Source organism: Megalobrama amblycephala, linkage group LG9, assembly GCF_018812025.1.
Source record: "Megalobrama amblycephala isolate DHTTF-2021 linkage group LG9, ASM1881202v1, whole genome shotgun sequence".
Taxonomy (NCBI): Eukaryota; Metazoa; Chordata; class Actinopteri; order Cypriniformes; family Xenocyprididae; genus Megalobrama; species Megalobrama amblycephala.
The window spans coordinates 18,593,485-18,737,663 of NC_063052.1; the positions used below are offsets into that span (position 1 = coordinate 18,593,485).

The window sequence follows — 144,179 nt, forward strand, 5'->3', positions numbered from 1 at the left end:
CCAATATTTGTGAAGGGCACTGTATGTGCCATTTGCAATCAAAAGTCAGAGATTTCAATATGATGTTAAGATTTTCTCATGGCCAAATGACCTTAAAGTTTACTTTATTGTCCTCAAGCGGAAATCTGGTGTGGATGACAGACATGGACATTAAAAAAAATATGCACATTACAACATAAACACATTATATTTAAAAAAAACACTCTATCAATTGAATTACTAATACACATTTGCATTGATACAGGCACAAATGAATTGTTATACATTAATTGTTATATTATTTACAATGTGGAACACTGCATCAAGGATATCTAGCAACTAGAAACTAAGTCTGCAGTCAAGCCAAAGCCAAGTGTAAGGCTAACCCATTGTAAATATGGGCTATATAGGCTTTATGTATGTCCATCAATTGCGTGTATACAAAACCTATAAGATATTCTGTTAATTAAGACTGTTTAGTCTTTATTAACAAGTTTCTTTGTCATCAAAGACCAGGCTCAGTTCAGTTTAAAGAAATGTTTTGATAGATGAGGTCCTTCATGTGTGCTAGCAGCTGCCATTGCACTATGTCAGTTATGTAAATTTCAGGTGTTTCAACCAAATGCTAAAACGGTCCATTGTACTACACAATGATATCACCAATAACGTCCAATGAAAATGAGATTTCATTATTTTTATCACTGGAGTGTTTGGATTAAATAAGGAGGATACATACTGAATTTTGTGAAAGTTTGTGTGTGTGTGTGTGTGTGTGTGTGTGTGTGTGTGTGTGTGTGTGTGTGTGTGTGTGTGTGTGAGAGAGAGAGAGAGAGAGAGAGAGAGAGCAAGTGGTCTGGTTAGTTTGGTTATCAGCTTGTCTGCACTGAAAAAAAGTAAAACAACCATGTCATTTATTTAAAGTGCTTTTTTATATTGGTCTAATCAAAAACATGGTTTCTCGTTTAAACCTGTTTTGTTCAATTTATCTAAAAGCAACACTCATGAAAGAAAAAAAAGAAGTAACAATTCTGTTTAAATAGGTGTTTTTTTTTGCATGACAGAGATGTGCAGAGCATATTGACTGCAGAAATTATTGTTGATTTTATTCATTTTTCTGGTGTTTTTTTAAAAAGAAAATATGATGCATATTTTAAAAAAAGACTTAATTAGACAAATTACGTTATAAAAGTCTTATATGTAAAGAATTAATTGATTTTATTAAGTATATGAAATTAAGATTTGGAATTTGTTCCAAAGTATCTTTTTTTTTTCCAGTGTGAGAATGAGCTGAAATTCAATTGCTCTGCTCAAAGTGCCACTTCCTTCCTCTGCGCACTTCAGACGATGTGTTTTACAGCTACCCAACAATCCACTGGACGGAGCTCATGCGGCCACACTGCTGTTTGTGTGGGATTGTGTTCACTCAGAGAATAGTTGGTCCTGGTAGTGTTCACATCCAGGATGTGTTGCTTAACATACACAAGCAAAATTGTGAACACAGTGTGTGTTTTTATGCCAAACTTGACTCCACTCTTGTTAGAAAATTCCACTCTGGATTATTGAGTTGTCTTGACAATCCAATGGCTCTATTCCCAGACTGGATTCCACGGGATTTACAAAAAAAAAAAAAAAAAAAAAATTGGGGGAAAAAGGTACCTGCTATGAGGGCTCTTTTTCTCATGCCTGACAGTTTTACTGTCTTTTGACTGGGTCATAAATGATTATAAATTTACTGTACACTGGCTTTATCTATTCTTGCAGTTAAATCTTTTTTTGCAGACCAGAAAAACCCAAGTGTGGTTAAAAACCCTCTCTGTGAACTTTATCAGTGTATGGTTTGAGGAAAACTGCAAATGTAGCAAGCATGCAAAGCTGTGTGGTTGAGTCACACTATGAAGACAAAGCTATAGCCTCAGATGCTTTTGGTTTAGGATCAAAACCTGTGGCTTTCACCTCAGAGCCCTATAAACACAATGTGGTTTATGAGGTGCCAGCAACAAGCGGTTTTGAGCATCATGTAAGGAAAAGAGTGATCCGTTGTCTTTTGAAAAGGTCTGTTAAAAGTGAGAGATTTGGTCAAATAGTACCTTTGGCGACATCTTGATTCACTAAAGAACTGCTTGACTGAATCAGTTGTCACAATACAGAACACGCATGTCTACATTAAACTGAGACACATTTCATTAAAACCATAACCTCTATGGTGGTCATGATCTTTCACACCCCCTTTTTAAAAAGTCATTGTTTTTTTAAGCTGATTATTGTTGGTTATCTCTAGGCCTTTTTGCTTCCCTTCCATTAGACTGTGACCATAATAACAGTGGTGGCAAAAAACGTTTGAACATCATACTTAAAAATGAATAAATATTATGTCATTGCATTAGACAAATGATGTGTCATTTATTTTCAAGATAACGCAAGCACACTTTTTAAGAAAACATTTTGTTAAGTTTAAAACGATAGAACAATATATACACTGTTCAAACTGATGCCGCAAGACAAAAAGTATTTGGATGCTTAAAACTTTCATTAGGAGTCCAAAATACATTTTAAGTAAATGATGTCACATATTGTGCTTAAATTCAAGATAGAGAAAAAAAACCTTTCAAAACTTCTGAATCAACTTCTGTCAAACAATTGAATACAACAGTGTAGGCCATTATAAAAACTAATAGCAGATAATATATAAATAAAAGGCCACTTAAGCGTACTTAATAAGATTACAATTTCTTGATTGTTCAACACACAAGCACACTTTTAAAAAGTGCACTTTGTAATAATACACTCTAAAAAATAACTGCAAAAAATGAAACAAATGTACACAGTAAAATACCATTTTACATCGAAACAGTAATATACCGTAAAAACAATGCATTCTGGGTAATATTATTAGTTGTTTTCGAGAAAGTAGGCTACCTATAACGTACAAAAATGACAAATATTACCCAGAATGCATTGTTTTTACAGTATATTACTTCTGTATATTACAGTGCATTCTGGGTAATATTATTTGTCGTTTTCGAGAAAGTAGCCTATAGGCCTCTTTTCATAAAATGACAAATATTACCCAGAATGCATTGTTTTTATGGTATATTGCTGTTTCAATGGAAAACAATATTTTACTGTGTACATTTTTTTCGTTTTTTAGTGTCAAATTCAAATATTTACAGTACATTTTAAATCATTATGTTTTAATAATCTTTTGTTGTGCTTTAAAGAAGTACACTTATTTTTGTGTTGACTAACATAGTAAAGCACAAGTATAATTTTATAATTTTGAATATAGTGAGTTATTTAATATTACATTTGAAGTTAACATGTATATTACATTTTATTAATGACATTAAAGTATATATTTTGGTTTAACATAAATGCTTGCCATTACATTCGCCAGTACAACTATATTTAAAAGACAATAGAAGTAATTATGAAATTACATATAAATATGTACTTAAGTCCTACTTAAGTGGATCAAAAAGTCACTCTAAAGTTCTGCTAATTGCATTTAATATGAATTTAAACTCTAATAAATTTTCATTTATTTGCCATTAACATGTAGTTCAGTGTCTAAAAACATATTAAATTCACACTTAAGGCTATTCTTATGTTATTTCCATAAATGTACTTTTTTAAAAAGTATGTTAAAATGTACTTTTCCCCCCAAAGGGTTCTTAGGATACCTGTGAACTGATGAGAACCGACTGCATACATCCACTAAAAATCACCTTGACAGCAGTTGGTCACAAAAATAGACATATAAAGTTAGTTCGGGGAAAAGCTCTAGCAGCATTTGTGCCTCTTGATTTCATATTTCATCACTGTGTAATGACATTCACTCATTTTAAGTGTGACATGAGTGTCCAAACATGTTTCCAATGTTTAATTCACTTTAAATATTATTGTCTTTGTAGTTAAAGATGCTGGCTTACAAATAATGTAAAGGTGAAAATATTCATTTCAAGCTTGAAAACTCTAATCAGTGGATGCTCACCAGTTATCAACAGGTTGTTGTAATAAATGGCTTCCACTTACTATTCCAGTGAGTGTATGGGCTTAATATTTAAGTAACGGTGTAAATCTTGCAAATACAGTGTATTTTTGGCCAGGTTCCTCTTGGATTGGTTCCAGGCTCGTCATCACGGAGACCGGGGAGAGCCCTCGGCAGCGGACCACAGGTGATGCATCACGCTCAGACTCATGGGTAGGTGGTGGAGGGGGACAGAGTAAACAGTCGTAGATCACGGGGCTGTCACAGATGGGCTGTGTCACGGTGCCCATACTGGGAACTCACAGCCAGAGGCCTGGTGATCTGACTTTGAGAAAGCTTTTAATCTGAGTTCATTAGAAGGGTTTCACAGCAGAAATTAGAGGTAAAAACACTTATGCAGAAGCTTCATTTGTCCGTGGACAACTATGACTAAGAGAGTGAATGTGAAATGTATGTAGGTGGAAAAATCTCTGATTCATTCTTTTCAAGTGGGGGAGAGCTGGTGGCCAAGCATTTCTGTTGCTATACAACCTGGTCCCTCAGTCTGAAAGCCCAGGAGTTGCAGCCGGAGCCAAATGTTTCAAAGGAAAGTGGCCCCTAAAGTCAATGGTATTCAATGAGCCCTGGATCTAAAGGCCTTTGTGCTGGATTCTTAGCATTCAACTTAAATCTTCCCATTACAACTGCCTATCTGCTTAAGCACTGTTAAAATGCTATACCTCCCTTTTGTCAGTCTGGCGTCAGTTCATTTGTTTATTGGCAAACAACATGTCCATGAACTTAGATTGGCAACACTTTATTTTACAGTGCCGTAGTTACATGTACTTACTATAGTATTAACAGTAAATTATGCATAATTACAAGTAACTAACCCTAAACCAAACCCTAACCCTAACTGTAACTCTATAGTAAGTACATGCAGTTAATTAATAGTACTCAGTACTTATTTGAGTAATAACAATGTAACTGTGGCACTGTAAAATAAAGTGTAACCAACAGATTATAACTTAACCTTCCCTTGTTAAAAAGTGTACTCATTATGTAAAAAATACAAGAATAAATTTAAGTGCGAACTGAATAAAATGTTTTCAGACACTTAAGTGCATGGTAACTGCAATTAAATGACAATGTATTAAACTTTAAATTTATATTAAATTCAATTATTTAGAGTATTTTTGACCCACTTAAGTAGGCTAATTAAGCACACTTCTTTCTCACAATGGTTAATGAAACATATAAGGAAAAGTGTGCATTTTATGTGCTGCAAAAATGGTTTATCTGTATTTTAATGACATTTTCCACTTCCGAAAAAAAGTCTTAAAGCCAATGTGAATTGCCTTTGCAAGCCATTTTACCATAATTTGACATATGTATGAGTAAAACAGAATATTCCCCATTCAAGAAAAAGTGTAGGGTCGACTTGTTTGTATTGTAAAAAGTGTACATTAAAGGGTCATGAAACCCCCCTGTTTTACCCTGGTCGTTCACACCTCAAAGCTCAAAAAAGTCTGTTAAAATGGGCGTGTAAAGCTCTGGAAATGTGGGAGTGTAGAGGGGGGGAAGAGGGGAGAGAACAACCAATGAAGCACAGACATAGAACACACTCATTATACAGAATAATGAATATTAATATATGAACACGGAGAAAATGACAACAAACTCCCAAGCACAAGGTAGAAATGCGAAAGAATATTTAATAGGGCTAATAATAGGCTACTTTGATTAGGTTTACGAGCACTGCAGTCTCAAAATCAGTCTTTTGTCTATTAGAATAATCGTGTCGTCGCGTTCAGATAGGCTCCACCACTGTATCAGTGTCCAGTTTGCACATATAATTCATTTGAAGAAGACTTGATGAAATATGTGTGCATAACTACACCGTGCTGGTTAATGTTTGGTGCAGAAGAATGTGTGAAATAAAAACTTTAAACACGGATACTTTATTCTGTATGAACTATGTGCCACGTGGCTAGTGTTGTTGCAGTCTGGCTGCATGTAAGTATGCTAAAACAATGCCTAATTATACACGTTCCTATTGGTTATTATCAGATGTGCCGTCTGCGGAAAGTGAAAGTCATATATTTTGATATAAGATTACAAATAGAAACACTTTTATCTTAGGAATAACATGCACCAATGACTTGTACACAAGACCAGGGACACACATTAAGAAATCAAATAAGGCCATTTTTGATTTCATGTTGACTTTAAGCACCTATTGTACTAGTAATTTGCTAGAGTAACTGGAAAAAATGCTTGGAAACAGACATTAAATTGGTTTTAAATGCAAAAACGCTGGAGAGAGTTCCCAACCCCCTCTGCTGCCTGCATGTCTACATTCTACCCGCACAACACTCGCAATTCTGCTGATATAGTCAGCGACTGACCCCCCTCCTCCTCGACACACACACACACACACACACACGCATTCACACCGAGCACACACACTCACACACGCGCCCAAACGCATTTATAAAAGCATTTTGAGTCTATATTACTTTATAATAATAAAAACTTGTTTGTGAGCACTGACATGGGTCAGGCTACCTGGCGCCTTTCGCAGGCGCAGGTTCTGCATTGTAGAGAGAAGGCGCTGTGCCTGCGCTGTGCGTGTTCGCTGCCCATCCCCCACAGCCAGATAGCAAAGTTCTGCTGCTTTTGCAAGCACAGAGCCAGCCGCTGCTGCGAGAAGCGAGCGAGAGAGAGAGAGAGAGAGAGAGAGAGAGAGAGAGAGAGAGAGAGAGAGAGAGAGGCAGAGGCAGACAGGCAGAGAGAATGAGAGGGGGTGGGGAGAGAGCAGAAGTGTTTGAGTGGGGTAAAGAGCATGGCTGTTTCCATTTGGTTATTTACTTTGCGCTGTCTCTAAGCTCTCCGGTATCTCTTTACCAAACCAAATACACGTTTCGCTGTTGAATTTGGGGTTGGATTTGGTGTGCCAGATTTGATTGCTGCGGCCTACGCAGTTTTTTTTCCTTTCTCTATGGCTTGCGCTGCATTTCACTTTTTTTCATTTTCACTTCCTGCTCTCGGTCCATCCCCCATCCTCTTTCCCTTTCCATCCCTCTCTCTCTCTCTCGCGCGCTCGCTCTCTGAACACATGCGCACATACACATTAGCACACAGGCTGTAATTTCATGCTGTCCTCTGCACAGATCAAACATAATGCTGCTGCAATAAACCCTCTCATTTGCTGTCTGAAATATGCAAGAACACTTGGTTCTAAGCACTTGTTTATATTTTGTATATGTAGAATGCTTTGTTGTACATTCATGTGATAAATATGGAAATATGATGGAACATTTACAGTATTATTTATTGTACAATTGTATTTATTCCATTCTTGGTGCCCACCAAAGCACAATTTGAACAACCCACTAATCTAAGCATTAAAGTGTGAAATGTTTTATGCTAAAAAACACAGTAAAAATTATTTTCATGATTTGTTAATAGAACATTTTTTTTCTTTTGTGAAATTAACTTAGATAATTAATGTGGTTCAGATAACATCATATTTTGAGTTTCTGTTGATTAAACCAATCGCCTTCATTGTATTAACTAAAAATTTTAATTTCAATGAACTGAAAATTAAGTAAGCCAGGTAACTTACTTTTTTAAGTTAAACCAACAATTGTTTTTTTGAAGTGTACTTTGTTCTGTTCCAGCTTAATATGCTGAGACATGTATGATTTCTATGAAAAGTGTAACACACTATGGCACTGTCGGTCCTTTCGGTGTTGTTATTGTTAACTAAAACATTTTTTTTTATTTTTTTTATTAACTATTAAATATAATTTTTAAAAAGAGAGATTGATTTATGTTGGTCGGAAGAGTTCCGGAAGTACCATAATCAATATAGTCAATCTCTCTATATTTTTTTTCCATTTTGCAAAGTCGTGGAAACTCTATCACAGATTTTTTTTTTCTTTTGCTATTGGAGCAAATGGAAATACAAAAATTATATTTGATGTCGTCTACTGTCCACCGCTATACAAGTTTATAAGTAGTTTACCAAATTATGACTACTTCTGCTTCTGAGAACCCCGGAAGTATGAAAAGGGTTCATCACCCAGCAACAACTCATAACACCCTATCACCCACCTAGCAGCACCCTGAACACCTTAGCAACTGCATAACAACCACACTGGAAACTGCATAGCATCCACAGCACCTTAACATTGTGGCACTGAGTTTTGCATAAGGCACTTTTTTAAATTATTATTATTATTTTTTTTTAAATTAGCATGAAACAGAAGTTGTGATAGTCTTGATTTTGTCCATGCTAAATCGCCCCGCCCTTGTGCCAGTAAACACGTCATCAGAGATGTAGCTGCAAGAGAGAGGGCAAGTTATTTTGGTTAAAGACTATGAAGGCACATGAATTAAAAAAAATTATAATAATGAAGTGCATGGGTAAATAATTTATAATAAATACTGCAATATTCCATAATAAAAAACAAAAAACAAAAAAACCCAACAACTCTAAATTTATTTAATACAATGCTCACAATACAATATTTATTGTATGCATTATTTCACAATAAAGCCCTAGGCTCACATAAGTATTTTGCGCTCAATCCACGAACTGGAACAAGAACTATGTGAAAGTACCTTGAGATGACATACTTCTCTCTCTCACTCCGGATCCGCATAGCGCTCCATGACGCGTTTTGCATGTGACCGCGCGCTTCGGTAAAATGGCTGTGTCTCGCGGAGCCTCGTGCTGGTTTGATCGGTTTCTCTCTCGCGCTCTCGTTCTGTAAGAGGCCCCCCCTCCACATACACACTCACACACACATTTGTGTCGGTTAAATTCATTCCCGGGACCTTTATTTATATTCTCCAAGAAACTTTTTATACTCGAGTCGCATTCGGGAGAGAAGACCGAATTCGGTCTGAAAGTCGAAGGAATGATACGGGACACGGGCACGTCTTTATAAGAGCGTTGTATTTATATTCAAAGTGACTCGCGGTGAAAGAGAGGGAGAGAGAGAGATCATGGCCGCTCAGGTCGCCACTCTCAACACTAGCCCGCCCGCCGAACTCAAAAAGCCGGAGCGGGAGCCGCAGGACGAGTCGGTGCTCGGAGAGAAGCAGCAGGAAAGCAAGGAGCCTCGCGCCGACGGCGCATCCCCGGGCCAGAAGGAACTACAAGACGGGGCCGATGTGGGAAATGCTGCTGGGGGAGGAGGAGGAGCAGGAGGAGACCCTGACATGAAGAACGGCAACGGGAACCCGTCCAGGGTGAACAATAACAATAGCCAGAATGATTCCGAAGGGAACAACCACCCCGGCATGGCTCCCCACCACACGGGCGCCTTCCCCCCACCTCCATACAGCTACAACCAGCACTACAACCGGGCCCCTTTTCATCAACATGGCGGACAACAAAGCCCTGGCATGGCAGGGCCGGCGGTAATGGACTCATACCCGCCCAATTCGCACGAACACAGCTACCCGAACCACTTCAACAACTACAGCCCCTTCCCAAACAGGACTCCGTACCACCAGGGCCAAGGCTACGGCATGAATTCCCCGCGAAACAGCCAGCCGCCGACGGCCGGGGGGCAGCCAGGCAAGCAACCGCCACCAGGAGGAACTACTACTGTTGCTGCTTCCTACAACAACCAGAGGTATAACATGGGAACCCCTCAGCCCACGTCCACCCCAACGCTGAATCAGCTTCTGACCTCTCCCAGCTCCACGAGGAGCTACCAAAACTACCCGGCCAATGAGTACAGCGGCCAGGACGGGGCTGCCAAAGGACCGGGGGACATCAGTAGCCAGTACGGTGGCGGCCATCCGGCCTGGCAACAAAGAAGCCATCACCCTCCTCCCATGAGCCCGGGAAACACTGGACAAGCCCTCAACAGGACCCAGGTAAACTTTGCTTAACTCGCTCAGCTAGCGCTGTGTGCTTCGGCACGAGAGTCTGCCATTGTTTTTCTCAAGGTGCGTCCCAATTCGCATACGTATGCACTATGTATGCCGTTTTGAAGTGGAAATAGTGCGAATAGTGTTCACACTGGAAATTTTAAAAAGAGCAAGTGCATTTTAAATACCCGGATGATGCACTCGTTTAACCGAAAAAGAAGTGTGGAACGTTGGACACTTGATTCACTCAACGGTCGCAGCTTTCCTTACAGAGTGGAGGTGAATGGGCTTTCAGACTACTGCATGATAAAACCGTATAAAATGTATACAATAGACTGTTTAGTACATAGTGCATAGTGTAAGTGCATAGTGTATAGTATGACATTTGGGACACAACTTCAGTCTGCTCTAAAATGGCTGCCTCTGTTTTTCCAGCGAACTCAGTTCATTTAAGCAGCTTTTATTGTACTGTATTTCTGTCCCTTGTTGTCTCGCTTTGGGCTGATTGTGCGAGACAGATGTCCAGAGCTCGGACAGTGCTGATGGGGGCACGAGTTAGCATGTGGAATTTAAAGTAATGCTAATTTTTGAGGTAGGGCTCGTTGCGTGCATTTAGCAAAATATCAGCTTCGTGTAAGCCCAGCTTCATGGGATTCGATAAGTTATGTCGGTAAAGTTTTAAACATTTTTGAAGGAAGGTTGTTGGTTTGAATGATTAACTGTTAAGTTATTCGAGTTCGTTAACGCCTCGTTTATTAGCCCCCAGTATTATCAGGATAACTGCTAGTTAAAAACCGATGCCAAAAACATATTTTCAGCCCGAATATTTAACCATACGTGGGGTAAAAGTGAACATTAACGCCCCATTAACAGTTAAAATCGGTTTGATTTGAAACGCGTGGCGTTTAGGAGTGTTTTGAGGCGTTTTTTTGGCCGTACGTGTGTGTAAACAGGCTGAGTGATGTGAGTAAGTGCAGCGGGCTGCTTTGCTTTGGGATTTGAATTATGGAGGTAAAATCCTTCTGTCAAAGGCAGAAGACAGTTGGTCTTAGGTTGACACGCGAGCTCAAATCTGATTGGCTGCCTCTTCTCCTGCGCCTGGCCATTTATAATTGCATCTAATGCAGCAAAGAGCCCCGCCGACGAGCTGCTCTACTTACTCACTGTGTGCATGGGCGCGTTTTAAAGCCTTTTTAAAACGTTTTAAATGTATGCAAAATGATGATTAATAAGATAAATATATATTTTTTAATTTGAGTCACTATTGCCTTGCATAACAGACTTTTAATTCATTTATGCACAGGTAATGCATGCACAAATCTGCTTTGTTTTTAACAATAATGATTAAGGGAATTTGCAACTTAAAAATGCCTGCAATATAGAGCACATCTTAGTGATGCTCATTGTTTTGCATGGTCTGAAATGTCCCGTGTTAAGAGGTATTTGCATTTCATAAAAAGGTCTATCATAATGAATGTTGTTTACTAGATTATATGATGAACTGTTGGCATCTGAATCCAAGCTGCCTGCTTCCAGGTTTTCTAAAATTTAGATTGCTTTTAACTTATTAGTTTAGGCACTTTTTTTTTTTTTGCGCGATACTAAACAGGTTGTGGTATTTGTATGAGAATTGATTGTCTATTCTAAATCTCTTAATATGAAATTTAACATCGAAATGCATGCCATTTAGAGGACTTGACCTTTCTTTCATGCATATTTTTCTTTGCATGTCTTGAAATGTTCATTAATAGCAGTGTATTACAATTAGAGATATGTAGAATTATATCCTAACTTGAAAACCATGTTGTAGGTTACAGGGATGTTTATATCTTATCTGCATCCAGGTTTCTTAATGTTTAAATTTCAGCATTCTTACTATATACAGTGTGTTACTGATCTCAGTGCAGGTAATATTGAAAGTAGCATGCTTGTTCAGACTCACTTTGTGTCTGTGTTTACAAGCAGTGTAGGTGTTAGCCAAGTGTCACTGCTGTTTTACTACCATCCTGTCTTCATTGTCAACCTCTGACCATCAACAGTAATATCCTGTCTTTCTCAGGCTCACACCTTTACTGAATCAACAGACATTTATGCTGTTTGGAGATTTTTGTTTTTGAATGAGAGAATAATGCTTAAAGACGTGATGGCGTATTCTCATTGTGGAAGTGAAAAGTGCTTTAATGACCCTTAGCCAATGCAACAGATATTTTTAGTGCATCTGATATGCCATAACTTTTCATAACTTTTTGCATTTGTGGTGATTCTTTCAGTGCTTGTGCAGGATGCAATGGCATTGTCTTTTTTTCATTTTTTTTTTTTTAGATAAACAACAGGTGATTTAGTGTATATGTGACTCGTGAATGCACAGAAACTTAAGTTTGATTGTACACACTGTATAGAGTTGTGATTAAGATCAGCTTTGTGAGCAGCTTTTGTTTATATAGCTTAAGACATTGTTAAATTAATAAATATTTTATAATATTTATGTAATGAATATTTAATATGTAGAAAATTGAATGATAGGCTTTCTGTGGAGTTCTGTTGGTGCAGAACCTTTGTGGACCTAGTTAGATTTAGACAGATGAGTGTATTTATAAAAGTGTACATATATTACTACATTTATGCATAGATTTGTGTATTTGAAGTTCTCATTTGTGGTCCAGTTGTAAGCCATATAAATTGTGTGATGGTAAAGGTTTTGAAACTGCAGATTTGCATGAATGATGCAATGGGCATCTTGAACTTGATGATGGTGTGTAATTTTCAAAAGCAACCAGCCTTGCATATGTCTGTGCTAATATTAAAGTGGGACTTTTTTGTGTACAAATACCAGAACTGTAAGTGAGTTTTGAGTGAACTAATCAGTAGTCATTCTGTTACAGTAATCTTTTTTTTTTTTTTTCTCTCTCCATGTAAGTCACAAACTAGGGAATAAATGTGTGTTTGGCAAATATTACTTTTTTTGTCCAATGACTTAAAAGGGTGAATTTAATTTATTTTTGGGCACCATCATGTTGCAAAGTCATTGCTGAAAAGTAGGTTAATTACTTGCAAAAAAAGCAATATGTAAAATCTACTTGTGACATGAAGATATGTTTCCTTGAAGTTTTTTTTTTTTTTTTTATTAAAATGTAACACTATTCATTTTACCTTATGTACATTGCATCTATGCACGTTAGATAAATTATTAATAAATGGAATATTTTTTTTGCAAAGACTTCCATGAACGTTTTGAGTGATTAATGTGGATTCTTGATCAAGAGTTTTTAATTTATTTGTTGGACAGTCTGAATAGATTCATGGTAACTGGTCTCCATTATCAACGTGGTTCTAGGGTTGTCACACGGTACCAAAATTTCAGAAGTCTGTGCCAGTACCAGTCTAATTTCATGGTTTTCGGTAGGGCTGCACGATTATGACAAAAATCATAATTGTCGATTATTCCCTTGAAATTGTAAATGCGATTATTAATTACGATTATCACAATTACATTGATGCTTTGCTTTGAATAGCTTAGCTTTATACCATTATTTGAAACAACTTAATGGCATAATTTTATGTAAAAATAACAACAGGCTGAAAACACGCTTCCTGATTTTTAAAAAAAAATTTTTTATTGCTTTTCTATAGCATTAAGCCGTAAATGTCAACTAGACCTATACATTGGGTTGGTTTCTTCTTTTATATAAAAAAGTAAACACATGCAGGGTTTCCCAAGTGCCATTTTCCTGGTTGCATTTGCACCGCCAGTAGGAACTCTGAAGTATAAACTGCACTTGTTGTTGTGACTTTTATTTTGACTTTGCAGTGGACTTTTATTTTGACAGCACTGAGAACAGTGCTTGCATTTTCTGTCTACATTAGTTTCATTAGCAACTGTTTAGCAGTCCTGTCTAATACATTATTTTATATAACCGTTATACAAAGAAAGTAGACAGTATATGAAAAAGTAGTAGCTTTTGTGGTTGATTTCCAATGTGGCTAGCTAATCAGTGTACACTTACGTCACTAGTCGTTCATTTTGTGCTGGGTTAGACCCAGACCTTTTACACTCTGAACTGAAGTAGTCGTGATTTGCCTCTCACAACGTAAAATGCTCTAAACACACCTGTTAAAGGTGCTGTAGAACGCTTTTTCAAAAGATGTAATATAAGTCTAAGGTGTCCCCTGAATGTGTCTGTGAAGTTTCAGCTCAAAATACCCCATAGATTTTTTTTTAATTAATTTTTTTTAAATATTTGGGGCATTATTTAATATGCGCCGATTCAGGCAGTGGCCCCTTTAAATTCTCGTGCTCCCACCCCCGGAGCTCGCGACTGTCTTAAACAGCATAAACAAAGCTCACACAGCTAATATAACCCTCAAAATGGATCTTTACAAAGTGTTCGTCATGCAGCATGTCTTTGATTCTGAATGAGTTTGATAGAGCTCCGTGGCTAAAGCTAACATTACACACTGTTGGAGAGATTTATAAAGAATGAAGTTGTTTATGAATTATACAGACTGCAAGTGTTTAAAAAATGAAAATAACGACAGTCTTGTCTCCGTGAATACAGTAAGAAACGATGGTAACTTTAACCACATTTAACAGTACATTAGCAACATGATAATGAAACATTTAGAAAGACAATTTACAAATATCACTAGAAATATCATGTAATCATGGATCATGTCAGTTATTATTGCTCCATCTGCCATTTTTCGCTATTGTTCTTGCTTGCTTACCTAGTCTGATGTTTCAGCTGTGCACATCCAGACGTCCTGCCCTTGTGTAATACCTTGATCATGGGCTGGCATATGCAAATATTGGGGGCGTACATATTAATGATCCCGACTGTCACGTAACAGTCTGTGTTATGTTGAGATTTGCCTGTTCTTCGGAGGTTTTTTAAACAAATGAGATTTATATAAGGAGGAAACAATGGTGTTTGAGACTCACTGCATGTCATTTTCATTTACTGAACTCTTGTTATTCAACTCTGCCAAGGTAAATTAAATTTTTGATTCTAGGGCACTTTTAAGCACGCAAAATCATGTAAGTGTATTTTTTTTTTTTTTTTTTTTGTAATCGTACCTTTGAAGGATTACGAAATCGTGGCATCCGTAATCGTAATCGCGTTTAGAAATTTGATTAATTGTGCAGCCCTAGTTCTCGGTACCAATTTCGGTATCGTAGCAAAAACTGTTGTAACCATTTTGTTTAATGGTGTTTTTTTATTTATTTTTTATTTAACTGAAAAAAAAAAAAAATAAATAAATTAATTTTTAATTTAGTATTATTGTTGGTTATAAGTAAATACATTAAAACATTATCCTGTAGCCTTCAAATATTGTTCAGTTAAATAAACATTGCCAGGGTTTTTCCTGGGACAAAAATGCTCTTTAGTGATGGTGGATGAACACAGCCATCTACACACACAGTACAAAATACCCCACCCATGTGAACTGCGAACCCAGTACTGACAAATCCAAAATAAATGCAAAGAAACGGTTTTTAATATTGACTTATCCTATTTATTCATGAATATAAAAAATAATCACTTGGACAGATCATAAAACGGTGTTTAGAATTAATTTATAATGTAAATTCTGTACATTTGTGTAAAAAGTTCCTGAGTGACTGACTTGAAAAGTTAGTAATAAAAACTCAAGGAGCGTTTTAAACGCAGCCGGCTATCAGTGGGTACCGGTACTGCAGAACAGCAGGTATCGTCACATTAAATTATTAAATGAATATATGGCAAGACAAAGCTTCATTTAGGGTGGCCGCCAAAATATTTTCAAAGTAGGAAATTGATGATTGAAAAAATGATTGCATACTTTAAGACTTAATGTGCAAAAACATTTTGGATTCATAGCCTCCTTAAAATAGTGACTTGTGAATGTACAACAGCATGAATCAACAAGGCTAAATGTCTGTTGCTCCCCTTCCCTGTTTGTTTGTTTGAATGGATGTTATTTTGTTAATTTAAAGATGAAAAATAAAAGTTGATCACAAAAAAAGACAATGCACAGATCTATTTTGATTATTATTTTTTTTTTTTGTCCTGTCCATTGTCAAACATTGCAATTTAAAAAGGTTTTCACTCCTGAAACTTTGCAGTATGTACTACTTGGCAGCATGAAAAATAAAAATATGCACAATGGATCTTTATTTTATTTGTACTTATTTACAACGTGTTTATGCTTTGGTTATAGCGAAATGATTCGCAAGCATGTAGAGCTCACGCTGAATGAACTCAGTCATAGTGAGCGGATTCTGACTAACTTAAATGCCTCCGATAGGCCATTGAGTTCACATGCTCAACAGACTTGTCTGTGATAGGTTGCAATGCTCAACGCTGCAAAAAAACGCTGTGAATAGAAACCTTTGATGCTATTCATAGAGCCTTTACACTAGGGGTGTAACGATTTATCGTGGTATGATATTTCGCGATGCAAACATGTTACGATATGCATCGTAGAGTGATGGCGATACTTTTACGATATGACGGCAGTTTAATCTTATTAGTTGAGCTGCCGACGTGACCTACTCTGCAAGGTGGCAGTGAGAGAAGCCGGTTGTCACCGCATATAAATGGTGTGTCTCAATCAGCTCTCTAGTTCAGTAAGTGTTTCGGGCACACATTGAATCTTGCAAGCAGGTTTAAACGTTTCTCATGTCAGTCTCTTGCATGGTCGCGTGAGAAAAGTCGTGGCTTTCTTTCACCGCAGTGCACAGCAACAGCTGTGCTCACAGAAAAGCAAAAGACGCTTGCGATGCTTTGCTTTAAGAAGTTCTGTGGGGCCGTTCACATATTGCGTCTTTTCCGCGTGCAAGTCAGTTATTTTTTTCAAATGTAGCCGCGCGGCAGGCGCGCTCATAATGGGATCAACGCGGTCGCGACGCGCATGCAATTCTCAACTTTTCAGAATGCCGCAAGCGCACAGCAGGTCGTGTGACAAGAATCAACCGATCAGCTATGGCCTTTCCGTAACAAAACATCAAAAGCTCAGCCGAACAGCTGATCATAGCTGTACATGGTGGTTTTTATATCTTATCTCCATCAATATATCTCGTAGCTAGTAAAACTAATGCAAGGGCTAGAAATCATTTATCCTTTGCAGAAACATCCTGATTCTCTTGGAGAGCTCAGTTCATGGTTGCATAGCAACGACCGACGCCACGGGAGCGCAAGCGCTTTGGAAGAAGAAGCGGTGCGGCCGCGCCTTCCACGCGTTTTTAGGCGCGATATGTGAACGGCCCCTATTCATAATTCTAAGTTCATGTTAAATTTAACATTTTCTTTTTTTCAGTGACAGACAGCCCTATTGAACTGTTCATTTGAATACAGAAGGTTTTTATTAAACCTTGAAATGTGATCTTGTATGTACAACAAGGAAAATTATTGAATTTTCTTGGGAGAAGTTTTTTGAATAAATCTTGTTTGAATTTCAGTTTCATTTTGTTCAAAATATCGTGATACGTATCGTATCGTGAACTCCGTATCGAGATACGTACCATATCGTGACCTGAGCGTATCGTTACACCCCTACTTTACACCAATACACATGGCAGCGTTTGAAAGCAGCCGGCCATCAGCAGGTACCGGATTAACTCAGTGCTCTGTACTACTGTACTGCAGAAAGGTTGGTACCTGTTAAAATTTAAGTATCGACTTGGCACCAAAGTAGCTGTACTTTTGACAACCATAAATTGTACTGGATGATTTAATTTACATGGTACCGCAAGATTCTACTATTGTTTTACCATGAAGTATACAGGTCTATTTGAAAGTTAACTGTATGCCCTTTGAACTGTTCTAAGACTGACCCAGACCTTGGCATTGACCCATCAGACTTCGCTGAGAGCAAAGCGTTTCTGTTTAAGAGGGAGAATCCTATCCCAGCATCCTCCGAATGAAGGGCACGGTCTCAGTAGCCTGCGGGGTAATGAGTGAACTGTTGCTGCCACAGCACACTGTCTGCACTGCTGAGTAATGAATCTCCACATGCTGCCTCACTGTGAGTGTGTGTGTGTGTGTGTGTGTGTGTGTGTGTGAGTGTGTCACAGATACTTAGGGAAACAGAGCCGGGAGGGGGGGTGTTTTTGTGAATGATCCTTTGCTGCCTGCCGGTGACAGCTGTGCGCTTGTGAATGTGGGTGGGTGTGTGAGCATGCACATGTTGGCGGACGCCGGGAGAAACACTCTGACCTGCTCATGCTTCATGCGGCACCAGTGATCCGTCTATCTTTTCAGGAGCGTTTAGGTTGAACAAACTCTGCACAAATTGGCCTCTCATATGCTTGCTTTACCCACGCAAAAGCACTCATGTAGCCCTCGAACTGTTTTGCACATAACATCCATTCCTCATGTTTCTCTCTCTTTTCATCACTCTTTCTTTGCTTTTCACTTTCTCTCACTTTATGCCAATTTGCATGCTACTATACACTAGACGTATCAGACCGTTCTGGTGATTGGGTGAAGTGATTTGAAAGTATGTGTATGTTTAAGATGCAAACATGCAGTAGGGATGTGCAAAACTATATACTTTCAAAATCTTGGAGGACGCCAGCGCTGCACATTTTGGATGTGTCCCTTCTCTCAGTGCAAGTCTTGTACCTATACTACTAACGAATGGATAGGGTTGCACCAGCCATTCGTAAGTTCTTACTTAAATTTGAACATAAATTCCAGACCATTATCTTAGTAAATGCTAGTTAGTTTGTAACTAACTCTTTACTTTTTGATGCACCATTAGTTCTTAAGGCAGAACTTGTCGAGTACTTTGTAAAATCTTCCTAAAGTAATGTGTAGTCGCATATGACGACATTTTACCTTTTAATGATAAGTTTTTTTTTTTTTTTTTGTCAATAAGTAATTGTTTGGTACAATGTACTTATTGTGTTCATGTCAAAACACTTTTGCTGCTATTTATCTGGAATATGGGTAAGGTTGGGAACAGGTTTGGTGGTATGGTTAACAAACGACAATTTTTTTGTTTATTTTTTCACATACACAACATGCAGCAATGCACACCAAGGTGCGCTGTTTAGATTAGATTGAATTCATGTTGAAGAACTGCAAGTTATTTGTTCACATAATGTTCTCTTTCAAAATGTAAATGAGTATAATTGTCAACATGATACATGTCTGAAGGACTGAAGTCTGTAGTGATATATTCCTGTCATAAAGATCTTTCAGTTTTAGTTTCAGTATGTATGTGACGGATTTCTCAGAGAAACTGAAAAGCTTGTGAAGTGACTCTAAAAGCAGCAAGTTCATGGCTGTTTCTCAATACGTGTTCTTAAGCGATCTTGCATCCTTGTGTTCTTATACAACGTCATCATCAGCCTTCAAAGTTCAATTCCAAAACTCAAGAACGCAAGTACAAAGGACGCATGAAAGTACTCGGGTGTGTTTTTGATATATAGGATGTATCAAATACAGACTTGAGAAAATCAAATCGTTAAATCCCAGAAGATGATTCCTGCTGCAAGTTTGCAAATATGTGACCTCTTGTGAAAATAAACATTTGTCCATTTCTTTTGCTTCATTTAAATAAAGTGTTAAAAACTGAAGAAAGCATGCTGTATTTTTATTGGCGTATTAAAAAGAAATCTTAACATTGACAAAGCATATAGGTGACATTAAACATACATACTCATTTTCACAAATATATGATACAATATAATATGAAATAAATGTTTTAATAGGTTATGACAGTTGTTTGTGATTGTATTTATTGTGCATTGGTTGCTTGCTATTTATATGCTGGGACGGTTAGTTGAGCAACAAGATCGCAGCACATCTCAATTCTCGCAAGGATGCGTTCTGTGTCGTTGTGTCCTTCCAAGTTCGTTCTTTCAAGGTAGCCTGGCAAGACTGGTCTCCTCGAGAATTGAGAAACAGCCTATGTGTTCATGTCCTCATATAGATGGCAGACACTGAAAACACAGTGACCGTCACGCCTGTGAATTTGTGTATCAGACAAAACCGTGCCGCTCATTCACACAGAGATATGCAGAAATCACTTATTAGCGACGTGCACTGACTGGCTGTCACGTTTATTTCTGCTGTGTGATAGGCTGTTAGATTAATCCATTTTGAGTAAAAATGTTCAATGCTTATCGTCATTGACTTACATTTTATCACTGTTTTGATATGATATCGTTTATCACCCAGCTCTACTTGCATCTATCACTTTTTTTTTTGGCCCATTTTTTTTGTTGGTTCTTCATTGCAGTGTTCCTCTTTGTTTGTTTCTTTCTCTTTCCCTTCCATTCTTCTTCTTTGGAAGTTCTGCATGTTCATACAATGAGAAATAGTCTTGGACGCCTGTCTAAAAGCCACAATCAATTGCTTGAAATGGAGTACTAATCATTTGCCATAGTGTACCGTTGATGATGAGGTGTTCCCTTTCTCCTCTGTGATTGGGGAAATGTCACATTTAAGCAGTTCCACAGGGCTGTTTGGAAATGTGAAGGTAATGTATTTTCTTTTGACATTTACTTTTAAAATGTAGCAGATTAGCATAGTAATTTCCTTCTTCAAACTTATGGTCCCGCAGTCTGCAGGCTTCATTTACATGACACATATATGTGTGTGTTGTGTGGAGAACGCCATTAACCTTTTACTGGCTACTAGAGTCAGCCACATAAATCACACTAAACCCTAGTGATATGAGAGCACAACTTTAGAGAGAAAGGTGGTTTCATACCCTTATTCGACTGTTTGTTATATTGAAATAATGCATGCCTTTATATTGTAGTTGTTTGAACTACAATCTGAATTTTTTTACTGCTATTGAGCACTTAAGTGGCTTTTTTTTTTTTTTTTTACTCAAGTGGCTTTTACTGTCTTTTTATTTGTCGTCTGTCAGTGCTAAATGTCATTCTCGGCTCACACTCTTGTTTTGAGTGTGAACTGCGAATCCGCCTAAACAAATCTGTAGGATTTTTGTCTCCCTGTAGTTAATCAGTTAAATAACCACAGCCAAAAAAAATATTCTTTGCGGTATTACTCCTGTAAAAGGGTCAGAATCAAAACATAAAGGTGAACTTGAGGTCTTCAGTATATGTACAGTCGGTATACAGCATAAATGAGTACACCCCCTCTGAACAAATTAAAAAGATTTATTTTCTTTATGATCTCTAATACAATTCATGGAAAGATGGCAAAACTAAAATGTATTAAACATAAGAACTGAGAAATATGTCATTAATAGCCATAAAATAAGTAAATTATCCAATTTTGTTTAAATTAAGGATTGCAGAAATGAGTACACCCTAGATTTAATTCAACAAATGTATAATGTTCTAGTACTTAGTTTGTAGTCTGACCCTTAGTCTGACCCTTCTTGGCAGGGAGTGTACAAGTTCATGAGAAATTGTCACATCTGTCCTGTTTAATTCCTGGATGATGAGCTTCTTTAAATGCCCTGATCTTTAATGGGGAGCGCTGCTCAACACATCTCTACAGAATCCCTCACAGGTGCTCAAGAGTGTTAAGATTGAGTGCAATACATGTCCACAGAAGGTTTTTCACCTTGGGAGAATGCATATCCTCATTGTCATATTGAAAAAATGCCCAACAATACAGGGAATGAGGAAAGTGTAACATTTTCCGTTTCAAGTTTGTGTATTAAATTACACAGTGGTGTGAGAATTCATGACAGCATTGATAAAGCACAACTCCCTCACACCTTCAGCACTCATACATCCCTATATAAGAGCTTTACTACCACTGAACTTTACTGTGGGAACCAGGCACTTCTCACTGTACTCCTCCTCTAGTAACACCATAACATTTTGGATGCCGGAGCCTCTGCACCGTAGGCTATGCGGCCATTTTCATTTATACTTCTGCGTCATTGTCTGCGTCGACGTGCATGCAGACCACTAGTAGGCAGTGTCTGCGGTCATGTTGAGTATGAAAAAAAAAAAAAATTCGAAGAAGCAGCTTGTCATGTACGTTGTCAGAGAAGCTTACATAAAGAAACGTCAGAGAAGCGGCAAATAGGTAACGACTTTTGTTGCAGTTTGACTTCATGTGTCCCCTGAAACAGCGTTTTTCATTCCTATGGATTTTGAAAGCACTCGCTCTTCTCTGAGTGCTTCGCGCCAGTTTTTTGACCCGAGGGAGGGGTTCTAGCAGACCAATCACAGCACTTGCGGTCTGTGTAGAATTGACGTGGTGTTACATTTTTGAAGAGGTGCACGTCAGGCTACGTCGTAGGCTACGCGTCGTACAAACAGCTTACGTCGTAGCTACGGCGTACACTCGACGCAGAAACTATAAATCAGCCTTTACTCTGTGAGATAAACAGTCACTCTTTTCATAGCTTTTGCTGGCTCTCAGACACTTGTTTGGTTTTACTCCAGCTCTTTGTCTAGCAAAAAAATCCCTCATCACTAAATGAAAGCTTAAAATGAAGGCCTGATTATTTCAGGGGCCTCGTCACAAGTCCATTGTTTTTGAATTCCTGTGTTACTTTTGCTATATTTTTCACACTTAAAACAATGATTTGGTAATCCTCTTGTAGCACTGTCCTCTTTTGTGCTAAGAAATACGTTTCCTGATAGTTCTCTCCCAAGTGGTTCCATTGTTGTCAGCATTAAGTCTGAGAATGATTCAGTGGGCAATATAACACTTTTAATTGTCAAGAAATGACTTCTCTTTAAATGTTTTGGTTCAACATACATACCTGTTGATCAAACATAGCCTTAAACTTTCACCAGAAAATTTTTATTTCATTTTATTTAGTAACTTCTAGGAGGGTGTACTCATTTTTGCTACACAACATTTTATCACCTTCATAAGAAAATCTTATTTTCCTGAATAATTTTGACATGCTTCTTTGGTAATTGATTAAGCAGACTTGCTGGAACATTATATCTATAAAGAACCTTAATATGTCTTCTAAGTAATTGAGTAATTGCTGACTTTCAGAAGTTTCAGAGGAGGTGTACTCATTTATGCTGTGCACTGTCAATGTGGAGTTACAAAGTCTTTCCATCCATATAAACACTGGCCTAAGAATTTACATGTCCACAATCCAACTGAGAAATATGCAAAGCAAAGGTGCTGCTAAACAAACCTATTGTTGTCATGTTGGCATATATTTCGGCAGCATAACGTAAATGACCTGATAATAAACTAGCGAAGTCCTGTAATAGCATAACTTTGTCCTCAGGACTGTCTTTCTAGCATCTCTTCCTGTAACAGCTTGCTGAGGGCATCACTAACTTGCAGCTGTCACCACAAAGCAGTGAAGCTAACCGCCTTCTCCTGATGTTTCAAAAGCACTACCTGAATGACGGGCCTGGCTGACAGGTCCAAATCAACGCAGGAACTAGAATATGCCGTCTCTGCTGTCAGTGTATTTGGCCATGGTTGCGTCTCCTGAAGGAATGCTTATTCGGACAGTTTTTGATTGACATGGACTGAGCGCATCTAGAATGCATGCCATTTTATCACACGGTGGCTCCATATTCTCCCACATTGGTTGGTCTTGTTGGGCTGGATGCTAGAAATCTGTCTGGTGGGGAATTTGCTATCCACCTTTTTTTTCCGACAAGTACTGCATTTAGATTATGGGTGGCACTTGGGTAAGTTCCACTCAAAAAGACTAAATCAAAATATTTCAAATCATAAGGCTGCGCTAGAAATAATCTGTATCCGCCACTGAATGTGCTGTAAAATTTCCTTCATGTTTCCTTCACGCTGCATTCTTTTCCTCCTGATTTTCTTTTTTTCTTTCTATTCCGCTGTAACAATATGAAACAGGACAACATGTACTGGTCTACTCTCCTGATTTAATTTACAATATATCCCATTAATAATTCACTGGAATTTTTTTTTTTTTTTTTTTTCAAAATCCTCACTTTTTTTTCCAGGTTTTTCACACTGACGCTTTAAAATGTAATCGTCTCCTCTTTTCACTTTTAATACTAATATGCATTGTTTACTGGATTGTTTCTAAAGCAGGTAAACATTACAATATTTATTTTCCGACACAATGACAAAAAATAACATCACTCATTATCACTCAGTGTTCCAGTTAATTAACATTTTTGACTATAGCAAAGTGTTACATAATGCAGGCATATTACTATAGTGATAGTTAACACATTCATAATATTCACCATTATTAAACGCATTTGCTGCGGAAATAATCGGGTTATTCATGGACTGTGGTAGTAATTTGTTAATGCTTTTACACTTTTAAATGTCCCTTTTAATGTTCAATGCTTAAAGGGTGAGCAGAATACATCTTAATGTACCCAGTTTTTGAAAATGCTTGTTGCGTTTATCGAGCGAACCTTTTGCTGTTTACAGTTTATCAGAAGTTACTCCAGTAATTTGTGCAAAGTGTCATGGGGTGTAGGAAAAAGATTGATAGCATGGTGGATATTTTTGCACACAATGCACAGCTGGCAGGCCTACTAATGCAAAGATGCGTTTCAAACAAACTAGGATGTGTGGTTATTAGGCATAAAGTGAAGCAAATTTTGGTTGTTACAGCTGGCTAGAAACTTGCTGTATTTTACATGTAATAAATTTCAACTGATATGTGGTTACAGATGTGTGTATATCTTAATATTTTTTTTTTAATGTAAATTGGGCGTGGCTATTTGTAACTTGAATATGCGAGGCATCTGTTGTCAGCTGTACAAAAACAGTCTAGTTGTGCTAATTGCTTATTTCAAACTGGTATTTATTATATTTTAATTTATCGTCATCATAAACGTGCTGTTTTGTAGTGCAGATAATTTTACCATTTATTGTTTTTTTTTTTTTTTTTTTTTTTTTGTTGTTCTAGTTATTTACCTACAGTGTCTAAAAGATTGTAAATGTTGCTTAATCACAGAAAATAGCTTACTTCCATGCTGGAAAATAATGTGGATTTTGACAGTTTTAAATATGACTAAATTTGACGAATAATTGAACATGAAAAGGTTTTTGCATGGATGCCAAACTTTTTTATTTTTTATTTTTTTTATTATGAATTTAATTTTTGGCTTGCAGAATGAGATTAAGTAACTTTCATAAGTGTTTAATTCACTGAATTAGGCAAAAATGGGCATTGAGGCCCATTTACATCAAAGAAGTTAACTGTAATAACTATAATGTTTTAATAGTCATTGTAATTCTATGAGAATAGCAAACTGGCAGAGGAATGATATAATTGGAATTGCTATCAGATAGGGGTGTAACGATTTATCGCAGTACGATATATCGCGATGCAAAAATGTTACGATATGCATTGTAGAGTGATGGCGATGCTTTTACGATATGACGGCAGTCTAATCTTATTGGTTGAGCTGCCAACGTGACCTACTCTGCAAGGTGGGAGTGAGAGAAGCCGGTTGTCACCGCATATAAATGGTCTGTCTCAATCAGCTCTCTAGTTCAGTAAGTGTTTCGGGCACACATTGAATCTTGCAAGCAGGTTTAAACGTTTCTCGCGTCAGTCTCTTGCTTGGTCGCGTGAGAAAAGTCGTGGCTTTCCTTTACCGCAGTGCCACAGCAACAGCTGTGCTCTCAGAAAAGCAAAAGATGCTTGCGATGCTTTGCTTTAAGAAGTTCCGCGGGGCCGTTCACATATTGCGTCTTTTCCGCGTGCAAGTCAGTTATTTCAAATGTAGCCGCGCGGCAGGCGCGCTCATAATGGGATCAACACGGTCGCGACGCGCATCCGGTGCGTTTTCCAGGCGCATCAAGATGAACAATTCTCAACTTTTCAGAATGCCGCAAGCGCACCGCAGGTCGTGTGACAAGAATCAACCGATCAGCTATGGCCTTTCCGTAACAAAACATCAAAATCTCAGCCGAACAGCTGATCATAGCTGTACAGGGTGGTTTTTATATATTATCTCCATAAATATATCTAGTAGTAAAGGTAATGCAAGGGCTAGAAATCATTTATCCTTTGCAGAAACTTCCTGATCCTCTTCGAGAGCGCGGTTCATGGTTGCATAGCAACGGCCGACGCCACGGGAGCGCAAGCGCTTTGGAAAGAAGAAGCGGTGCGGCCGCGCCTTCCACGCGTTTTTAGACGCGATATGTGAACGGCCCCTATTCATAATTCTAAGTTCATGTTAAATTTAACATTCTTTTTCAGTGACAGACAGGCCTATTCAGCTGTTGATCTGAATACAGAAGGTTTTTATTAAACCTTGAAATGTGATCTTGTATGTACAACAAGAAAAATTATTGAAATTTGTTGATGTTTTTTGAATAAATCTTGTTTGAATTTCAGTTTCATTTTGTTCAAAATATCGTGATACGTATCATATCGTTAACTACGTATCGAGATATGTACCGTATCGTGAGCTGAGCGTATCGTTACACCCCTACTATCAGAACTGTTTTTTTTTTTTAAAAAAAACAGTGAATTTCCAGATTTCCCAGTGGCGAAAAGAACTATGTTGTGATATACAGTTTCTGTTATACACAATTACACCACTTGTATATATGTGAAATGCAGGATGTGAATATCAGCAGGTCAGTTAAAATCTATGTATTACATTACTGTATTTGTACAGGCGAAAAGCATGCCGAGCCTTTTCCTTTGCTCCATTTCTTTGGAATTCTTCTGAATAATTGGAGAAACACAAGGGGTGTTGAGTTTATCTGTAAATGTGTTAGTTGTTGTTTGTAAATGTCACTAATAATTCCTGTGTTGCCACTGGTGGTAGTTTTCTCAATTTATAGCTTTGATATTACTCAACCCAGTGAGGTGTAATTGAGAATTGAAGGAGTACGGCTTTCTCCTTCAGTGAGTCCTTTACTCAACAAATGAAAAGAATTTTCTGTTTAAATTGCTGTTGAGAAGATGAGACTTGTCTAAGCGAGGACAGAATCTCATTTGGAGTCGCACTCCCAATGCGGAGCAAATCAGGGAACAGATGAGTTGAATGTGTTGGTTCTGACTTGTTTTCAGTGATGCTTGTTTGTTTGAGCTTACAGATAGTAAGCATGTTGTACACGTGGACCTGTATTAAAATGTTGCAGTCGAAACTTGAAACAAGTTTTTTGCTTTTGTGAATCTCATGAAAATGGTCATGAACATAATGTAAAAAATATTTCTATTTTTTGCAAAATACAGGGCTCGCCAATAAGGACTGCCTGATGATATTTCAGGGCCGACACCTGATTGGGACCAATGCTGCATCGACATGAACGTTTATCATTTGCACCGTGTTTTTAAGCATTGCCGATTTAAATATTCAAGTGCAACAAGATTAGGGCTGGGCGATATATTGCATGCAATTGTCACGTGCATTTCTTCAGTAAAGCCGGTTCCCTGATTACTGCTAAATCGCCATCACCTGCTTTCAAATGGAGCGGCATTTAATAGCCAGAGCCGTAGTTCACTGACAAGCTACGCAATATCGAGTTCATTATCGAAGGCGATTCATCTGCGATAATGAACGCGATATTGCGTGGCTTGTCAGTGATCTACGGCTCTGTCAATCGCATGCGATATATCGCCCAGCCCTAAACAAGATGCGAAAGAACTCTATTCCATACTCGTGCGACGTGTATGAAGTTTTGTGTGCGTAACACCTGATCTGAAGCATGCGCACTCAGACAACACGCAAGAACTGCTTGCACTTGGACAGATTCACACAGTTATGTGAAAATGCCTATATTGTCAAATATCCTTGTAAACATAGTTGACATAAACAGTAGAGAAATAAACAGTATTGTGTAACAGTATATTGGATCCGTGGAGCTCTTAAAGTGACAGCAGTCTAATAAACCTGCTGCTGTCTGTCACTAATGTTAATTAATAAAGGACAATGAAAAACTTTAAATATAACTTTTGTAACCTTATTTATTAGAATACAGGGTCAAAAACAATGCAAGCAATAACTTTTATTTATTTTTTGTGACTGGGCCAGTGAAGATTTTGGCAAGTTAAAATTTCAACCACTGATCTGACTAGTAGGCATGGATTAAATAAATACATAAGAAATATAAAAAGCAGCCAATTCTGTATGGGCCTAGCTATAGTGTGCAACCTAGCACATTGCATAAAACTCTCAAGGATGCCGTTTTGGAGGAGATGGCATCTTTGTCGTTAAGAGTGGAAATCTCGATTCCACGTGCCTGTACATGTTCAGTGCTAACTGTTCCACACTTACGCTCCTGGATAAACCTACATTGGAATGATGTGATTTGTATTCGTGCATGTTGGTGTTTTGGCACAACGATAGTCCTTTGCTGTAGGCCTGGACTGTTTGTCCGTGTGGAGGATTAAATTAGCAGCAGTTGTTTATCGTCCGTACCCAATCCATCTGTCTGGCTCAGTAGAGCCGGCGCTATCTGTGCTATCATACTTCACTCCAACGCCCGACCTCTCAAACACACACACACGTACACACACACACACAGAGTGGTCCACACCCCCTTCCTGCTTCCCTAACAGACAGTGAGACATTCCACCCGGTGTAACCTCCTCTGCCAAGAGCGCTTGGCTTTCCTCTATGCAGATTAGCCATGTGCTAATTGCAGTTATTTATTTATTTTTTCCCCTCCCTTTTTGGAGAGAGAGTGAGAGAGGAAGGAAATCAGCCATGGATGAGCGATTGATTGGTGGAAGAGGATGGGTTGAGAGGTGAGCCAAATAGCATGAGTGTCTCTGAGCCATAAGATTATTTTAACAGAGAAGAGATTTCATGTCCAGTCACTTGAGAGATTTACAGACCCTAATGACAATATTTGAATTTGGGTATTAAAAAAGTCATCATGGAATCAAAATGTACCTGCATTCAAAAGTTTGAGGTCAGCAAGTTAAGAAATTAATAACTTTTATAGACATTTATAATGTTAGAAAAAAATTCTATTTTGAAAAACACCATTTTTTTTGAAATTATTAATCAAAGAATCCTGTAAAACTATATGATTCTCAAACTTTTTTTCAACATCAGCAAATCAGCAAATCAGCATATTAGAATGATTTCTGAAGGATCATGTGACAGTGAAGGCTGGAGTAATTATGTGGAACATTCAGCTTTGCCATCACAGGAATACATTACATGTTTAAATGTTTTCAAATAGTAAATGGTTATTTTAAATTGTAATAATATTTTTCAAAACCACTTTTTTTTTTTTCTTTTTTTTTGTTAATCAAAAAAACAAAAACAAAAAAACTTACCCGACCCGGTGTGCTTTATTTATTTTTCTCTTTCCCAAAGACTTTCCTTTCTGGCTGTCTGGCTGATGTCACCCATGTCACACAAGCTATTTAACATTAACCTTTGATATGTCCTGCTGCCTTAACTTGATTCAGTAGGAAACAGGTAAACACAAGAAAAGACAACTGCACTCGTCAAGCTGTTTTGTGGTGACTAATCTGCACAGTGACTTAATGCTGAACATAAGTAATTTTTGAATTAAGACATTTCAATCATCAATATTTATCAAAAAGTTTTTTTCAATGTGCAAATAAAATACTTATTTTCTAGTCAGTTGCTGATAAATAATTCCTTTCCTGCATTTATTTCTCAAATATCCTGTTTCGAATGTTTCAGGTTTATTTCAGTTTCTGTATGGTCTTGTTTTCAAGAACAGCCAGGGGTGTTTCAAGAGAAAATCCCATGACTGGCTCCTTGTTTTTGTTGCTATTAACTAGTATCATTCATTTAAAAAATTGAAAGGGGAAACTCTCGCCCTCAGTGAGTAATGCTGCAGCGGGAAATCCTTGAATTCCCCTCAGGGATCAATAAAGTACGTCTGTCTATTTAAAAATAAGAGACTGCGAGATATGGTTCTGCTTATCTTTGACCTTGCCTGAGGATGAATTAAAAGCACTTCATTTCTGAACAACTGTCATTCTCTCTTGCCGTCACATCCAACCCTCATTCGCACACTTAAGGGAGCCCTGGGGTAATTCATATACATAATACTGTGTGAAAGCAACCTCAGCATTTTTCAGACTGGATGCGGGTATGTGCCCACTACTGCGTGTTTACCACTGTCTATGGCAGAAAGAGCATTTTTGTCTTTTGGCCTGCTGTCTTTATTTGTGAGCCATTCCTTTAGGCAACATACAAAAATGAATTTATTGTTCACATAATAGTTTTCACTGACTGGATATGTACTGCTTTAATGCAGGGACATTAAATCTCACTTATTCTAACAATGTAAAATCCCAAGAATACAAATGAAGATGGCAACTTGAGGTCAGAGATTTGCTCAGATCTTTGTTCAAACATATTTCTTCTCCTTTATCTACTTCCATTACCTTTTTGGTCAAGGGGCTCATTGATCTCAGCCATAACCTTGTCTGGACCGCTTTATCACGGCATGAAGATGCCATCTTCCATTCTTATACAAGTAAACACAGGGCTCTACGGTGTGACCATTTCGCTCGCGCTTGCGAGTAAAAATAACTGTGTGCGAGTGTGAAAAAATATTTAGGTGCACCGGTGCGAGTGACCAGATCGATTTTCATTCATAATATGTAATACAATCGGAATAAAAACTCCCAAAATGCATCTACACTGAACAACAGTTGTGTTTCGTATTGCAATCGGCTGCTTTTCGTGCCTTCATTCAAAGACTTTGCTTCTGTCAGCAGAGCAGAGCAAGTGCAAAACATGCGCACGACGGACTAAACTTCAAAGATTGTTTACAAGGTGAAACGGGTGATGCGCAGTTACCAGAAAGTCTCATGATGCTGATTTTTCAGCCAAATTAACTGGAAATACTACATTTGGATTATCATAAGCAAGGTCGTAAATGAATGGGGGTTGGGGTAAAAATACCTACAAAAATTAATAAAAAAAAAAAAAAACATGCACCGTTATGAATGCCCACGCTCACATTACTTTCGCTTTTGAAGTAGCGGCAATTGCTTGAATGGTGGGTGGATTCATTACTATTCTTAATGAAAACACAACAAAACAGTACATGACAAACTCGCTTAAATATGCACTTTTACATTTCGCTGTGCAACCAAATCTTCACCCATCATCTTATAATTCAGGAAAGTGAGGCGAAAGGGGAGAAATAAGGTGAAATCTGACGCCTGCTGATTTGTGTTGCGACTCTCGTTCAGATCACTGAATTGAGCAGACGCGTTCAGTTTTTAACTGTAGTGTCTGTTCACTAACTAAATGATTTTAATTACTATAAAAAATCAAAACGACGGTGGGGCTGGTGCTGCGGTCACGGTGGGCAAGTGATGTAACTGGTGTTGCGGCTGAACGCCGGTAACGCTGTTGCTCTTATTGAAGTCCAATGAACAAGTTGATATTAAGCGACTTAACATTTTAGCCACAATACTGTCAGTTTTGCTTTCTGCATTTTGAACGACTGAATGAATGACTCGCACATTAAGATTTACCGCCACCTACTGGCAGTTTTTTTTTTTCATATTTACACATTACGTAGACTTTTTTTTCGAAGTTTTTTTTTTTTATTTTTATTTTTTTATACTTATTTCTAAATTTAAAAAAAATTATATTTAAAAACATTAATACAACATTATTTACCCATGAGCTGCATTAAGCAGTCTATGTAAATATCTAAATACTACTTCAGATGGAGCTTCTGTGCCACTTCTGCAGTGCAAAGATGAATTTTTTTTTTATTTTCTTTTGACTGGTAACAGTCTGATTGGGACTTATTGTTCTAAATAAAATTATTGTATAACATTTAAAAACAAATTTTCTATTTTAATTTAAGAAATTGACAAAAATTGATGCATACATTTAATAAGATTGAAAAAATTAATGGTAAAAATGCCCCTGGAAATGAATTTAAAGGGGCAAATATTGCCCTGTAACGGTTTGTAGCCCGCTGGACTTGCCCTTCCATTAATCAACTGAGTAGTCTACATAAGAAGCATCCACTGCAGCCCATTGCTTGTTTATCTGAAATAACATTTAAAAATATCCTTTTTTTTCTGTTCCTGTTTCTTGCTCATATTGACAGAGGAAAAAAGTGTCCACTGTCCAGATTCACTTCAAGTAGTCTCAGGCAGGTCCAGTCTCCAGTGCTACTCTGGCGTCTAGAGAGCCTTATTACAAGCTGCTAGAAGAGCAGCGCCGATTGAAGATCTGCTGTGGTTGCAGCTGGGACCTGTTACCACTTTAACAATTATGCTCTGTGCCTTTAGTGGTCCTAGTGATCTTTGAAAAGTGGGAAAGCAAATGTGTTTGCTGCAAGAATGGAGTGGGTACTTTCATTTTTTTATTTTAATTAATAGTTCATGACAAATGACAGCTTTATTTACATTACAGGGCTCGAAATTAACTTTTTTACTTGGTAGCACTTGGCAGCTAAAATTTTAAGAGCAGTACAACTAAAATGATGATCCTGAATTCTTTGCCTGGCATTTCTTGTGCTCTCCCCGTGTTTAATTAAGCTCTCGTGCTTAATGTGTGGATTAGTGATGAGGTTATATCCTTAACTAAAAATATACAGAAATTATTCTAAGAAAAGTGTTTTCCAACATTATGTTGGGAATATTAAAGTTTTTTCATCAGGCACTAATTTGAAGACTCATTAAGCTATGCAGTTGTTGGGTCCACTTGTTTAAGCAGCAATGAAGACAGAACTGATCTGAGAGAAATTTTAAAAAGGAGAATTAAAAACAAAAGAAAAGAAAAGGAAAGAAAAAACACAATGTCGGAGTGTTTTAGGCTGGCCACATAATTGAAGATTTGCACTCCCCAACGATCTTGGGGGTGTGCCTAATTGCAGCCAACTTTTTGTCCAAAAAGTCCTCATTTGTGTGGTGTCATTACGATTATTTTACTACTCCTGATTGCGTCAGAGCCTCCACGATCCCACATCGTAAATATCAAACGTGTACTCCTGATCGGGCTGCCTCTGACGTGATACCCGTCCTTCTATAACTGAAACTTTGCAGCCACAAACTTGCCACGAAAGTGGAGTATTAAGAAAGAATGCTAAAATGCTACAATGCTAAAAATCGGTTGAAACTGTCGTCATGTCTGTGGTCTTGGTTTAAGATTTGAAAATCGTCTAGTGTGTCCCAGGCCTCAGTGAAGTAGTTAACCAGGACGAATCAAGTGCTGGGTATGTGATATGTGACGGTGTTCTTTTCATCTCTACATTTTGCGTGTCACGTGAAAATGGAGCGCAGTGAAAGGGAGTGATTGACGGCTAATATTAACCAACCTGAAATCTGCTTTAAAGTTTAGAATGTAAAGATGGTTTAATTGGTTATTGATAGAATGATGGACCTGTATCAGCTCACTGCAGGCACATACTGTTCATTAATGAGCGACGTTTTGTAGTGAAATGAAAACGGGTCACACCTCAATTATTAACACAAGTGAGAAAAGCTCTGATTTGGGAAATTTACCACTTCAAGTGTGTTACCATGCAAGATAATGTAATTTCAAATAGAGGGAAAAAGTGTTCAGAATAAATAATCAGTTGGTCAATATCACAGACCGATCATGCATAACTGAGAGAGGCAGAAATTAATTGTGCAGCCCGACTCACTTGCAGCGTTGTCAGCTTTGCTCATGTATAAAGGCCGTGACACACCAGGTTGGCCATCAGGCAATGTGTGGTCATCTGTGAGCGTCAGTTGGCCTCACTTCGGCAGCAGTTTGACCGATTCAGCATGTTGAATCTGCGCTGTGGCTGTCAGTGAGAGAGTTTGCTCTGAACTGCTCTTCAGTTTAACGAGAAAGTCATTGCATGAGAATAAAAGCGAAAGTGATGAAAGTTAGCAAAGTAGTGAAGACGGCACAGACAGAAGGCTGTTCTAATTTTATGTAATCTTACCATAGCATTCCAATTCACAAAAATTTTATATCAAGCTGCCAGGAATGTAGAAAGTGATTTGATACTCAAAATGGTAAGCAAGTGCTGGTTTAAGGTTTATATATCTGCAGTCCTAGTTTGTTTCCCTTTTTGAATGACTAACATATGATACTTACTGCAGAAGCATAATGCACATGCTAGTTGGCCGTTGTCTGTAGTCTTTGTGGTGTGTTTAAGTGCAGTTTTTTTTCTTTTTTTGGGCCCAGACGCAGCCGACGCAAAGCGACAACCCGGTCGACTTTTGCCGCTGCTAGTTCTTTGACGTATGCTTGTGTCATGGCCTTCACATGAACAATGTAGTTTGGTTCTTTCTGATTTGGGTGATTTGGATTATTCAGTTCAAGTCTCATAAAACTATTTGAGAACACTTGAGAGCAGGTGCTGTCTTTTTACAAGTAGAAAAAAATACAGGCAGTTCATCTCCAATTTCAGTTCCTGCCTTGAAGTGGAAGGGTCCCGGTCATCTTTTCCTAATTCCCAAGCACCGTATTCTTGTAGTCCCAGAGACTTTTTTTCCAATCTCTGTCTGTCCTGTGAGCTAATGTTCGGGTCACCCTCCAGTCATCATACACATTTGTTTCCTCTTGTCTGTTTTCAAAGGGAAGTTCAGTGTTCATCCAGTCTCCAGCCGCTGGCACTCAGCATAGCCTGGCAGATAGAACCGCTGCTTTCATTTTCTCATTCATTCAGCGCCAATTTCCCCTCCCTTCACTGGCACTGTTTTTGAAGCATACAGCATCTATTTTTGATTTTGGGTGGTGTGCCTTCGCTATGCTCTGGCTAATACTGTTGTGACATTGTGATTGTTTTCATTCTTAACAGTGGAAACAAGCCTCTCTTGGTATTGATCACCATTGACTTCATCTTAACCAGAGATGCTTAAGTGAATGCTTTCAGAAAATTAATGATCCAAATGCTTGGCGTGCAGCTGGATCAATGCTGTAAGGAAGCTGAATCGTACCACAATAATTTCATCTCCTGTATGGCACTAGCTGATTTTGAACTGTGCAGCTGAATTATTAGCACTTACCTTTTATTTTTATTTTTTCAGCCTCCTGTCCCCATGGACCAGGTGGGAAAAATTCGAGGGCAACACTACGGTGCTGGAAACCCCTACTCTCAGCAGCAGGGACCTCCCCCTGGCTCCCAGCAGGGTCCTCCTTACCCAGGACAAGGTTACGGACCCCCGGGACCCCAGAGATATCCTATGGGCATGCAGGGCCGCACTCCTGGAAGCATGAGCGGAATGCAGTACGGACAACAGGTCAGCTTAATGAATTCATGTTGTGATGTTTTGTCATTTTGATGCGTTACATAGCTTTAAGATGTTTTCCTGCCAAGCAAAATAGTCAGTTGTATGGAAGCTGTAGCACACAGGGTTCAACACTAAGGATTTTTTTCACTGGCCCCACCACAGAAAAGTAATAAATAAAATACTTGTTGCTTTCATTGTTTTTGATCAATGTAACCTTGTATTCAAACAAATAAGGTTATGACACCAAAATTTTTGATTTAACCTGATATTTTACCATTTCCAAATTCCAATCTCTTTACCACAGCGAAAACTGCTAGCCAAACTACTAATTATTAAAACATTATTAAAGGTTTAATATGTAAGATTTTTGGATTAAAATATCCAAAAACAACTAGAAAAATGTTTATATATTTTGTTGACTTGTGTACTTGCATTATCCCAAATCTTTCAAACAATGTTAAAATACAGAGAAATCAGCTAACAATAATACAGCATTTTCTTTGTCATATAATATATTTTTAAATGAATTGCATGCCATTTAGCAACAAGTCATCCAGCTTTAATATGATATTCTAATATCAATCTAGTTTACTGCAATCTGCAACAAGTGTCTCAAACCAGGCACCGAGTGAACGCACAGAGTAACATTAACATAACTTCAACACATTCAAATGTATTTTGACCAAATAAAACTGTGCTGTGTTACCCCCACAATTTTAATTTGTCAGATATAGTGACCTGAATGAGTAGTAGGGGTGAAACTGTTCACAGTAAAAAATCGAACCGTACCGTTCTGCACACTCGGTTCGGCATGCACTTGTACCGCGGTTCATCTCATATCTGATGACGCATACACATCTTTAATAGGGTTTGTAGAAAATAAATAAAACAGACAGAGTTAGGCTAATGTATGTTTCTGTCTGGCTTCTCCTAAACTTTGTTCAATGCGAGTGCCGTATGTTCTAGGCCTATATGACCAGTCATTTACGCCGTCATCACCTGGGTGTTGATGGCGTGTGAGCGCAGGTGAGACCTGAACAGCACACGTTGCTATCTGTGCTTAAACTGAACTCATTTAAGCCTTGCCAATTTAAACATTCGAGCGCAAGGCGTGAAAGAGAACTTAAGCGCATGCTGTGAGAAGATTTGTGCACGCAGCGCGTGCATCAGAAGCGCGCACGCAGAAGCACATGTACAGCGCGCAAACATTGAGGTCTCTTTCAAGTCTTGTGTTTGAACGAACAAATTCTCAAATTGTCAACATGCCCGCCTTGGCGAGTATCCTAGCAAGCATAGTAGGTTATGTCTTAAGTGAACTTATACACTCGAGAAAGAACGCATGTGTTCAGTATCAGTGCACTGATCCGTGTAATGTATCTTAAAGAGACAGCAGCCCTTGCGTTCCTGCTGTCTGAATGTGTTTTTAATGTTAATCAAACAACAAAAGACAAGGAAATCACTCATTGCTCATGACTGAATAGTAACTTAATAATGATTGATCTTTACTTAATTTATACAGTGAAGATTACATGCAGTGTTGTTTTACATTTTATAAGCTTTATTTGTATCTTTGCTTTACTGTTTATTTGTGCTCTTAGATTATTTGTTCTTGTTTTCTTTTTATATGACAGTAGTATTTTTATTTTTTTTTTTACCTGAACATAACACATACCGAACCGTACCGAAACCGTGAGCGTAAAAACCATGATACAAACCAAACCGTGAGTAATCTGAACCATTGCATCCCAAATGAGTAGTAATTCAACACTCTCGACTGCTTCATTAGAATGGAAAAAATGTTAATTTTAGTGATCAAACATAACGGTAACAGAGTTCAGGTTCAGGGAAGTAGGCAGATGTAACTTTAATCATACCTTTTAATCTTAAAAACAAACAAACAAAATGAAAGGAACTTCCGACTGTGCCATTTAAACATAATAAAAACAGCAACGTAAAATGTCCCAGGTTCTCGGCCCCCGCCCTGCTTCGTACCACAGTAATGTTTAATAAAATGAATACATTAGCCATGAACACGATTTCTGCCTGAGTCAACAACTTCCATGATTCCATTAAATAATAAAATAAGAACACATAATATATCAAATTGTAATAGCACAAATAAATACAATAAAACACTGTTTATTTCATTTGTGTTTCACATACAAAATTGCACTTTCTATTAAGTTTAATAGAAATATAAAATTTTACAAATCAATTTTGCTCAGTCGTTGTTTAAGAGTCCCTTTCCATCGCTCTTCTGCAGCACTTGCTAGTGCATTAAAGGATTGGTTCACTTAAGAATTAAAATTTCCTGATAATTTACTCACCTCCATGTCATCCAAGATGTTTGTCTTTCTTTCTTCAGTTGAAAAGAAATTAAGGTTTTTGAGGAAAATATTCCAGGATTTTTCTCCACATAGTGAACTTCATTGGGGTACAATTGGTTAAAGATCCAAATTGCAATTTCACTGCAGCTTCAAAGGGCTCTACACGATCACAGCTGAGGAATAAGGGTCTTGTCTAGTGAAACGATCGGTCATTTCTAAAATGTCACATAATATAAACTGCACTTTTTTCTGAGTTTTGTTTTGGCACATCCATTACCACAGTACAGCAGATTTAACCGAGGGGGACAAGGAACGCAAGTCTTATGTAGGGCACCCAAAAGTATGGAGCAAAAATACTCTCAAAATTAATGGATTTTACAAAAAGATTCATATATGCGTCATATATGCATATATAGCTCCATACAGTCGAATTCAGGTGGTTCTGGTCCAAGCATTCTGTTTATTAACACAGTGTGCATACCTTTTACTCTGCTGCCAATTTTTTTTTTCAGAAGTTCAGCTTGAAACTGAAGGCTTCTGATAGTCTTAAAACATTCTTGATCATAGTGGCATGAGCTCATTGGGGGTTTTTTTATCTTTGCTTTCAAAGAAGGTTGTTATGAGGTCACAGTGAGGCTCGGGTTTGTCACTTGGGGATTTCCTTGCACGCCCGTATTTTTGTATGTGGCAGTCTTCAAGTGTCTGCCTTTCTTCATCCTGTTGTCTGTGCACTTGCGCTGCGTGCCCCATTGTGCTTGTGTTGAGTAAGCAGATGCACTGGAGTGCCATCCATTTGTAGAAAGGCATAGAACATGCTCTTCAGGTTGTTTTTATTAAACCTTCCTGTCAGAGGTGTTTTTCTTCCCCATTTTTATATTTCCTTTTTTCCTTGAGAGGGAAAGTGCCCAGCTTGTCACCATCAGGCTTTTGTCACAGTACATTCTCCAGCAAGGTCAAATTGTTTTGTAGGCTGACTGAAAGTAATGAAATTCAAGCATTTCCCTGAAAGCCCATGTGTGCCCTGGTTGTTCAAATGGTTAAGAGCTCTGTAGAAAACACTGACCTCAGTCTTAGTGAAACCTAAATTATGTCTTTTTGCTGCTGTTGTGAGCCTTTACAAAGTGTGTGGAATGACAACACAAAATCTCACAATGCAACTCGCATTAACTGCTGTTTTATGTAGTTACTTGGCAAGTCGATTCTCATAATTTGGGATTTTTGTTGATTTAATTATTTTCATGTTATAACCTAAAACTGAGAATGAATAATATTAATTCATACAGTTTTGGCTTTTTATTTTTGAATAGTAATAAAAATTTCCACTATGGCTCATTATATACATTCAATGGACGCTTTAAGTAGCCAGTGAATGTTTATTTGTAACGAGTCTGCTTTTTTTTTTGCAGGTTGCAGACTACCTCTGCACAGATTTGTTCACAGACACGCAGTTTACGTCTAACACTCATCTGTTTTGGTTTTATTTACGAGTCACGCTGGCCCTAAATTAAGTGTCAGTTCATTCCTCTAACTGAAAGTGTCCTAGCGGGTAACTTTTTCCAAGCAGTTCCTTGAGCTATACTTTTCTCCACCACCACCTCCTCTCCCTTCTGCTGCTATCGTCTGGCTGTCTGCCCACATGCCCATGAGAAAAGCTTAAGTGAAAAGCACTTCAATCAGAACTTTTCAAATCACAAAATAAAACATAAACAAAAGCAGATGATTAAATAATGAAAATGATGATAGTGAAATTTTTTATAACAGCAATGCACTGTTGTGACTGTCGGCATGAAAAGAAAATTCATACTTTCTATTTTGTAAAAGCATATTATAGATCTTATTTTGAAAGATTCATCCTTGCATAAGTTTCATAAAAAAAAAATGATCACACAATTTTTAATCAGTGTCATAACTTCCGGTGAGACGTCAGACTTGGCACTGGTATGTATGCAGAGCAGTACTCAAATTATTTAGTCCGCTTAAACTCCGCCCCTCCACAATTGACTGCAAGCTCACGTTCACTTTTGAGTAAGCCCACATCTCTAAATCCAGTCAACTTAAATGTACCTCACAATACAGAAGAAAAGATCTGTCGCTATTGCCATTTCATCACAATTTGGTTTTTCCATAATGGAATATCTTGGCTTCACATATCTGGTGATCAGGAATTAAAAGTTTATAGTTTATAGTTTTGTTGCAAAATTAATGTTTGCTTGCTAATTTGAGTACTTAGTTCTTATTGTGTTCTCTTTAGATGGGTTATGGACAGCATGGCCCAGGTAGTTATGGTCAGAACCAAGGTGGCTACTACGGACAACAGGGCCCTTCACCTCACGGAGGCCCCCAGCAGTCTCCATACCCCCAGCAGCCCTCCACTGGACCAGGCTCTCAGCCCCCTTATTCCCAGCAACCCCCTGGTCCTCCCCATGGCCAGAGTGGGCCCTCTTACGGGCAACCTCAGGGCCCCCATGGTCCCCCTCAGGGCCAACCTCCATATTCCCAGACTCCACAGTCAGGACAGCCTCCCTACCCCCAGTCCCAGGGTCCCCCTCAGTCACAGGGTCCTTCTCAGGGCCAGCAAGGCTCTCAGTCACAGCCTGGATACTCTCAACCACCCTCTGGTCCAGTTCAGCCTCCTCAGCAGCAGGGACCTTCACAACAGCAGCAGGGCCCACCACAATCACAGCCGCCCAGCTCAGTGCCGCCTCAGTCATCCCAGCAACCTTCAGGACAGGGTCAGCCCTCACCTTACTCCCAGACCCCTCCACTGCAGTCTCAACAGCAGCAGTCTCCCTTCCAGCGCTTTCCTCCACCACCTCAGGTAAAAATAAAAATGACAGGTTATAACAGTATCGAAATACTTGGAGCTGCTTTGATGAAAACTATTCTTACACAAGTGCTGAGTTTGTTGCCTTTATACAAAGTGCTTCTTCATCTTGGCATCACTTTGTTCCTCAGGAGCTTTCTCAAGACTCCTTCAGCTCTCAATCTTCAGCTCCTTCCTCCAATCAGCCCATGGTGTCTGGTAAGAGTGGTCCAGAGGAGAGCATGCAGGGTCGACCTTCCAGTCTGCCTGTGAGTATTATTAATGTTTCAAACCAGAATAATGTCATGCCATGCTAGTTTTTTAAACAGTGTAAAGTTCTTAAGGGGTAAGCGCTCTTGCATTAAGTCTATGCAACTGTTTGGTTACTCAACAAAATATTTTTAGTGTATCTACCACAGCTTCCACATTGCTTTTGTGCCTTATTACCTACTTGTCCAAAATGTCTTTGTTTTTGGGATAGTGATTGGCTGGAAGACAGTAGTCATAGCCAGTACTATACAGGGATCAAATCCGTGGCTGTAAGGTAGCTTACCTGGTAACTGGCATTGAACCTTTGAGAAAGATTTGTGAGTTGTGGGTGGTAAATATCCTAAAATGTGTCCCTAAGTCATGGGTGTCCTGTCCTTCTCCAGAAGGGCCACCATCCTGCACAGTTTAGCTCTAGTCCTAATTAAACACGCCTAAACCAGCAAATCAAGGTCTTCAAGATTGCTTAAACCAGGTGTTCTCAAAGTCTACATTTAAAGGTCCAAATCTAATTTTCAACAGTTATAATAAAAGTGCCTTTTGCATTCAAAATACATTACATTAATAACAATTAATTAATAACATTAATAACATTAAAAACATTGCATTAATAATGCAAAAATGATAAAACAATTTAAGTGTAAGCATTTTTATGAACAAAACACACCAAAGGTAGGCAAAAGCTGCTTTTCCACTGTCGGGCCGGACGGTTCTCATTGTGTAACCATTCCATTCTGTGCTGATCCGGGCCAGCTGGTGCGGTTACGGTTTCATTTTCGACTGCAGGGCTGATAACGGTTGCTCTTTGGAATGTTTTACAAAAGCGTCTGTTGTTGCTTTGGTATTGCAACGGTTTACTGATGATATGAGATGTAAATAAAAAACACGTTATGGAGAATGATCAGTTATTTCTTTTAATTTTATTATTAATTTGTGTTTACATCGCTCAAATAGAGCATAGCCAGCTACAGAGAAACTGGTAGCCAGGCAACATACAAGTGACCAATCCTGAGTGGCGACGTCACTTCACGAATTCTACTAGCACGATTCTGCTTGGACAGCCGTGCCGAGAACAGTTTTTGTAATCGTGCCGTTCCGTACCAGGCTCACTTGAACGCACAACTGTTTGGCCCGACGGTGGAAAAACGACTAAATGTCTGTTTTGTTTCATAGTGGCATTTGACATTTCTACTCTTCACAACTCCAACTGTCTCATTACAAATCAAACAGAACGGCTTTGTGCTGGATTGGGGCAAAATGAACTCATACCTCTGTCCAATCATCTTTGAAAACTCTATTTTCTTCTACAACTTTTCTTTTCCTGGAAACTGACATCACCCATCCAAACGCTCACTGCGGCGAAGTGTCGTCCGATTACCCCGCCCGATTACGTCATACAATCGCTGGATGTCATGACAACAGTGTCACGCAGGTAAACTTAAAATATCTTGCCTTCGCTTTCATTTTGGAACATCTCCAAAAAGACATAAAAAAAAAAACACTAAACAAATGATTTACAAGTTTAACAAAGTTGTTTATCAAAGTAGGAAATCCACACTTTTAATCCCTTAAACACAATTAGTGCTCTTGAAGTGCGAAATGGAGGCGTGTCCGGATTGAATTCCCTCCGTGTCCGGATCCGGACCGGAGTCCGAACTTTGAGAACCCTTGGCTTAAACCCTATAGGCAGGTGCGGTGGTCAGAGCAGGTTGGAGCTAAACTCCAGGTGCAGGATCGGACACCCTTGCCCTAAGTGCCTCGGAATCGGGAAATGACCCAATGTTTTGGATTTCAACTAGGAAATGTTTAAATATCAGCTAAGGGTGAACTGCACAGCTCATAGCATAAGCACTGCCCCCCACCAGGCCACATCTGTGACATACTTGTTAATTTTGGATGGGTAGAAATTCTGACCAGTCTATGACAAAATCCTCTGGTTGTGTTCTGTACAGCCTTGCATGAAAACTATTGCAGCAGGACAGTAAGGACTGCCCGATGGGCTGAGGCCATTGTGAAAGATGCTTGGGACACTTGACAGAATTACCATTTTCCCGATCAGGCCTGTGCTGCGTCATTACGAAAGTTTATTATTTGCATATTTTTAAGTCTTGTTAATTTAAACGTTCAAGCGATTTTTAAACTATTCATGCACAAAAAGACGCAAAAGGGAACTCAATTCAGTACTTGTGTGTAGGGCTGGACGATTATTTGAAAAGTAACTGACGTAATTTTCCCATGTCGGTTATTTCGGTTTTTTAATCCTGTTAATACTTCCCCCTTAAAAGCATACTACCGCGTGTGTAGCCACGTGACTCCGCCCTGTCCAGTTAACACACGGATACGGCGCGCGAGCGGTGAGCCTTGCGTCCTCACTAAACTTTGTCAGTTGTATTCATTTTAAGGTTTGCCAGTTTGGACATTCAAGAGATTTTAGATGATTGGATGTATGTTATTTCGAGTTACCGTGCTCGCGCAGCTGCATTGTGGCACGAACACTCATAGAAACAGTAGCTGCGCGCAAAACATGAAGATCGCGTGCACAGAGAGGAACGCAGAAACTAGCTGTCAGCGCTGTCCTTTGATTTATCACTAAAGTAGCTTAGAAACTCAAAACTTATAGCATATGTTTTTCTACTTTTAAAGGAACTATTTACAACCCACAGCTTCAAAATTAATAGATAGAAATTAATAGAATTTACACATGCAATCGCTCTCATTACATACTGGTACTGTGCTACTTTATCTGATTTACAATGAGCAGAAATCTGTAAGAAATGTTATGAACCATAGATAAAATAACTGCTGATAGTGAGCTGTTATGTCAGATCACTCTTTCAATAGGAAAAAAATATCCCACCTTTATCATATTTGCAGTACAAACCTTGTCAGTGAACTATGAGGGCAAAAAAAAAAAAAAACAGACACAAAATAATCGTTCATTAATCGTAATCGAGGTTTTCATATTAGGCCATAATCGTCCAGCCCTACTTGTGTGCTGTTTCCTGTCCACGCACACACAGAGAGCCTCGTCTGGGCGTCAGAATACAAAAAGGAGTTTGTTCTTTTGTATTTTGTTGTGCTGTTGCCTGTTCATTTATTGGTTGTTAAATTTATTTATTTTTTCTTATTTTATTACTGACTATGCACTTGAACTTTATAGTGGTTTTTGCAGTGTTATCGAAATTGGAATTGAGGATTTCTATCAAATTTATTTTTTGGTGGGGCCAGTGAAAGGTTTTGCAGGGCAAGTAAAATTTGCAAGTAAAAAAAAACGTTGAGCCTTTTGCATCATTCTGTGAAAGAACTTTTGTTTCGCTCCTAAGTGTTTCACACCTAAGCGCTACTGATTTGTCTAATTTACCCAGCATAAACCTTATATCATACTACATGATGGTTACAAGGTTAATTCCAGTCCAAGATGAGCATGGACGCCAAAAAATCAGCTATACAAGATTAGCTGCTTTTGGAAATCAGGTCAGCAAAAACCTGAAGTGAATCACTATCACTGTGAAAAACATTCAGGATATGGTGCATGTGTGTGGGTTTGCTTATAGGTTAGCAGATACAAATAGCTCATTCAGAGCAACAGAGTGTCCAAAATTTCCAAATGACCTGAGACAATTAATGAGAGAGAGAGAGAGTGTGTCTAATAGAGAGATGGCAAATAACTGGAGCTCGAGGGCTTGAGAAGGTAAAAGGGGGATGAGTGAGTGAGAGAAATGAGATCGTTTCGTCTCTGCCAGTGGGGGATGCCCTCAGGATGTGATTTCCTCTTTATTTATATATTTCTCTTACGTAGCCAGTGACTGAGATTGGCCGAGATTTTATTCAATCCAAGGAATCCCCATGGTTGCCTGCAGGAAAGGCAATAATGTAGCCCTCGATTGACCCCTTCTACCACCAACATGTCCCTGCTCCCATGCTCTGCTCTCACGGTAGATTAGCCCCTACTGTTAACTTTAGCCCGACCAACACCTCCAAATCACTCCCTGACCTGCATGCGAGTTATCCAGCTGTGTAACAAAACTACTAGAAGCTTAATGGTACTACCATGCTGAGAAACAATACTGGGCATATATGTATTGTTACAGGGTTTATTTGTGTTAGGGTCTACATTTTCTACTCCTTGTAGCCTCAAAGTTTTTTTTTTTTTTTTTTTTAAAAGCCCTAGTACAAAAATATAGTGCTTCCACCACCTTGAATTATTAGGCTTTGGGATCTTTTAGATTAAGTCTTCATTTGGTTTTTGTGGACTGATTTTATGAACGTTAATGTGGATTAAAGCTGCCAACTGCAGAGACATTTTAGAGAGTGAATAGGGACAAGTTTAACTGGTTCAGCTGGTTTCCTGACAGACGTTGCTTCACACTGCAACGAATGAACAAGTCTAGCAACTGTACACTTTGTCAGCTCTCTGTGAACTGTTTGTTCTCATGCATGTTTTGTTGTCTTCACTCAAGGATATTTACAGCATTTTTTTTAAAGTTTGATTTGGTAGTGGCTGCTGTAGCCGAATTTCTAAAGGCATTTTTGTGTAAAGCGGTGAAATCATTGCACACTGTTCAAAGAATAAAAAAGTTTATTTTTTAATCTTTTAAAAAATGCATCTTGCTCCACCTACAAAACAGTTTTCTGTTTCGACTGATGTCACTGAAGCCACACACATAAATGTGAAACGTGAGTATAAGGCTACTGACAATAGTAATGCTATTCTGAAATCTTGCTAATGGGTAGAACTTCTCAATAACCTTCAAAACACTCAACCATGGTGAGTGAAGAGATATTTTGTTGCTTGGTTAGCCCTGTCCACAGTAAGGCCTCATTGATCTAAAACCTGTCAGGTTGCGTAGCATTTTTGATTTTAGTGTGTTATTTTAATTAGATTAGAATTAGATTTTTTTTTTTTTAAAGTGTTTAGATTTAATTCATTAATTGAAATACTTTTAAATCTTCCTGTGCCCCTCATAGATATTTGCTGAGGCCCCTAGTGGGCCCTGGTCCCCTGGTTGAGAACCACCATGTTAAAGGGATGTCAGTAACTTTTATTGAACTGATACAGCGCGCAACCACAGTTCACTGTGCCTTATGAATTAATGCTTTTAAAAGTCTTTCTGCTTTAAATAAGTGTGAAGCCACATTCAGTGATTGGCAATTACATTGACAACAAAAATAATTGGACTTGTGGGTTTTTGTTGGCAAGATTCTACCTTCAGACAGCTTTTCATGAGCTTGCATTTGTCTTACTTAATACCCATTTGGCATATTCCTCTGTAGACGCACTCTGGTTTACCATAATGTCTCCGTCATATGTATCCTGATACATGCCAAGATAGAGAAAGACAGAAAGCTGGAGCTGATCAGATACTGGGGAGAATCTGAATCCAAAAAACTGATTCCCCAGATTGTGTCTTCATAGGCAGAAAGACTGGGCATCTTTTGTTGTGATCCTGATTAATTAGTTTTGAATTATGTTTTTTCTTTTTCATTTCCCAAATTAATCTCAATGCAGTGTGGTTCATATCAGTCGAGGATCAAATCAAATCCTCTTCCATTTGGTTGATGATAATGGTGTTTATGTCCGCATATACGAGCGAGAGAGATCTGGCGTGGGGAGATTTCCAATAGCTTGGGATTTCAATGTGGGACGCCCTGGAAGTGATATATCCTCTCTGTGTGTGAGAGAACATGAACACTCCCTCTGGTCTTTTCTAATCTCCTCCAGTTCCTTTCTGATGGGCTTTTGTGCCCCTTCCTCAAAGTGCGGCTAATCCGAATCAGTATCCGCCTCCCCTCTGTACTTCTAAACTCTGCTGTGTCTTCAGGGGTCTGTCACCCCCGGCCCCTCATTTCCCCCACTGCCTTTATATATCTCACACTCTTCCTTTCTAAGTCAATATCCTCAGTGTCGTGTAAGTGCTCCGTTCGAATTCTCCCTTAAACTTTATCCATAATCTTTTTTGCAGTATCTTATTCTAAGATGCATAATAAGTAAATGTGCTCAGGCCTGCAGGGGAAGGTCACATGTTAGTCACACGCTCGTTAGTTTTCCCCCCTCTTCCTCCCAGTGGAAAGGTTTTATGGAGTAGTAATTCTGAATCACAGGGGCACAGCCCATTGGGAATGCGAGAGAGACGCAAAGAGAAAATGGGACTGGAATACAGTGAGATGGAGATAAAACTCATTGTGGGTATTGCCCACTAGTTCATGATGCACATTACAATATCATAATCACTACTTGTATGCAATCTAATATGTATTTAAAAAAAATGCTTGATGGGTATATATCTTGTAGGTTTGCAGCTGGGGTTTAGAATTAAGGATTTGCTCTTATTCAGAACTAGTTCCTTTTATTTATTTATTTATTTATTTATTTTTTTTTATAAAGTTGAATTATATAGGAAACACTGATAGGGATGAAAGCAAATGGATATTTATGGAGAAAGAGGGCGTCAGGTTGGATTGAGGTAGGAGATTGAGAATGAAAATAGAAATGGAAGTAAATAGAGGAAAAGTGTGTTGGAAAGAGAGCAGGCAAGTTAGACACTGAGCCATGTTCACACAGGAACCCCAGTGGCTGACATCATTTTAAGACCACCCGCATTTTTCCCCCAGCACTCCCATCCTGACAGACCACCAGTGCCAAGTGCTCCAGTACTGTCTGTGGCTCTTTCCATCCATCTTTCCTCTCTTTCTGTCCTGTTCCTTTTCACTTAGTTTCCCATCTAACAGTTTTGTCTTTGTTGAAGTTTCCTTTTTTTTTCTTACTCTCTCATTGTTGTGCTGTCTGGTTGCGGAGTGGTGTATTTATGGCCCTCTTTTTACTCTTTTATTTTGTCGTATTCTGTAGCTTTTATATTTATTATTAGCATGACTATTGCTCTTGCTCATACATAGTTAGTGATTTCAACAGTCATTGCTCAACCCTCCATTGTTTGTGGTATGAACATGTCAAAAAATGTGGCTTGAGAAGCGGAGTGATAATACTTTACCAAATTATCAGAATAATCAGATAAGATTTTTGCCTGGTGGAGATAAAAGGAATGTTATGGAAGCCCGTTTCCACCACGTAATTAGAAAATAAGATGATAGCAACTTTTAATCTCATAATTCTACATTTATTTCTCCAAATTCCAAGTTTATATCTTGTAATTTTTAGTTAACATCTTGCAGTTCTGACTATTTTTTCCCCCTCAAATTTGCAATTCTGAGAAACATGCCAGAATTGAGAGAGAAATTCATAATTGTGATAAATCCTATTTTTCTCAGAATTGCAAGTTTATTACACAATTATGGATTTATCATAATTTTTGACTTTTATATACTTTGAGTTAAACTGCAACTTTATCTCAATTTTCCCATTTTTGATGTCATGGGGAAAAACTGACTTTACATTGGGGTAATTATCACAATAGCTTGCATCTGTGGTTCTCAAACTTTTTTTGGTCATGCCCCCTTTAAAAATCTGGTGCCCCCCCGCCCCCCACACCTCTGACTACCAAATCATTTTACTAAAAACTCTGAAAACATGCAATGAGAAACACCTGCAATAGTTTCACTTGGAGTTTGTAATGTCACTGAATCATTAAAAAAAATAAGTTGAAGAATGATTCAGTGGAATTGGAAAATGCAGTTCGGTGTCACTTTATAAATGCACTTTGAACAATATATAATCAAATGATTATCTTATAATAAAAGGGAACTTAATTTGGAACGGACAAGCTCTTTGAAAGGTGGCTTTATGTGTGCGTGCTGTGGGTATGAGTTCAAAGAATACCGTCTCTCAAAGAGAGAAAACTACAGCGTGATATAAAATTGCTTGCATGTTTAAACTGCCAAGACTTAAAAAGACGTAGACAAGTGACATTTCCATCAGCTGTTCCGAAACACAAGCGAAAGTGTTGTATCACAGCGTACAGCTCACTTGTAGTGCAGATGCAATGCCATTTGAAGCCAGAAGCCATTTGCTCATTTTGAGTGAGGGGAGGCGCGGCACTGCTGATTCACTGCTGATGATCTGTGTTGATTAATTTTAGGGATGTCCAGATCCGATCACGTGGTTTCAGACTCGATCGGAATCGGACGTTACCTCCCGATCAGGACTCGGATATATATGTATTAGGGGTGCAACGGTTCTCAGTAAAAAATCGAACCCTACGGTTCTCCACTTACGGTTTGGTACGTACTTGCACATCGGTCCATCTCGAATGACGACGCATCTATTGGTTAATATGGTTTGTTTAAAATAGCAACGTGGAAAACAGACAGACAGAGTTCAAATAATGTATGTTTCAGTCGATGGATGCGCAAAACGTTACAACAACGATAATCAGAAAGCGTGGACAAAACAGTCACTCTTTGTAAACTGTTAACTGCGAGTGCCGTATGCTCTAATGTCCAGTCATTTACGCCGTCATCACCCGGGTGTTGATACAGGTGAGACCTGAACAGCACACGTTACTGTCTGTGTTTAAACTAACTCATTTAAGCCTTGCTGATTTAAACCTTCAAGAACAAGACGCGAAAGAGAACTCGCACGCGCTGTGAGAAGATTTGTGTGCACTCATCCGAAGCGCGCACGTTTATTTCAGTCAGCGCGCAAATACTGAGTTCTCTTTCAAGTCTTGCGCTTCAGCGGACAAATTCATACAAAAATTATGTCAACATGCCCGTCTTAGCGAGTATCCTAGCAAACATAGTCGGTTATGTCTTAAGTGAACGTATATTAGTCGAGAAAGACAGCGCATGTGTAACAGTATATGTACTGGATCGTGCATGTCTTATAGGGAAAAAAAACTATTCCTGCTGCCTGTTTTTAATGTTAAATCAAACAACAAATAACAAAGAAATCACTCACTGCTCTTGACTGAATAGTTTTTGTAACTTCAATAATGATTAATCTTTATTTATTTTATACAGTAAAGATAATATGCAGTGATATTTTATATTTGATTACTTTATCCATTTTCTGTACGTGAAAACGATTGTTAGATTCCTGAAAAACCTGAAAAGCACTGTTCCTGGATCTGTTTTTTTCGCTCTTCTTTATTCTTTTTCATGTATTATAGAAGTATCGGATCGGGACTCGGTATCGGTAGATACTCAAAATCAAATGACTCGGACTCAGACTCGAGGGCAAAAAATCCTGATCGGGACATCCCTAATTTACTAATAAATGTTTGCGGTAATATCCTGCATTATAAACGCTAAACCTGCGGGAATGAATAAAATTATGCGCAATACTTGCAATCCTGCTCCGAAATTCATACCTTATGTGATATTGATTTAATACCGATACTACGGTATTAGATTGTGGTAGCGTACCAAAGCCAAAATTGTGGTATCGAGCCAACCCTAGTGCACACTTTGGGTATGAGCGCGAAACCAGTGCAAATGCATAAAATTATGCAATCCTGCGGTGAAATTCAGGCCCTCTTCAACCAGAGCTAATGAAACGGGCGAGTGAGAGGAGGCAGGTCTGCGTCAAATCGCTGTTGGAGAGAAGACCGCGCAGCTGGTATCGGTGTATCGATACTGCAGAAAATGAGTATTGGAATGTATTAAAAAAAAAAAAAAAAAAAATTTTTTTTGACATCACTAGTAGGTGTATTGAAAGAGGGACTCAAGCTATATCATGGGACCAAATAAGGTTTCATAGGTTTGGAGATACACTTTTGACCATGTGATAAACAAACCTTGGCACTTACATAGTAACTCATTGGCAATTACCTACAACACCCTCGAAATGTGGTGGTGTTTTGCACTTTGACATGCACTACTGCAGTGTTTATCACTGAATACCAGGTTGAAGCATTTAACTTTTAAAATGTATAAAAATGTCGGAAAACGCAGACATTTTCTCTTCTTCAGAAAATGTAATCTAGTTTATAAGTATATTATTCTTCTGCTTTCTTGTAGAATAACACTGTCCTTCAACTTTTCATTGCTCTATCTGTGATCTGAATGTTGTTCAGAAGGCAGTGGTTCAGCGCAGCTCTCGGCCTGTTTTGCGCGGCTGTGCCGTTGCAGTATTCAGAGTCTGGGGCGTGTTTCCTGTTGCTATTCTGGGTCTTCCTGTGTGCGCGTGGCTTATTCATGTTCAGGGGCTTGAGGTTGCTCTTGTTCATGTGCTCTCTGTTGCACAGTTTTTCCCTCGTCCTGTGTGTTAGTTTAATTAACAGAATCAAGCAGGATTCAAGAAAAGCTGCAGTATTAGTTTGCATTTTATGCTTTCCCAATAATTTTTTTTTCTAAAAGGATTTGTGTATCAAATACATTTCACTTGTGTTTTTTTTTTTTTGTTTTTTTTGTTTTTTTTGTCATATCGTGTTCTCCTTCCTCCCTTCGTTGTCTGTCTCTCGCATGCTTGTTCACACACCCACTCTCAGCCCTCCAGCCCCCCCACCCCACCCCCTCTCTCTCTCTCTCGGCGCTCCTGCTCGGCTGACGGCAGCACAAAGGCCGTGTCTCACTGCAGCACTCTCTCTCTCTTTCCCTCTACTGCCTCTCCCATTATTTCTGTTTTTCCTCATCTTTCCTCTTCCATAGGCTACTTTTGAATTGCATCAATACAGTGTTTTTATTCAAGGGTTTTTTTTTTTTCTTGTTGGTTTGTAGATGGGATTTAGAATTAAGAACTGGTTCTTATTTAGAACTAGTTCCTTTTTTTTTTTCTCTCAAATAAAAAAGACAGTGTCATCAATTATATTCACAATGTTTAGTTCCATTAGTGGTTCTTAAACGTCAACCTCCATCCCCAGGGCTGGGTGGTGTGGCAATATGTTCCGTGTGATGGTAGAGATGTCAACCGGAGGATTCTGTTATACTGTTTATACCTTTGTATATCTGTGGTGTAATTTAAGTCAAGTGGCAAGCAGAAAACTGTAGTGTGAAGCAGATGGATGCTTCCAATGTAGATTTTGATTATAATGAAAGTGCGGTTTTGTGTAGGGATTTCAACTGGTTTGCACACATTTATTTATATAAACAATTTTGAAATGTGGCTTATGCAATCCTATTTCTAAAGTTCTGCTGATTTTAGTCTGTTTTTAACTCGTAATGCAGGATGCACCCGTTCACAATACGTCACATTAATGAAAATAATAAAGGTGCATTGTCTATTGTCATTAGTGTAGCGATGTAGGAAGTGTCATTCACACAGAAGTCACTTTGAAACCAACCACGTTTCTGTTGGTCAACATGGCAAATCTTTGACCAATTGAACTCTATTGTGAAATCTGTGTTGGGAAATCTTTTGCCGTAACACGAAATTCCTGGTTCTGTGGATTCTTATCAAAAAATACTTAAATAACTGTTCAGATATAAATTTGCAACTGCGATATGTTTTTCCTTAGAAAAATGCAGACGGGACATCTCACTAAAATACTTGTAAGCCGTACTTATATTGAACCATTTCCTGTACTGCTATTCAGGCATGTTTGCCCTTTCTCAAAAGTACTAAAAGAATTGTTACAGAATATCATTAAGTGTAAATGGAACTAGAATCTCATTAAATTGCTTACGATTCCTATCCCTATTTGCAGATCTCAGTTCTCTCGTCTCATGCTTGGCCTACAGCTCCAGCAGTTTTTCTGTGCTGTATCCATGTCTCAGGCCCTGTGCTCTGCTCAGCTCTGACTCTGGGGCCGCTGTGCTGTGGGAGGGGCGTTGCTCTGGAGAAGAGGAGGCAGACAGGCTGTTTTTTTCCTCTGTCAGGCACCCAGCCCCCCAGTATCCTCCCTTCTCTCTCCCTCTGTTTTCACCCAGACTGGGCGGCTGCCTCCCTAACAGAAGCATCTGTGGTTCCCGCTACTATTGTGACCCACACAATAGACCCCCTAATGCACTCATACAGAGAACCCCTCCCCAACACCATCAAACATGAGAGAGAGAGAGAGAGAGAGACGATGGATCAGTCCAGATGCCTGTGAATAGATGTTTTTATTTGCAGCTCTGACGGTGGTGCCCATATGATGTGATACATTTGGCTTACAAAATTATTCAGTGCGTCACTGAAGGATATTTTTACTCATGGAAACCCTTAGTTGTTATAGTGTTTTGAACATATTTATCTGGTGTAGTTAATAACCAAAATTTATGAGAAATGCCAAAAGACATTGAGAGTATTTATCAGACTTTGGCTGTGTCCGAAAGCTTAAAAATGTTGCCTTCGGAGGAAGGTAGGAAGGCATCAAGTCACGTCTGAATCCAGTGTTAGCTTCACTTCCTATCCCCTGAAATACCTTCATCTGAACGATTTTTGAAGGCAATATAGATGTATTCTTTGCTGCCTATATCCCACAATCCTGTGCATTACATTCTGTAACAATTGAGCTGAAAAACAAAGATGGCATCTGAAAGTTGCGGTTGGTGTGTAAATATACATTTTTGACCAACATTTTCCACTTTTGATGTCATTTTAGTGAGAAATTAAGGTTGTACTAATTAAATATTTGCTTGGTTATCACCAAAACACACTCTATTTTGCTGTAGATCATTAAACCATTACACTGTCTCAGAAGTCGGTCTGAATCGGTTTCGTAAAATACCTTCATGCTCAAATGCTGCCTGCAAAGTCAATCCCTGATAGAGCAGCGAGGCAACAAGTCAGCTGCCTAAGTTTTCGGATGCAGCCCTTGACTCGGTGGCTCCAGCTTTGATTGGTTTACTGGTAAATCCAATCACAGACATTCAATCACTCTTAGAGAGAGTGACCATGGCATATAGCGCAACAGTCAGGTTCCGGAAAAATCCCATTCATTTTCCCCATGGATAAATTGAGTTGTAGTGATTAATGTGTAAGAGGTTTAAAGACACGCCAGGAGCTCTGAGGTTAAGTGATGATGTATGTTTCTGTAAAAGCATATAGTCAGTGTGATTTTCAACTTGCTGATATTTATTTATTTATTTATTTATTTTTTAATTTAAACTGCTTAATTGCAGGATTTTCAGTGTAGAACTCCATTACCCATAATATTCAAGAGAGATCCACCAATCAGACCAATCAAGTCACCGTTACCATGGAAACACTGCGCCAAAAGTAGCAGTTCTATGAAACATTGAAAACTAATGGTGTAAACGTGTCAGTCTCCCTACATAGTGGAACAATGTTGGTATATTGTTAAAAATATTACAGCAAACTTGAACTTTTAATTTTGAATATATTTCGGTACTTTGTTGTCCTCTTGGATTAAATCATGTTAATCAATTGCATTGTTTTGTGGGATGGGTACTTTATTCCCTTATAAAATAAATTGAGGTTCTCAACTTTCAGTTAGGGCTGTAAGAAGGCTGCAACAATAAAACGAAAAAATCGATAAACATCAATAATGAAAATAATTGACAATGAATTAGATTTGAAGTGTAATATTTTAAATAATAAGATACAGAAAGAAAAAGATGGATTTTAACTTAATCAAAAAAAAAAAAAAATCAACAGATTAATCAATTATCAGAATAATGGTTAGTTACAGCCTAACTTTGAATCAAATGCTGTGATGTTTATCTCAGAGCTGGTTGGTTTGGTTCATGGCTTATACTCTTCATTCATGAATTTAATTCCTGTGGAGTTTGTATCTAAGACTGGAAAAGTAAGCAGTCATTTGCCCTCTGTTGCTTTCATCAACCACAGTTCATCAGCAACACCTGTAACCACTTGCATGCGTGTGGTACCAAAGCAGAAATGATCAACGACAGTGCCTGTCTTCATGTGCGAACAGTTTCAATCACATTAATATTCATATATTCCAAGCCCCTGTTTTATTAACATTCTGGGTATGTGCAGACAGTTCAGAAGTGTTTAGGTTGGGGTGGGCACAAATGCTCAGAAGTGACCGCAATGAAAATGTATTATTCTGTTACTTGATGTGTTTTATTACTTAAAAACATTTCACACCGATTGAAATTCAGTAACAACTATGCACAGACATGCCAATACGGGGCTTAATTTTTTAATTTTTATTTTATTTTTATTTATCAGAGCAATTTTGCATCAGCACTGTTCATGGTGACTTTCAGTCTATGGCAGCTCTCCAGAGTGGATTAGGGGGCGTTCACACCAGACACATTGCCAAGACCGCTGGGGTCTTGAAGTGGTTTATATAGAAAGCATTATTTAATAGGAGTATTTCTAACTTGGCTGAAGATGCTGAAAAAACAATGAGATGCAATGCAACAGCCAGTTTATCTTCTTTGAGTATTTGAGAAGAGAAAATTGCCCTTGGAAAGATCCATACTTTAGGGTGACACAAGGATATGACCCTAGAGTGTGAAGAGTGAGTTATCAGCTATTACCAGCAAAGCTCAATAAATAAAACAAAATCACTTATTTTATTTTCAGTTCCTTTCTGAGCTAGTGCAACTTACTCTTTTTACAGTGTGAATGGAAGGGCTGCACAATAAATCAAAAATAAATCGCAATATGGCTGCTTTTTAATTAAACATATTCTCTGCATGTTTTAGAGCAAAGCACAGCACTACCTTTTAAGCGGCTCATGATCTGATGTTTTCAGTATATCAGTTTGGCTCTGTTTGCAGCTGCATGTACTCTGAGTTTGGGTCGGTTATTACGTGCATTTAGGAACGAAGTATGCGGCAGCCATCTTTCCATATTTTTAATGAGAAGCGCTAATAAACCAGCTGTTGTCAACAAAAGACATTTTTAAAAATTACCTCAAGCTTTACTCACCCTCAAGCCATCCTAGGTTTACATGACCTTCTTTTTCTGATGAACACAATCTGAGGTATATTAATAAATATCCTGACGTATACAGGCTTTATAATGGCAGTGAACGATACCAACGAGTTTGAAGCTGAAGAAAGTGCATCCATCCATCATAAACATACTCCACACGGCTCCGGGGGATTAATAAAGGCCGTTTGTGTAAGGAAAATATCCATATTTAATAAGTTATAAAGTAAAATATTTAGCTTACGCCAGACCGCCTTCCGTATTCACCTAACGAAGAAAGCTAGATATAATAGAGCTAACACTTTAAGGGCTGCTTGCAGTAGCCTGCCAAAATTAAAAGCAAATGTTTGATTTAATGTTAACATTTTGTGCCATCAGTATTAATATTGTAATTTTGCAGTTGTACTGTAAAATTAATTATGAAATTCAGATTTTTTTACAGTGAAATATGACAATAGTAGTTTCTTTTTGTTAATATTTGTATTTAATTTATTATTTCTTAAATGCTACCTTTTTTTTTTTACAGTGTAATTTTTACAAGATAATATATTAACCTTATTATTATTATTATTATTATTATTATTATTATTATTATTATTATTTAACTTGATATAATTTGTTATATATAGTAATCAAAGGAAAAATTGCGCTACCCTGCAAAAAAAGCACAGCAAATCTGGAAGAGTTTTTTTTAGTATCATATTTTAAATAGCAAATTTCGCCAAATTGCGCAGCCCTGGTGAGTGGTGCTTGCTCATGCAGACGTCACAGCCATGATGGTTGCCAGCACATTGCTAGATGGTTGCTAGTGTGGTGTGGATGGTTGCTAGGCTGTTCTGGGTAGTTTTTCGGTTCTTGCTTACTGACACAAGTCAAAAGAGCTCACCAATAAATCTGTTTGGTATTCTCGTCTCTGGCTAGTCATTGAATATCACATCCTTTATGCGCATCCCTAACCCTAATATGAGCAATAGTAGCAGTGATGCTTGCCTGTGCGAGAAGAGTATCTGTGTATGTGCTGAGAGTGAAGCAGTAATGGCCGCTGGTGGAGGCAGGGCCCTCTCTCTCTCCCCCATCACTCTCACAGTCAGTGGGCTGGTAGCGCCCCCTCATGGCTGACATCTGTACAGACACAGCACACTATACTTGGGTTCTCCCTAGCTAGGGAAGAGACGTTTGTTCCCCAAATCCTGCTGTGATTTGGTGTAAGGAGCAAAAATTTGTGTTAATCTTACAACAAGCTGTACGTTCGTGTATTTGTATGCATGCATGTCTGGCCTGGTGTGTTTGGGTTTGCTTTAACTTGACGTCTGCGAGATGCGTTGCTCATCCAGATACGGTGATGCTGTGTAGTGTTAGTTGACAGCAAGTGAACGGTGAAGGCCTGTGTGTGTGTGTGACTGCACTGTGACCTCAGCGGCAGAGAATGGGAGCGGAGGGGGAGGGGGGGCTCTACTTTGCACTAATGTGTCAAGCACGTGGAGACAGTTGCTATGGCAACCTCACAGATGCAGCTGCGTGTGTGCTTTTTTTTTTCTTTTTTTTTTTTTTTTCTCTCCTCCTGTCCCTGTCTCCTCCCTCCCTCTCTGCCTTTCCTCATTCTACCGTTTTGGCAACAGATGAATGGGCGAGTGTGTGTGTGTGTGTGTGTGTGTGTGTGTGAGTGAACAGGAAAAGGAGAGGGAGTGGATCAGCATCCAGAGCCAGCAAGGGTCAGACTAAGTCTGTAGGTGCGTCCCAATTTGCAAACTTGTGCACTATTCTGTGCCATTTTGTAGTAAATAGTAAGAATAGTGTACACACTGAAAATAACAAAAAGAACAAATGCAATTGAAATAGCTGGATGATGCACTCATTTAAACAAAAAAATGAAGTGTGGAACATTGGACATGCACTCAACTGTCGCAGCTTTTCTTTGCATAGCAGAGGTGGAGGGGCTTTCAGACTCCAATACTGGATGACAGAATAACCTTCTAAAATTCACACACGAGATGGTTGAGTACCTAGAGCATAGTATAAGTGCATAGAGTAGAGCACGTCATTTGGGACACAACTTGCGACTGCATTCTGAACCATACATCCCCTGTGCACGCTGTCTTACCTCTGACAGGATTTTCCTTCACCTCATTGGGACTGGCGTTAATAAAACATCACAAACAGCATTTGCCACATCATAATGTTTCTTTTCAGTTAATAAACTTGAGTATTTCACTGTGGTGTCTGTAAAACATGGCTGCCTTAGTGACTCTGTTGATATTCATCACACAACTCTTTTATGCTAAATATATTTGAGAGTTTTTTTGAGATTTATTTTCTAAGTCTTATCACTAAAGTGTTTTTAAATAAAAGCTTTGATGTAAAAAAAAAAAAAAAAAAAGGCAACAAAGCATGTAAAAATAATTCTAGCGAATTAAAAAAGCATAAAAAGTTTTAAACTGTCTGAAAAAAACATTGCTACTTTAGTGTAGCTTAGAACTAGTACTGCAGCTTAGTAATTTTGTGTAGTTTAGTTGCACCTTTTTATTTATAACAGCAGTAATATTACAAATAAAATCTCTTATAGTATTCATAGAGACATTTAGTGCCTTTTTTTATTTTTATTTTTATTTTTTTTATTTTAGGATGATCCTTTTACTATGAGATATTTGTGCTATCAGTGACTTACTCTCAACTTGCTCCACACACGTACAGCAGAGAAAATGTTAGAGACAGAGGTTGTTATCTCTAATCTCTATCTTCTGTTGAAAAATAAGTTAAAATTTGCAGTAGGCAAAGGGAATACTTTGGATTAGGGATACACTGATAGGATTTTTTGGGGCTGATACTGATTTTAACAAACAATTATTGGGCAATACCGATATTTGTCACTTCCTGTGTTTTGAAAATTTGTCATCAAAATTGATTGTGATCATGTTTTCAAATCAGCAAACAATCAGCATAAAATCAGTATTATACTAGCAGGTTTATTGCTGCATCATCTAATAATTTCTAATGAACATCGATTGGATCCATTTAACATTCTTTAACATATAATTCGCTGTATGTTGATGATAATGCAATGGAGAGAGAGATTTTAATGTGCACTTCTTGTTTAGCTCTCTTTTTTTTCTTTTTTTTTATGGGAGTGAAAACAGACGCAAATATATGCGCAAATTACTTCCGCGTTCCGTAAACCATAGTACTTTGCTTCCGGTTCTAGACTGTACGCTCTAGTTTACGCTGACATTGCACTGTTTTATACACAAAGCCTTCAGGAGCTACCAAAAATGAGAATATCCGACGTCCAAAATGGACAAGGGTTTCAAGTTATATGCTTCCAAAATAGGCACAGCCTCCTCTTTTAAGAATCGTCGCCCTCCTGGAAATTTATGCTTGAATTCAACTGCCACGACATCATGCATTGAGGTACACAGCAGAAATCACTGTTAGGATTTTCCCTCCTATGATACTTTATGGCTTTTGACAAAGGCATTTCTTCTCACATACATTCAGATGTTAAAATAAAAAAGAACACAACACTAACAATAATACAAATAACAATAACAAACGTCCTAACCATCACAAGCTAATGTAAGAAGCGGCAAGCGAAAGTGATTATATAACTTTATAAAATATCAGCAAAGTTTTGGTCATTATTCAGATGGGGTCCGCTACACTTATGAAAGTTGCAAAAGTTCCTTAGTCAAGAATAGTGTGCGATCTTTTGTTATTTGATTAGCATTAAAGTGCAGACAGCAGTGTTAAGATTACGCAACAGTCATAATACATCTCAGTGCCTTCAAGCAGTTAATTAATAAACTATCGGTTTGTTATATCGGCATTTTTCCTGCTAAAGCAGATATGCCGATGGTTGTAAATTGAGCAAAAATTGGCTGATACATCGGTGCATCGCTACTTTGGATATAGAAAAAACAAACGCGTGTTTGTACTTGAGGATAGATATGAAATTTTTAAAAAATGTGACCGCAAAGTGGCTGCAAAAGGAGGAAACACATTGAATGTGTTCGCCTATATTTGAGTAGCCCAGTGGAGTGTAAAAACCATTCTGTGTGATCCAGTCCTAACAGGCTTTCACATCAAGCTTGCGCAGAAATGTGCGCCTCGTTGCTAGGAGATGAGTGACAAATATAAACAAAAGCTGTCTCATTTCGAAGGCTTTGTCTTCCGGAAGTCGCATTTGTCCACCGCATTCATCATTGAGGCTGTTTAATTTCGGTAAATGGACCACTACATTCCAAAGTCATAAACAAATTACAACAATTTAAGCTTCACTAGGAATAAGTCAATTTTTATAATGGTTACTTTTCTGAAATAATACATCCTTTATGACATGTGGCCGACAAATGTGACCTCCAGAGGACACAGCCTTCAAAATGAGACACCGCTATTGTCTGATGTCCATCATTTTCTTTGAAATCTGTCAACTTTGACTAGCCAAAATCATTAACTCCTCTAGACTGCAAACCAGGACACACATCATGTAGTGTATTCCAACTTTAAGATTTTTTTTTTTTTTTTAAGTTTGTTTTGAAACCCAACCAGAGAGTGAACTAAAGAAGAAACAAGCAGAGGTGAAGCCTGGAGGGTCAGTCTGTGAATGCATACTGCAATATGATGTATTGCTCTGTTCAGACAGTGTAACATGTTGCTCAGTGCTGCTTTCATGCCCTGAACTGAGATGCTACTCTTGACCTCTGGGTCATCAGGAGAGCCCAGTCTGACCTCTCATGACTCCCTGACATTTAGAGATCACAGGGTCAGACAAGTTCATGTGACTCTCCTGTCGGGACAGAATGGGTTAAGAAACCCTCAGCCGTCAGTCAGATGACTGGTCTTATGATAGCAGAGTGTTCCTGTGCGAAGCCACAGTAAAAGAGTGTGATAGAACTGTCTGGATTTGAAGAGATTTTATTTCATTTATCAGTGAAATTCTCTCACTATGTTTTGTGTTTAATTGGATATCTCAGTTTCTCCCAGTTTGTTTGAACTTGAGATATTAAATAAGCTCACAATAATCTAGCATTCTAGCCCTTAAATTTTGAAGGGTAACTTTGTAACAGTACAGTGCTGGTTGAAAATGGGCAATGTCTGTAATATATGTAAATGAAATATGTGCTCTTTCTTAATATTATTTGCACCCACATATATTTGTTGGCAAAAGTCTGACTGTTGGCAACAGTTTTTTTTTTTTTTTTTTTTTTTTTTTTTTTTTGCAATTTAATTTCTGATTTTCAGGGGGAAAAAAGCGTGCATAAAAGCGTGCATAAAAGCTTGCCGTTAAGCACCGGGAAAAAATACATATAGTGAATGTGTTGGGAAAAAAAATAGCAAGGAGACGTTTTAATTATTTATTAATAAACTAGTGTTTTCTGAGTCTGTGTTGGCTGCAAAGATGTTGACGATGCTGCCTTGCTATCTCCGCAGTATAGTCAACGCACCTATAGAGAGTAATGCACCTTTCATACGGATTACATAAACAGAGTATTTCTTTTTGATTTGAATTGGTTCGTAGACATTTCAAGCTTTCTATAGATGCATTTCTCATGTCTGTGAGGCAAGTAGCCTAGATATGCTGGGTTTCGGTTCATTTTTGTGAGATGGCAGAAAGCGCATCCTGTTTGTTTTCTTGATTTTACAAAGAAATGTTTTCTTGTTATTGTGAGTTTACGCAAATACATTTCGAATGATGAATTACTCTTATCTGTATGACAAAAAAAAAATTACAGTATTTTAAGTTGTTTCTACTGTTATCAGGGAAAAAAAGCAAGTGATCGTGCTGGCGCCTCTGTCATGCAGTAAACTTGTTGTACTTTAGCTTCCACACTCCGCACAAACACTTGGATGTGCTCCTAATAATAGTGTACATTTTATCTAGGTTAACATTAAAGCAAGCAGCCATGTAAAGTTGCTACTTACATGTTTCAAATGATAAGCCATATTTGAGGTTGTTGGATGATAGATGAAAGTTTGGCTTTCCTGCCTGATGTACTGTAATTACTACAAGAAACTACCGTTAATGAGCTGTCCCTCACAGACTGCATGACTTCGAGACAATTTTTTTTTCCTTCGACTAACCGACTAACAAAATTTGTCGACTAAGTCACTTCTAGTTGACTAACATTTAGTTAGATAGGCAGCCCTACTTAATATATAGGCAAGCATACATATAAATGTGACATCAGTCCCATGATGCTTTCTGAAAAGCCTTGTGTTTTTCATCCTTTGCACTTTCCACATTAATGTCATTGTTCACAGAGTTCTGTGACAAACCCGTGTCTGAGCAAAATGAATTTGTAACAGTTATTAGGTAAATTGCTGAAGTTTCCCTAATGTGATTTTGTTATTGGGTTAGTTTTTTGTGCACACACACACACACCCTTTTTCTGTCCTCAGAGTTACTTCATTAATTAATGCCATCTCTTTGGGATCAGTGATGCAAGACTGTGGGTTTACAACACACTCTTGGGTAATAAACACCTTCCTCATGGGTCACATACACAGGAATCTCCTTGTAGACGCACACATGCCAACATAAACACACATCCACAGAGGATTGTTTCCTGTTAGGAGAGCAGACCTGGGTCATACAAACTCTCTCCATGGATGCATTAAGTGTGTGTGTGGCAGTTAAAACAGGAGCCTGAATCAGCGTCCTCCTCCTGTCTCTCCCTGTAGGGTTCCTCCAGCAGGTCACAGCCCAAAAATAGCAGCGGGCGCCGTTTCAAGTGCAAAACCGCCGACTTTGGGGCCGCAGCCAGTCTGCGAGTGTGAGATTTCTATGGGAATACTTGGCTAAGCTCCAGTCGGGCTGTGAGTGTGTGTGTGTGTGTGTGTGTGTGTGTGTTTCTCGTTCCACTCCCACTTTTTTTCCCTTTCCCTCTCTGATCTGACTGGCAGATGAGCTTGCAAATTTTCACTGAACACATGCGCTCCACGTGATAACAGTTTAGTGTGTAAATATTCCCACACACACGCACTCCTCCGCTGGGAGGCTTTATGACTGACTGCCAGATTGATTTCAGCATCACACCCCAAATGAACTCGCTGCTCATTTTGCTCAGGCTGGTTTTCAGACAGCCAGTGTTCTGTAATGGGCAAAATCATCAATAATCAAAGACAAATGGTAGCACAAAATATCCATGTTTATTTCATGTATATTGAGCGAACATTTTCATATCTAATACTTGTTTTTTTTATTTAATTTTTTTATGTTATACATGTCATGTTGTGTTTGTTATGCACCGTTTGTGTAAATGTCACTGATGTTTGCCCTGCAACTAGATTTATTTTTTCAAGAAAATGTGAACAGTATTTGCCATTGCAAAACTTGACACAACAATGCTAGTTTTTTGTGGGTGGTATCCAGATTGTTGCTATTAGGTTCTGGTCAGGATGGTCCAACAGTTGAGTAGTCAATTCATTCACCCTCATTTCATTTTAAACCCATAAAGCTTGTTCATCTTAAGAACACAAATGAAGACATTGTTATAATTCTCTCATTATTTTTGCTCATCCATTGAAAGTTTATGTAATCAAAAGTTTAATGCATCGAAAAGTACAAAAAGACATTGTAAAAGTAATCCATATGACTCAAACTGTTTAATCCAGGTCTTTGGAACAGATACAATCACTTTATGTGATGAACAGATTTAATTTCACTTTTATTAACACAAACATTGATCAACGCGCATGAAATATGGTAAACAAAAGCATGCTTGCTTGACACATTAGGCTCGCTGTGGTAGTTAGTGGTGTTATCAGTAGTATCGGTGTTGTAGCAAGTTTATATACCGGTGTGAAAATTTCCTCACCGTGACATCCCTACTTGAAATTAAGCAATGAGATTCGTTTTTGTCAAGTCAGTACAGGCGAGAAGACCTGGATTAAACTGCTCCTTTCATATGGATTACTTTTTATAATATCTTTTTATACTTTTTAAAGCATGAAAATTTTGTTTTATGGACAAATGAGAGAAAAATAAAGTCTTTTTGTTTTATAACATTTTATAATGATAATGATGACAGAATTTTCATTTTTGGCTATGTTATCCCTTTAAGATTTAAATTGTGATGACAAACAACATGGAGAGGGTTTTAGCATGATGTCCTTTTATTATGCTTGTAGTAACCATTACAATCTGTCTACAATGCTAGAAGCAAGAATCTCTTCCTAATATGCCAGAAGGACATTAATAGACCTTAGTCAGGGCAGCGCCATATTTAATTTTTGACAGGATAGAATACAGTGCATTTAATAGATTGTACTGTTGTTCAGCTGATGAAATGTCTTTCCCAAAAAAAAAAAAAAAAAAACCCTTTCAGTAGATAACTCCATAAAACAATTTTAAAAGTTGTGAGTTGTAAAAATTGTGATCTAGGACCTTTATGCGGTGCGTGCCATTGCAAAGACAGCCTTGTTTTTATCTGTGTTCAATTCAATATGGCGCCTAACCTAAGGTCTATAGCGTGCACATGCTTAGTTGATATACCATTGCTAAGGTGTTCTGAAGGGGCTTGGTATAACAATGACCAGAACAAAATAAACCAAATCTTATCAACAAATAGCAAATACCAGTGGATCTTTCTCAACTGTCGTAGGTTAGATGGTAGCAAAATCAAAAACAAGTAATCAGAGTCTGATATTGATCTAAATAAATATAGATAGGCCTATAATTTAATATGGGGTTAATGGTTCTCATTTATGGCTTTATTGTTTCAGAATTAATTGTATGGAATTATGTAATAAGAGAAATCTTTTTTTTTTTTTTTTTTTTTTTTAATAAATAATGTGAAAAACTTTTGAGAATGCAAAAGTTTTGCAATCGAGCGCAAGAACAGTGAAATATAATTTTTTCTTAGTGCCTACTAGCACACCTCTCATTAAATCATGTGATTTGAGGTATTATTATAGTATGTGGCACAAGTTCTAAAGGGTTTGTTCAGATTGTAAAGATGCTGACTCCTTATCAAACAACACTAATATCATTTTTTCATTTCTCTTGTTCTCCTGTGCAGGATTTGTCGGGCTCCATCGACGATCTCCCCACAGGCACAGAGGGTGCTTTGAGCCCAGGCGTGAGCACATCGGGTGTGTCCAGCAGTCAGGGTGAACAGAGCAACCCAGCGCAGTCGCCCTTCTCTCCCCACACCTCTCCTCACCTCTCGGGTATCCGTGGCCCCTCTCCCTCACCCGTGGGCTCACCTGCCAGTGGCCCGGCCTCGCGCACAGGACCCCTCTCACCCGGAGCCATGCCTGGTGGGAACCTCATTTATATCATTTATTTTAATAGTGTTGTTTTTTTTTTTTGTTTTTTTTAATATATAACTTTGTTGTTCACACCACCTATAGGAAACCAAATGCCCCCCAGACCCTCGAGTGTCCAGTCGGATGGTATGTTACATTCCTCCATGGGTCAGGATAGAGGTGAGTCTTAGTTTTTGGAATTTCTGTGACATTTTATGATTTTTACATTTTCACTAAGGGCTGCATAAATAATCAAAATAAACCGAAAACATGATATGGGTTGATCACAAATCACAAAGCGTGCCATTGAATTAAATATTTGCGCTGCGTGTTTCAGAGTGAAGCTTGCCGCCATGTTAATTTACATGTGATCAGTTCATGATCAGCGCTGCGTTTCCCAAATGCATCGTAATCCTCAGTAAATCGTAGAACCATTTCCACCAATGTTTTCTACGATCAGCTTAGCTCACAATACTTTTGAGAAATGCAGTCTTGGTCTTTTCAGTGCGTCAGAGTGGATCAGTTCACAGTAAATGCTGCTCCACAGGAATGCCATCTCTCCATCTGCTCCGAGTTTTTGTCACTTAAATGTGCCGTTGTGAACGCAACACGCACCAACCATCTTTCCCATTCTTGAAATGAGAATCGCTTAACAAGAAGTGAGAAGCTTTAAGCTCCCTGTAGTTTTTCCGATGAAATACGTTTAATGGTTTAATGTCTACTAATGTAAACTATTATTTTAAAGTTATTTTATATCCATATTGATATATAATCACAAAATTTGGCCAAGTTGTCAAAATTAACACATTAACGCATGCGATAATTTTTTTTTCAGTTTAACGTGTTAAAAATATTTAACGCAATTAACACAGTGTCTGTTTATGCAAATGCTTTTAAACCATTTAAACCAAACGGCACAAGACAAATGAAAACACTCTGTCTATGTGCACCACTATACTCGTGCACCACTATCAATTTCTCTTTCGTGCTTGAACAAACAGTAACAGAGAATTGTCAAAATGTCAGTTTTGTCGAGTATCTTCATAAAAGCAGTTTAGTAATGCCTAATAAATGTTGAATTTGATAGCTTACAGTTATACATGTCTATAATTAATGTTTTAAAAAATTATACAGCCATCAGTACCAGTATTAGTATCAGTGATACTGGCCTTCATTCATAAAAAGATGCCATTAAAAAAATATAAAATATTGATTGTACTCTTCCTGATGTACCCTAGAGTAAGAATGCCAAGTTAGCTGGTCACCAAAGTTTCTGTAGAGACTGTAATAGGCAAATTATACATCATAAATTGTGGTTTGCTCATGCAAATTTGACCGTATTGCTTTTGAATTGTAAACCTTATTGGTGTCTACACAAACTGCACCAGACCATCGTTTGTTTCCAACTTTACTTCAGTGCTGTTCTATGCTGTGCACTTGCGTTTAGAAAGCTGCTTTCACAGCAATCAACAAACCAGACATCAAACACCTGCATCCACACCAAAACTGCTAGCATGAAAGTAACTTCGAGGATAGTTTACCATAGCATAACTGTGTCTGCTCTCTACAGTATATATGAGGAACCCTCAGATGCCATACGGCTCTCCTCAACCCGGGTCAACTTTATCCCCACGGCAATCATCTGGTGGCCAAATGCATGGTGGGATGGGTTCCTTCCCCCAGAACAACTCCATGGGTAACTATGGGCCGCAGAGTGGCCAGTATGGACCACAAGGTGAGAAGCTTTATTTTGATTAAACATTTGACTGATGCTTTTTAAAGAGGGCCTATTATGCAAAATTCACTTTTACATGGTGTTTGAACACAAATGTGTGTCGGCAGTGTGGACACAACCACCTTATAATAGTAAAAATCCACCCAGTCCTCTTTTTTTTTTTTTTATCCCCATAAATCATAAGCAGTGTCTCAAAACGAGCCATTTGCAGAATCCACCTTTTGTGACGTCACAAAATGCCTTGGTCCTGCCCATGACTGCTGATGGACTCTGCCCTATTAGCATAGATCCCACCCTCAGTGAGCTGTACACAGTCCGCCATGTTTATCTCCTCACCAGAGCATTTAACTGCAGCTTTCAAGAAAGAAATGTATTCTTATTTAATTTAGTCAAGAGCAGTGAGAGATTTTCTGTTTTTCCTTTTGTTTGATTCATATTAATAGCATATACAGCAGTAAGTACTGTGTATTACGCTGCTTTCCAGTTAGTATACATCTAATATACACATGCAATTTCTTTACTTGCTGTTTACGCTCACAGACCTAACCGTCTACATTTATGTGAACTGTTTTTTTTTTTTACACATAACATTGTGTGTATTTGACAGTTTATGCACAATAACATGTGAAAGAGATCTTAGTTTAATACTCACAGGACGCGCTGTCTGAAATCCAGCTCTCTGTGCTCATGCTTTGGGGGTGTGGTTTCAGAAAACCATATATCAGAAGTTTAGACTGATATGGCTTTAAATGCAATAAACTTGCATGATGAAGAAGAACGGCAATGTCACATGAATGAGACCATGATAGAGATGATAATCAAAACTAGACAAATGTTTTAGTTTTTGGCAGAGTATCCGAGGCATGAGCTGTAAAGGCTCCGCCCTCTTCTGGAAGGTGGGGTGGGGAGCAGCAGCTCATTTACATTTAAAGATGCATGCAGCAAAACAGCATGTTTTTCCTTCCACTAATAAATGATCTGTGTGGAATTTTGAACTGAAATTCATAGATACATTCTAGGGACACCTGAGACTTTTATATTATATCTTGTAAAAAAAAAAAAGTGCATACTAGGTCCCCTTTAAGAACATCAAAAACATAACTTTCACTTTTATTACAGTAGCCTAGTTTACATTAACCTCAATCTATTTAACAGGATACCCGAGGCCACCAGGTTATGGAAGCATGCCAAATGCTAACTATCCAGGTGGTCCTGGCATGAGTGGCTCCATGAACCCTATGGCTGGGCAGGGTGGAGGGGGGCCATATGGAGGGATGCCTCCAGGACGCATGGGTCCAGGTCAGATGGGTACGAGGCCGTACGGCCCTGGCATTGGCCCCAACATGGGCGGCATGCCCCCTCAGGTGGCATCTGGAATGTGTCCGCCACCTGGAATGAATAGAAAGCCTCAGGATCCTGCGTCAGCGGGCATGCACCATGGCCCATCCAACTCCATACACAGGTAGAGTGCACCACATGCTGCTTTTAAATGATAAACTCATTGAGAAGTGCCATGCAGAATACAGACCCCCTTGGACTGAAAAAAAGTTTTGATTTCATCTGACAATTCCAGTTATTCAATGCGTTTGGATCTGATCTGACAATGCCATTTATTCAGTGCGAGAACAAGCTCATTGGTCAGTTCCGTTTGCACAAGAGTCCATTCCACTGACAGCCAATACAAATTTTAAAATGCTTGGTCGTAGGTGCAATCAGCAGGTAGTTGAGCGTGATCTCATACTGTAATGTATGAGATCACGCTGTACTGTAATCCTGTAAACGCTGTACTGTAATCCCCACAGCCAAAGGATGTTGGGAAGACATTAGAATTAGCTACTTCAGGAAGGGAAAAACAGATGCTGCATTAGATTTCTTTATATATATTGCGTTAAATATTTTTTTACGTGATTACAAGCAACCATGCAATAAATTCAAAATCCTTAATGTGTTAAAGCTGCAGTCCGTAAGTTTTGCCTCTATGTCGCCATCTCTGTTTGAAACATGCAGTTGCAGTTGTTTGCGGAATTATCATCTTTACGTGGGTTGTGACTCGGCACGGCTCCTCAGCATGGGTGAATCTAATGTTTGCTGTCAGTCACCACACTGGTGTGAATACTGTACTTCGGAATCACAGATTGCAGTCTTGAAGTAAGACCAAAGTAAGCGTTTTCAGCGGAAAATGTCATCTGAACAAGTAACATGTCTGCCACTTTTGTTCTGACCAACTGAGGTAAAAAAACGCATTACAGTAAATCGCGCTGCCAATGGTGATTAAACCTAACGATCGCTTAGCTTGGATCACGTCAAACCGTGCAAATTATTATTGTTATACATTGTTCTCAAATTGTTAATGTTAACAACATCAGCATTGCGTGACTTTGTATTTAGTGTGTATTAGCGTTACCTGTAGATTTCAGTTTCTGTACAGTCTAATCTCTACTGTTAATTTGTCATACCATAAAATCCACCATCAAAATGACAAGTTTAATTATTGCAGCTGCTGTGAGAAAAAGGCTATAAATGATCTGCCTCACATGCCATATAGCCTACTAGCTGGGACTCCCTGTGAAAACCCACCAGTACCACCTGAATTAAAAAACATTATTACAAGCTTACCGTTGTGAATAGGGCTACGGTAAGAAGATAGTTTTGAACACTGGCTGGTTATGTACTTGCTCAAAAATTGATTTTGGATAATTTCTAACCAAAATGTTACGGACAGCAGCTTAATTTTTTTTAATGCAAATAATTTACGTCATGCAGTTAGATGATCTTGGCAGTTGGGAGTTTTATCAAACTGAGCATCTACATGGCACAATAGCTGTAACCCTGGTAGATGGAAACTTCTATTCTAACCCCATAACCCGATTTTGTTTCTCTGTTTACGAGCAGATCATCGAAATCCAATAAACTCTAGGAAAGTTTTCAGTCCGATTATCCACTCGGCGCTAATGTAATAATGTAAGAAAATCAGGCTTATTTTATTGGAGATGGCAGATTGAACAGTGACTTGCGGACAATTTTCAGTGAATTATTCATTCCATTGTGTGTTTCGCTTTAAATATTCTGTCATACTCTGTGATTGTTTCTGAAGAGCGTGAGCCCTCACGCATCACGCTGTGTGAAATACAGACTGAACGGAACATCAAAACATCCCAACCTGGCCAGATGATATGCAAACTACGTTTCTCGGCTGGATAAAGCAAACTTCTCGCTAGTAAAGTTTTGATGGATACGAATTGTAATCAAGGTAAAGATGATTGCAGTAACGTACAGGAGTCGTACAGTAAGCACGCGTGAGTCCGTTATATTGATGCGCAAACAAACCCTGTATGTACGCTCTTGATGCACTGATCGCACATTGTATTTATGCACAGACACTTTTTACTTCAGTACATTCACGTTGTCTCCACACACATTCAGGATAAAGTTTTGATCTGTCTTATGTTACTGAGTTTAGTAATTTTGAATGGATCTGTGTACTGTAGTAGGCATATAATGCAGTCAGGTCAAGGTGGTTGGTTTAGGTTTTTTTGGCATCTCCATGTGGTAATGTTCAGTATCGTACTTGACGTCTAAAACGTAAACAAGCTCTAAAAAGCTATAAACAAGCTATTTGCTGTTGCACTGTACACATACTATATACACTGAATTCTGAAAAGTTTTATTCAGTAATGTTTTTTTTCTTGTGCACTATCAAAGAATATACACTACTAAGAAGCGAAACTCAATAGAAGGTTCCATTGCAACACCTGCGCCCAGCAGCAGCCCTGCGTTTCCGCCATTTTGGCGTGAAAGCGACTCGTTGGTCCACTAGTTTCTATAGCAAAAAGACGTACATTAAAGCTAGAATCCAACCTGAATGATGACAACACAATAAAATATCACTAGTGATCATCAAATCCTTTTAATAGTTTATTTTACACACTTTGTGTTTAAGTCTTCCAATTTTTTTCACAAAACCTTTGCTCTCTAGAAACCCAGTCATTTAACCCAGTTTGGGTTAAAATTCTTTGAAGTTCAAGTATTAGCATTATAAACACTGAATTAATACCAACATATGAAATTAAATTAAGGACATGCATCAGAAAAATTGGGAATGTTGGACAATAAATATATAACAGAAAATAACAGCTTGTTTTTGCAGTGTTGTACGTTAAAGCAAAAGTGTCAAAGTGTGAATTATGCGATAACAGACACAGCAATGTATTATAAGATCATTATGCTTGTAGTGTGATCCATTAAAACGTACAATATATATTTCAATTCAGATAGTGGAGTAATACTATTATTCCATTAGGTCTGATCTATATTGTTCGCTGCAAACATGATGATCTTAAATTATTCATTTACTATTAAGAAATGTGTAAAGTTGCATAAAATGGAAATACTCAAAGTAGGCTAACTACGTTACCTCAGATGGTTGAATGGTTGGATTCCACAACTGGTAAAATAAAATGCATATAAGACAATACAACATTTACTGTAGGTGTCATAAAATTTACTGATGACTTAATTTGAGAAACGTTGTACTGCGCTTCTGATTTGGCTGTGAGATTTTGGGTGCGTAAGATGTGAAGGATTCTATGGTCCAGTTGGCATCTTCACCCCATAATGGTGGCTGCGCTACCGGAGCGCCATCTACACTGCATTCCAAATTATTATGCAATTGACATATCAGTAAGATTTCAGTACAATAAACATTCAGATTTTAGTTTTTCTAAGAAAATGCCTGCATGGTGAGGCTCTCAAGACTCCAGAGACACCAGCATCTTCAAATACCTGTTTGCTGATCAACACTGGCTTTTTTTATAGCTGCCCTTTTAATACAATTAAATTTTTTGACAGGAACTTTCCTTAATAAGCCTTTATCTGACCGAGTTCTGCTGTGCTCTAAATCACTCACAAATCTTATGATAATTTGATAATCTCCATTCTGTTTCACACAATATTAGTTGTTTTCATGCCTTTTGCACAACATTGCACCATTTCATACTTTTCATCTTCAGAAAGATCCTTCTTCCTCCCCATATTGCATGAGAACTGTGTCTTGCTTAATAATGTGGAACAACCTCTAAGTAGGGTTTCCATAGATCTGGCAAATTATTTTGTCTGAGATTGATACCAGTTATCTAAAAAGACATGGATAAATAAACAAACAAACAAACATTTTCTTAGAAAAACTAAAATCTGAATGTTTATTGTACAGAAATCTTACTGATTTGTCTCTTGCATAATAATTTGGAATGCAGTGTAGTGGCTGTTGCCCAAAAAGGATAAGAGTTTCGCCTCTTGGGTTCTATACTCTTTGGTACTGTGGTGTTCATAAATTTATGAATTATATGGACTCCTTATCACCTGGTTATTAGGTGTCCTTTTTTGGAAAGAAACCTAAATTTACCTTGGAAAAAGCTTGCAGAAAATACAGTTTTGTGTAGTGGTGTGTCACCCTTCAGCCTGATTGTTTACTTTGCTGGATATAGCAAATGATGACAAAATTAACATGTTAAACAAGATAAATGGTGTATGCTTAATTTCACGATAAGTGTCCTATTAATCTCAATTGTAATTTATTGATGGCCCTTTTATATGGCTTTATATGATGAACAGATTTACAACACCACTCATACTGTAGTAAACACAGATGTTCAAAAGCTTGCATGATGCACGAAAACAAGATGAGAGTGAGTAAATGCAGAGTTTACATTTTTGGATGAACTCACCATTTTCAGTTTGGGAATAGTCATTTTGATGTGCTTTCTTGCTATTAGAACTTTGATTGCATTGATCATCTGAAGTTCACACATGCTGGAACGACACTCATCAAAGTGAAGTGCAAACATAATTTAAATCACCATATCAAATTTAGTTTTAGTAGTACGATTATTCAAAGCATTTTAGATGGTTTATTCTTATATGTACAGTGCATTCATAGCGGGAGATGCGGGACATGGCGAGCACCAGGAGAGTCTGTGTATGCATGGGTTGTCTATTTAAGAGATCCAATGAATGCCTGCATTGAAATTGCGAGTCTTGCATGAGGAAAACAATGAAAGTTTACGGAGTTTCAGTTCTACTGTATATAATGTTCAGTGTAATGTATAATATGCAATGGGGGAATTTTTGTGTCCTAATAATAATAATAATAATAATAATAATAATAATAATAATAATAATAATAATAAAGTAATAATAATAAAAAAAAACTCTTACTTTGGCTTAAAATATTGCAATTGTGAGTTCAACATCCGGATTTGTATCGAATTGTTTCTCACACGCGCACACACACGTCTCTCTCTCTCTCTCTCTCTACACACACACACACACATATATATATATATATATATATATATAGATCAACGGCATTGTCTATCGGCCCAACCCTAGCTGTGACAGAAAAATCTGAAGTCTGTCATTTTGACATTACACTGAGGATGATCTATTGTAACTTGTAACTAATTTTCACCCATCCAGTTGGTGGCGAGTGTGCTCTAGTGGCAGCAGAGTGCGGCTTCAGCCTCCAGAACAAAATTAAAACTGTCACAAGAAGTCTTCTGTCCGACTGATGCTAAATCTAATGACAGTTACCTCTGCATCAGTCTCCCTTGATGGTTTTGATTACGCACAGGCATCATCAATTAAAATGACCGGAGCCAATAGATTGACAGAATTTTTACAGACAATGTGAAGGTCTAACACTGCCTCTGGTGTTGGAACACTTGCATAGCTGGATCTCTCTTGTGCCTTTTTTGATAAACAAGTTGGTAACACAATAGACAAGTACATGTCATGAATTAATGATTTGTAGAGACCATATGGAAATATTAAATATGAATTCATCGCATTTCTTTAAATTCTTTTATATAACCCTGACACTGTGGAAGTCCTGGTGCTCCAAATGTCGGTCCATCCCTGCTCACTTTACAATAAAATTCAATGCAATGCAGCAGTAGTAAAATTGAACATGTATTGATTAATTTATTTGGGCTCAGAATTCTAAATTTTGATTAGCTAGTATTGTTTCCTACCCTTGGGTTAATGTTTTTGCAGATAAAATGTGTAAAAAAAGACAATGGCAAGCCACTGCAAATAATGCAGAGCTTGCTTGATTTTACATTTAAATTCTGCAGTCGCAAAACCATGAAATCCTGGAGGGACTGCTGGTAGAATCAGACTTGCAGCAGAGATTTTACAGTCCTGGGGAGCACAGCTGGAGTCAGTCTGGTCATACTGTGAGAGCTGAAAATGAGATCAAAACAGTGAGAGTGAAGGCAGTTTGTTGAAACAATGATTGAGACAATGGAAGATTATCTAAATCAGGAATGGGCAACTTCAATAGTGACGAGGGCCAACATTTTTTTCTCCTTAATACCAGGGGGCCAGATGACTAATCCACACTGGCACCTTTTACACCGTCTTACTCAATTTACTTTTTAATAAGGGAAATCAATGTGTAATTAATGTAATTTGTTTTTAAGGTTTTTATGAACTTTTAAAACTTGTGCAATTTTGCTAATACAAATGGGAAACTTTGTTTTCAGTTGTCAAACAGTATTACCTCAACAAGCAAATGAAAACATCTCAATTGCATTGTCTGTAAATTTGCAACAAACAAATGTACAGTTCTCCTTTTTTTTTTGATTACAAGCCTAGAGAACATTTTAAGCTCAGCCTCGTTAAAAAGTCTAAGAAAACTGCAACATACGTTTCATGTGTAGCCTATCTTTCATACTTCTCGTTAGCCACTTTTCCACCGTGGGGTCAAACCGTTCTCTTTACTTTACCATTCGATTCTGTGCCGTATGGATATGGTTTTGTTTTCCACTGTGGGGCTGATAACGGAGCTCTTTAAGTCGTTGCCTTAGTAACGCAAGAGTTTACACACGATATGAGATGTAAATAGTGACCGCGTTATGAAGGATAATCAGTTATTTCTTTTAATTGGATGATTAATTTGTGTTCACGTTGCACAAATATCATGTTTAGCAAGCTACGTAGACACTGGCAGCCCGGCAACAGACAAGTGACCGATCCTGAGCGACATTCTAGCAGCAAGGTTTAGAATGGTTGGCTAATTCCAGGCGGAGAATGGTTTGTAATCTCAAGTGGAAATACAACTGGAACCGTTACTTACTATTCCGTTCGGCCCGATGGTGGAAAGCGGATTTTGTGAGCAGTGCAGTCGTGTAATGGCATTTTATAATAAAAATTATAAAACCTCTTCCCATTGCCCTGATAATGCACCTGTAACCAGCTAGATTAATGTGGTAGTAAATGTGACATTATAGTGTGCATGTCTTGTTTTATTGGAATTTTGCTTTGATGTGGTTGAATACATCCATATGTTTCGTTTCCAAACAAACCAAACATATGGGTGACCCCTTGAACATGGTAAAAAGATAATCTGTTAACCATCCTGACTGGATGGTGAAAACACGATTTTTGTCAATTTTTCATATATTTTTGCTAATTTTAGTAAACTTTCACATTAGCTTGCACAGCCCACGCTGTTATTAATACAGGGATCGGCTGGAAATAGCGACCTCTCCTGGATTGATTTAGTATTAACATTATAATGTGAACACAATCTTTACATTACTTGCATTTCAAATGTTTTAAAATTGATCATCCGAGTGATCCAGTGGGCCATGTTTAAAGACATTGTGGGCCGTATGCGGCCCGCCAGTTGCCCATCCCTGATCTAAATCATTCATACCATTTAAGATATTTCAGTTTAGTCAAATGTTTTAAAATCTCTTTCTCTTCTAGACCACCTGGATACCCCAACATGAACCAAGGAATGATGGGAGCTGGGTCTCCATATGCCCCACCCATGAACAGCATGCAGGGTATGATGAATCAACCAGGACCGTACCCCATGCCTGGCAACATGTCCAATAACTCAGGTAAGCACTGAACTTGTTTGTGGGCTACTTCCTGTATTGTTCTTTCGTTTTTCCATATGCATCAGTTTTTGTCTGCACATTTTTCTAGTTGTTTTCATTTTTTTTTTTTTTATTGAAGTATCCCACAATGACAATGTGTTTTCAATTTGTGTCATAGGCATGGCTCCCAGTCCAGAGTTTGGCATGGACAAACTCAACCAATCTCAGAAGTTGAATAACAAAGTGGATGGGACTCCTAAGACTGAATCAAAAAAGGTGAAGAGCTATTAATATTTAAATGGGTCTCGGCCTTAGTTTTGTAGGCTGGCATGCCTCTCTTAAGCTCAAGGACATGGGCAGCCCTGAGCTCTGTGAACAGCGCTTGACTGATCATCTATATGGAGGGTTGTGAATGCTGGAGAATGTACATGGGGAGGAATGCACATTCAGGGGTTTTGAAATTGCTCCCTGCAGTCCTGGCTTTATACATCATTAATGAAAATGCTTTTCCACTGAAATGCGCATTGCACATATACACCTTGTTGATGTGTTCGTGAGTTGATAGTGTGCTTTTTTTCCCCCCCAGTGCTTCCTGTTTATGAAAATTGCATGTTTTTTCCTCCATAACTAAACAGCAGGAATCTAATATATGATTTTTGCTTTTTCATCTTTGCAGAAGTCAAGTTCCTCTACCACCACTAATGAGAAGATAACCCGTCTGTATGAGCTGGGTCCAGAACCAGAGAGGAAAATGTGGGTGGATCGTTACCTTGCATTTGCTGAGGAGAAAGCCATGGGCATGAGCAATCTCCCTGCGGTGGGCCGCAAGCCCCTTGACCTCTTCCGCCTCTACGTGTCCGTCAAAGAGATTGGCGGCCTCACTCAGGTGTGGAGATGAACTTCTCCTGATATGGTAGCTGTAAATTACAGAATGGTTTCATTAGGAGTTATTTATGATTTCATGTTGAATTTCAGGTTGATTTAAATGCTTATTTTGGTTTCTGTTGGCTTTGGAGTTCACTGAAGGGTCTCTCCAGCCTGTCATAGTCATTAAATTATGTCTGTCTGCTGTTATCAGGTGAACAAGAATAAAAAGTGGAGGGAATTAGCCACTAACCTGAATGTGGGCACATCCAGTAGTGCTGCCAGCTCTTTGAAGAAACAGTACATCCAGTGTCTCTACGCTTTTGAGTGCAAGATCGAGCGAGGGGAAGATCCTCCACCCGACTTCTTCAACAGTGACCCTAAAAAGAACCAGGCCAAGGTCCAGCCCCCATCACCAGGTCAGTGCAGGCATGCCCAGCAACTGGTCATATTGCCTTTATCTGAAACTAAATCCAATGCCATGCTCTAACTAGGTGTGATGCAAAAAGGCATATTTCACATGTTAGTTCTTCAGTCTTTCATTTTGCTATGTTGCACTGGGTAGCCCTGCCATTGTGCAATCTTATTGGTCCACAATTCCTCTTCAAAGCGCTGTGTATTAAACATAAAATATTCTCTTTCTGATGTTAGATTACCACAATGATGTGCAGAATTGGGAAGGTTAATGCGTTGTTATTCTGAGTCATTTTCCCAAATGCAGGTACAATGTGTTCATGATGTCCAGGAAAGCTGACATTGAAAGACGATAACTGTCTGTACATAAACCTCTTCCCATTGCCCTGATAATGCACCTGTAACCAGCTAGATTAATGTGGTTGTAAATGTGACATTATAGTGTGCATGTCTTGTTTTAATGGAATTTTTGCTTTGATGTGGTTGAATACAGCTGGTAATGTTTATACGCCAACATTTGATGTTCATTTCTTGTCTCGTTTATAGTGATTTACTGTTCTGTTAGCTACCTCTCCTTTTTCCTCAGATATCATAGTTTATTCCCTTCTGTGCTTCTGTCTTTAGGGCTGAGAAATATATTGATGAATTTTATTGCCAAATTAAAGTTTTCATTTAGCCAAAAACAGGAAATAAAATTTTGGACTGTTCAATTTGGGTAAATGGGTACTTGAACTTATTCTGTTAAGGGTGTCGCGTTCTTGGGTGATAAATGAATCCAGTTTTAGTGTTGTTCTTCGGCAATGAGCTGCCTTTGTGTTTCAGCTGGACAAGTTTTACATCTTGCTACTTCAGCATCCTTTTTGGTCATGGTGAAGTGTGTCCACACTGCTAAAATATTTACCTGTTGTAACTAGTGTTGTCATGATACTGAAATTTCTCATTCCGATACGATACCTTGAAAATTATCGATATACCTTTTTCGAAATCATGGGGAATAGCTGCCCCAAATAATAAATATTTTAAATATTATCTCATAATTTTTTTCCATCTATTGAAAGCCTAGGTAATCAATATTTTCAAAATGCTTTAAAAAGCATGACACGTCCCAACAGTAGTCGATATGAATCAAGCAGGTTTAATCCAAGTCTTCTGAATAGACATGATCACTTTATAGGATAAACAGATTTTAATTTATGTTTTTACTCATGTATACACATCGATCAATTACTATTAAAATTATCTCACATAAATGTTTGCTCGTTTAATTTATTAGTGTTTTTACAATGGGGTAGTTTTGTTGCAATAACTTACATGTAGCACAAGGAATCTTGATTTGAAATTTTTACCCTTTAAATACATGAATTGTTTGCCAATCATTCATATTCGGGTCTTTAGCGACCCGGATCTATATCTAACACGGATGGATCTCCACCTGTCGCGATAATAAAAAAACTCCCCTAATATTAGACTAACCATTACAGAAGAATAAAATAAAGCATATTTTGTTACGTTTTTTTCAGACGTTGCCACCCTGTGGATTAAAGGTGAATTGCACTTATTCCGTCATCAAAGATTCAATTGTTGTTGTGCTGAAAAAAAAAAAAATACGTACACTGATACACACCTCAGGTTGTTAGCGACTTTATACAATTAAAAAAAAAAATTAATAGGAAAATAGGCATTCTTTTATAATTATTTTTTTCTTGTTATATTCTTTATAATGAATTGATTGAGGAATACTAAGAAGGTTGATGTCTAACTTTGAAAAATGAATGAGGAGGAGGGTAGCAAATGACATCCCGGGTCGATAAAGACCCGAGGTATGCATTTAAGGGTTAATTGAATTTACAAAAAAGTGAACAGTCAGTAATAAAATAAGAACACATAAATAAATAGCATAGATACTTTAGAATAAAGATACAAATGAAATAAACTGTTTTTCAGGTAGGTCTAACATAGCACTGCACAGCATTGGAAAACCCTGATATTGCAATATATATATTTTTTTTCTGCGTAAATAAATAAATAAATAAATAAATAAAAAATATATATATATATATATATATATATATATATATATATATATATATATATATATATATATATATATATATATATATATATATATATATATATATATATATAAATAATATAAATTTTATATATACATACATACATATATATATATAATTTATTATTTTTAATTTATACCAGACAAATAGCTCAATTTGGAAAGAATTATTCATTCTCAGGGATTGAAACTTTTTTTTACTTGGTAGCACTTTTCACCAGCGAGAATTTAGGAATTAAGGAGCACCACAACTACAAATTATATTGATATATATATTAACAAATTTATTTTATTTAAAAACAACTTCCACACATTTTGTAGAGAAATGATAACAGTAGTGATGCACTGATCATGATTTTACATGGCTGATTTCGTTTTTTTTTTTTAACAAGCAAAGTGGCAGATTCCGATACCGGTTGCTGATTTATTTATTTTTTTCTTTAAAGCTGCTGTCCGTAAGATTTGCCTCTTAGTTGCCATCTGTTTTAAACCTGCAATTAGTTATATGCAGAATTATTATCTTTACATGCTTTGTGCATCGGCACAGCGGCTCAGCGCGGATAAATCTAATGTTTGCTGTCAGTCACCATACCGGTGTGGATACTGTACTTCAGAGTCACAGATTGTAGTCTTGAAGTATGACCAAAGTAGGAATTTTCACTGGTAAATGTCATCTAAACAAGTAACATGTCTGCCACTTTTGTTCTGACCAACTGAGGGGAAAAAGCATTAGGCCCACAATAATTGCACTGCCAATGGTGATTAAATCTAATGATCACTTAACTCATATCACATCAAACCGTGCAAATTATTATTGTTGTACTTTGTTCTCAAATTGTTAATGTAAACAACATAAGCATTGCGTGACTGTGCATTTAGTGTGTATTAGTGTTACCTGTAGATTTCAATTTCTGTAGCCACTCCACAGTCCGTAAGTCTTTTGCTTTTTTACCACGGCGGAATCTCCAGCACACCTGCACAAAACAAAAACAGCAGACAAACTGAATGAAAATGCAAATTCACTTGTGGACCATTCAGTGATATAGCTTTTCATTGGTTACCACTGTAGCACTGCGCTTATAAACACTACTTTATATGGAGATGAAGAAAAGAAAATGCAATTGAAACTTTTGAAGACAGTCAGTTCCCTTCAGACATATTCATATAAACCCCCAATTCATTATATTTTTCTTCATATTTCGCGCATCATGAACAATTGAGCTGCTGTGCCTGGTACAGAATTTTCTTTGCTGGCGAGTCTGTGCTCTATTCTTTGCATCAGTCTTCAGCGTGTTCCCTCTCTGGCGTGTGTTAACATGCTGTTTACAGATGTCATAATATTTTCACACAAATGACAGTATTCAGGTTCAGAAATTTAATAATCAAACATAAAGCCACATTTCCACTTTCCCCAGGAACTAGGGACTTTGGGGTGGTACTCAATGTGTTTCGACGGCAGGAACCAGGGTCTAAATAAAATTCCTGGTAAAAAATTTCCCCCTCAGAAAGTCCCTGCTCACAAGGCAGTGCTTTTTCAAAGTTCAGGAACTTTCAGGGGTGGGACTTGCTGATTGGTTGAGTTCACGCAGCATTTTGATTGGTTGACTGCACGCAGCATTTTATTTCAACCACCATTTTTTTAAAAGTCTGTTGCGGTGCATGTAGTAAGAGTTGTTTGCTATTCGAATCAACAATGGAGTTTAAAAAATACAACCGTCGACAAGGTTTAGGCTTTATTAAGTTTAGATGCGGAGGATGAAATCCAGTGGGAACTGAAAAGTTGCGCACAGTCCTACGTCACCAGACTAATTTGCCTAATCTTCACTGTACTTTAGACTGCGATAAAAATGCAGACAGCAGCAGGTCTGGGGGGGAAAAAAAGTTCCTGGGACAAATTGATCTGGGTAATTTTGGTGGAAATGCGGCTTAAACACTGCATAGTGTTCGCTGTATAAATTAAATATAAAGATGGCATGTCTACTTAATATCTCAACGGTTATATAGCACATGAATATCAGGTTTAAAATAATGGACAAGTCAGAAGAAGCTGTGCACCAGACAGGCACCCCAATCATATTTGTTGTATCAAGCATAGCATTGGTCTGCAACAGTGACAGTGTCCAGCCTATTATATAAAACTGGCAAAAAAGCCTGGGTGTTAAATACGCTGAAGGAGACTGCTGGGTTATGCATTCCATTCTGTTTCACTCCATCCAGCTGTTTTTGGATAAAAGAAAAAGTCTCATGAAAAGAGAGTAAGTTCAGTTGAGAGAGACTGAGATTACAAGAGAAATGGGGCGAGTTAAAGGGGATCCCCTGTGATGTAGAGCATGTCTCCTTGGCACTGTGTCAGGTGCTCCAGGCTGACTGTTTTTTTCCCCCCCTGCTGCAGACAGCTTTTTCCTGGCCTTAGGATTCAGAGGCAAACCCCTGGAGGGCTGAACCAACCCAGAAAAAGTTTGAATAGGTGGGGGGGTGGGGGTGGGGGGTGAACGAAGGGGTTAGTGGTATGTAAAGTCAAGCTGGGGGTTTTCTTCATTTTTTTTCTTCCCCCCCCTTATCTGTGTTTGAGGGATATCCTTGCCCAGAGGAGGGAGCCTGAGGTATTGTGCCGTTTGTGTTAAAGAGCATTTGTGAAGTGTGAGATACGGATACGTCTGACCTGGCAGTGACCCCGATGTGTGTGCGAGTTAATGAATGGAAGCATGAGTCATCCAACAGCCGTGCCAGTAGTAATCGTCCTCTAGCTGGCCGCAAGATGAGCTGCAACATGTGGTGTGCAAACATGCTGTTCATCCACACACATTTGTGTCTGTCTCTTCATCATTCCCTGCGCTCTGACATTTACACACATGCACATTGGCTCAAGTCTACTGAAACATGGTAAGCATTAGGGGTGGGAATCGCAGGGTACCTCACGATATGATACGATCACGATACATGGCTCACGATAACAATAATATCACTATACAGCGATTCTGCGATAATCGATATGCTAGACAAACAAAATGCTAGTAAAATTTATATTAAAGTCCAAACTATTAGAAAACAGCACTAAGTTTAGTCTGTAAATTAAATTTAACATTTTAAGTAAATTAAACATTTTATGCTTATACTTTTTAAAAGCTTAAACTTTTCTTTGCGCATAAACTGACACATTTAGCCTAAGTTAACTGCTTATCGACTTTATATAAACCTGGTACATTAAAAAAATTACCAATCTCTTTTATTTAAACCTGGCAACATCTGTGTTTACCAGCTTTCTTAAAATCATCCTGGGAATAGTGTTGTCAAAGGTACCGACTTATCGACGGGTATTTTAAAATGTTAAAAATGTGACCAGCATAGCCTAGCATTTGAGCGCTTTTGAGCGGATTCTTAAACACCTCTGATTGACCATTGTGTGTTCACGCGCTCAACATATATGTCTGTGATTGGCTACAATGATCAAAAACATATTGTAAATGGACATCTTTGACGTTCTAGATTTACACAGGAGCATTTGAAAGCAGGCGTCTATCAGCTGATCCCTAATATATCCGCTGATAGACAAATCCACTGTTAGACTTCTGTGTATATCTGTGTAAGTGCTCGGTAAAGGACGTCAAAGATGTCTACGTTTGTCATATCAATGGTATAAAAGCCTAAGTGCGTCAAGACTTAAAAATAATAGATGCCCCAGCCACATTTTAAGTTCACTCACTGCTATCTGCCATCCTGTTAAAAACATCTTTTTCTTAAGCTAGTCAATTTATGTTCACGTTTCCCTCATTCATGTGTTGAGCGCCTTGAAGTAGCGATGGTGGGAGCAAGGAAATCTATTTAGAGTGCCTTATTTTATTAATTAAAATATTGATATTCGGTGCCAGCATATCAATTCTCCTACCGCACAGAGAAGGACAATGATATATTGCCCTATCAATATTTTGTCCCACCCCTAGAAAGCATGTTGGTTGTGATGGGCACGAGCACTCAAGGACTTGAAAGAGATAGTGAAGTTTGATAAGGAAGTTCAAAGTGTTTTTTTTTCTTTTTTTTCTTTTTTTTATATAAAAACTATATCAGATCCCAAAAGCAAACAACAGATGGTACTAATACTAAAACTCATGATCCTAACCTTTATCACCATAGCAAAATCTCAGTTAGCCAGGCAGTGATTAATTTATGAATCATTAAAATATTGTTTTTTGGGATGTTGTGAGCCCATAGACCAAATTTTTAAAAGCTTCGCTTAAATGTGCGTTATAAAAAAAAAAAGTGTTCATTAAGGGTGCGTTCACACTTGTAGTTTGGTTCGTTTGATTAATTTGGTCCAGACCAAAGAAGGGAAAAAAAACATTTAGTCCTGGTCCGATTAGCGTTCAGATTGGCAATTTTATCACCGAACCATAAGACATAGGGATACATTCACAATGTGATTGGTCGGATTTTGACGTATTGCCTGTTTTGAGACGGAACTTGCCGAACATCAAAACAAGGCTGTGTGCTGAGGTAAATGCGCTTGTTGTGTGTGCGTAGCGGTGCGTAGCCTGCATGTGATGGTATTTTGGCCAGCTGGAAGCTCGTGAGTCAAAACAGCGGCGGGAATCCATCTGTCACACACACAAATGATCTGCTGCATGGAGACGCGAGTCTGATGCCTGTCATGGGCAAACTCGCGTCTATGACGAGAAAAACCTACATGATTGAGGATTCTGTCCATTTTAGGATCTCATCTTCCTGTTATTGGTTCGTTTACATGTCTTTGGTCCATGTTGCTTTCATATATCATTCAAACCGCACCAGAGTTCGTTTGGAAGTGGACCGAGACCCATCTTTTCAGCGGCCTCGGTCCGCTTGTTTGGTGCGCACCAGGGTTCGGATGGCAGCGTTCACATATGTTCAAATGAACCGCACTAACCGAGCAATCGCACCAGGGTTCGTTTTAATCGAACCAAACATGACAAGTGTGAACCCACCCTAACATCTGTTGAAATAGAATTCTTAATTGCAGAATTGAGATTTGAACCCGGAAACAGTATTTGATATGACTTAGCAAGTGGTTAGCTAAATGCAAACATACCAAAATGGGACCTCATTTGTAATTTTATGATTTGCATTTGAATACATTGCCTTTATCGGAGCACTCAGGCGATCCAGCTGACCACCCTTGAGGCATATTGCCTCATCTTTCTCAGCACATGACTAAGCACTTGGCTGTGTGTTTAGAGTGTTGTTAGCTTCTGGTTGAGTGGTAGTAATGGAGACTGTCATGCTGGGATATGGAACTTCAAACCTTAGGATGCTACTCTCTGAGCACTTAGCTGGCAGAGCACCTCTCCCTGTGTCATCGGTGGGGGGAAGTCCTCAAATGAGATTAAGTGCCATGAAAGCAGCGTGATTTCAGGCTGGGGAAGGTTGCCAAATGAGCCGAGCTCAGCACATTTCCTCGAAAGCGTGTCGCTGCATGTTGGCATGCTGTCTGTCCACGCTGACAGTGAAAGTGCTGTGGAAACAACAAATACAGCCCGTCAGAACATATTTAATGTTTAAATTACAGCCATGTGGACAGGGACTTTTGTTTTCTAGTTTGTTTCTTAAAGGACAATGTGTTTACTATACGACCACCTAAACTTCCTTTAGGATTTGCTGACTGACCAATCTGATATCTTTTTTTTCCTTCAGCTGGATCAGGATCGTTACAGGGTCCTCAGACGCCTCAGTCGACCAGCAGTTCTATGGCCGAAGGTGGTGACCTGAAGCCCCCTACGCCTGCCTCAACACCGCACAGTCAGATGCCACCCATGCCTGGTGCTAGGTACGTCAATATTGTGCCTTTCTATATCAACTGTAATATCAGTTTTGGGACAGGATATTCAGAATTAATTTCAAGGGCCAGAATCTCTTATTTGAGCTTACCATCATTATGTCTCGCACAGGAGCAGTGTGAATTTGCAGGACCCGTTTGCTGATGGTGGGGATCCAGCTTTTTCCAGACGTAACTCTGTGACCCCCAATTCAGGTTATCAGCCTGGTATGGGTGGACCAGACATGATGGGCCGCATGGGGCCTTATGAGCCAAATAAGGACCCCTTTGGTGGTATGAGAAAAGGTGACTCTTCTGGTCATATTCTTACTCTGGAATATTCAGGATCACTTTGGTGATTTTTCTGTTTGTTCATTTTCATATGGAATTATTTCTCGCCATTATCATGTATGAGACATGCATACATATATTCGGGCCCAATTTATAAGATTAAATCTTTATAGTTGTGCTGCTATAATATTGAGCCAGCTCTGTTACGGTTTAGTTTGTTTGTACTTTGCTACATTAACACTTCAAAATTTAAAGTTGTCTGCTCTCAAAAGTATTATGCACATCCTATTATTTTTATCCCAGTGTGATTGATTGTTAAAAGGCTTAACAAAAAACAAAACAAAACAACAAACAAAAAAACAATGTTTTAAACAAATTTAGTAATTATACTTAAAAATATAAAATGCGTTTTTAATGATTTGTCATGTAGTAAATAAAACACCATGATAAGAATCATAGGTTGTACATAATATTTTAGTATACAAAAGGGGATGTTCAGTGTGTCTCTGCTTGCATTTTCAGCAGGTGAGCAGTTCATGAGCCCAAGTCAAGGCCCAAACAGTGGCATGAGTGAACAATATAACCGAGGCGCCCCAGGACCTATGGGTAATATGCCGATGGGTCAAAGACAACAGTACCCATATGGTCCAGGATACGACAGAAGGTGAGAGCATTTATTTCTCCGTTTTACCTATATATTAAGTGTAGCCATTGAATTTATCACAGCAATGAATACATTACTACAGAAATCTGACGAGTGTTCATCTTAATATATAATAGCTTTGCTGTGATTTTTACATTTCAACCCAACCCAACCAAGGAGTTGTGTCTTCTGTTACTGTTTCTCAAATGCCATTTCTTTATTTCCTCACAGACCAGAGACAAGTATGGGCCCAGATGGTAATATGGGTCCACAACCTAACATGATGCCTTCTGGTGCAGATGCAGGGATGTACTCACCCAACCGGCCCCCACAACAGCAGAGGTTAGCATTTAATTAAACTACACAGATGTTGTATAGAAAGCTTTATTAGAAAATTTGCTTAAAATGTTGAAATGCTTGAAATTGAAATTTCACAATTGTTGCTCGCTTATTTCTATTGTTTGCTGCTCACTATTGAACATCCATGCTTTTTGGGCCTTTCTGAAACTCGATGTATATTTTTGGATTGCAGGCATGATTCTTACAGTAATCAATACCCTGGCCAAGGTGCTCCCCCTTGTGGACCATACCCAAACCAACAGTCAGGAATGTACCCACAACAGCAACCGGTCAGTGCAAGACAACCTTTTAAATCTTATTGTATTGTTGGTAGCTGTCATTGCCTAAGATCTAAAAACTTTTTCTCATACAGAATTACACACAGAAGAGACCGGTTGATGGTGTTTATGGTCCTCCTGCAAAGCGCCATGAAGGGGACATATACCCGTTTAGTGGTCAGCAACAGGGACCCCAGGCCCCAGGTGGACCTCAGTCCCAACCAGATATGTATAACCAATATAATACCTATCCAGGCTCAGACAGACGCCCACCAGGCCCACAGAGCCAATTTCCTTTTGGTTTTGGGCGAGACCGAGGACCTAACGCGGGTGGTCCAAACTCCCAGCCCTCCATGCAGCCACAGATGATAGGTAGCTCCATGAGTGGTTCCATGCCTTCAGTCCCAGATGGACCCCAAGGTCCCATGTGGCCTGGGCGTAATGAGATTAACTACCCAAACTATCATAATCGCCAGGGGCCCCCTGGTGTCCCATCTCAAAGTCAAGGCTACCACAGCATGAATCGTTCTGAAGACATGATGCCTTCAGATCAGCGCATTAACCATGAGGGATCTTGGCCTGGCCATGTTAACCAGCGGCAGCCCCCATTCGGGCCTGGAGCCTCTGGGCCACCAATGTCCAGACCTCTTCAGCCCAACTATCAATCCTCCCAGAACCACATTCCACAAGTGTCCAGCCCTGCACCCATGCCAAGACCAATGGAGAATAGGACCTCACCCAGTAAGTCTCCATACATGCACTCGGGGATGAAAATTCAGAAAGCTGGACCTCCAGTTCCTGCGTCACACATTGCCCAACCGCCAGTGCAGCCCCCTCTGATTCGGAGAGACGTAGCATTCCCACCAGGTTCAATAGAGGCCTCGCAGCCCATTCTGAAACCACGTCGTCGGCTTACCATGAAAGATATTGGTAAGAGGCTCACAGCATTGTTCCCGTGAACACTTGTCTTGATCCATTTGTAAAGTGTTCTGAAAGTTGTTTTGTTTTGTTTCAGGAACACCAGAGGCTTGGCGAGTCATGATGTCCCTCAAATCAGGCTTGTTAGCTGAGAGCACATGGGCTTTGGATACCATTAATATTCTTCTCTATGATGACAACAGCATTTCTAACTTTAATCTGAACCAGGTTAGTAAATTTTATAGACTGTATGACTAGGGATGGGTCAGGTTTGTCAACCAGTGTGATTTATTTTTAATTCATCTTTGTTCCGATTGCAGCTTCCTGGCTTCCTCGAGCTCATTGTTGAGTACTTTCGGAGGTGTCTCATTGAGATCTTTGGCATCTTGAAAGAGTATGAGGTTGGAGACCCTGGGCAGCGTACCCTAATTGACCCAAATGCCATTGACCCTGAGATGTCTGATGAGGAGGGGCCAGAGGCAGAGCAGATGGAAGAGGAGGATGAGGAGGAGGATGATGAAGATGTCGAGATCAACCCTATCCAGACGGCACAAATCCAGGTCAAGCAGGAGAAAGAGGAGTCTACGCAGGTCCAAAAATCGAATGAAAAGAATGACGTAGAAGAAAGGGAAGGCGAAGACACTTCATGCAAAGATCATCTTAGATCATCTACCCCATTGCAGGACACGAGTGCCTCCCAGCAGAGGCCAAAGCAGGCTAGTAAATTTGACAAGCTTCCCATCAAGATATTGAGGAAAAAAGACCCGTTTGTGATTGGGCGCACTAGTAAATTGGGTCGGCGGCAAGCCTTTGATAGTGGTCTTATCCATTGGAGTGTGGGTGGTGGTGACACCACAGAGCACATACAAACCCATTTTGAGAGCAAGATGGAACTCTTGAAGCATCAGAAACGGGTGCCAGTGAATGTTGAGCCACGTAAGAAGGTATCTCAAGTAGTGGAAACTGTTACGGATAATGCTCAGAAGGCTCAGACAAATGAAGAGCAGCAACAAGTACAACCTCAGCCATCCTCAAATCAACCATTGTCAGAAGGTAAAATTACTACAACAGCAAGCACGTCGGCGAGTATAACGGCCACCATTGATGATGTTCTGTCGGCAAGGCGAGGCTCTGTGACTGAGGAAGCAGTCAGAGGCAACAGGGATAGTGACAAGGAGAAAAATACGTTTCTCTTTGGCATCGATCTTGCACAGCAGAGTCGCAAAATCAAGATCTTGGAAGACGAGCCACATAGCAAGGATGAGACCCCGCTCTGTACACTCTCAGATTGGCAGGATGCCCTTGCTCGCCGCTGCATCTGTGTTTCCAACATTGTTCGCAGCCTTTCCTTTATTCCTGGTAATGATCTGGAGATGTCAAAGCATCCAGGACTTTTGCTGTTACTTGGTCGGCTTGTGCTGTTGCACCATCGGCATCCTGAACGCAAGCAGGCCCCGGTTACCTATGAAAAAGAAGAGGAGGAAGATGAAGGTGTCAGCTGCGAGCGAGACGAGTGGTGGTGGGACTGTCTTGAGGTTTTGCGGGAAAACTGCTTGGTTACATTAGCAAACATCTCAGGCCAGCTGGACCTCTCCATCTACCCTGAAAGTATTTGCTTACCACTGCTGGATGGCTTGCTCCACTGGGCCGTGTGCCCTTCGGCAGAAGCGATTGACCCCTTCCCCACGCTGGGGCTCAACGGGACACTGTCTCCCCAGAGACTCGTCCTTGAAACCCTTAGTAAGCTTAGCATCCAGGATAACAATGTTGACCTCATTCTGGCTACGCCACCTTTCAGCCGCTTGGAGAAGCTCTACGGCTCCCTCGTGCGCATGGTTGGTGACCGCAAAGTGCCCGTCTGCCGGGAAATGGCGGTAGTGCTGTTAGCTAATCTCGCGCAAGGCGACAATGTCGCGGCCCGTGCTATTGCTGTGCAGAAAGGAAGTGTTGGAAACCTTCTTGGCTTCTTGGAGGACAGTCTTGCAGCCACCCAGTTTCAACAGAGTCAGGGCTCGTTACTGCACTTACAAGGTGCACACTTCGAGCCCACTAGTGTGGACATGATGAGGCGGGCGGCACGAGCCCTGTACGCCCTTGCCAAAGTGGAAGAGAACCACTCTGAGTTCACGCTGTATGAGTCACGGCTACTGGACATATCGGTGTCCCCACTTATGAACTCTTTGGTGTCCCATGTAATCTGTGACGTACTTTTTCTGATCGGCCAGTCATGACAGCCGTGGGGGTGATCATGTTTTTCCCCACTCGTTTTTTTAATGTGTGTGTGTCTGCGTGAGTGGAGAAAATTTAACAGCGAAACTGACTGACTGTATGTTAATTTTTTTTAATTTATGCAAAATCACCTCAGATTCCACTGTCTATCCTGTCTACCCTTGCTTTGCTCTCAAGGAAGGATATACCATTAAGTCGCGATCGATTTAACATGTATGATAAGAATTAAACTAACAAGGATGTGCCGATCGAGATCCTCACCTGCAAGAGTGCGCTGCCCTTTGGACTTTTTTTTTTTTTTTTTGTAAGGAAAAATAAAATTACAAAAAAGACACAAAAAACAAAACTGTAACCAAAGTTGCTGTCACGTTTACAGTGAGTTTGGGGAAAAATTGTGCCCATATTTACCTTCCGGGTGAGGATGGGCATGAAGACGACCATAATCTGGTTCTTGGAGGCTAAATGGACTTGCAGACTCTGGTGTGTGGTATAAATTGCTGTAACTTTGATTAAATATATACTTAGCCCTAAAGGAACCAGGTCGTTGGCTGTGAACAGAAATGTAAATGGGAGGCCTGTGCAGTAGATTGTAGGACTTTTTTCTGTACTGTACACCTTAAAACTGTAAACATACTGTAACAATACTGTTTCACACTGAGATAATGCTGGCTTGGCAGCAAAAAAACTGTAGTTTTTAAAAATGATTTTAGTTCATGTTGAGAGAGGAAAAAATGGCTTTCCCCCCAAAGTAACGTGAACCTACAACACCCCGACCTCTTCTTTGTCCCTCGATTGTATGACTTGACCCTTAAAGAAATCACCTCTTAGGACTGGTCTTGAGCTCTAGATGCAGTCCAGGCTGCAGTGTATATAATGATGTTGTAAATTACACTTGCTCTTTTTTTCTTTCTCTCTCATCTTATGGCGCTCTTCACCGTTTTTAATCTTTGACGAATTAAAGGTTTCACTCAACAGATCTCTCATTGCGCATTGCCATGTGTTTATTTACCACCTTTCTCTCCTTACATCTCTGGTTGTAGGGATGCAATCTTTTGCCCTTGCGATCCCATACACATAACATTTCAATTCTTTTTGTTAAAGCTGTAGAGGCATATATCAAACCAGACAAGTCCATTAACTCCAACCGATTTCATCATCATTCACCGGAACAAAGATACAATAAACAAGTTTTTCCCCTCTTTCCCAGCGGTTTCCTTAGTCGATTCCAGTGCTATGGATTCATATTTGTATTTCAGATGATGTAGCTAAAATCTTGTTGTAAATTCCTTTTTCCCCCTTTTTGGCTTAATGAATATCATTTATTCCGTATGAAATCTTTATACTATATGTTCCACGTGTTAAGAATAAATGTACATTAAATCTTGGTAAAACGCTTGTGATTGGTTTATTTATATCAATTTTTATCAGTTTCGCAGTTGGAGTTTATGAATTTATAAGCTGTATGGACTGCATTTGTTGCATTGTTGATCACAGATTCCTCCGTAAACAAAAAAAAAAAAAAAAATTGTGGCTGGAACCAAGGAAGTTATAATGGAAGTAAATGGTATATGCTCAAATGCCAGTGTTTGGCAAGTATAGCCAGAAGACTTAAATGTTACACATGTTCAATTGTTGATACAGTCTTACAAACTGCATGTGCAAAGTTGCTGTCCATTAATTCCACGTGTCATGTCATGACTCTGACTCTGTAAACACTTTAATTTTCATATGCATAAGGATACTTGAAAGGTCAAAATCCTAATATGTATTGCATAGTTGACAGTGACACAACTAAAGTTTGTTCACCTAGATTAGTAGTGCTGCCACAAAAGTGATTTGGACAACTTCACAGCCAAACTCATTTTTACTATTCAGGTAAGTGCTTGAAAACAAATATAAGACTCACATTTCTGCAGATAAACATTCAAAGTGAGTGTCCCATTTACTTCCTTTGCAATTCTGTTATGAAACCTGTAAAAAATCATTTCTGTTATCCTCAGGTGCTGTTGATAAAGAGTATTAACACAACTGATTTGGCATCAATATGCATTCTTTAGCTGTCATGTATGTGGAGGCCTGACTCTACAGTTTCTGTACTGTAGTAGTATGGAAGATTGTATGAACTGCAAATTGCAAGTCCTGAGTTTTTTTTTTTTTTTTTTTTTTAATTCTTTTTCTCAGAATTAATGGTGTCCAACCCAAAGAAAACACCTAGGCTATTTGAAATGGAATAATTGCATACTGAAAAAATAAAGTCAGAAAAATTGCACCCAGTTCAGTTAAAATGTTTAGTACTGCAAAGATAGTATGCAATTCTGAATGTAGCTTTGCCTTTATCAGTAATGAGCACTTTAAAGCAATATATTTTATTGATCTCTCTCTCTCAGTATATTTTACATACAAACAGGAAGACCGAATGATAACGATAAAATTGTGGTAGATGCATAAATGAAGAACTAGTTTTTGAAGTTGTACTTTATACGTATTTTTATATCATGCTAGCAGTAGACACGTGGCTACATATCTAGGCTTAGAAATATCAGAGCACACAATGTTAATCCCACAGCCCCATCTAGTGGTTACGTGCAGATTTTCTTTTATTTCTCTTTTTTCCCATCTTCCCAGTACTTAGAAACTGGGGCGCGTTTCCCGAAGCGAACTATGGTCGCAAGTTCGGTCGTTACCAATAGAGTTCAATGGGACTTACGACCATGGTTCACCAACGATGCTTTCGGGAAACGCACCCCTGATTAATAAACGGCAGGGCAGGGATGAGTGCAATGGATGTTGTCTTTTTACAGACTGTCCGAAAGCTATGAAAAGAGAAGCAAATGAATCGCTGCAATTCGCAGAAACAACTGGAATCCAGGCAGCGAAACGCGGATTTGCAGTTACCGTTTTGTGATATATGTTGGATTTGGGGGTAAATTTGTACCCGCTATATTGTATTGTGATTTAACATGTTGGGCTGAGCGATATGACGATATAAGTGATAATTCTCCAAGTGGTATGGATGTTTTGCCATTTAGTCCGTCTTGGGGGTGTGACAGCATACTGTTGTCATGTAGTAGCTGTTACTTTTCTCAGCGCTGGCCAAGGTGGGCTCGTGATTAGTGGATTTTTCTTTCTTCCTTTCGTTTTATTTTATTTTATTTTATTTTATGCATTCCAGGTGTATTTTTTTTTGGAATTACTATACATGTACCAGTCTCCAGCGTGACAAAACGTGTCCGGAGGTTTGAATCATAATCATATTGAATCAGACATAATGTCTATTGTTTGAATGTCATGGACTCATCTTTCTGGCCCGTCTAGACTAGCGCCCTCTAGTGTTCAGAAAGAGCAATTTCTATCATTATTAGGAAACATTTTCGCTCAATCAAGTGAGGTTTTATTTATTTATTAGGTATCTGTTCAATAAAAATAGCTCTTAGATTTAATATTTGATTATTATTTTATCAGTTTAATGTTTATTTCCTAGAGTGTGTATCTGTCATGGAAATACCACGCCGTCTGTAGAATCCTGTTGGAACCATCATGTATTCATACTGAGTTATTTCTTTTGTTTTCTTCAAGTTTTTCTTTGTATTTTTATGACTATATGGGTCAATGACGTGACGTGTCATTTTTTTGTCCAAAGGCCTTAAATAATAATAAAAAACAAAGATGTGACATCCAAAGTATGTAAGATAGTATAGATATCTTGTTATTGAATCCAAAAGGTTTTAATTATATTTTGCTAGATATAAAGGTATTTTAAAGATTTTGAAGTGTCAAAAGGTCATTTGGTTTAACCATCCAAAGGCCAATACAGCCATTTGTGATTTAAAATATCTTAAAATGTAATAAATGTACATATTTTTGTATTCAGGCATGATTTTATAACATCATATATCAACATAATGCAAAATGATATTAAAATTATGTGTAGAAGTCATTGCTTTGTTATGAGAAAGAATGTCCGGAAAAGTGAATTTCATTAATGTCATTTGGTGTAACCAATATAAAGGGACCATATTGGATCAAGTCTTGCTGTCACTATCATGTGACAGGATGTGACATCATTCAGACCTGCAAAGGACCACATGGTCATGAAGCAAAGTAACTAACTCTCTTTTAACTATTTGAAAAATTCATGTTTTCACTCACTCATAAGCATGTTCTGAAACATCAGGTCATTCGGTACAACCGCTATAAAACATGGAAAATGTTGTAATATTTTAAAAACTTGTACTAAATATAAAATGTTTGGTTGTCCTTTTGTTAGCAGCCTGTTGTTTCAAAATATCATCATTTGGTATAACCAAAAGTGTCATTCGATAAAACCGAAATTTTGGTTAAACCGAATGACTTTTGGTGACAAATTTTGTCCAAAATTGTCAAAAGCCGTGCTAAATGATTATAAAAACCACATAATGTCATCGTTAACACTTAATAAAACTTCAAAATTAATTATATCTCCATTGTTTTTTTTTTACACTTTTAAAAACCTTGTTTATCAATGACCCCTGTCCTTTTCTCCAAGAATTAAGAGGCTGCAGACATTTCTGCAATTTTCTTTGTAGCCTAGTTATGGATTTTCTCTGTTTTTATTACTGATAAAAGGAAAATGATAAAAACGATTTTAATTTAGATTTTATTATTAAAACTCAACTCATTAGAGAACTATTCATACAAATGAACATTATTAAAGAAAATTAAACAGATAGATAGATATTGAATGACACTGAAGTGAGCTCTGTATCCCTGTCACTGCTTTCATCATCCCACAACAAATGTGTTAATGCAGAATTACACTCTAAACAATATAAACATGTAATACACGAAGAGCTTTCAAAAGATTATGACATGAGCCTCTATTATTACGCAGCCTGCTGTATGAAGAGCATCTGAGGACTGTAGCGTCACATCCTGTGAGCCATCCACATCATCTGTGCGGCGGTATGAATATGTGCGGCAGATCATCTTTTATTGTGCTCTAAATGTAAATAATAAAAAAACGATCCTCATTCGGCGTACATCATTCACCGGAGAATGAAAGCGGAACCGGAACGTTCACATTTGAATATGAAGCGCGCATTTGCGTTAAAATAAACTACTGAAGCCGCTGGTTTATTATCGAACCATGTAGCGAGGACGCGTTTGTGACGTCGCCGCTGCATATCGCGTTACGTCACATGCTGGTAAATCCGTCGCGTTTCGCGGATTGTGATCTGTTTGCCAATAAAGCGGGACGCGGTCGGCGTGTGTGCGTGGAGTGTTTGTGTAATGACACCATTCAGCGACATCTACACGCTCGTATCGCGCAGCAGCTGATGTTTGATGGACACTGAGCGCGATTGCACCGCCGTAAATGATGAAAAACCGCGAATATCAGCAAATAGATCCTCAGGCACTAGCGACACCGACCCCGACGCCTCCTCCACGACCTCTGCCCGACCACAAGCCCAAACGAGCCCGGAGAAAATGGGAGGTGTTTCCCGGCAAGAACCGCTTTTACTGTGACGGTCGCATCATCGTGGCGCGTCAGAGCGGCGTGCTGCCGCTCACACTGGGACTCATCCTGCTCACCAGCGGACTCTTCTTCGTATTCGAGTGAGTCTGATGCCTTTGGCTGGTAGACCGCATGGTCACTTAGCTGGCTGTTGTTAGAACATTTAAGCAAGTAGTGCAGTCTGAAAGCATGATGAACACAACAATATAGGCCTAGATAGAGGAGACCGGGGTGAAGGTGTCACAAGTGCATCTCAACGCGGTCAGGGTTTTGAGAGAAAAGTCCGATTTACATCAATGTGTGTTTACTCTGCTTGTGGTTTTGTGGTCTCAAACACCTCCTTCAAACGGTCTTAAATTAGGATTTATTTGTGAAATAATGCTATGCGGCCACATTAAAAGGATATAGATCACTCAAAAACTCCCTCATGTCTGTATAATGTGAGTTTTTTTGTTGTTGTTTATACAATGGAAATCAGCGGTAACATTTTTCTAAAAATGAATCATGATTTCTATAAAAAATATTAAAAGGTTAGTTCACCCAAAAAAGAAATGAAAATTCTGTCAACATTTACTCACCCTCATGTCATTCCAAACCTGTATGATTTTCTTCTGTTGCACTAAAAATAATTAACCATTAACTTCCATTGACTTCCGTAGTAAAATATTATGGAAGTCAAAGCTACTGTCAACTGTCCAGTTACCAATATTCTTCAAAATATATTCATAATTTTCATTTTTGGGTGAACTTTAGGCAGCAGTTTTTTATTATTATTGAAAATAACTTTAATTAGAAGTAAGAAATGTTCTTGATCAGCATATTAGTTCTGAAGGATCATGCGACACTAAAGACTGGAGTAAATAATACATTACCTTTTAATTGATTACCTTTTAAAATAACTATCCCTAAAGTCAAGAGTCATAATGAAGGTAATATAAACACCGTACAATCTTCAGTAAGACAGGAGTATTTTTCATAAATGTGACCCTGGACCACAAAAGTCGTGAGGGTCAAAGCTGAATAAATAAGCTTTGTATTGATGCATGGTGTGTTAGGATAGGACAATATTTGGCCGAGATACAACTATTTGAAAATCTGGAATCTGAGGGTGCCAAAAAAAAAAAAAAAAAAAATATTGAGAAAATTGCCTTTAAAGTTTTGAATGATATAAATGAATAAATGAAGTCCTTAGCAATGCATATCCACTCACATTTTTTTTTTTTTATACATTTACAGTAGGAAATTTACAAAATATCTTCATGGAACATGATATTTACTTTTTGGCATAAAAGAAAAATCAATAATTTTGACCCATACAATGTATTGTTGGCTATTGCTTCAAATATACCCATGTGACTTATGGCTGGTTTTGTGATCTGGCGTCACAAATGTCAGATTGGGCTGATTTGTCATGTTTTATAAATTGTATGAAGATATGTCATATTTCAGTATTTCATTAAAACATGTCTTTTGTGTTAATAAACCAGTAGGTTTCCACTGTGACAACTTACCCTATTTATGTGTCAATGTGTCCTTCTGTAGGATCAGCATTGGACAGAATCTGATCATTTATGATTTAAATGGTCTTTAACCTGTATGGAGTACCTTAATTACTTCAATTATAATTACTAAATGATTCTTAGACTACAACAATAAAATATAATGGGTATTATGCATTTTTAAAAAAAAATTAATATCAAGAACAATTTTCATTATTGCCATTATAATTTATACAAATGTGACTGTGTGTCCTGCTAAAGGGTCTGCAGTGGAAATCATCCCATGTTTTTTTTTTAATCGATACAGATGTAATAAATTCTGTTTTATTTATAATAATCACTAGATCATAATACTACTGCAATACCGGGTACTGTTTTAATAACTATAATTAATAACAATAAGTATTAATAATAATATTGTCTAATTTTTTAGCTACATAAATCTCAATTATGACTGAATTCGTGTTATTAAAATAAGTTTAATGCCATATCAGTATTAATCCTGATAATATGTTGCAAAGTGTGCATATGGCAAACATTTTTGGTCTGATTTTCAGTCTGTTTTTAGTTAGCATGCGTCTCTTTTCCCGGGCAATAATATTGGAAATGTTCAGTAGCTTCATTTGTAGGCAAGACGATTACTACAAACTGAAAAAAACTTTGAGAAATATTCACTGAAGTAAAACTTGCCTCCCTATTCTGATTTATATAATAATAGAAATTGTTCTATAAATCTGCGTATGAAATGTACTATGTCTCTCGAGACTTTATTTGTACTGAGGCCACTTTTAGGGACTTAATTAATGATGTATGGTTACTTAAAAGTGGCTTATTTAATTTTAGCGTTAATCATACCCCTCATTTTAAAGCAATTCCTTGTGGATACAGCACATTAAGTGGAGATTCAGTTTGATGCTGTAATTCAAATCTTTATATTACATTAGGTTTATGTCATTTATTTTCAATGTACTGCAACACCTTAGATATTAGTTCTTGTTTGAATCCTCTTACACAACCAGCGGTGGTCTCTTGTTCTCTTTGTAGGGCATTGGTTTAGCATTAGACATTGGATTTGGGATCCACAGAGCTGCAGGGAATGGAACAGTTTAATGGAGCACTATGTTTTAAAGGCTTCCTTGTTCCGCAATCAATGTTTTCCTAATTGAGCCGTTCTGTGGTTACAGCTGCCCGTTCCTGGTGCAGCACCTCACCAGCTGCATCCCGGCCATCGGAGGGGTCCTTTTTGTGTTTGTGATCATCTCTCTCTTCCAGACAAGCTTCACAGATCCAGGGATTCTGCCCCGGGCAACACCAGAGGAGGCCGCAGACATTGAGAAACAAATCGGTGAGGGAGCACACATCTCCACGTGTCCTTGGTTATGTTCAGAAAGGATAACTAGAGTACAGGCTCTATATGGCATACTAGTTTTAGCTTAATCTAAATGTATGCACAATGCCTGTGTGTGTGTGTGTGTTTGTTTTTTTTTTTTTTTTTTTTTAAATAAATCTTTGATACCCCCAAATATGTGCGAGGGACAGGCATTCTAAAATTTATAAGGCAGCTATATATTTTCATGTCTAAAGACCCAATTTATACTGTACTGTACAGTTATAAATGTGTAAAATAAATTTGAAAATATTTAATTTATATCGTTACATTATTTTTTTCCTATTCAATATAGTACTGCACTGTTAGTTTTTTTTTATTTTTTATTTTTTTATTTATTTAAATCAAATTTAAACTATTTTAAATTTCTTATTTTGATCAAATGTATTTTTTTATTTTTTATTTTTTAAAAATTCCACGGACCCCTTTGTGGCCCCCGAGGGTCCCTGCACCCCAGTTTGAAAACCCACTGCACTATGATAAATGATAAATGATGATAAATCTGTTTTAAAAAAAAAAAAAAAAAAAGGTCTGCAACACTGTCACATGACCTCACTGTATTTAATGTTTAATTCGGCGAGTGTTGTTCAGTTATCTATGAAAATGAATTTGATTATTTTGCATTTTTAATTCAAGTTTGTCTAAAATATCTTTTGACAGTTGATTGTGTAATGAGTCAAGATAGAGATGTCTGATGTTGTTTCTGGTTCATTCATTATTCTGGAAATGTGAGGACAAGTCTAGGGCATTGCATTATGGGATAGAGTGCCCAGTGCAGTGTGCTCTGCTACCACATTTTGACAAACATATTAGGTCCTCCACACTCATGCATATATAGATATAGATACAGCAGTATACATGCCATGTATGTAGTAGAGCTGCATGAATCTGGATACATTGGGAATCATGATGATTTTTTTTTTAATACAGATTAAATTCCTCAACAATTCTGAATAGACAACTAAACAAAATAACGTAATTTACTAGGGGTTCTGACTAAATGTTAATTGCTGCGGTGTTAAAAATATTTAATTTAAAGCTGCTGTCCGTATGTTTTGCCTCTATGTCGCCATCTCTGTTCGAAACCTGCACTTGCAGTTATTTGCGGAATTATCATCTTTATGTGGGTTGTGCATCAGCACGACTCCTCAGCGCGGATGAATCTAATGTTTTGAGGAGAATGTTCAGCTGTCACCGCACCGGTGGATACTGTACTTCGTAATCACAGATTGTTGTCTTGGAAGTATGGCCAAAATAAGAATTTTTACCGGAAAATTTCATCTGTACGAGTATGTAACATATCTGCCACTTTTGTTCTGACCAACGTAATGATGCAAAAACGAAAGACGGCATGCTCAAATTTCCCACGGAAACCTACCAGTACAACTCGAATTAGAAAACATTATTACAAGCTTACCATTGTGAATCAGGCTAAGGTAAGGAGATAGTTTTGAACACTGGCTGGTTATGTACTTGCGCAAAAATTTATTTTGGATAATTTTTAACCAAAAAAAGTTATGGACTGCAGCTTTAAATTAATATTTAAAAAAAAAATGGTTTGAGTGAATGATTCAATGGCTCATGCATAAAGACTTTTCTTTCGTGGCTTAATGCAATTTTAATAACTCATTCTGCAGTTTAGCAACAGTAGACTGCATTTTACGGCAATCACTGATCTAGCTGATTTGGGCATTAAGTTTGGGCTTTTATGGAGGAACAAAAGCACACTGTTGTGAAGAAACGGAATGCACTAAAATCGCACTGCTCTAGTTTCTTGCTGTCATTGCTGTAGGGTTGCTGTTGTATAAATTTATTATCCTTTTCAGACACCTAGTAGAACTGCCATTCCGTTCTACATAATGTAGTGAAGCAATTTTAGCTGCACCTATAAAAATTGTTTTACGAGTTTTGCATTATCTGATCAAACTATATAAAGCTATTATCGGCCGATAACACAACATTTTGCAGAAGTTTCGCTAATGTGACCATGCCTTAAAACATTTGAAAAAGCAAATATATAAAAACCTTGTTTGAGAAGATTAGAGGACATTCTGCCCTAATTACAGAGGGTGACACTGACATGATGACGGTCATATGACAGGATGATTGTCATCAGGAACACGGACTCCCCCAGGCCTTAAAATATCTTCACTTACTCAGTACAATAGCACGGTCTTTTCTGATTGTGGCAATGAAATGCAGTTTCATCTATGCAGATTTATCTATTATTGTCCTCCAAACAGACAGCCTGCCAGTAAGAGAACTGAAACAATCTGCGGATATTAGTTCACATCTGTGACCCATGTTCTTTCTGACCTGTAAATTTACCGTTTGTGATGTCATTTCATTTTCAACGGTAAAGCTGTGCTGAATTTGATTAAGTTGGAATTTGAAGTCAGAATTGAAGTCTGTTTTTCCATTGTTTTCTATGTAAACACTCACTAGACTTTAACTGTTGTGCTCATCTTGCATCATTTGCAGCTGTTTTAAAAACACAGCGCTCAAGTTATGTTCAACTTCTTAACTTTTTAAAAACTCATCTCTAGACCTTAATTATGTGTTTGTGTGTTTGTGTGTGTGTGTGTGTGTGTGTGTGTATGTGTGTGTTTTCACTCCACTACCCTGCTACTCATGCTTTTAAATTTAAAAAAAAAAAAAAAAAAAAGGTAAAACACGGGGCAATGGAATAAAAAAAAGTAGTGTCTACTACAGAGATATTTTTTTTTTTAAACATCTTTTAATTTGAGCACCGTGTTTTTAGAAAGCCGCGTGCCTTGCGCGAGACACAGCAAAAGACGTGAGACATGAACTCAGTCATCAAAGACTTCCGTCAAGCACATATTTACATAGAAAAACAATGAAAAAAAATAAGTTTACAGAGTTTGTCACTACAACATTAAACTACTATATATAATGTTGAATATAATGTATAATAATGTAATAGGGAAATATGTGTGGGTCCTGATAATGCCAAATGTCTTATGCTACCAGTAAAGAGTGGCCTACATTATTTTAAATGTATCTAGTCAGTGACAGAGTGCAAGCATATTTTTCTAAAATAATTCTGTATTTAAGCTTCAGAATCTTGAATATTTTTTTTATTCTGGTGTAGCCATTATCCTGTGCATTGGGTTACCAGCACCAAGTCCAAGCCTGCATCTCAATATGCATACTATCCATTCTAAATAGTATGTAACATTAGTAATTTTCAATACTATTTAGGGCAAATAGGGTGGATAGTATGCACATCGGGACACCTATTCATTTCCACCCCCAATGTAATAACAAATGTAGCATTTTAATCAACAGTACATTTATTTATTTTTTTAACCTTTTACTAAAGGTCTTTGAGTATCGCAATAATATCATATTGTGAGTTCAGTATCGCGATATGTATCGAATCGTGACATGAGGGTATTGTTACACCCCTAATGTTTGTGCTTAATACCTTTTAACCTTATTCTGGTAGTTGTTTCAATAAACAGGAAGTGTTAACTTATTAGAAGCTGATTCTAACTGCATAGTTTTGTTTTCTTTTATTTTTGTTATTGAAATTCCTTCCTGACATTTCATCCTCTGCTGGAAATGTTTTTCTCTCTCAGACAACCCAACAGGCTCATCTTCATCCTACCGCCCCCCTCCGCGCACCAAGGAGGTCATCATCAATCAGCAGGTGGTTAAACTCAAGTACTGCTTCACCTGCAAGATCTTCCGCCCGCCGCGCACCTCCCACTGCAGCCTGTGTGACAACTGTGTGGGTGAGTGTTGAGGAGGAGATGTACGGCAGAGAACAGCAAGCTCACTTGCAGCTTTATTTTGCTTGGGCCAACAAATTTGGGTCAGTTTTTTTTAAAGATAATGATTAGCAGTGTTTGCTAATCTAGCTTTACATTCACCTTTTAAATAAAAGCATCTGCCAAATGCATAAAGCTTAAATTGGTTAAATTGCACTCAAGGTATACATTGTCAGTTCATACATATAGTTCATCAGTCCAATATCATTAGTGCTGCTAGCGCCATGCTGTACTGCTCTGGAACCAGATATCACTTAGAACACCATAGCAATTTTCCACCAACGTCATAGTGCAACAGTCCCTTGTAATGCTGCACTATTAATCGAAATAAAGCCGTAATCGCAATATGGTTTAGTGTTTTTATTACATTTCAAATGCTGTGGTTTAATTAATTACATTCAGAGTGAAGAGCAGCACTATGTTCATTTCCATGTGAGCAGCTCATGAGCCACCGGTGTTTTCAGTGTCTCAGAGCAGCTCTGTTCACACAAACTCCATCTCTGCATCTTCTCAGTTTTAGTTGCTTTAACATGCATTTAGGCACCCATCATGCACCAAATTTTCCAATACTTGAAATGAGAAGCGCTTATCAACAAAAGAAGATTTAAGCTTATTTTTTTATTTTTATTTTTTTGTAATTAAATGATTCTTTATTTTCTCCATTCATGTTTGCAAATAGGAATTTTAAAAATTATTTGTTAAAGTGTTATAAGTGATTGGTGTTGTCACGATACTGGAATTCCCAATTTTGATAAGATACCTTGAAAAATATTGATATTCGATACCATTTTTGATACCATGGGAAAAACTGCCATACAGATAATTTATTATCATAATTTTTTTTGATAACTTGGGTAATTTTGTTGCAATAGCTTACACACAGAACAGGGAGGTTTTATTTGAATCACTGAACTAAAAAAAAACTAAAAAGTTAAGTCAACAGTCAGTAATAAAATAACAAATAAATTGCAAACGATAGCACAAATAAATACAATAGAATAAAGAGACAAATGAAATAAACATGGCTTTAAGTTTTTCTGGTGGGTCTAACACTAAAATAATCACATGTAAATTATCACTTGATAGTCTTCATTGTAAAATTCATATTGATGCTAAAAATTAAAGTTACAAAAGTTATTCAGTCAAGACAATAGTAGCAAATGATTTTTTTCTTTGTTTTTTGTTTGATTAACATGACAAAAAGCTGTAGGTTTATTAGGCTGCTGTCACTTTAACGCCGGTTTCACACTGCAAGCGTGAGCAGCGCATATTTTTTTCCGGTGTGCATGTTAACCAATAGATGCATTCACGCCGGCAGCAGGAGCAACACGTCACCGTCAAGCAGGAGCGTCACGTGAGCAGCAGTGAAGAGGGGGTTTCTGTGCCGAGTCTATTTTTGCTGCACTGCTGACACTCAATTAAAGTGAAAGTACACTTCTGATGGACAAAATAAATATGATTTCATACAAAAGGTGCTCAAAATGCACAGAATAAGCATGTCTAGTGTGTTTTAACAAGAATTTGACTATCAGAAAAATAGAAAATGTACCCATTTAAATTTTTTAATTATTCAGTTTGGATGAAAGTATGGTGTAATATAAACTAAAGTAAACTAGCCAGAAAATATGATATATAAACATTCCTTTAGTTGTTACAGAGACCGGTATATAGGCTCTTGCACTACCCAAATCAAACCTGAGTTTGCTGTCTTGTAAACATGTACACGCGGCAGATGGTGTAAAACACAAAGCTTCATTCGTGTGCAGCGATGGATGACACAAGGCTTTTATTTATTTATTTTTTACGTTTACAAGGGAATGTTGCACAACTCCCTATGTTAACAAACTTTCAAGACTAGCTTATAAATGACCAACTTATAATAACAACATTTATAGTTGACTGTGTAAAGAAATGCTCACTTTATATGTAGCTTGGAGCCGCTGCTATGACGCTGTACAAACGCTTCAGCGCGTCTCTGCAGCTGCAGTTCACGATGTAGTTACGCTCACGCGCCGCTCAAGCTTGCAGTGTGAAACTGGCGTAAGAGCTAATGCACGAATCCAATATACTGTTACACAACATGTGTTAACTATTTACATTCCAAAACTTACTGTATTTACTTGAATACTTGGCAAGATGGGCGTTTTGACATAATTTTGTATGCATTTGGCATATTTGGCATTTAAGCGCAATAAGCCATGAAAGATAAGTCAATTTGGTATTCGCAAGCTATTTGAGAGGCGACTTTATGTGAGCGCCACTTTTATAGATCAGTGGTGCGCGCGCTTTTGATGTGAGCACGAAACGGTGGGTAGTAGTACAATTACGTGCAATACAAGCACTATTCAACCAGAGCAAGTGAGACGAATGAGTGAGAGGAGACGGGTGTGTGTCAATTCACTGTTGGAGAGAAGACAGCAAAAACACGCAGCTGGTATTAGTGTATCGATACTGCAGAAAAAGGAGTATTGGAAGAGTTTAAGATATTTCAGTATCGATGCAAATCGAAATATGCAATTTTTTTTTTTTAGTATTTATTGAGAATCTGACAAAAAAGACAAAGGTACAATACTGTGTACTTAACTGCTTTGATGAGGGAAAGAACTATAATCCCTTGAAGCATTGCGACTGGCAATTTAATTAAATTTTTTATTTTATTGCAAAATGTGCGTAGGTAATTAGTTTAATTAGTTTGAGAGCTTTGGGAAACTGACTCATCTTAAGTGATTTGGAGTGCTTCATGGGAGTGGTTGGGCGCTAACAAGTTATTATGCTGTGATTCAGATTTTTTTTTTTTTTGTAGAATCATGGATAATGTAGTTTTCACCAGGATTTCAGCTCTTAAACACGAAGCAATTATTTAAAGAATACATTGAAATAATGCACACAACTGGCTTCAACAAAAGTGTATATAATTAAAAACCTCGCAGCACACAGTAGGTCTGTCTTCAAGTTAAAAAACAGTTCCCCTTTGAAGAAAATTAATTGAATTTTTACTTTACTGTTGCACTCTTTTGTACAGACGAACATCACTCTTAAAGGTGCCCTAGAACTTTTTTTTAAAAGATGTAATATAAGTCTAAGGTGTCCCCTGAATGTGTCTGTGAAGTTTCAGCTCAAAATACCCCATAGATTTTTTTTTAATTCATTTTTTTAACTGCCTATTTTGGGGCATCATTATAAATGAGCCGATTCAGGGCTACTGGCCCTTTAATTCTCATGCTCCACACCCACAGAGCTCGCGCTTGCCTTGAACAGTGCATAAACAAAGTTTACACAGCTAATATAACCCTCAAAATGGATCTTTACAAAGTGTTCGTCATGCATGCGGCATGCATACGTCGGATTATGTGAGTATTGTATACTGTTATATAGTTTACGCTGATTCTGAATGAATTTGAGGCTGTGCTCCGTGGCTAACGGCTAATGCTACACAGTTGGAGAGATTTATAAAGAATGAAGTTGTGTTTATGCATTATACAGACTGCAAATGTTTAATAATGAAAATAGTGATGGCTCTTGTCTCCGTGAATACAGTAAGAAACGATGGTAACTTTAACCACATTTAACAGTACGTTAGCAACATGTTAACGAAACATTTAGAAAGACAGTTTACAAATATCACTAAAAATATCATGATATCATGGATCATGTCAGTTATTATTGCTCCATCTGCCATTTTTTGCTATTGTTCTTGCTTGCTTACCTAGTCATAATGTAATAATGTTGGGAACATGGGCTGGCATATGCAAATATTGGGGCGTACACCCCGACTGTTACGTAACAGTCGGTGTTATGTTGAGATTCGCCTGTTCTTCGGAGGTCTTTTAAACAAATGAGATTTATATAAGAAGAAGGACACAATGGAGTTTGAGACTCTCATTTCCATGTACTGAACTCTTGTTATTTGACTATGCCAAGATAAATTCAATTTTTCATTCGAGGGCACCTTTAATGTCTCCATAAAATGTAACTGTAATCTGTATTTTTTCTGTTAGCAGTTTCACACTGTTCTGCTTGTGAATCTACGTGGGGTGTTATCTTTCTCACTGTTTATTAATAGTGCTAGATTTTTGCAAGCCAATTTGAACCAGTTTGTATTTTGGTTTAATCTCTCAAGTTCTCATTTGTTCTTAAGGCAGAAGACTTTTTAATTACTGTTGTAATAAATCAAGCACCATGTGACGGCCTGCTGTCTTGTATCTTTTGATAGAGCGCTTCGATCATCACTGCCCTTGGGTCGGGAACTGTGTGGGAAAACGAAACTATCGCTTCTTCTACACCTTCATCGTCTCACTCTCTTTCCTCACGGCCTTCATCTTCGGTTGTGTAACCACACACCTGGCTCTAAGTATGTGTCATATATATCATTTAACTTGCCAACAGTTTCTCTATCTCTTGAGCTTTGAGAGGTGATGGCAGGTCACTTTCTGGTTTAGAGTTCTTGTAGAAACAGATTTGTAACAAGACTAGGTATTTCTTTCTAATGCTTTTATTTTACATGTCATCTACATGCATGAAATTATCACAGTTTCCACAAAAATATGAAGCCGCACAACTGTTTTTAATAATTATTTATAATAAGAAGAAAAGTTTCCTGAGCAGCAATTTATATTAGAATCATTTCTGAAGGATCATGTAACACTGACTACTGGAGTAACGATGCTGAAAATTCATATAATATATAATATTTCATATAATAGATATTTCACAATATTACTGTTTTTACTGTATTTTTTAAAGATATACAGTGTCAATATATTTTTGCAAAATTTAGACTACAAAAACTAATTTCCAGCTTATACAAAAACCTTAGCAACGCTTTATTTTACAGTGTTTGTTACATATTACATTTACTTACTATAGTAATAACAGTAAATTATGCATAATTACATGCAACTAACCCTATAGTAAGTACTACATGTTAATTAATATTACTCAGTACTTGAATGTATAATTACACTGTAACAAGGACACCTTAAAAAAAAAAAAAAAGTGTAACCAAAACATTTTCATTTTGTCAAATGTGTCCAGTCATATAACTGGTAGAGGTGTTTACATCAGCTCTTTTTAAAGCATTTGTAAATCAAACACAGATGCCAAATTATGTTGTAAGAGGCCATGTGAATCTCTTATCTCATAATATGTGAGAAGAGCTTTTATTGACTATTGTTCTCTTTTATAGGGTCACAAGGAGGAAATGGGTTGGTTTTTGCTCTCCAAGCAAGTCCTGCCAGATATCCTTTCATTTTTGATGTCTGATTTCAGAAAAAGGAAAAAGTCTGTTATTCTTATAAAGGAATGTTCTGAGTTAATACAAGTAAAGCTCCATGAACAGCATCTGTGACGCAGGAAAAAAATTCAACTTGAGTTTGTGAAAACAAACAAAAAAAAATCGAGTCTGTAGTAATGTATTTACAATGGAAATCTATGAAGCTTGTTACACTTGCCCCATAGGCTTCCATTATAAGTGCAGTGTACTGCTTTTTTTTTTTTTTACACACTGAGTGACTAGTCAAAGTTATAGCCACAGATGCTGGTGATCAAATTGTAATTGACCCAGAATATTCCTGTATTGTGTTGATTTGTGCTCATCTTTATTTGTACAAATTCTGAAGCCTTTCCTTGACATCTGTCCACTGCTCTTGAGTTAGTGGTTTGCTTCTTTTCTGTATGGTCCATTTTGGGCCTCTCAGGCTTTCATACATACCTTGTGGCTGCAAATCTTACTACTAATGAGGATGTGAGTTTTTCCTTTCATAACTTAGATGATGTATTTAATTTTATATATTATATTATATTATATTATATTATATTATATTATATTATATTATATTATATTATATTATATTATATTATATTATATTATATTATATTATATTATATTATATTATATTATATTATATTATATTATATTATATTATATTATATTATTATATTAGGGGTGTCCCTGACTAAGGATTTACATAGTCGAATCAGAATTGTCAAGTCTTGCCTATAGTCGACTGATAGTCGAATCATGTATGGGGGGTGGGGTTCAGTCCGTGTACAACAGCGCATGTGCGAGTGACTTGAGCGCTTGAAAACAGCAGTCCACTAGATAGACAGAACGTGTCTTTCTGTGCTCACGGATAAAGGAGTATACTTTGAAAGACTTGCACGCTCAGACAGAACAGAAACAACTTTCTAATAAAGCGACCAAAACTGCCTGTCAAGTGATAGACGAAACTGAAAATGCCTTTTTATCTTTAAGTTGAAATAAAAGGCAATGTGGATAAACATTTGTAAAGCTATTCCTCATAACATTTTAAAGTAAATCACGCAAAGATATAGAAGAAAATGTGTAAAAACATTTTGGATCAGTAAGCCTAAAAAACAAATAAATAACTACAGAAAGGCCACACTGCAGACAAGATTTACATTTTACATGTCGGCAAATCAAATTAAATCGGCTAACGTTAAATTGCCTGTGCGAGCACCCTCTAAGTACAGCTCAACATCGACGCACGGAAAAACAATTAAAAATTAACAATTAAATTAGAACAGAATATACCTTTTCTAATAAATAAAAATAAAAAACTAAAGTCAGAATCAAGTCACAAGGTGCAGAACAAATGTGTGCAAAATGCCAAAAGTGCAGGGGAAACGCAAGCCACAAATAATTAAAGGGTTAGTTCACCCAAAAATGAAAATTCTGTAATTTATTACTCATCCTCATGCCGTTCCACACCCATAAGACCTTCGTTCATGTTCAGAACACAAATGAAGATATTTTTGATAAAATCCGATGGCTCAGTGAGACCTGCATTGAAAGCAAGTTAATTTACACTTTCAATGCCCAGTTTCGAATCAGTTGTTCGGAGCGGCAAAATTGTGTGATTTCAGTAAACGAGGCTTCGTTACATCATAAGAGTTTCGAAATTTCAATAGTTCATGTGACTTTTATAATAATCCAAATTGATACGCGCTCCGAACCACTAATTCAAAACAAAAGATTCGTAAAGCTTCGAAGCTTCATGAAGCAGTGTTTTGAAATCGGCCATCACTAGATATTGTTGAATAAAGTTTTTTTTGTTTGTTTGTTTGTTTTGGCACAAAAAAAGTATTCTCATCACTTTATAATATTAAGGTTGAACCACTTTACTCACATGAACTGTTTTAAATATGTCTTTAGTAGCTTTCTGGACATTAAAATAGGATGATCTTGCTGGCAATGCAGGTCTCACTGAGCCATCGGATTTTATCATAAATATCTGAATTTGTGAACGAAGTTGAACGAAGGTCTTAGGGGTGTGGAACGACATGAGGGTGAGTAATTAATGATAGAATTTTCATTTTGGGTGAACTAACCCTTTAAGTTTATTAGTTTGTGTTAGAACTGTATAATCCAAATTAGAAATTGAATTTTATATGCTGTTCAAATACATAAATCTTAGATTAAATATTTTTTAAGTGTAGCTGTATTTTTATTTATATATTTAGTTTTTGTCCATATTACAGATTAAAGGTTCCTGGTCAGGGAAAAGTGGAAATGAAGACGTTGGAAATCCTTACAGCTACAACAGTATGATCAAAAACTGCTGTTCTGTACTCTGTGGACCCATGCCGCCCAGGTGAGACACGTGTAGATCAGTAGATTGAGCATATATGGACTCCACTATGCCATGGCGGGCTGAAATAGTGTAGTTGAAGCTTGTATTTATTACTGTGGCTGAACTGTGATTCCCATTCTTCATCTCTCGTCTTGTCAGTTTAATTGACAGGCGAGGTTTTGTGCCCTCCGATGACTCCGTCCAGACCAGTCCAGTGGAAATCGAACTTCCAGCTGCTAAAAACGACATAAACATGGTAGGACGAGCAATCACCTCAGGCCGACCTCCTCCTCCTCCACCCCCGGGCGTAACCCTACAGCAACCTGCCATCTCCATTCAGAACCACTCGACAGCCTGACTTCTTGTGTCCGTTCCAAACCGAGCATCCCCCCTCTTGCTGTGTTGTTTGATGTGTTTTGGCATGGGTCGCACCCTTCATTTAGATGTCAGACAGCGTTCGGGTCACTGGGCTTCAGCCAAGTGCGGCTGTCTCAGATTTGTTTGGTGTTGGGTAGAGCTGTTATGGCTGTGCTGCCTTGGTCAAAGTCATATGTAGATGAGATTTATGTTTACTTTGAGTTTGAAAGGGAAATAATTTTTATGGACTCATTCTCTATGGTTTAGCTCCCTCTTAGATCAGCAGGTTGCAATGGAGATGTGTAGCTGACATGCATCATGTTGCACAGTTATAGAAAGAGGAAATGAAACTTCTGGCTTCCTGTAACATTGAATTCTGAGTTAGTGAGCAGGAAAGACGCTGTAGTTTCATGTGATGGTGGTGCTTGTTTTTGAAGCCCTTTATTCGAAGGTTCAGAGAACTTTGTGCTACTCACAGATGTGCAAGATTATGACATGCAATCGTGCTCTTGAAAAAAACATCTGAGTATAAACAAACATCTGTCAAAAAATGTTCTTTGTTTTTCCTTTTATTTATTAAGGTTGTTTGTGTAACTCAAGTTGTTTTTATTATAATCTGATCATATACAAACAACTCGGGCTGTTTAAGTTGTTTGTATAATTTATTTTGTTTAATCAAACAAACAACTTTTGTTTTGTTTTAGTTTTTGTAGTTTTGTAGTTGGTGTTTATCAACATGAATGTGCCTTGAAGTTAATGTTTTTCTCAGTTATTTGTTTTGCTTTATACTCGGATGTTAACCTCGTCACCAACCAAACGTGCCTCTCATCGCGTCAGACAAACAAACGAACAGCGCTAGTGTTTGTGTACGTTTCTCTGGTTGTAACTTGGGTTACATGTCATTGTGTATTTTGTGAAGTCTAAAGTAAATATCTGAATATGACTTCTATTCAACTATGGAAAGTATCTGGCTCATTTGCAGAATAAAACTGATAAAATGAATAAGGTGCTAATGCATCTCTTCACTGATGCACTGTTCACTGTTAATAGCAGTAGTGGTAGTAAGTGTAGCTATACTCGTACTTGCCTTATTATTGTGTGTGTGTGTGTGTGTGTGTGTGTGTGTGTGTGTGTGCGCGTGTGCACATGTATATGTTGTAAAATAGTTTGAAAATGTCCCTATGGGATTTTATGTATTATGACAGTATGGGTTTAAATCTTTTTTTTTTTTTTTTTTTTTTTTTTTAATGACGATCATTCCTGATATTTTGTACTTTTTGAACATATTTGTGCTTGTATATGTTAAAAATGCATTTTAATGTTAAATAAATATTTTTTTTCAAACTAAACCACAGAATTCCTGTCCTGCATGTACACTTTTTGTTGTTGCCCTAATTTGATTATGTAGGGTGAGTTGTTTGTTTACCGCACTCTGACAGTTGTCTTTTTTTTTCTTTTTTTTTCTGGCATGTTCCGATGCATCTGTGTGCATTAGTGCACATTAGTGATGTTACACTTACCGGTCTTAGCACATTAACCCTTGTCCTCTGTGTTGTGTGTGTGTATGTGCATGTTTGTTTAGGAAAAAGATTGCCTGGATTTCGCCCTATCTTGTACCAGCTGATGGTTCAGTGGGCAGAAGTAGGGGATTGTAGGGAGGTTGGTAAGACTCAGGCAGGTGTTTGGGGCACATTCATAGATTCCTGTAGGTGGCGTCACATTGGCTCCACATGCTTTTGGCCTGCATGCTGCCTGACTGCTGCTGCCAGAGCTAATAGTGCTGATGCACTGCGTCTGGCCTGATGTTTTACAGCATCAGCACACAATCAGCACTGCTCTTCCTCTGACCACTAACCACTATTCCATGTTTAGTTTGTGTAAATATATGTGTGCAATATATTTTGGACTTGGGCTTTGATTTAGACTTTCATGTCAAGCTGTATTATCATGCTGTGGGTGAAAATCTTAGTGATAATTCACCAAGAAATGATAATTTATGTCATTATTTTCACACTCATGTTGTTCCAAAACTGTATGATTACTTCTGTGAATAACAAAAAATGTTAAGCAGAATGTCTTAGTGGATTTCCCATACAGTCCCTGTTTACTACAAGGACAAAGCACAGTAAAAGTACTGTATTTTTTTAAATAGTCCATATGATCTATTCCTTCTGAGGCCATATAAAAGTTTTGTATGAGCAATAGAAAAAAAAAAGTTTTTTTTTTCTATAACCTCTTTAGTTCATATAATAATAATAATAATAATAATAATAATAATAATATTATTATTATTATTATTATTATTATTATTAGAACAAAACTGTTGTCAATATGCATTTTAATTACACATCATATAAAAAAAAAAGTCAGTAAATATCACTGCCATGTTGTCATAAACCTAAAATATACATCACAATGCGTCTTGGGTTTGGCCATATCGGGCATAGTGGTTTAGTGAGAGTAAGTGACTCACTGACTGATCGAGTCTGATTCAAACCGCAAGATTCACATCTGTGAATGGGACATCATGGCTCACATGGTGTTTGTTATTGTGTGTGTCAGAAGATGGTGTGCACTCTAAAGATGATATCTGATGAAAACCGCACTAAGTTTTTGCAAGTGTCAGTCACACATTATGGCTAGATTTGAAATTGTCACAAATTTTGGTTTCACTTTATTTTAAGGTGACTTTGTTACAAAGTAATTGTACATTTAGGCTGAGTAATATTAATTAACATACTTACTATAGGGTTATGGTTAGAACTAAGGTTTGTTTAAGGGTTAGTTGCGTGTAATTATGCAGTATTTACTGTTATTACTGTAGTAAGTACATGCAATTTGTAACAATGACACTGAAATAGTGTATTTTTGCAGCTTTTTGGTTGCTTTCCAGTGTTTTTTTTTTTGTTGTTGTTTTTTTTTGTCGTTTTTGGAACATGGCAGCCCGTGTCTATTTTAAAGGGTTAGTTCACCCAAAAATGAAAATTCTGTCATTTATTACTCATCCTCATGCCGTTCCACACCCGTAAGACCTTCGTTAATCTTCGGAATGCAAATTAAGATATTTTTGTTGAAATCCGATGGCTCCGTGAGGCCTGCATAGGGAGCAATGACACTTCCTCTCTCATGATCCATTAATGTACTAAAAACATATTTAAATCAGTTCATGTGAGTACAGTGGTTCAATATTAATATTATAAAGCGATGAGAATATTTTTGGTGCGGCAAAAAAACAAAATAACGACTTGTATAGTGATGGGCGATTTCAAAACACTGCTTCAGGAAGCTTCGGAGCGTTATGAATCAGCGTATCGAATCATGATTCGGATTGCGTGTCAAACCGCCAAACTGCTGAAATCATGTGACTTTGGCACTCCGAACAGCTGATTCGACACGCTGATTCATTATGCTCCGAAGCTTCCTGAAGCAGTGTTTTGAAATCGGCCATCACTAAATAAGTCGTTATTTTGGGTTTTTTTGCCACACCAAAAATATTCTAGTCACTTTATAATATTAATATTGAACCACTATACTCACATGAACTGATTTAAATATGTTTTTAGTACCTTTATGGATCTTGAGAGAGGAAATGTCATTGCTGGCTATGGAGGCCTCACTGAGCCATCGGATTTCATCAAAAATATCTTCATTTGTGTTCCGAAGATTAACAAAGGTCTTATGGGTGTGGAACGGCTTGAGGGTGAGTAATAAATGACAGAATTTTCATTTTTGGGTGAACTAACCCTTTAAGAGCAGCTTGTACTTCTGCTAAACATCTCTTTTAGTGTACTGGACATAGTGTCAAATAAGTTTGGAATGACATGAGGGTGAGTAAATAATGTTTGAATTTTTATTTTTCAGTGAACTACCCTTTAATCGTTATTTTGCGTGATTTGTTCTGATTTGACTGTACTTCTCATGATTTTGCTGTTGTTAATTTCCATTGTTCTCTCCTGGCAGACTTTATATGAGCACTTCAGTATGACTCAAGTGGTCATATACAGTTCTGTATAGCAGAACAAAAGAAGAATCATATGCATGAGTCATCAGTGACACTGATATCTGATTGGCTGTTGCTTACTGCTCAGCTATTTAGTTTCTCTTTTAAACCACATCAAAATACTTTTACTTCCACTTTTTCTAACTTGAATCTACTTCTTTTTTTTGTCTTTGTCACACCCATTCCCTAATCCCTGGTTCTTAATAATTTCTGTCATAACCCTTCGTCCATTGCTCCCTTACCCTTTCCCGTCTTCCTCCACAGTGCACGCATGGTACCAAAGGTCTGCTGGAAACGGCCTCTCGATCTCCTCTCCTCACAAGCTCCTGTCCGCAGGCCAAACCTCAAGCTGCACCGGCCGTCTTGGAGCCTCTTCCAGAGATCACCCCGTCACCTGCACTGGAGCCACCCAAGATCGCTGGAGGACGCCAATTGACCAACACCTCTCACAAACATCACTCCCACCACAGATCCAAGGGAAAACAAGCCAGTCATCACACCCACAAGACAGCCAACTCTTCTCCAAGACCCCATCACAGCCACAGTTCAAGACGGAAAGACTCCAAGAACAGAGACCCAAAATTCAGTTCTCTGCGTTGAGCATTGAGACTCCATGAACCTTCAACGTCATGTCGTTTGGATTATTTGAATTTGTCTTCATAAGATTGATCAGTTTGTAGGGTGGCTTCAGTTGGGACTCCAAACACACAGGACTAATATTTCCAGAAAGACCTCCAGTTTTAGTAAACTGATGGTGGTGTTACAGTCTTACTGTTCTCTGGAGGAATACCATCAATGCTGCAATCTGGAGAGCAGGTATGAAGTGGGCTTCCGTTAACAGATTGATGACTGGAAAACTTTGTAATTCATACACTGAGTGTTTCCATACAGACAAGCACAAAGGTCTAAAAAGTGAACTGCAAGGCAGTCTTAATAGTGAGTTCCAAAATGAGCTTCATCATATTGGAACAAGAACACTGTCGTCCTCGATATGGACACAAACTCTGGGATCCATTTCTCTGGCCTCTTTTAGGCCTCATCGGGGATACATTGGTCAAGCTTCAATAAGCAAGAACCAATCTAATTATGCAAAAAAAAAAAAAAAAAAAAAAAATACAAGAGCATGCCTGGAGATTATAGCTCACAATCATTCATCATGTTGAGTCTTGTTGAATTCTTTCTTCTCCCAAAGGACTTCAGCATGATTTTGTAACATATTGTGTTTGAAACATGGTATTAAGTGTGCACAAGTACCTGCTAATGTGGATGAGATGATGCCTCCTGATCACCGTGTTGAAGATCTAGTTGAAAAGTATCGTTCTCTCTTAACCTCGTCACAACTGCTGTTCTTCACATTGCATTCCTGACCCACTGCTGTCTATCGGTAAATTAGTAATCAGACAGTCTTAATGCACTAAGTCTCAATGCAGCAATACTGTAATGTTTTAGTTACTCATTGTTACTACATGTGCTACAGTATGTGTGGACACTTTGTGTTTGAATGGGAATGGGAATGGGAATATGGGTGTTATTGTTATCCAGGTTTTGACTTAATATGCAAACTGAATGTTATTTATGAATGCTGAAATTGATCCTCTGTTTCTCAAGACCTCTGCAACATTTGCACAAATAAATATGAAGAACCAACAGGCCAGTTTGTGGTACATTCTGTGTTTAAAGCTGTGCTGCCTCACACGTTTAGTGTACAATGAATTGTGATTCTGAGTGACAGAATATTTGTGAAGCTTGTTATTTTATTACCATGTGAGAGAAAATACCAGTTGGTAATTCTGATATTTAGGATTTATGGATTCAAAAGTGTTCTAGGTCTGTGTCTGGAATGGAATACTAGCTTACTGCATACTATCTCTTGTGAAAAAAAGTACATTTTAGCACTTTTAAAAATAGTATTTATTATGGAAATTATATACTTATGTAATGTTTTGGAACACTTACAGTTAAATAATGTATTATAGTTTACATTTATATTGAATGCAATTAGCTGAACTTTAGAGTGCTTTTTGAACCACTTAAGGATTTCAGTGCATGTTTATAATTTCATAATTCTATTGTCTTTGAAATATGATTAAAGTGTTCTACAGAATGAACTGACAAGCATTTTTGGTAAACTAAAATATATTAATGTTATTTTTATTGAAACTGGTATGTCATGTATTTAAATATATCTGTAATTACACATTTGTAATGGTGCAATTTGGTAATAAAATAACTTAAATGCAATATTAACACACTACAGTTAAAATGACATTAAGTGTACTTCTTTAAATCACAAAGGTTTTAACTTACTGTAAAATACGTTAAAGTAAAACTTTAAATTTGACATTATTACAAAGTGTACTTTTTAAAAGTTAAGACAGTCATAAAAGTGAACTCTCTTTAAGTACTCTTAAGCTATCTTTTATTTCATTAATATAATATCTGCCAGTATATTTTTTTAAAATGTATACTTTTAAGATTTGAAGTGCACCCAAAAATGAAAATTATCCCATGATTTACTCGCCCTCAAGCCATCGTAGTTATATATGCCATCTTCTTTGGATGAACACAATCTGAGATATATTTAAAAAATATCCTTAGTCCACCAAGGTTTATAATGGTTGTGAATGGGGGACCGCGTTAAGTAAAAAATAATGCATCCATCCATAAAAAAAGTAATCCATACAACTCCAGTGGGTTATAAGAAAAATATCCATATTTAAAACTTAAATTCAATAAATAAATTCAAATGTATGACGCAGGATGTAGGAGTATTGTAAGCTTGGACGTCTCTCACGGTTCAAACAAATAGGGCTGTGCAACAAATTTAAGTTCCTCTTCTCTTATATCGAAATCCTCCGAAATTTCACTTTAAAAATGATCGTTTTAGACTTATAATCCACGACCGGTGATTTGTTTTGCTCTATCCTCTGCGCCTCCACATTCGTCATTACGTTATGCGTCGGGACAAAGGATACTCTTCCACCGCAAAACAACTTGCGCATTCTGCGTATACGGTCATCCGCCGGAAGCTATTTAATTGAATTTATAAAGTTTTAAATATGGTTTCTTACAAAAAAAGCCAAAATTGTTGGCTTTAAAACGCAGCCCTCCCATTCACAACCATTATAAACCTTGAAGGACTAAGGATATTTTAAAATATATCTCTGATTGTGTTCGTCTGAAAGAAGATAGTGATATAGCTACACCTAGGATGGCTTGAGGGTAAGTAAATCATGGGATAATTTTCATTTTTGAACTATCGCTTTAAGCACACTTTCTTTTTCACAAGGGATATGCTGCCTAATATTTAACTGCCTATAACAATTTTAAATACGTGATGCTGTATGCAACAATATTCTTTTAAACAGTAGGTAATATGCTACATTGTTGTCACATTACCTCATAGTGCTGTAGTTTAATACAGTCCAGTTGTCATCTTGAAAATAAATTTGGTGGGTTTTTTTGGTGTAAAAATATTAGTTTTTCTGAATTGCTGAAATGCATTTCTTGAAACCAGTACCCACTTCCTCAAAACCCAAAACCAAATCTTCAAACTACATTCAGAGAACATCTGCCTCAAAACTATTTTATCTGTGCTCAAAATCAAATAATGCTTTCAGATCATAAACACAGCCAGTCAAAATATAAACACTACAGATCATAGACACTAGCTACATCAAAAAATGGAGAACACAGCATCCAAAGTATGCAGTTAGAGTTTGGTTCCAAAACGCGATAAACGCCATTTTCAAAAAATTGAGTTTCCGCCAAAATCAGTATTATATCTGGTCGGTATTGAAAAGTCATTTATTAATTTTGCGCAAAATGCGATATCCGTTCTGTTATTCTGTAATGTTTTCTCCCTTTCTTCCCAAAACGCGACAAACGCCAGTCTCCTTTTTCTGCAGAACGCCATTTATCCGCTCTCAACCAATCACAGCGCACCATTCCACGCATTGTAAACATTAAAGGCTTTTTAAAAAGCCGTTTTTAATTCCAATGTAGGCTACTCGGCAAATGTGTTTATTTAACCGTGCGGTGGCGCCAGATACTCTTTAATCGGTAATGACAAATAATTTATGACATTAACAAGATGACCCATTGAATTCATTTTGGGAGCGACGACTGAATGTATTTTAGTAAAATGTCTGTATATAAGATAAATATTGGCAAAGTTTAGACTCTGTCATATATGTGAATCAACTTTCTTTGTTGTGTATTTTCAATTTGAAAAATAACTTTTATATTGATAGATTAATTGCATTTTGAAAAAAAAAAACAGTATCATGGATTTATTGCATTTTGGGAAAAAAATAATACGTTTTTATAATAAACTTTTTAAAATCAAAATGTAGATTTGAATTTTTAATGTTTTAATTACCAAAAGATGCTATGTGAAAGTCTGAAACAGAAAATAGTGGTTTTCATCTTGCCACTTTCTTGGTAAAGAAAACACCTTTTTACTCAAATGAATCAAAATGGAGTTATTGCGTTTTGGAACCAAACTCTTCAGTAAAATAATTTCACAATTACGTAAAAAGTATAGTAAAAGGTGAATAAATTGAATACTGTATGCACTGCAAGTATAGTATTGTGCTGAATATTGTATAGTAGGCCTATTGAATGTCTGTATATTCACTGCTTGCATACTGTAAAAATACAGTAGTCCAACTGCAAAAGCCAAAATGGTTTAAAAAAAAAAAGAAAAACTAAATGAAAAGTGTTACAATCAGAACTCAAAATAGTTGTGCAACTGCAAAATCAAAGTCAGTGAGAGATTCATTCTACCTAAGCATCACGTCTTCATGTTGGGTCTAGCCTGAGGACTTTGTCCACATCACAGGCAATGTCGTCTCTTTCCAGGCAAAGGGAAAACCCTCTCATGTTTAGTCTCTAGTCTTGAGTCGTTGTGTGTAAACGATGACAACTGTGTTTTAGTTCTGCTTAACCTTTGCCTGCCTGTGTTTAGCATCACAGTGCGAAATGTGCTTTAGTGAGAGAGAATATGTTTAGAAGCTTTGCAAAAAGAGTGCATGAGATGTGCAAATAGTGTCTGTCTTATTTTTTTTTTTTTTATGGTTTAACAGAAAGAGTGATTTATTCGACAATTTAGGCTATTATTGAGAATTTGGTTCAGAGAATGGTGTTTAGTGATTTAGCAGTTCAGGACTGTAACTTGTGTCAGTCAAATCAAAAAGTGAAAGAAAGGGATTGTAAAAATCTGGACCGATATCACTTCCGTTTCATCACACTGGTCAATCGAGTGCATTTGTGTGTTCTGTTGTGTACAAAGGAGGGGTTGGCTGGTTAGAATGGCTCTGTTTGCCCCCTGCTGGTGTAGCGTAACTGCAGCATCTGGCGTTTTACATTTTAACTGCCGTTCAAAAATGTATGCGTATTCTGTAGAAATAATAATAATAATAATAATAATAATAATAATAAAAACACAAGTAACATTTAATTTTCACTGATTCTTTTCAGGGGTGCTCTCTGCTTGAAATAGACACATTTTCCCCATCTGGTACGTCAGAGCCGTGCATGACCACTAGATGGCGATAGTAGGCTACCTACTAAATCCAACTGGAGGATTTTACTTGGTTCATAAAACACGAATAACAAGAAATCTAAGTTTAATCCATGCGATTTTTGGAATTCTTACTTATAACCTCTCTGTATGCTTATCTCATATGAGCAATGATGGCCTGTGTTATGTCATATCATTAAATCATTGGATTTCATAAATAAAACGGCCAACTACAGCAATATTCGTTCCACAAACTGGCAATTGAAAGTAGTTTCTGAAAGTATTAAATGTTTTTATTGCCTTCTTCTGGAACTTATTTGAGACATTTTCATGTTTTTCCAGCGTACCCGCAAATTTGATATGCACTGCATTTGGAAAAGTGTTTTCAAGTATTACATAATAGCATAGTTTCTTTTTCTGTGTGCAGTTTAACAGTTGAATACATGAACTTTATCTGACAAAATACTGAATGTGACGCATTCAACCTGGCCTTCCATTTCCAGTGACAAATTAGCTATAAGCTTACATGTGATTTTAACACTTTGGACTTTTATTTCTACACAAAATTGGATTAATAACTGTTTTTATTAGTTCCTCTATGAATTAAACACACGTAATGAGGTCTAGTGATAACAACATAACAGTATCATTTAATTAATGTTGCATTTGGTTTTATATAATCAGCCATTCAGTGTAGGGCCTGTATTTCCAGCCAGTGAATGCCGTGGTAATCACCTCAGTGAGCAATGAAACATTGTAAACACATTTTCGCAATTATATCATCCGAGACACAAAAGTATAGTGCAGGAAAACCCAAATCAATGCACTGGAGAGCAGCAATAGCTGTCAAGAAAGAAAAAGTCCTTATTCGTGCATGCAGTTTATTCAAGCATATTATCATGTTATTTGAGCTGTGCTAGACTGCTTTTTAATTTGTCAGCCACAATTTGCTCAGTTCATTCGTATGAAGTCAAATTAAATAAAAGATGGAAATGCATTAAGCTTTTGCAGCTATTTTTAAAGAAACAGGTCAATAAATTTGAATAAATAATATTTCGCATTGGAAATGTAAGTTCAAGCCATCCGTATTGCATTGTGAGTTTAATTATTTTGTGCAGTGAATTGTGTCATGTGACTTGTTATCTTTAGGGACAAGATCTCAACCCTCTGTCTCTATGGCTCACTCTCCTGTTTGTCAGAACAGATGAGGGACAATTGAAGATAAGAAAAGCAAATTTATGAGTTCTTAAGAAAAATATATACAGGTTTGGAGAGCAGCCACGCAGAGGGTTGCGCTCGTGTGGCTGGCTGGTATGTGATTTGAGGGATATCCCACGTCTGGGGCATATGAGAGGCACCTTTGTCTAGGCGACGGAGCTCCGGGTCACAGCTTTTCAACACAATTTACTATACGCTCCTCGCCAAGGCTCATGTTACTCCGGTCTTGCCGGAGCATGTTAGAGGGGAGCGTTCCAAAAAAATCAGTCAAAAACAGTGTATTCTTTTGAAGTGAGATAAAGTGTCTTTGAGCACTCACGTGTGTGTCTGAGAACATGAAATGGAGGCAGTGTGTTTACCATGTCAGTCGTAAGCACACCCGCTCTGCTCTCACATCACGTATAGGAATCATTACGCTTCTTTATGGGGCGGATTTTGGCCTCAGAGGTCTAATTTACAGGGAGAGTTAAACTGCAGCGGGCAGTCACATGTATCTGGGGTGTGTTTGGAGATGTGGTACATTATGTCTCTCTGGGTCTGGACAGTGTGTGAACTGCCCTTCCTGTCTGGCTGCCTGTGGCTGCAGTGAAAGGAGAGACACAGAAGTGTGTGAAAGTGTGTGTCATGGCCTCCTTAGTATTCAGGGTTCCCACGGTCATAGAAGACATTGAAAAATCAGGGATTTTTTCTCATTGGTTATTATGGGAAATTCATGTCAATTTTGCATTCCTCTAACATACTTCAGTCTGTTGGTGAGTGACTCATCAGATGGAAAATGTTACTTTCCAACTACCATTCCTGTTACAAACTAGTATAGTGTTCTCCCAATTTGATTTTTTAATGACAAATGTGGAGTTTTTTGGGAACCCCTAACTATTTTTTTTTTAATCAGCCGTATCCCCCAAAATACTTTAAGTACCAAGTGAGATTTTAAGGTAATATTTGAATAATTTTACAGCACATCTGCAAATTCAGTTTTGTTTGGTCAAACGACATGCAGGTAAACAGATTTCTGTAAATTTTGTTTAATTTTTATTATTTATTATTTTAAAATTATTTGCACAACTTGGCCACAATATATATATTGCAATTATTTTGTCATATGAAAATGAATATATGTCATATAAAATGAATATTTGATAATTATAAAAATAATTTTATTTTACACTACAAATTACCAACATTTATGTCTTAAATTCTTTACTTTCAAACGTTCTATTTCCTTTAGCTTTTATTTTTGGCAGAATATGTGAAATTCTGTAAACTTCTGTCCACAGAAATGTTCTAAATGTTGTGTGGATGTACAAATAAAGTTAACCAAGCACACACTGCGTTCCCAAAAGGCACATTAAACTCACAGCGCATTCAGAGATTAAGTTTATGAGAACCTCATGCAAACCTCTGAGGGTTTAATAATATATAATACTTTTTCATGTACTTTTGGCTATTTTTGTTTAACATTTCTGAAGATGGAGAATGGGAGCTCCTGTGCTTCTGTCTTCTGGCACTCTGGACTTTACAGCACTATCAAAATAAAAGTCGTTTTCAATATAAAAGTCTCGCTACTGGCACTTAAAGGACTTAAAGGATTAGTTCACTTTCAAATGAAAATAACCCCAAGCTTTACTCACCCTCAAGCCATCCTAGGTGTATATGACTTTCTTCTTTCTGATGAACACAATCGGAGAAATATTAATAAATATCCTGACGCATCTGAGCTTTATAATGGCGGTGAACAGGGGTCATGAGTATGAGCTGAAAAAAGTGCCACCATCCACATCCATCCATCATAAACATACTCCACATGGCTCTGAAGCGAAGTGATGCGTTTGTGTGGAAAAAAAATATCGGTAACACCAACGCTAGCTCACGACCAATTCGTACGTATTTTACGAGGTGGCTAATTCGTATGAATTCATACGACCTCACTTGTACGAATTTGTACGATTGTCTAAACTCCACTGACAGGTAAGTTTAGGGGCGGGGTTTGGGGTAGGTCATTTGTATGAATTCATACAAATTTTTCAACTCGTAAAATACGTACGATTTAGCAAAAAACGTATGAATTTGTACGAGTGAGGTCATATGAATTTGTACGAATAAGCCACCTCGTAAAATACGTACGAATTGCCGTGAGATCGGGTTGGTAACACTTTACAATAATGTTCATTAGTTAATGTATTAACTAACATGAACTAACCATGAGCAATACATTTGTAACTGTATGTACTAATGTTCGTTAACGTTAGTTAATGAAAATACGGTTGTTCATTGTTTGTTCATGTTAGTTCACAGTGCATTAACTAATGTTAACAAGATTTTAATAATCTATTAGTAAATGTTGAAATTAACATTAACAAAGATGAATATATGCTGTTTAAGTGCAGTTCATTATTGGTTCATGTTAACTAATGTAGTTAACTAATGTTAACTAATGAACCTTAACAAGTTATGAAGTAAAATATCTAGCTTCTGCCAGACCGCCTGCCATATTCAAGTTACGAAGAATGTGTAAACTGGTGTCGCGTCAGTTACACTTTTTCCGTAAGTTGAATAGGAAAGGTGTAGGATGTAGCATAAGCTTTTTGAACCGCAAGAGTTTTACACTTTTTTTCGTACGTTGAATATGGAAGGCGGTCTTGCGGAAGCTAGATATTTTACTTCACAACTTGTTAAATATGGATTTTTTTTTTTACACAAACACATTGCTTTGCTTCAGAAGGCCTTTATTAACCCCCCGGAGCCATGTGGAGTAAGTTTATGATGGATGCACTTTCTTCAGCTTATACTTGTTTATCCTACTCAATGCCATTATAAAGCTCGGATTTGTCAGGATATTTATTAAGCCTTAAGTGCATATCTCTGGTCTTTATCGACCCAGGACGTCATTCACTACCCTCCTCCTCATTCATTTTTTAAAGTTAGACATAAACCTTTTTAGTATTCCTCAAACAATTCATTATAAACACTATAACAAGAACAAAATCATAAAATTATAAAATAATTGATTTTGAAGATGTTAAAAATGATATAGTTCAAACATATACTCAAAACTATCATTTGCTTAATGTACTGGGAAATGAGCTCTGATGAACTCAAACTGAGCCCTTCCAAGCTCCAAAAGGTAACAAAATTTGCTTTATTTTATTCTTCTGTAATTGTTACTCTAATATCAGAGGAGTTTTATATTACTGCGACAGGTAGAGAGCCATCCGTGTTAGATATAGATCCGGAACATTTATGCATTTAAGGGTTAATATTTCTCCAATTGTGTTCATCAGAAAGAGGAAAGTCATATACACCTAGAATGGCTTGAGGGTAAGTACAGCCCGAATTCTGGAATTGTTGGTAAGTTATTTAAATGTGAATAAAATGAAAAATAAAAGACTTTCAAATCACACAAGCCAATATTTTATTCACAATAGAACATAGATAACATAAATATTTAAATTGAGAAATTTACACTTTAATCCACTAAATGAGCTCATTTCAAATTCGATGCCTGCTACAGGTCTCAAAATAGTTGGGACGGGGGCATGTTTACCATGGAGTAGCTTCTCCTCTTCTTTTCAGAACAGTTTGAAGATGTCTGGGCATCGAGGTTATGCATTTCTGGAGTTTTGGTGTTGAAATTTGGTCCCATTCTTACCTGATATAGGTTTCCAGCTGCTGAAAAGTTTGTTGTCGTCTTTTGTTTAATGATGCGCCAAATGTTCTCTATAGGTGAAAGATCTGGACTGCAGGCAGGTCCAATACAGCACCCGGACTCTTCTACGACAAAGCCATGCTGTTGTAATAGCTGCAGTATGTGGTTTTGCATTGTCATGCTGAAATACATAAGGCCTTCCCTGAAATAGACGTTGTCTTTGTCTATGCTCAACTGAACGCTGATAACATGCTGGAAGGTCTCCCTCCTCTTTAGCCCTGAGGACACAGCGTCCGTGATTTTCGACAAGAATGTCAAATTTGGACTCGTCTGACTATAGAACACTTTTCCACTTTGAAACAGTCTATTTTGAATGAGTCTTGGCCCACAGGACACAACGGCGCTTCTGGATCATGTTTACATATGGCTTCGTTTTTGCATGATAGAGCTTTAGTTGGCACCTGCAGAAGGCACAGTGGATTGTGTTTACCGACAATGGTTTGTGGAGGTATTCCAGAGCCCATTTAGTAATGTCATTAATACAATCATGCCGATGAGTGATGCAGTGTCGTCTGAGGGCCTAAAGCCCAAGGGCATCCAAGAAAGGTTTTTGGCCTTGTTCCTTACATACAGAGATTTCTCCAGTTTCTCTGAATCTGAATCATGTTATGCACTGTAGATGATGAGATTTGCAAAGCCTTTGCAATTTGAAGTTGAGGAACATTGTTTTTAAAGTATTCCACAATCTTTTTACGCACTCTTTCACAGCTCTGCCCATCTTTACTTCTGAGAGACTCTGCCTCTCTAAGGCATCCCTTTTATAGCTAATCATGTTACAGACCTGATATCAATTAACTTAATTAGTTGCTAGATGTTCTCCCAGCTGAATCTTTTCAAAATTTCTTGCCTTTTCAGCCATTTGTTGCTTCCGTGCCAACTTTTTTGAGAACTGTAGCAGGCATTAAATTTGAAATGAGCACATTTAGTGGATAAAAGAGTAAAATTGATCTGTTTAAGCATTTGTCATGTCATCTATGTTATATTGTGAATAAAATATTGGCTCATGTGATTTGAAAGTCTTTTAGTTTTCATTTTATTCAAATTTAAAAAAAAAAACATCCTAACATTCATTCCTAACGGAATTCAGGTTGTAAATCTTGGGCTAAATTTTTTAAGCGAACTAATCCTTAAAATTTTTCTGGCCAACCAGAAAAAATTGTCAACCAATGCAGATAATTTAAGAATGCCAAATATTGGCTAATATATCAACCTTGGCTATTTATCGGTGGACCACTACAAAGTAGTCTTCCTCAAGGAGGCACATTCTAATCTCAGGACATATTTTTGTCTGGTAGAGTTAAAATATGAAGTTGAAGGTTTAAATGTACAACATGTAATATTTTTGGATTTTTAAAAAAAATCAAAAACTACTACAACAATGTTATATATTTTGTTGACTTATGTACTTACATTATCCCAAATGTTTCCAACAATGTTTAATTTTAACCCGTGTCACCGGTCAATGACGCCATATCCGCAGTACCCACGGCTCTCAGCCCAGCCCTGCTTCATACTACAGTAATGTTAATAAAACTTTAATACAATAGCTCATCCATGAAAAATGATTTCTGCCTGTGTCCCGTCGGATTGCTTTCCAATGGCTGTTGAGGTGAAGATGACAACTCCCATGATTCCATGCTTATTCACAAAGTCATCAAGATATGCCATTGTTATTGATTTGAAAAAGCAACCTCTAGTGGCAAAACTTACATACTGTGCCTTTAATTCCATGTATTCCAAAGATTAGTTTAAAAAATCTTTTTTTTATTGTATGTAAATGTTTGAAAAAAAAAAAAACTTAGAAATGTACTTTGTATAGTTTTAAAAACTTTTATACAATTTTGAAGAGATTAAAGGGATCTCATTCCAATATGTTAATATCATTCATATCATTCCAAACTATATTTAACACTGTTTAGACCTCTATTCACTCTCAAATTAATTCAAATCACAAATTAAACGAAATATAACACCACAAACCTTGAACAAGTGTGGGTATCTGCAGGTAGGAGTAATGGGCGTGGCGAAAGTTTGGGGTGTGCCAAAAGGTCTTTATCATTGGTTGCGAAAGCTGTCTGTCAGGATGTGGAGTAGGGCTAGGGGTTAGTTTCTGTTATAGCAATTCACCTTTCGGCATGCCCATTAGGCTACTCCGACCTGCAGCTATCCCTGTCTCCCCTTGAATGACATGTTTGGTCATGTGACGTGTGAGAACCAAACAGTTTGTGTAATTCCGTTTGCTGCCACAAGTGTTGCAGAAATTACATGCACATTTACACAATTACATTCACATTTGAACTAGAGAAGAAACTAGATTAATTTTGATTAGATAAGATTGATTAATTAAGATTGATTTGATTAGCAAATGAAACAATAGTGTAAATATGTGATAGCATTAGTCATAACAGGACTGTTTTTCCTGGATCGTCTCTGGATCAGACTTTATCAGAATGTCTCACTGGAAAACTGCTCCACTTCCATCCAGTTGAATGGGAAATGCAAGAGAATTTTTAAAAAATCATTCCACATATGCTCAATTTGAGTGATCTGTACTTAAACTGGACTATTACAGGTCACTAAAATCATGTTTTTAAAGCATCATGGGTCACTGCCCTGTTGGAAAATGAATCATCTTCCAGGTCCCAGTACTCCTGTGGAATTCTGCACACTGTTTTTGGGATTTTTCTGCACTTAGCTTCATCCATTCGTCCTTCTTTATGAGTTTCCCAGTTCCTGTCACAGAGAAGATTCCCAAAGCATGACTCTGTCACCACCATCCCTCACTGTGCCAATAGTGCTTTTTGCTTAACATTCTTGGTTCTGCAGTCCTTCATTGTAGCCGTAGACCTTTTGAAGGCCACTCTACTTCTACAGCTCTTCAAGTCTGGAAGATCAGTCAGCTCTGAGCAAATTCACAGTTGTTCCACATTTTTGTCACCATTTTATGATGGGTTTTACCTATCTTTGGCCTTGACTGGTATTTCTCTTTTCTTGGAATTGTGTTTCCTTGGTGGGAAAGCTGCAGAGATGCTGCCAGATCCAGGTCTGTTTACTCTGACATCATGTGAAACACTTCAAAAATGACATTTGACCCTGATCCTTCCACAAAATCAAAGCTCAGCAGATGCTGTACTGGCCTAATATTAATGCAACAAGTTTCTGAATCATCCTTCTCTTCTGATCATCCATATGTTGCTATAGCTTCAGTTCACTTAAAGTCTCTTGATTTATGAGTGAAAAAAAAAAAAAAAAAAAAAAAAAGTTCAAGTTCAGAGAAGTTCAGAGTGCAGGAATATGTTAAATAAGAGAGACAGGCATAACTTGAGTTAAAAAGGTTAGAGCCCAAAAGTTAACAAAGCTGTGTGAATACGTGAAGGCTGGGTGCACAGCATGAGTTATGAGTTAGTTCCAGAAGCTTAAAGGGAAAAATTCAGAAAGGACAGGTGGTGTACACGCCAAGCATTTGTTGAGTTTGCTAGAGAAAAAAAAATCCCTTTGAGAAGTGGTGTGCTGATTGAATATAGCTTATATATATATATATATATAGCTTAAGAAAGCTTATAGTTTCACCTCAAAATGATAATTCTGTCATCATTTACTAACATTAATGTTGTTCCAAACCTCTATGTCAAATATTTTGTATTACGTCAGTGAATTGTTCTTTCAATGAACTGGTTTATCTGGTTCATGAATCAGATTGATTAATTCATTATGTGATTGCAGTCGTTCTTGAGTTAACTAAAAAGGAAATATTATCAGTGAATAAAAAAGACTTCAGAAAACATGGAGTATAGTCATATGACTACTTTTATGGTGCTGATTTTGTGTTTTCAGTCATATTTAGACTAGAGCTTGACATCAAGGAATCAAACAAAGAATAACCGATTTAACTGATCTGTGTTCCCTTTCGATACTTCACTCGTACTGCGTATGGGGAAAGGTCTCCTTTTTCCCCGTTACTGAAGCCTTTTTCAATAACGCAGTGCAACTGCATCGTCATTGGTTCACTCATAGACAAGTTGTTGAACCAATGACGGCGCGGCATAGCCGAAATGGGCGGGGTTTAGGGCTATATAAGCGGGCGTTTCGCCATAGGATTTCAGTTCTCTCTCCTTCAGCGACGACTTCACATCGCTCCTCGCTGATCTCCGTCTGAAGCCTTCGCCGCCTGGAAGAAGCTCGTCTGGAAAGAAGCTCTCGCCGCCGTCGAAGAGGCTCCCGCAACAGACGCCTGCCAGCCCGTCTCCTGCCGCCATCCGGCGCGCCTAAAAGAGCGATTTTCCCGCGGTTTATTGCCGCTCTAAAAGAGCTTTCCAACAGCGGTTTTCACCGCTCTAAAAGAGCCCCTCAAACGCTGTTTTCATGGCGGCGGCGTTGTTACAAATGCAGACAAATGTTGTTACATTGGACGATCCATGGCCAGCCTGGTCATGCTTGAGCGCTATTTGTGGCTCAACCTGACCGAGATTAAGGAGATGGACAAGACGGCCTTTTTGGATGCCCCGGTCTCTCCTTCTGGTCTCTTCGGGCCAGCAGTAGAGGGCTTTACGGAGCATTTTACTGCAGCACAAAAGTCGTCCTAGGCTATGCGACACTTCCTGCCTAAACGCTCTAGCTCCACGTCTGCTTCCAGCCGCCCCAAGTCTGTGCCGGCTCAGCAGAACAAACCTGCCCCCTCTACCTCTCAGGCAGCACCACCCAAGGAACAGCGCCATCGTAGGCGCTCCTCCTTCCCGAGGCAACATCAGGGACCCCGGCCTAAAATTACGCTGGACCCGACGCCTCCTAAGCCCTCCTGATTTTTCAGGAAGGAAGAGGATGGGGCAAAGTCTCGCCATGGCCGGACCACCCCAAAAGCTCTTTCGTTCCACCCCCCCTCTGCCTCGATCAGCTCCGGGCATGGGAGATATGTTCAGTGTTGTGCTAACTGGGCCCAGTGCTGCGTCCATGCAAAACGCCATTCTTATGGCGAACACTATGAATTTTCTACCTTCTCTAAGAAAGAGCGAAGTTCCTCTTCCACTCTCTCCGGTGCACGGGCCCCCGATTGGCGGCCCGTCACCCGATACCATTCAGCCCCTTGTCACGCGGGCCGAGGCCTGACGGGCCATCCCCGGAGTGTCAAGCTGGGTTCTGGGAACCATAAGTCGAGGCTATTCGCTTCAGTTCGCCCGAAGGCCCCCGCGCTTCAGCGGGGTGCTTCAGACTTCAGTCAACACGGACGACGTTCGTGTCCTCCGAGCCGAAGTCACGTCTCTTCTGAGGAAAGGAGCTATAGAAATAGTCTCCCCCTCAGAGAGCAATTCGGGGTTCTACAGCCGTTATTTTCTAGTTCCCAAAAAAGATGGCGGTCTCAGACCCATCTTAGATCTCAGGCTCTTGAACCTCTCCCTCATGAGACGGAAGTTCAAGATGCTAACGCTGAAGCAGATCCTCGCGCAGGTTTGCCCCAGGGACTGGTTCTGCTCGCTGGACCTGAAAGATGCATACTTTCACATCCAGATAGCCCCCCCATCACAGGCGATTCTTGAGATTCGCGTTCGAGGGTGTGGCTTACCAATATACGGTCCTTCCATTCGGACTGTCCCTAGCTCCTCGCACTTTTACCAAGTGCATGAACGCAGCGCTTTCCCCACTGAGACAGATGGGAATCCGGGTTCTCAATTACCTCAACGACTGGCTCATCCTAGCCCAGTCACGAGCCAAGCTGGAGCATCACAGATCCGTGTTACTCAGCCACTTGGAGTGCCTGGGTCTCAGGGTCAACTTTGCCAAGAGCTCACTGCTCCCCAGCCAGCGTATAACGTTCCTGGGTGCGGTTTTCGACTCAGTCCCTATGACGGCTGTAGTCTCTCCAGAGCACACTCTGGCCATTCAGCAACTCGCGGCATCGGTCAGGAACAGAGCCTATTTCCCTCTGAAGTTTTTCCAGAGGATGCTAGGGCTGATGGCTTCCGCCTCCCCGGTTCTGCAGCTCGGCCTTCTTCGGATGCGGCCTCTGCAGTACTGGTTGAAGTTCCGGGTCCCTCCTCACGCCTGGCGGCATGGCCGCCTGCGTCTCAGGGTCAATCAGGCCTGTTTGGCAGCTCTGAAACCCTGGATGAACTCTGTATGGTTCAGCCATGGGGTACCTCTACAGGCGGTGTCCAGAAGGACGGTGCTCTCAACGGATGCGTCCAACACAGGTTGGGGCGCTCTTTGCGAGGGCAGACCGGCCTTCGGCTCGTGGTCTCACGAGGAATGCCATCTGCACATCAACTGCCTCGAGATGTTGGCAGTGATTCAAGCCCTTCATGTGTTCCAGGCACACCTGACAGGGCCCCACGTCTTAGTCCAGTCAGACAGCATGACGGTGGTGTCGCTCAGGGCGACTCACATACCCGGGAGAATAAACTTGGGAGCAGACATGCTATCTCGGAGCAATGTCCCCTCAGACGAGTGGATGCTCCACCCCCAGACGGTTCTCATGATCTGGGAGTTCTTCGGAAAGGCAGAGGTAGACCTCTTCACTTCAGAAGGCAACTCTCACTGCCCAATTTATTTCTCGAAGGAGGAAGATGCGCTGGCCCATGTCTGGCCCAGCACCCTCCTTTATGCTTTTCCCCCGATCGCTCTGATCCCACAGGTCATCAGACGAATCAGGGAAGACAAGCACAGAGTCCTCCTGGTGGCCCCGCTCTGGAGGAGCCAAGTTTGGTCCTCAGAGCTGTTCAGGCTTTCCACAAAAGCTCCGTGGCCGATCCCCCTGAGACGGGACCTCCTCTCTCAGGCGAACAGAACGATTTGGCATCCCCAGCCAGAACTCTGGGCTCTGCACCTCTGGTTCCTCGACGGGAGCCTGCTAACCTCCCCGGGGACGTGCTGAATACCATTTCTCAGGCGAGAGCTCCATCCACGAGACGCCTCTATGCCCAGAAATGGTCGGTCTTTGTTGACTGGTGTTCTACACGCAACATAGACCCAGTGGAGTGTGACGTATCTCCGATACTGTCTTTTCTCCAGGAGCTTTTGGATCTGGGTCGCACCCCTTCAACGCTCAAAGTTTACGTAGCAGCCATTGCAGCGTTTCACGCTCCTATCGCTGGCCAGTCAGTGGGACGAAACAACCTTGTGGTGCATTTCTTGAGAGGTTCTAGGCGATTAAATCCTCGTCCTCTCACTGTTCCCACCTGGGACCTCTCTTTGGTCCTCAGAGCTCTTAAAGGGCCTCCCTTTGAGCCACTGCGTTCAGCTGACCTCAGGCCCCTGACGCTCAAAACCGCTCTTCTACTTGCACTAGCATCGGTTAAGCGAGTTGGCGACTTGCAGGCCCTCTCCGTGAGCCCTGCATGCCTTGAGTTCGGGCCCAACGACTCCAAAGTTGTTTTGAAACCTAGGCATGGCTACGTCCCTAAGGTGCTCTCGACTCCATTCAGAGCACAGGTAATTTCCCTCTCAGCGCTTCCTCCCTCGTCGGATGAGCGAGAGCTGGAACTACTCTGCCCTGTCAGGGCATTAAGGACCTACGTTGATCGATCACAGCCTTTTCGGCAATCTGATCAGCTCTTTATCTGCTTTGGTGGCCGCACTAAAGGGTCTTCGGTCTCAAAGCAACGTCTTTCGCGTTGGATAGTCGACGCTATTGCTCTTTCTTACTCCTCTATGGGCCTCGACTGCCCCATAGGAGTTAGAGCTCACTCTACTAGAGGAATGGCTTCCTCTTGGGCCTGGTCTAGTGGAGTTTCGATTAAAGACATCTGTGAGGCGGCTGGCTGGTTCTCGCCGTCCACTTTTGTCAGATTTTATCATTTGGACGTCCCGACCTTACAAGCTTGGGTCCTCTCGGTGTGATCCAGCGGCCTCTATCGAGCTCCGCTTCATGCCACTCTGGGAGTTAACTCCCTTTTTGTAGTGTAACGAGGGTTCGCTCACTTGTCCTCTGGTTCCCTTACGGTGCCCAAGACAAGTCCAGTCGTTCCCTGCTGTGGCACGGCACGGTTGAATTCGTTCCCCATACGCAGTACGAGTGAAGTATCGAAAGGGAATGTACTCGGTTACTAACGTAACCTCGGTTCCCTGAGATACGGAACGAGTACTGCGTTACATGCCGTGCCACGAGGCTGCGGCTTCAGTGTCGTCGCTTCAGTTGAATGACCTGAAATCCTATGGCGAAACGCCCGCTTATATAGCCCTAAACCCCGCCCATTTCGGGGGGAATATTCGCGCGCTCTGTCGCCATAGGCCGCGCAGCTATGCCACGCCGTCATTGGTTCAACAACTTGTCTATGAGTGAACCAATGACGATGCAGTTGCACTGCGTTATTGAAAAAGGCTTCAGTAACGGGGAAAAAGGAGACCTTTCCCCATACGCAGTACTCGTTCCGTATCTTAGGGAACCGAGGTTACGTTAGTAACCGAGTACGTTTGCTTCAGTCTCATTTTACCCTGACTACAAAAGCTTTAAAGACACAAGCAAAACTGTGATACTTTGATTGACGTGTTTGTTTATGGAGGTGTTGAAAAGAAAGATCAAAAGATCTGACAAGCACACTGTCAAAGGAAAAACTTCTATTTGCACAAATAAACTCTATGTGCAAATAAACTGCATTTTCACTATGCTTGCAATTATTTCTGCATTTGTTTTTTAATTGTTAGTAATTGTATACATGCATCAGATGGATGATGGACTTTGGTTATCTCACTGTTTTATTCAGCATAAGCAAAGCATTCAAAACAGTATGTAAAAGTTTAAAATTGTTTCTCAAATTCTGCCTATAAGACTGACAGTCACTGCGTAAAGTTACTGTAAACCTACTGCATGACTAATCAGACCGCAAGGTACCACCCAAAATCTAATCAAAATGCACTGGTATTTTTCTGCCAGGATATTATCCATTAAGATTACAGATATTTCCTTTAACTCTATAACAAAACACAATACAATGCATAAAACACCTGTGAAAAATCAATATGGAGATTTCCTTCATATTAACACATTACAATGCTCGGTATATTGGGCCCTTCCTTTTTCTATATTGTAGACATCGATCACTCTGAAACATTAAGCTCAAATCAAGTCACACAATTTTTTTATGATCAGTCATTGCTGTTGAATGAATTTAAATGTAGTTACAAATGTAGGTTCAGGAGGAGCCTAAACATTCTGTCAATCATCATTACGAGAATGAATTTAAATGTAGTTACAAATGTAGGTTCAGGAGGAGCCTAAACATTCTGTCAATCATCATTACGAGCGTATATAAGCAGCAGTCACTGCGTCATCCCAGCGACGATTCTTCCAGCATCCCTCCTCCTCGCCATCTCCTCCTCTATTTCTCTTATTCTCCCTCTACGCAGTACTGTTATAGGGGAGTTTAACTCGGAGCTCAAGCTGAGCCTCGGGTTTGAGCCTCCTTTGAGGACAGCAAGCCAAGTTTGTTTTACCATGATCCATTCAGAATGAATGGGCAGGCGAACTTGTGAACACAGTTATAAAACATAGAAATTGTCACGAGATGAAGCAGACTGAAGAATGCTGATTCAAAATAGATACACATGGTTTAATACAACGAACTGGTGGAAGCACAACAGTGTGCTCAAACACAAACAATAACCGACAAAGAATAGGAAGGTAGGAACTTAAATATACAGAGATGATGAGCGAACCCAGCAGAGCTTCTGGGCAGACGGATGGTGACGGATGAAGGAGTACTGGTTCGAGGTGAGGGCGATTGGCTGACAGGTCGAGGTGCAGCCGGGGACTCTGCCTTTAGGTGGTAGGGAAGCTCGAGGCGCGGAGGATGAGCCACACGAAGTGAGCAGCGGTGGCAGAGCTGAGGAGCCACACAACACCAATGGTGCCGACGGATCCAGTGGGCTGGTCTTGACCAGCGATGGAGACGGGACCAGGACAACAGGCAGGGATATGGGCTGAAGACTTCCGGACGGGACCGGTGAAGAAGATGATGATGATGTGAGGGTGGGGACTTGGGTGGGAATAGGATCTGTGGACCCCAGGTCTATCAGGTCACATTCTGCTCCTGGCTCTGAGATGGACTTCCTCGCTTACGTCGACTCCAGGGCTCTGATGTTTTCTAGCTCTGGCTCTTGAACAACCTCTGTGGGCGCCTTGGGCTCGCTAGCTGGGGAAGAGAGGCCCTTTGAGAAATGGTGCGCTGATTGAATAGCTTATATATAGCTTAGGAAGCTTATAGGTTCACCCCAAAATGATAATTCTGTCATCATTTACTAACATTAATGTTGTTCCAATCCTGTATGAATTTCTTCTGTACAGCAGGGTCAAATATTTTATATTATGTTAGTGAATTGTTCATTTCAACTGTTTTATCTGGTTCATGAATCAGATCCATTAATTCACAGAGCAAAGACTTGATTGCAGTCGTTCTTGAGTTAAATAAAAAGGAAATATTATCAGTGAATAAAAAAGAGCTAGCATATAACTTCCGAAAACTTGGAATATAGTCATATGATTACTTTTATGGTGCTAATTTTGTGTTTTCAGTCATATTTAGAGCTTATAAGGAATCATACAAAGAATAACCAATTTAACTGATCTGTGTTTGCCTAGGTCTGACTTTTCTCTAGCCACAAAAGCTTTAAGCAAAACTGTGATTCTTTGTTTGATGTGTTTGTTTATTGAGGTGTTGAAAAGAAAGATCTGACAAGCACACTGTCAAAGTAAACTATTTTCACTTTGCTTGCAGTTATTTCTGCATTCGTTATTTAATTGTATACATGCATCAGATGGATGATTGGTCCTCTCACTGTTTTATTCAGCATAAGCAAAACATTCAAAACAGCATGTCAAAGTTTAAAATTGTGTTTCAAATTCTGCCTATAAGACTGAAAGTCACTGCGTAAAGTTACTGTCTACCTACTGCATGACTAATCAGATCGCAAGGTACCACCCAAAATCTAACAAACAGCAAAAGAATACACAAAATTAAAAATGAGGCCCCATATCTGCTAACACTTTATTTTGATGCTCCCCCAACAGACATTCTAAGTAACTTTGCAACTACATGTCAACCTATTCTATAATCCAAACACTTACACCAAACCTAACAATCTACTACAGTCTACTAATACTTTAATGAGAGTAGGTTGACATGTAGTTGCAAAGTTACTTATAGTTAATAAAATGTCTAAAGCTCACCATTGAAATAAAGTGTAACCAAAAAATATTCTAATACTGACCATCATCCACCAGGAATACATTGGTCAAGTGAATTGGAAAATAGATGGATGGAAAATATGCTATGCAAAATTGCCAAATATAGCATATACTATAGAGTAAATTAGAGCATTTTGAGAATACTGTCTTACTTCATGGTCAATAACATAAATTAATTCATTAAATATAATGATATATTTTGATCACCATTATTGACAGTTCTAATCGGTAATTAATGCTGAATGAGGTTACATAATCAACTGGCAGTGCCATGTTAAGGTCTAAGAGAATTTCTTAACTTCTTTGGTTTTCATTGGATATGCACATTGTGGAGTATATTTAGGTTAAGTGGACTGAATACACAGGAATGTGTAGAATACTTTGAAATTTCCTGGCTTATCTTAAAACCTGGCAAATACCAGTCTGGAAAGCAACAGTAACATACCTTGGCCGGCAAGTGATACAGATTGATGGTGCCGAGTGCTCATGGACATTTTTCAGTGTTAGCTAAATTCAGAGCAACTCTAGCCATACTATGTTGAAATTCTTTTGTTAATCAATTTAATGTAATTTACTTCCCTATTCCAGCCGAATGAGTAATCTTTTTATATTGCAATGATTTTACCTTTTGAATTGTAAAATTTAAGAGAACAACCTGAGATCTGTTCAATATATCAAGATTTTATAAAATCTCTCTGAATTCTGTGTGATAGTATAGATGTTACAGTATAGTTTCCAACCATGATGAAGTTTAATGGTTTGTCTGTGTCATATTCGTGTGATTGATTCTCCTTATGTGCTCATGACGAGACTGACAATCTCCTATTCGCAGACTATTTGACCATAATGGTGCAATAATTTATGTGCCTGTGAGTATGCAGTAACTTTACAGTGTGTACCTCAACATAGCAGTGACAGCTGTTCTGTGTACTACTGAAAACTGTCACTGGAGTCTCTAATGGTTTTTGAAGGGTGGCTGATACCTCATACCTCACTCAAGGCCTCTGTAACCAGTTAAAGGCAATCACATCCATTCCCTCCGTGCTTCTGCCACTCTTTAAAAGAAGATAAGTACTTTCCGGTTTTCCTGTCATTTCTCTTTTCCCCGTCCTTGTAAATATTCAGTGGCTGGTTCCCAGATAGCATGTGAATGGAAACAGTGATGGTAGGCCTGGCCAGCACGTGTAGCCGTAACTTCTCAGAACTGCAAACCCGAGAAAGAGAGGCAGGAAAAGAGATTAAGCTTTTCCTTTGGGCTCTCATGCACACCCTGTGATTTTCGTACCTCTGGCTTTGAGGACTTCTGTTGTGATGGAATTCCAGCAGATGCTTGTGGTGGAGTGTGACGGGACTGACAAAAATCATCCAATGGAATCCTCGCATTTCTGTTTCTCATTTTCCTGTGCTACTGCCTCAATGTCTTGATTAACCTATTCTCTTTCTGCCTTTAATCTATTTTTCCTTGTACACTAAAAAATGCAACTCTGACTCGATAATACATTTTACACAGTACAGGACACATAGTCTAAGCCATAGACACAGACGTTTCACTGACCATGCGATGTACTGTGTATTGCACACAAAATTTAAAAGCTCTGGCAGAAATAGTCAATTCCAATCTGACACAGTTTCCCAGGAATCAGGGTGCACAGGTTATTATCGGTCTGCTAGGGGAAATAGGAATGGGTTTGTAGAATGAGTGTTCCCTATCAGCCAGTCACATTCGGTGTTACATCAGAACCTTAGACTGTAAAAAAGATGGATGATGCACCTTCACTCTCTTCCATTGTAGTAAGTAAAGCTGCCAGTGTGCCAATATGGCACTGACATCTTGAGTGAGTGAACTTGGAGCCCGAGTCGTGAGCGTGAAGTGAAGCCGCAATATCAAGGTCCCACCCACACTTCTGCAGAATCGGTTAATACAGTTTACTGTAAAACAACACATTATGTCGGTGTGAAATAAACAGTTATGGAAATGTAGAAATTAAAGTTAAAGCTCCAATTTCCTCCCGAAGATCCAGAAAAAAGTCTGTTGGTGCTTCATTGACTACTTCACTAAGAGAAGCTGTCAATCTCAGCTGTCAATCATAATGTCAAAACCCGTGTTTTATAGCATCAAATAAATATCTAAATCCAAACTTATTTAAAGAATGAACATTTGAACTAATATCAGCATGATAAAAACTGCCTAAAATGCCACCCCATCTTTACAACAAAATATGTGAAGTGTAATTTGATTGTTTAGTTTGCCTCACGTCCCATTACATTACATGGAGAGGGTGGGGATTTATGACCTGTATCCAGCCAACCTGGGGCAATCGAGACCCCTTTCAGGACCCGTGTGGCACGCTTGGTCAGACCTGAACTGACGAATTGGGATCTTGCCTGAGAGCTAGAGGTCTTCACGGGTCCAAAAATTCATACCCGAACCCGAAGAGACCCGTAAATGTGCTACACGGAACCGACCCGGCCCGACTATTATTTTGAAAGTTGGACCCGAACCCGTGCAGAACCGAGAAATGCCATAAATGTACTACCCGGACCCGTCTAAGCTGGACCTGAACCCGAACGGACCCGTCTGGACCCGACTGGCACATAGGTCTATTCCACAGCAAATTGCTATTAATAAGTCAGTAAACAAGTTGCGAAAATATAACGTGTTGTCTTACCTAATATTAGTAGGCTATAGCTTTCTCCCTTGAACCTGACTGGTAAAGTTCATCCGTTATTCCTCTCTTGCCGATTGAAATGCTTAATCCACTCATTATTCCAGCTTTAAAAGTTCACTTGCTGTCACGATGACAAATGCGACTTTGCAGTTTTGCATTATTTCGTTGTATCTCGAGACTCAAGTCAACTCACATAATAAAATAACTTTGACTGTTTGCCCTTTTGAACTATAATAACGATTGCTTGTTCAGTGACATGGCCGCTGACATTAGCATTACGTATTTGTGGTCATTTCTGTGCTTTCTGAGCCGAGTCTGACCAAAACTATAGATATAGCAAGCCGGCATAATGTTATTATAAAAACAGGAGAAAAAAAGTGTGCTCACATGAGACATGCGCATTAGCTGGAGCAACCTGAAACATAAGCTTTAAGCGTCACAGAAAACATTTTTGTGATAGTTCATATTTTGTTAATGATTTGAAATAGGCTATGTTATTTAAATGCGAATATGCAAGGCTACAAGCAGTTCTTGAGATTTGAAGTTTGTTTGCATTACTGTTGCACACGATAGGAATAGTAAAACTCGATGATCACCGTTTGCTTGCATTAACTCCGCCCACTCTGCTTCTGATGGCTGGGGTCACTTGTGTTTTTTCACCTTATTTCCCGGCTCATACTTTGCAAGTTACAAAACACGCACAGCGCTGACTGACTCCCAACATGGCCGGGTGATCTCCGAATCAAATCGGCTCGGGTATACACACAATGTTAATAAGTAATAGATTAGGACCCGACCCGGACCCGGCTGACCATTTAAAATATAGTCCCGAACCGTCCCGGGTCCTCGGGTCTCGGGTCTTCTTTGTAGACCTCTACTGAGAGCCCAATCACCTTCGAGTGTAAACAGAACAAGCCAATGGACATTGGTGAGTGAGATTTGTATCACGGGGTACATCAGGAAGCGTTTCTCACGATTCTGCTCTGCAATCATCGTTTGAGTGTGTACAACGAACCAGGAAGGTTCAGCGTTGCAGAGAGTGCCCTTTGAGACCCTGCAGTTGGTAGAGCTTAAGTTCCTGTCTCTCAAGACAGCCTTCGGTCACCGTGATTTTGCCAAGTAAGGCATGTTCCTGGATCAACATCTTCCAACAACATTCCAATCAACTAATCAGATTTGAAGGACAAATGTACTGTTTATGTCAAGTTTAGGCTTGCAACCAGGGTTAGGTGCTTCTACATCAATGTTATTCAGCTACCTTTCCCCTCTGATTTTAGAGATAAGTTATGGGTAGGATTAGGTTTAATGGTAGGAATGGGGTTAAGACTAAATTAAGGGTTAAGACTGGAATGTTGTTCCAGGATCAACAAAATATGTTGATCCAGGAACATGTCTTACTTGGCAAAATCACAGTGACCGACAAGGTTCCTAACTGTTCTCTTTTGTCAAGAAGGGTAGGAGACCTGCAGGCATTTTCGATTGAAGAATCATGCCTGGAATTCGGGCCGGCCAACTCTCACATAATCCTGAGACCTGGGCCTGGATATGTGCCCAAGGTTCCCATCAGCCCTTTCTCTGCTCTGTCCTGTTCGCACTTTGCGCTTGTATGTGGACTGCACACAGAGCTTCAGGACCTCAGACCAGCTCTTTGTCTGTTATGGAGACCAGCAGTAGGGAAAGGCTGTCTCCAAGCAGATGTTGGCCCACTGGATTGTGGATGCCATAGTCTTGGTGTATCAGGCTCAAGACCAGCCGTGCCCCCTTGGGGTGAGAGCTCACTCCACTCGAAGTGTTGTCCCCTCCTAGGCGTTTGAAGAGTTGCGGGCTGGGCAACACCTAACATGTTTATGAGGATTTACAGTCTCCGTGTAAAGCCTGTGTCCTCCCTTGTTCTGGCTACAAGTAGCTAGTAAATTAGGGGGACTTGCTCAGTGTCTCGCTTGCAGCACCATTTCCCTCTTAGGATAGAATAAAAGCGCTTATCTTGCTCCCCAGGTGAGTTCCCCAATTGGCAAACCCTGGATGGAGTTCCTCCAGCACCCTCGGCAGCCAGATGCAGCAGAGGCGCTAGGTCTAGCACTCATGTGTATGCCCAGAAGGCAGCTTACTTGGGGCACTGGAAGGGACAGCGATTGTGCCGTTTTGGTAGGGATCCCAATTTGTCAGTTCAGTTCTGATGTAACGTTGAACCTGACTGACTGATAGGGAATGTCTAGGTTACTAATGTAACCCCCATTCCCTGAGTAAGTCTCAATCGCTGTACCACCGCTGAATAATGAATTCTGCTGTAATTTATGTTTGTTTTATACTTTTATAATTCCTGTTATGTTCTGACTATGTTAAATTTAAAGGATTTATTGTGGAGAGAGGTGAACTAAAATACATGTTTATAGTGATTATATTGTTTGTAAATGTTTTATTTTATTTACTGGTATTTTAGCTACATTATTTCTTAATGTAATAAAAAATGTGATGTACACCGATGCAGCTTTTTTTTTTCCCTCAATGCAATATTTAGCCAGTCACTAATTTTGACAAGAAAGGAAAAATGTACAGTCAGCTGGTCATTATCACAAAATAAACACTGACAGTGTGATCAAGACCCTGACATGGAGTAATTTCACAAGTCGCGAGACGCACAAAAGTAGCACTGGTTTCAATTACCTGACTGAAGAATTGCAGGAACCTGTGTAATGGGATCATGGCATCTAACCTTTATATATTACATTTTTGTTTTATTAATTTAGTAGCAATTTAACAGATTTGGTTTGGTTTGGTTTAGTTTATTTGCACAAATATAAAATATATACAATAAAAACAAAAAGTACAATCCATATACTGTGCAGGGAGAGGAGGAAAACTTAAAAGGGCCTAAACAACAACAAAAACAAACTAAATGTGAATGTGATATCTTGGTATAATGGATTTCAAATTTGGTAGGAAGTTTCACATGTTGGCCAAATGGCCCCTTCCTGTCTATATGGGTAGTTCTGGTTAGAATAAGAGTGCTTTCACACTTGGTTTTATTGCCTGGTCTGAAACCCGAGTTTGATAACAGCATTTGCATCTATCTGCTGCAAATTCTGCAAATATTCTCAAGAACGCTGATGGCGAGCAGAAATTAGATCTACATTCTCTCTACTTGCAGTGCGTCAGTCACACTTGACAGGAAAGTGAGTAAGAACACAGTTTTATCGAATCATGTGTTATCAATAGCAGTTTACTTTTTATAATAGTACTATCACATTCGTGATGGTACTATCACTTTCGTGACAGTATAACCTGACCACACTTTTAGGTGGACTCAGGTACAGAAAACAGTATTCACATCATCCAAATGAACCGAACTCTGACGTCAATAGAACCCGGGTGCTCGTGTGAAAGCCCCCTAAGTTCCAAAGTGAACCAGACTTTGTTCTCACAGTCAAAAGTGTGGCTATACAAGACTGATATTCTCAGCATAGTTAAACTGTTATCTTGCAGGCAAACAGAGCATCAGTACAAAGACTGCATACAGAGAATTCAGTTAACCATACAATACTCAGAATGCACCACTGGCAACAAAAGTTTGAGTCCAGTGTAAGAGAGGGTGAGGTTTTTTACTGGCTTGAACCTCTTCAACTCAAATTGGCACACTTTTTTCTTTAGATCTGTTGAGTTAGATTGCCCATATTAAGCCTCTACAAATTCATTACAAGGATCACAGAGGCCTACTGGCACTCAGTTAAAGACCCCCTGCCTGTAACATTGTTCAGAATCAGGTATATGTGAAGAAAGTGGGTGGTCTTGTGCAGTTGATAGAAAGGTGAGGTTGGTTTTATTGGGTTATACTGGAAGATACTTTGCACATTTTTTTTGTTGATGTTGGAAAAGAAGTCTAGTAGAGTGCAATTTCTCCTATGAACTGTGAACTATCGAGAAAACATTTCCATTTTACCACTGAACAAATAATCCCATATTCCATGTTATAATCTCAGGGTGTCTATGAGGTATCACGTTTGTTTTCAGAAAATGTAAAATTGCACTACCATTCAAAAGTTTGGGAAGGTTTTTAAAAAAAAATGAAAATCAAAACTTTTATTCAGCAAGGATGCATTTTTTCTTTTTCAAAAGTGACATTAAAGACATAAATTGTTTCTATTTCAAATAGGTGCTGTTTGGCCTAAGGTTGATATGCTCTCTAGCGAACCCCACCTGCCTGCTCTTCAGGCTCCAAAGGTTTGCTGGGTCACTGCTTTCTAACAGAGCCCCTGGGAAACGACTTAATTTGATCCTCTGCCTATAGTCTTACTTGATAACATTGATTAAAGCAATCCAGACCACTCTCTTCTGTTGTGTTGCACTGCCAAGTGGGGACTAAAGTTTCAGTTGCTGTGAAGGGTGGCATCTTATATTGCCTGCTTTTGTTTAGTCATCAAGGGCCGAGCACCAATGGTGCTAAAAGGCCTTTACATAAACACCTAAATCAATCCAATTTAGTTTGACACAAATTAAATTTCCATTGTTATCAAAAGAGGTAATGTAGACTTGAAATCATCATCATCATTATCATCAGGGAGATAATTGTTTCATGTATTTCATATACAAATTATTTTATATTGTTTTGTATTATATATTTGTTTATGACGTGATTTTTTTATTTGCAAAGTGAACTACACATTCTTAATTCCATGTCACATTTATTGCACAATTTCACCCCTTTGACAGATATTAACAGATATACATCTGTTTTTATATTTGTCCTTGCCCTTAAAATGTGCATTTCCCTAAGTTTATACTGACTTTTTCTTATTTTAAGCAGTCTCTGAATGTCACAGTAGTGCAAGTAAAAGGAGAGGTGAGGATCCAAATGCAGCAAATTTACAACCCAAATTCCGGAAATGTTGGGACGTTTTTTTTTAAATTTGAATAAAACGAAAACTAAAAGACATGTTCTCTAAAGATTTGGACTGCATGCAAGCCAGCACCCGGACTCTTCTACGATGAAGCCATGCTGTTGTAATAGCTGCAGTATGTGGTTTTGCATTGGCCTGCTGAAATATACAAGGCCTTCCCTGAAATAGACGTTGTCAGGAAACCTTTATATACCTTTCAGCATTCATAGTGCCTTCTGAAACATGCAAGCTGCCCATACTGTACTTATGCACCCCCATACCATCAGATGCTGGCTTTTGAACTGAACACTGATAACATGCTGGAAGGTCTCCCCCCTCTTTAGCCTGGAGGACACGGCGTCCGTGATTCTCAACAAGAATGTCAAATTTGTACTAGTCTGACCAATAGAACACTTTTCCTCTTTGAAACAGTCCATTTTAAATGAGCCTTGGCCCACAGGACATGACGGCGCTTCTGGACCATGTTCACATATGGTTTCCTTTTTGCATGATAGAACTTTAGTTGGCATCTGCAGGTGGCACGGCGGATTGTATTTACTGACAGTGGTTTCTGGAAGTATTCCTTGGCCCATTTAGTAATGTCATTGACACAATCATGCCGATGAGTGATGCAGTGTCATCTTCGGCCTTGTCCCAAGCTCTTCGGCCTTGTCCCTTATGCACAGAGATTTCTCCAGTTTTTCTGAAACTTTTGATCATGTTATGCACTGTAGATGATGAGATTTGCAAAGCCATTGCAATTTGACGTTGAGGAACATAAAGTATTCCACAATCTTTTTATGCGCTCTTTCACAGCTCTGCCCATCTTTACTTCTGAGAGACTCTGCCTCTCTAAGACATCCTTTTATAACTAATCATGTTAAGGCATGAACACACCAAGCTGACGGTCGGCCGTCTGGCAGTTTTTGTTCGTCGGCCGACTAAGTTTTCTTAGTGTGTTCCTCACCGTCAGCTGAAGTTGGTCCGCGTTGGCTTTTTTTCGGCCGATTCGAAATGTTGAATCGGCGTCGGAGCTCGTCAGTCCGTCGGCCATCTGATCATTCTGATTGGCTGTTCAGATACTGCCACCTGCTGGTTCGGAAAGGCACTTCATCTCACGCAGGCGCAGAACTGATGTGCTACTTGGCCGTCGGCTGTCTAGCTTTGGTTTGGTGTGTCAAGGCAACTTTGGACACAGACGCTGCCGACGTGAGCCAACCCCGCAGTCTGTTTTCGTCACCACTAGTTTGTCAGCGTTGGCTTGGTGTGTTCTGGCATTTACAGATATCTTACAGATAATCCAGACAGGGAACTGGAACATAATCCAAACTGGGAACAAGAATGCAACAGATTTACAAAATATGGAAAAACACCGACTGACTAAGATTGACTGAAACACTGAGCTACAGGGAAGCTGACAATTTAACACCTTGGAAACAAGAAACACCTGGAGATACAATGAAGGGAACCAATGACATAAACATACTACAAAGGGACTACTATCACAGTGTGGGACATACTTGGGACCGATGAGACCACGGACTTGAGACCAACAGACATGGGACCACTGGACTTAGAAGCGCTAGGACCACTGGACTTGGGACAACCAAGGCTTATAGCACCGTTCATACCAACATCATTGGCAGGTGCGAAACCTTTGAAGTCGGTATGAGTCACCTTGGCAGCACATACTGCATTGGTGTATGCTCAGCTGTAATGCCAAGTAGATGTAATATTCCAAAGTACACTCAGGATCCCACAATGGCATGACCGAGGTGAGCGACTCAGATAGATACTTACATTTATTTATAGCCTGTTAACATCAATCCATTTCTTTAAAATTCTACATTTTTAAATTTTCTTCAAAATCCGATCAACGGGGAAAAAATGAAGCATGTAAATGCTTGAATCTGACTATTTTCTCAATCGGATTCAATACCTCGCACACATGCGTAGTGCTGTGATAGCATAAGATGTTAAGTTTTAAGAGTTACACTTTACAATAATGTCTCATTTGTTAACATAAATGTATTAACTAACATGCACTAACAATGAGCAGTACATTTGTTACAGTATTTATTAATCTTTGTTAATGTTAGATAATAAAAATCTAGTTGTTCATTGTTTATGTCAGTTCAACAGTACAACATTTGAACAGCAGTAAATACATATTGATTTCAATAATGTATTAGTAAATGTTCAATGTTCATGTTAACTAAT

General features: G+C 38.5%; 2 protein-coding genes across 5 annotated transcripts; both read left to right on the forward strand.

Annotated features, from left to right (window-relative positions):
- The first annotated feature begins 8,598 nt into the window (after positions 1-8,598).
- On the forward strand, positions 8,599-89,648 carry arid1ab (AT rich interactive domain 1Ab (SWI-like)). Of its 3 annotated transcripts, none has more exons than XM_048201994.1 (20): positions 8,599-9,844; positions 34,691-34,903; positions 39,473-40,039; positions 40,177-40,293; positions 63,992-64,232; positions 64,326-64,400; positions 65,791-65,955; positions 67,111-67,417; positions 74,725-74,861; positions 75,019-75,116; positions 75,517-75,726; positions 75,919-76,123; positions 83,854-83,986; positions 84,108-84,280; positions 84,791-84,929; positions 85,140-85,250; positions 85,441-85,537; positions 85,621-86,455; positions 86,541-86,671; positions 86,764-89,648. In XM_048201994.1, exons 1-20 carry the CDS (start codon positions 8,963-8,965, stop codon positions 88,672-88,674), a joined length of 6,747 nt encoding a protein of 2,248 aa, XP_048057951.1. In that variant the 5' UTR covers positions 8,599-8,962; the 3' UTR covers positions 88,675-89,648. The 3 variants fall into 3 exon arrangements, with proteins under 3 accessions (XP_048057951.1, XP_048057950.1, XP_048057952.1); XM_048201993.1 differs by having other exon boundaries at positions 8,600-9,844; positions 84,788-84,929; XM_048201995.1 differs by lacking the exons at positions 39,473-40,039; positions 40,177-40,293 and having other exon boundaries at positions 8,601-9,844; positions 84,788-84,929.
- Positions 89,649-93,600: 3,952 nt separating this feature from the next.
- On the forward strand, positions 93,601-114,442 carry zdhhc18b (zinc finger DHHC-type palmitoyltransferase 18b). Of its 2 annotated transcripts, none has more exons than XM_048201997.1 (9): positions 93,601-94,267; positions 96,850-97,010; positions 100,655-100,810; positions 105,060-105,197; positions 106,032-106,083; positions 106,487-106,589; positions 108,347-108,459; positions 108,598-108,698; positions 113,028-114,442. In XM_048201997.1, exons 1-9 carry the CDS (start codon positions 94,026-94,028, stop codon positions 113,393-113,395), a joined length of 1,434 nt encoding a protein of 477 aa, XP_048057954.1. In that variant the 5' UTR covers positions 93,601-94,025; the 3' UTR covers positions 113,396-114,442. The 2 variants fall into 2 exon arrangements, with proteins under 2 accessions (XP_048057954.1, XP_048057953.1); XM_048201996.1 differs by having other exon boundaries at positions 108,598-108,694; positions 113,060-114,442.
- Positions 114,443-144,179: the final 29,737 nt, after the last annotated feature.

Bases quoted from the DNA above. Each gene is read 5' to 3' on its own strand.
- arid1ab (XM_048201993.1), top strand. From the start codon at position 8,963: ATGGCCGCTCAGGTCGCCACTCTCAACACTAGCCCGCCCGCCGAACTC. The intron at 40,040-40,176 runs GTAAAAATAAAA...TTTGTTCCTCAG, and splicing joins GCTTTCCTCCACCACCTCAG to GAGCTTTCTCAAGACTCCTT. The intron at 65,956-67,110 runs GTGAGAAGCTTT...TCTATTTAACAG, and splicing joins TGGCCAGTATGGACCACAAG to GATACCCGAGGCCACCAGGT.
- zdhhc18b (XM_048201997.1), top strand. From the start codon at position 94,026: ATGATGAAAAACCGCGAATATCAGCAAATAGATCCTCAGGCACTAGCG. The intron at 100,811-105,059 runs GTGAGTGTTGAG...ATCTTTTGATAG, and splicing joins CCTGTGTGACAACTGTGTGG to AGCGCTTCGATCATCACTGC. The intron at 108,460-108,597 runs GTGAGACACGTG...TCGTCTTGTCAG, and splicing joins TGTGGACCCATGCCGCCCAG to TTTAATTGACAGGCGAGGTT.